The sequence below is a fragment of the Eptesicus fuscus genome, chromosome 3 (assembly GCF_027574615.1).
Source record: "Eptesicus fuscus isolate TK198812 chromosome 3, DD_ASM_mEF_20220401, whole genome shotgun sequence".
In the NCBI taxonomy this organism is placed as follows: Eukaryota; Metazoa; Chordata; class Mammalia; order Chiroptera; family Vespertilionidae; genus Eptesicus; species Eptesicus fuscus.
The window spans coordinates 3,258,988-3,400,004 of record NC_072475.1 but is presented as its reverse complement, the minus strand read 5'-3'; the positions used below and the strand labels follow the sequence as shown (position 1 = coordinate 3,400,004).

Below are 141,017 nucleotides of genomic sequence, written 5' to 3'. Positions count from 1 at the left end.
GCTGATTGATATTTCTCTCTCATCGAAGTTTCTGACTCTCTGTCCCTCTCCCTTCCTCTCTGTGAAAATTCAATGGAATATATTTTAAAAAATAAATTTAAAAAAATAAATAAAAAGAAATAAAAGAAAAAGAATGCCTGCCATTCCTCAGAAGATGCCCTGCCCTGGCCGGTGTGGCTCAGTGGATAGAGCGTCGGCCTGTGGACTGAAGGGTCCCGGGTTCGATTCCTGGTCAAGGGCACATGCCCAGGTTGCAGGCTCGATCCCCAGTAGAGGGTGTGCAGGAGGCAGCCAATCCATGATTCTCTCTCAACATGGATGTTTCCCTGTCTCACTCTCCCTTCCTCTCTGAAATCAATAAAATTAGATATTAAAAAAAAAAAAAGATGATGCGCAACTAAATAAAACTGAACAGTTTAGCACAGCCAGTGTGGCTCAGTGGTTGAGCATCAACCCAAGAGGTCGCAGATTCCTGATCAAGGCACATGCCAGGGCTTCAGGCTTGATCCCCAGTAGGAGGTGAGCAGGGAGGGAGTCAAGTGATCGATCAATCAATGTTTCTCTCTCACTGGTGATGTTTCTATCTCTCTCTCCCTTCTTCTCTTAAAAAATTTTTTGTTGTTCTTGGAACAGACTGAATGAAGCTGTTGGGTTAAGAAGTCAGGGCTGGAAAGAGGGCAAGGAGGAGTACAAGAAGAGAAACACGTGAACTGAAAGAACAAGATCACTTCAATCTGCATGCAACTCCTAAGCTTTAAAAGTATCTGTGCCCTCGCCGGTTTGCCTCAGTGGTTAGAGAGTCAGCCCTCGGACTGAAGGGTCTTGGGTTTGATTCCCAGTCAAGAGCCTGGTTTGAGGCCTGTGAGGCAACCAATCGATGTTTCTCTTTTTCTCCCCTCCTTCCCCCGACCCCTTGGGCAACTCCTATTAAAAAAATACAAAATAAAAACAATGGGAAAAATATTCTCATGTGAGGATTAACAAAAAAAAAACTGTTAAAGTAATCTCTACCCAATATAAGACACGGCTATAAAATGGAAGGCTTCATTACCTGAGGGATCCTTTCCAGTTGTCTGATCCTGAATTTGTCCTTGTCTCTTAAAAAAAAAAAGAAAGAAAAACATATTTAAATCTACTTCGCCATGACTATTCAATTTTGTCTTGCAGAGACTCGACACTTCACTCCCAAGTCCCTGGGATGTGCACGCCAGAATCAGTGGTGCGTTAGTGTTCCTTCCACCTCTAACTCCCACCACTAAGGCTCCCGGGCCTCAGCTTGTCCTCCCCTGTTTACAGGCCTTGGAATGGGAATACCACACAGGCCTCCACTGGTCTGTCGACCTCCGTCCTGCTGGATTTAAACAGTGCACCATAAATCAAAAGTTCCAGAAAGTTCTGTGAACTCTGCCCTATGTGTGCAGCACATTAGTCTAAGTTCCCCAAGGCTGACCACCATCACTCGTTAACTAGCGTCCCTAGCCCACGTCCATTTCCACTTGCCCACTCACATATTTCCTCTAGTTAAGCCGACAAATCATTGTGCCCTGTACATTCTCCTCCTACCTTCAGGGCCTATTACAAAAATGTCCTTCATGAATTTTCCTGATCCATGTTGCCCTCTGCATCCTGGGGCCAGAAGTAATCTTCCTTATGGCCTTCCCATATAGGACTAGATCAGTGGTCGGCAAACCGCGGCTCGCAAGCCACATGCTGCTCTTTGGCCCCTTGAATGTGGCTCTTCCACAAAATACCACAGCCTGGGCGAGTCTATTTTGAATAAGTGGCGTTAGAAGAAGTTTAAGTTTAAAAAATGTGGCTCTCAAAAGAAATTTCAATCGTTGTACTGTTGATATTTGGCTCTGTTGACTAATGAGTTTGCCAACCACTGGACTAGATCATGCCTTGCACGGTATTTGTTAACTTCCAAGTGGTAATATTCTCATCTCACCTTCCCTGTTAGACTATCCTATCTAATAAAAGAGTAATATGCAAATTGACCATCACTCCAACACACAAGATGCCCACCCCCATAAGGTCAAAGATGGCTGCACCCATGTGGACACAAGATGGCAGGTAGGGCAGTTAGGGACGGCCAGGCCAGCAGGGGAGGGAAGTTGGGGGCGACCAGGCCAGCAGGGGAGGGCAGTTGAGGGGGACCAGGCCTGCAGGGGAGGCCAGTTGGGGGTGACCAGGCCTGCAGGGGAGGGCAGTTGGGGAGAAACCAGGCCTGCAGGGGAGGGCAGTTGTGGGGGACCAGGCCTGCAGGTTAGGGCAGTTAGAGGTGACCAGGCCATCAGGGGAGGGCAGTTAGGGATGACCAGGCCGGCTGGGGAGGCCAAGGGCAGTTAGGGGTGACCAGGCTGGCAAGGGAGGGCAGTTAGGGGTTATCAGGACAGCAGGGGAGGGCAGTTGAGGGCAACCAGGCTGGCAAGGGAGGGCAGTTAGGGGTGACCAGGCTGGCAGAGAAGGGCAGTTGGTAGCGACCAGGCCAGCAGGCGAGGGCAGTTAGGGGTGGCCAGGCCAGCAGGGAAGGGCAGTACGGGGCAATCGGGCCGGCTGGGGAGCAGTTAGGCGTCGATCAGTCTGGCAGGGGAGTAGTTAGGGGGTGATCAGGCAGGCAGGCATGCGAGCAGTTGGGAGCCAGCAGTCCTGGATTGTGAGAGGGATCCCAGAATGAAGAGGGTGCAGGCTGTGCTGAGGGACACTCGCCCACGTGCATGAATTTCATGCACCGGGCCTCTAGTAAGCTCATAAAGGGCAGTATTCACTTATGATGCATCTTTGTGTGGCCCCAAAAGACAAACTATCTGTATGCAAACTACCTTGTACATAGGGCAGCAATAAACAGGGATGACAAAAAGAGCAGGTGTCCACAGCATAAACTTTGTGTAAAAAGCACTTGCTTTTATGCACCCAACAAAATCTTTCCTTGGGTCATAATCTTTTTGGCTGTACACAACCCCTGAACAAGGGTCTGAGCTATACGGGTACTCCTAAACACGGACTTTTTCTCAATAAACACAGTCAGACCTCTGTATCCCTAGGTTTCGCATCTGCAGGTTCAACCAACCACGTACAAAGAGGGCCAACTTAAGTTGTAGGCAGATTTTTGACAGCAGGAGTAAGGCGCCCCTAACCCCCAACCTCCACCCCGCTGTTCAAATCAGCGAATACTGCAGATGCATTAATTCTTTTCCCACTGCAAATCAGTGCCACCTTCACCTCTTTTTGTAGGTTTTTTCATAAGTCGGATGCACCAAATCTTCATCTTCAGGTTCTTCTGGAACATCACAATTTCTAGTCAGAAAAATCACAGGAAGTACAGGTCAGCAGTGCCTAGTCATACACCTGGAACAATTATTTCCTCCTTTCCAAAAAAGGACACTCCCAACTATCTGGTACCTGAACTGTGGGTCAGGGTTATTGGAGCAATACCATTTTTCTGGGAGTTGATCTATCCCATCTGGTAATTTTCGCCACTTTAGACAGGAATCACATTGAACCCATGTCTGATCAGGACGTTTCCTGTAATAAAAAAATATATATTAGCATGGAAACATGGATGCTAAGTACACTTCCATTAGCTTTTCCATATCATTTCCACAATAAAATGCCCCTCTTATTTAATTCTGTCTCTGAAAACTCATGACATCTATTATTGTGTACAGCAAGTTAAACTAAAAAAATTTTGATCACCTTCAAATGGTTAAAAATGACAGGCCAATTTAAGCAAAATGACTTAAATATATTATTTAATGGCATACTATTAAACTTGCTCCATGATAATAAAAACTCAAACAACTAAACATATTTCAAATGCCTTGCTCTGAAATTCCGTGTTAGTACCTGCAAAGACAAATCTATATCTAAAAGCCAGCAACCGGAACGCCCTAACGACCAAACGGTCGCCATGACGCCCACTGCGCCCGCAAACCAGCCTAATCAGGGGGTGGGGCCGGCCCACCCCACCCCGACAGGACCACAGCCCCTCCCCACAGCCAGCCCCACCCCTGATCGTCCCCCCTAATTGGGGGCAAGGCCCACCAGACAATTGCCTGCAGCCCCTACCCCCAGCCAACCCGGCCCCGATTGGTCCCCAATTGGGATAGGCCGGCTGGCTAACCTCCTGCCGTCTCCTCCTCCCCAAAGGCCCAGCCCTGATCCGCCGATTGGGCCCGGGCCAGCTGGACCCCACCCATGCACGAATTCGGGCCTCTAGTATATTTATTAGCAAAACAAATCACCAGGTACAGACAAGTTGTATTACTTCAGTTTAAGCAACTTTTTACAATTGTATTACATTTTTATCCTCTATTATAGCACATGTCTGAACAACTTAAAATTTATATATTCTTTCAGTTTATAAAGTACTTCCTTATTTTTATCATTTAAAAATTACACTGATCCTGTAAAAAAAAAATTGAGACTCATTTAACGTATGAAGACTTCACCTTAATGCCTGTAACTTTTTAAATGCAGTTTTTTTAAAAAATGCAATTACAGTTAGATGAACCTTCAAACAATCCAGAAGTTTGTAAATAAATATAAACTGATTTCAGGAGGTTACATTATTGCATGTGTAGACACACACAAAATAAATGAAAAATTAATACACCGAGTTGTATCTTTATTTTTCTTTTCTTTTCTTTTTTTTAAATATGTTTTATTGACTTTTTACAGAGAGGAAGGGAAAGAGAAATAGAGTTAGAAACAACAATGAGAGAAAAACATCGATCAGCTGCCTCCTGCACACCTCCTACTGCGAATGTGCCTGCAACCAAGGTACATGCCCTTGACCAGAATCGAACCTGGGACCCTTCAGTCCGCAGGCCGACACTCTATCCACTGAGCCAAAGCGGTTAGGGCTCTATCTTTGTTTTTCATTATACATCTTGAATATCTTCCCATCGGTACACACAGTACACATCAGTACTCATTCACAGGATTAATGTGTGCTCAGTGTACTTCTGAGTGTTTGTCAGGCATCATATCTTTTAACTAGAGGCCCGGTGCACGAAATTCGTGCATGGGTAGGGTCCCTAGGCCTGGCTGGTGATCAGGGCCCATCTCCAGGGCGACCAGCGGGACAATTGGGGGCCCTGCTGGCACTCGCCTTAGCTGGCCTGGAGCCTGTGAGCTGGGGGCAGCTCCTGCACTGAGCGTCTGTCCCCTGGTGGTCAGTGAGCATCATAGCGACCAGTCGTTCCACCGGTCGTTCTGCTGTTCATTTGATTTGCATATTAGGCTTTTATTATATAGGAATTCTTACAATTCTAGGAGAAAATGGAAGCTTAGAAAAGGTTATGTAAGAAATTCAATGTCACATGGTTACTTAAGCAGCAAAACTAGAATCCAAACTCAAGACTGGTTTATGAGATAATACAACACATGGGTAAAAACTTTTTCATCATGAATCTTTTGTGACTACGTATAAATACATATATTCATTAGTTCACTATTCTAAAATGTTTTGTTGGTTTTTAGAAAGAGAGGGAGAAAGGGAGAAAGGGAAACATTGTCATTGTTCCACTTATTTCTGCATTTATTGGCTGCTCCTTGTACATGCCCTGACTGGAGATTGAACCCAAAACCTTGCCACACAGGGACAACGCTCTAACCAACTGAGTTTACCTGGCCAGGCCTACTCATCATGTCATTTTATGGTCTGCTGATTTGAAGTACAGAATTTATTCCTTACTTTGGGTCAGAGTCAACTGTAAACACTGCACAGTCGCTGTACCCTCTAACATCACATCTTGATAGTAGAGAGGGCTGACTTTTTAATGTAAACTTACTGTATATCTTCAACAGGCAAATTTAGAGGGTATTCTGCATTTTTCTTCACTTTCATTTCATTCCAGTAATCATTCAGTTTATCTCCCAGTGCTAGTATTGTAAGCCTGAAAAGTAAATTATGAAACCAATTTAAGGAAAAATAATGATCAGATTAAATCTTTGTCAAACACAGAGAAAGCACAACCTAGCAATGATCAGGTGGACACTGGGAGGGTAGAGAGTAGGGACGAAGGACCCCCAAAAGTACAGTTAATAAAAAACACTCAACGTAACAGCAATTTTCTAGAAAGGACCTTTTTAAGCTCCTAGTGCAGAGCGAGGGTCCTCTGGGAAGGAAGACACAATGTAACACTTTGGGTCCCCTGTTGTGAAAGAATGCGGCCACCAATTATGGGGCAACCACAGGCTCTCTGAATTTCAACTCCAACTGTCCAAGCTTCAATTCAAATCAAACTCTAACTTTTTGTGTATGAAAGTATGCAATCATTACCAGCAAGTATATTTCAAAGAGCTTCTGTCCCACAATTAAAGACTTGCACTTCTCCCACAGGAAGATGTCTTTCCTTAATTGAGTTTATTGGCATGACATTAGTTAATAAAATTACATAGGTTACACGTACACAGCTGTATAATACATCATGTGTTTACTGCACTGTGTTCACCACCCCAAGCCCCATAAGATGTTAAAAAGCAAATCGATGGGACCTACTGAAATAAACAAGACTAAAGCCACAGTTCTCCCTCGTCTCTTTCTCATCACCTCTCCTCCCCAGTCCAGGACACTGCACACATTTCTGTTGAGAATACACGTAGGAGAGGAAGGGCAGGGTCCGGGGTGGGCATTACTTGACAGCCTAATAGTTTTCACAAATGAACAATCAAGTTTTACCTCCCGCAGCGATGTGCGAGGAGAGCTCCAACTGCCCTGCACCTTGCCGGCGTTTGCTTGTTTTCTTCACTGTAAATAATTTATCCACTTTTGCTCATTATGATGGAAGCTTTTTGCCTCTTGTTTAAAAAACCTGCCTAACTAAAGATTATAAAAGTATGCCTGTTCCCATTTTGGTTTTGCCTTTCTCATTTAGGTCTACAATCCATCGAAGAACTGGCCTTTCGCTTCATTGGAGAGGCAGGAGTTAAAGTTCATTTTATCTGTACAGCCAGCCAACTGACCTGGTCTCTTTTGGGAAGATGACCATTTTCCTACCACACTCCAATGCCACCTCTGCCACAGCCGATGACCGTGTGTGTGAAAAGTGGGGTTGCTTTTTGACTTCTCTACTCCATTTCACTAGACTGTCTACCCTTTCATTAACACCCACTTTCTTAGCTACTACAGCTTTCTAAGTGTTATTTAGTAGTATGAGTCTTCTTAACTGTTTTCAGTCTTCTAACTGTCCACTTGAAGTTTAGATTAACCCTATCAATCTATCAACACCCACACACACCTGATGGGTTTTTTAGTTCTTTTTTTAAAACTGAAATTGCATTTAATTATTTTGGAGAAAAACTGACACTTCATAATACCCAGTGTTCCAATTCTTGAAAGTAGTATACCTACTTATTTAGGTCTTAAATTTCATTCCACAATGTTTTGTGGTTTTCAGTATATCAAGTACGTGTCTTTATGATGCTCTTATTGATTTTTTTAATTTCATGTTGTTTAGCTATTGTTGTTAGTACACTGATTTCGGATTACTTATCCAGCAACTTTAGAATACATATTATTTGTTCCTTAATTAATTCCAATTACAGATAATTTTGGACTTTCTACATATTATCATCTGCAGAAGTTTTATTTATTCCTTCCCAACCCTTCTAACTTTCATTTCTTTCTCTTGCCTTATGGTATGGGTTATTTCCTCCAGAACAACTGTAAATAGCTGATGTCTTTATCTCATTCTCACTCTTGGGGGGAAGCTATTGATTATTCACCATTAGAAATGATGCCTGCTCTTTTTGTAAATACTCTGTATTGTTATTTGTAAATAACTATTGTTACTATGCCCTTTCTATTAATGGTTTTGTAAATGTTCCCTTTTTTTCCTAAATCACAAATGGGTGTTGTTTTTATCAATTGATTTTTCTGTACCTATGAAAATAGCGATCAGAGTTTTCTAAATCAGTGTGATGAATAACATTGAATTTTGAATGTTAAAAACCACCCCTGCGATCTTGCAATACATCCCCTTGGTTTAAATGTATCATACTTTTTACATTTCAGTGGATGCTATTTGTTATTTTAAGATTTTTATATCCTGATCAGGAAAGATTGACATCAATTTATTTTCTTGTAACATATTCATGAGTTCATTACCAAAGTTATGCAAGTTTATAAAGGACTTCTCCTAAATCTTTGAATTTCATATGTAATAATTTTTCTAAAAATTGATTTAATTTCAAAGGAATGTGTCCATATCACCTAAAATGACAAATTACGCTATCCCTTTCATAAAGTTTTGTGTCTGTAGACCTACGTATTGTCCTCTATTTCATTTCTGATACTGACAATTGTGGTTTTCTCCTTTATTTCCTTAATCACTTCGTCTTACCAGATACAGACTATTAATCTTATCACAGAAGAAACTTGGAGCTTTTTTATTATGTCACTTATCCATTTATTGTCCCTCAGCTCAAAGCCGGTCCTCCTTGCTCGGTTCTGTGATGCTAGAGCTCGGTCCTGTAACCGTGTGCCTTTGCCACCTGAGCCCGGTTAGCTGGGCTAGTGCGAGGGGCCCGCCAGGGGCAGCAGCTCCTAGTGCTCCAGTGCGGACGTGGCCGGGCCCAGCAGCCTGAGAGGAGCCCCGGCATGCCCTGACCTCGCTCTGCCCCAGCCAGGAGACCAGTCCCAGCAGGCCCGGGTTCCAGCTGAGCCAGATCTGCACAACCAGCTCCAGCCCACCACAGCCCTGGCAAGAGCAGGCCCCAGTACAGGCCAGCACTGGGCAAGCAGGCGGCTTGTTGTTTCTCATGACCTCCACAGAGAGAGATCGGAACCTCTGGCTTCAGGGGGTGGGGGGCATTCTCCTAGTTCCTTGACTGTTTCCCCTTTTTCAACCTAGAGGTAACAGCTCCTCTTTTTATCTTGTACCCCTTTTAGTAATCACTTTCTACTCTTCTAGATGTGGGCAAGAAAAGGGGGCCACGTACTGAAAGTCACACACCGAAAGCAACCACACAGGATGGTCTGAAATTAAAACGTCCCAACTGCAAACTAGTCATGGCGGGTAGTCATGTCCTAAGGCCAGTAACTTCCTTGACAAAGGTCGATGTTCACCCTTAGCTGAGCCTATCTGTTGTCTTTTGTATGTGGGATAACATACCTTTGGAATGTCAAGTAACTTCCTTTTCGCTGGGCCCCTCCGGGCACAGCCTGCACCAGAGCAGAGGCCACAGAACCCTTGTTTGTTCCTCATTAGTGCTCACTGTTGACTGTAACTATCCTACACCCACAAAGGTATGAAGCATGTCCATTCCTTTTCCTTTTTCCATCCCAGAGGTTCCCACCTCCCCCTCCGCTTTCTCCAGCTCCTCAGACTGCAATGTATAAAATCAGGTACAAAACTGCGCTTCTCTGGAGCATTTTCTCAATCCTCTGAGACTTTTGCTTCCTGGTAACTGTCCACAGTTGGCTCCAATAAACTTACAAAATTCTCTTTAGGTTTGAACTTTTCTTACATTGACATAGTTAACAATTCCTTGTATTAAATTATCCCTGTTCGGATAACAGGGTTAGCTGTTTCAGAACTGAACTCTGAGTGATAATATTTATTTTCTATATTATATGTGGTTCTTAATTCACTGATTTTGCAGTTATCTTTATTATTTCCTTCCTTCCGTTTTCTGGTGTGTTTTTTTTTTCTTTATTTGAGGAGAGGGCCAATCTCATTAGGACTGTTTGTGCGGCCCTACTTTACAACTAACATTAATGGCCATATTTTCTGGGACTCTCAGAAATATTTCATTAGTAAAGACAGGAGAATATATTTCTATTTGTAGGACACAATTCCTAGGATGGAAGGCGACGGTTAAATGTGTCTTCTGTGCAAGCCTCTCATCTACTCCTTTTCTTAATGTCCCACAAAGTAAAAACATTCATAGGATAAAAAAAAAAAATCTTTAGAAAAAGTTATGAAAACATTTCCAAAATAAAATATGAAAAGGCAAAAAGTTAAATAGGCAACACACCTGTACTCATTAGTATAGTCGAAATCTTGCTTATTATGAGTTGGCTTTAGGAAATTACACTCTATAATTCCCACTACTCCAACACCCATGTTGTTTGCCTGGAAAAGAAAATGAAATCGGCATTTTAAGCATAAGACATGATGCCAACATAATTACCCCTCCATAAAGATTTATAATTTGTATCAAACATTTTCCTGTATTTTATCTCATGAAATTTAGCCTGAAAAACATCGTCTGGTAGGGTAATTCACTTTTCTGGGAGTTACTTCCTATGTATATTAGAGCCTTCCTCCAAAACCACATCCACTGTTGTCAAGTATTCCTTCAGACAAGTCTGATCACCCCGATTTTATAAAAGGAGAAAAGACACCTCGGCTGGTGTGCCACTTCTCAGACAGGAACCCACAACTCAGTCACCCACAGCCCAAAGGCTCTGGCACTCAGCACTCCATGTTTATTTAAAGTCCGCATTTTAAAAATTAAAGTCATTTATCCCAATTACACATCCAGCTGTTAATGGCAAGTGAAAATCTACATCAGTAAAAAATTATTAAATAATTTTTTAATTTTTACTCTGCTAGCTAAAATACTGAACTCAAAGCACAAGTCATATTCTGATTATCTATGTGTGTATATAACAAATATTTTTGTAATATTTTTATTGTAATTTACTTTTTTTTTTTTAACATATTTTTATTGATTTCAGAGACGAAGGGAGAGGGAGAGAGAGAAACATCAATGATGAGAGAGAATCACTGATCAGCTGCCTCCTGCATAACCCCCCTGGGGGTCGAGCCCGCAACCTGGGCATGTGCCCGGACAGGGAATCGAACCGTGACCTCCTGGTTCATAGGTCAATGCTCAACCACTGAGCGATGCCAGCTAGACATAATTGTGGTTTACTTCCAAGTTGACATACAAAGTGAAAGAAAATATAATTTACAAAATGAAAATTTTCTTTCTCTTTTTTTTTAAATATTTTATTGATTTTTACAGAGAGGAAGGGAGAGGGATAGAGAGTTATAAACATCGATGAAAGAGAAACATCCATCAGCTGCCTCCTGCACACCCCCCACTGGGGATGTGCCCACAACCAAGGTACATGCCCTTGACCGGAATCGAACCCGGGACCCTTCAGTCTGAAGGCTGACGCTCTATCCACTGAGACAAACCAGACAAGGCACAAAATGAAAATTTCCATAAATATAATACCAGTGGTGCAAAAGTAGGGTTATAGTTGTGAGTACAAGAAACAAGAGTTTATTCTTTTTAAAAAAATATATTTCTTTATTGATTTCAGAGAGGAAGGGAGAGGGAGAGATAGAAACATCCATGAGAGAGAATCATTGATCAGCTGCCTCCTGCACGCCCCCTACTGGGGATCGAGCCCAAAACCCGGGCATGTGCCCTTGGCCAGAATCGAACCCGGGACCCTTCAGTCCACAGGCCAATGCTCTATCCACTGAGCCAAACAGGCTAGGGCCAGAGTTTATTCTTATATTATTTATGAATTACTTACGACTTACTGTACTGTTTTCCAGATGAACAACTGTACACCTACTATTGCCCCGCCCTGCAGATGAAGCCATATAAATGTTAGCATAACCCTACTCCATGAAGATCCATCAGTGGTCCACTCTCACACACTTATAAACCACAGTACCCTGCAATCTGTAGTTCGTTTCACCTTCTTTCCAGCCTCCTCTTCCTCTCGCTTCCATTACTCTCTTTCCCACTTATCATCTAATGCAGGCACAGTAAATTACTGCCCTAGAGGTGGCATCGTCTCAGAACCTTATTTCCCTTCCTTTGGAGAGAATTTTCCCTGCCTGGAAGGCCCCGCCAGACTTCCAACACAGGAGTCACTGAGACTCATGTCAACTACCAGTTTCTCCAAGAAGCCTTCTCTGATTGTTCCGTGTCTGATCATATCTCTATGCTGAGATCCAGCACAGGAAATCATACCACTATCTGACACACCTACTTAATCAGGTCTACTAAATCCACAGAATGCAAATACTAGTTCCAATCCATCATCTGGTAAAAAAACAAAAACAAAAAACATTAAAAGTTGGTTGTAAAGACTATTTTGTGCAGGGTCAAGCATAACCAGAAATTACACATATGCAAATTTAACTGGGTGGGAAAACGGCTATGTCTGTTACTTCAGTCCAATTCGTAAGTGGTAAACGATAAAAACAATTTACATTCTGTGGCAGATACAATTATTTCTTTTGAATCCCAAAGCACTTGATAACTAAGGCCTATTACCAAAAATGCATTTCCAATTACCAGTAAAATTCAGAAACTAAAGCCTATTACCAAAAATGCATTTCCAATTACCAGTAAAATTCTAATATAAAGAGCCCGACATTCATTTACTTTTGCAAAAATGCTCTATTCTGAGCTTGTGCCGTGAAAATATGTAATCAAGACACAACCCGTTGACTAACATTCAAGTTAAACCCATACTATCACACCATGTAGAGCTCACATAATTTTACAAAGAATTCAGAATGAAGTAAGATAAATTGAAAATGAAAGTCATAGAATTAGAAAACAAAATATGCCTAGACATAAGACCTTTAAGAAGATGATTTTCAGAATTGATCACTGAATTAACACACAAACACCAAAAATAACAAAACACCTTTCTGTGAAAACATGTAAAGGACAAACAGAATGACATGGGACAATGTCCATCACCCGAAACTGAATTCTACAATGGATATGGCTTAGGAGGAAGGCTCTATTTTATTTAGGAACTAACTCCAAAAAAGTAAATCACCTACCAGATACTGTTTTTTCAGGCTATTGAGTCAGCACTAGTGAAAAGCAACCAATTTCATTCCAGCAGGAAATGAGCAGGGATCCAGATCCAAATGCATCAAAAGGTCTGCATGGTGAGGCCTAGGGCATGTTACTGAGCCCGGTTCCTCATCTGTAAAACAGACACACAGTATTCTGTCCCCTCATAACATGACTCAGGATCAAATCAGAAACTAATATCACAGGATTCTAAGTTCAAAAGCCACACCAACACTATTAAAACACTGACATGTAGAAGCCATTAGGCAAAAAGCATATAATTTCACATCTGACCCAATGACAAGTTATCCTAACGTATGAAAGATAGACATTTCCTGCTTACCTTTAACTGATATCCAACTTTTTCATAAGCTTTGATCAGTCTGTTTTTATGATACATCATTATCCCATAATGTTCTTTATTTTTGCAGTTGAATCCAAAAGTAATTTTCACTGTTCTTGTCTTAAAAATTAAGGAAAATTCTGAACACATCACCTCCCTCCCTTCAAGTCATCCTTTCTATTTCATTAATTACTGAGTGTGAAAGTACAGAAGAAAGGGCAAAGTCAGAGAGGGTCAGAAGCAGTATGAGAAGAGGAGGCAAGGTGGTAAGGGAGTACACACTAATACAGCTCTGGAAGACACCATCAAGAGGAAAACAAAGGATACTAAAAACTTTGGTCGGTAAACATCATGTTCAATGTAAGCAAGACTCTTCGAAACTAGTTGTGTCTTCACTTTCTGTCCACGTAAGATGATCTGCATCCTTGGCTTTAGATATAATATACTGCAGTAAGCCTGGAAAGATACAAAACACTATCTGTTTTTTTTAAATAATTATCTATAGATTTGTTCAACACTACTTAAACATGCATTTAAAAAGAAGCTGCCGACTTACTTAATAAAGGACCATTAACTCCAGTAAAATAATATGCACTATATATACTTTTCACTAAAAACAAATTCAGCATATTATAGCCAGTAAAAATGATTTGCAGAAAACAATCTATTGACCTATGTTATGTTAAGTGAAAAAGTTACAAAACAGCATGTATGGTATCTCATTTCAATTTTTAAAAACGTATACATGTACATGTTCTGACTCTTCTGTCAAGTATATATCTATCTATATAATAGATGAATATGCAAATTAGCCAAGAGGCCATAACATCATGACCGAACAGCAGAGACCTGAGGCTGCAGGGTGCCTGGGCGGGGCGAGGGACCTCAGACCACATCCCCCACCCCGCGGAGCTTGATGAGGACCTCGGGCCGCACCCTCGCCCAGTGGGGCTTGATGGGGGACCCCAGGCCACGCCCCCTGCCCCTGCACCAGGCTGGGAGACCTGAGGCTGCACCCCCTGCTCAGAGGGCCTCACAGGGGTGGGGCCAGCCAAGTCTGGGTCTCCTGTGTTTTCGAAGTTCATGCGGGTAGTGGGCGGGGACTTGACTCTAGGTCCCGCAGCGTGCCCCAGACTCTGACAGGAGGGAGATTTTCATATACGTTTTACTAATTTTCTTTCATCTCTGACACTTCTATTATAGAGAAAGGGCAAATAGTAATATTAAAATGCTTCCTCTAATTAATTCCCTTTCAATGTGCACATATTTTGTGCACTGAGCCACTAGTATAGCTATAATTTTAAAAACAAGTTTTATTTAGACAAAAATAAACATAATAAAAGGGACAGTTCCAAGTTGGAAAAGGAAAAAATCCTTATATATATTAAGAGCCTAATATGCAAATCGACCTAACGGCAGAAGAACCAGTCACTATGACACACACTGACCAACAGGGGGCAGACGCTCAACGCAGGAGCTGCCCTCAGTCCACAGGCCAGCCAAGGTGGGTGCCAGCAGGTTTACGCCCCCATCCTGATCACCCCGCAGATTGGCCCTGGCCTAGGGACCCTACCATGCACAAATATCATGCATCAGGCCTCTAGTTGTAAATAAAAAACCAACACACAGAATAGACAAGCACAATACTTTTTTCACAAGTGAACTATAGCCCCAGCTGGTTTGGCTCAGTGGATAGAACGTCAGCTTGCAGACTGAAGGGTCCTGGGTTTGATTCTGGTCCAGGGCACATGCCTGGGTTGTGGACTCCATCCCCGGTAGGGGGTATGCAGGAGGCAGCCAATCAATGATTCTCTCTCATCATTGGTGTTTCTATCTCTCCCTCCCTCTCTCCCTGAAATCAATAAAAGTATATTTAAAAATAAAAAATAAAGTAGGGCCCCAGTTGGTTTGGCTCAGTGGATAGAGCATTGGCCTGCAGACTGAAGGGTCTTGGGTTCGATTCCAGTCAAGGGCACATGCCCGGGTTGCCGGCTCGATCCCCAGTAGGAGGAGTGCAGGAGGCAGCCGATACACGGTTCTCTCATCATTGATGTTTCTCTCTCTCTTCCCTCACCCTTCCTCTCTGAGATCAATAAAGATATATATATTTTTTTAAATAAAATAAAGCGGGCTGTAATAATCAGTAGTCATGTAAATGTGTTCTAAATTCTTAATGCATGAAAGTTTATTTTAGAACCTTAACAAGTTTTGCAACCTAAAACATGTTTAAAATATGCTCTTCTGTGCCTACCTCCAATGTATCAGAACTCTCCAAAGGAAATGAAGTAAGGACAGACAAAGGTTCAATGTAAAACTAAAATTTGAACGTTTTCTTACTCTTTAAAATTTGGTTTTTAGAGAGGGAGGGAAAGAGAGAGCAAGAGAGAGAGAGACTTCAATGTGAGAGAGATACACCAGTTGCCTCTCATACTCTCCCCGACTAGGGACCAACCTACACCTAGGTATGTGTCCTGACCAGGAATGGGATGGTGAACAGTGCACGGGACGCCGCTCCAACTGAGCCACACTGGCCAGGGCTTATTTTTATTCCCTGTCTCCTGATTTCAAAATTAGTGGTTTTGTCATGCATTAATGATATTTTAAAACATTGTACTCATGATACACTAAAACCACACCATCTGCTCTGGCTGCCTCTAGACCCTTCATATTTTAGCAAGATTTTCTTAACAATTAGGAGATACTTCAAGAACACATTGTGGTATATAAAATAGTAATATCTGCCCTTTTAAATGTTAACAAAAAGTTATATGGTAAACTTGTAAATGTCCAATGGATCATTCAGCTTGGAGTTACAGAATAATTGCAGCACAAAAATAAAGGGAACAGTTAGTATGATATATCTTATTGCAGTGACTAAGAAACTTTAATTTATTGTATCAATATACTAGAGGACCAGTGCACGAAATTTGTGCATGGGTCGAGTCTCTAGGACTGGCCAGCAATCAGGTCCAATCTGCAGGGCGACCGACAAGGTGATTGGGGGGTTCCGCTGGCACCCACCTTGGCCAGCCTGGCGCTGCCCACTCACCGGCCCCGCCCCCCGCTGCCATCACCAGTCACCTCCCTCTTCGGGGTGACTGGTAGTGTGATCAGGGGCCCCCCCGCTGGCAACCACCTTGGCCGGGTTGGGGGCCTGTGGGCTGGGGGCAGCTCCTGCGTTGAGCGTCTGCCCCCTGGTGGTCAGTGCGTCATAGCAGGCATTTGTTCCGCTGGTGGGTCGATTTGCATATTAGGCTTTTATTATATAGGATTGTTATATTAATATATTAATTTCCTCAATCTCAAAAACACAAACATTTCTCAGGTCATTTTTCAGAGGTATTTATCACAAAATTATATTAATGTATATTATCTCTAGTCTATACATAATTTATTGCTTTAGGATGTCATTGTGTGTATATTCTTGAGTATTTTAAATTAAAAAAAAAAAAAGAAACTCTGACTTTGATATTTTTGATTGAGTAATCAATATGGCCATAATAGGATATACTTATCCCATTATTTTCAGTTTAAATAATTTAATCACATAGTGAGAGAATGTGGTTAGAACTGATGACTTCACAATTAAAAACTGTTTCTAAGCAAATAAAACCACCAGTGTGCTCATGCTGACGCACGTCTGAGATATTGCATTCAGAGATCAATGGTAGCATTTATAACAAGTGGGCAACATATCTTCCATTATGTGATGCTTTTCTCACTTCTACAGGAGCCTGGATACATACCCTCAGGGAATAGTCACTTTCTGGGGCAATTTGGTCCATCCTCTCTTGCTTCTTGTACCCTTTCTTCCCGGTTGTCTCATCTAAATCTTCTGGAATTCTGATGTCATATTTATCCTTCTCAAAATCAAACTCTGTTGCACTTCTGTAGCTGTAAAATTAATTTTTTGAAGGAACAAAATTTTAACTTCATAACAAGATAAGCAAAGAAATACTACTAATTAACAAAACATCTATATACAGGGTAGGCACTATGGGGGGGGGGGGGGCAAGAAATAAAATGAAAGAAAAGGGGGGCCAAGAAATAAAATGAAAGAAAAGGAATCTAAGAAAATGAAAAAATAAATAAATAAAACCTTTGTTTGCACACATTGCTAGTGGGAAGGTCAAATGGTAGAACTACTTTGGAAAACACTCTGGCAGTTTCCTAAAAAACACCTAAACGAGCAACTCCCCTATGACCCATCAATTACACACTGCTGGTCATTCACCGGAGAAAATGCAGACGAGCCCTAGCTGGTGTGGCTCAGTGGATAGAGCGTCGGCCTGTGGACTAAAGAGTCCCAGGTTCGATTCCGGGCAAGGGCATGTACCTTGGTTGCGGGCACATCCCCAGTAGGGGGTGTACAGGAAGCAGCTGATCGATGTTCTTAACTCTCTACCCTTCTCCCTTCCTCTCTGTAAAAAATTAATAAAATATATATTTTTAAAAAGAAAATGCAGACTATATTCCCACAAAAGCCTGTCATGCATTAGAGTTGTCTAGAGTTTATGTGTAATGGCCAACAACTGTAAACAACCCGATGGCCTTCACCAGGTGCCTGGTTAGACACCCTGTGCTCCAGCCACACGGGCTACTACTCAGCAAGAAAAAGGAAGCAATCTACTGCCGCACGCAAGAGCCTGCATGAATCTCCAGAGATTTATGCTGAATGAAAGAAGCCAATGGTTTCACACTGTGGTTCCTTTTATGCACCATTCTTGAAATGACAAAGTTATAGAAATGGAGAATTAGAGGCTGCCGAGGATGAAGGAGAGAACGGCTATGGACATAAAAGGGCAACCTGAGGAACCCCGTAGTAATAAAGACATCCTGCACGATGCCTGTAAGTGTCCACAGTTTTGCGAGATGTTCCCACTGGGGGAAACTAGGTCCGTGTGCATGAGATCTGTCATTATTCTTACAATTGAGCACGAATTGCAATCATCTTAAAATAAAAAAAGTTTAAACTGAAAAGAAAGAAAAACGGGGAGGTACAGGGAAGCAAAAGTAAGAAGAAAGAAAAGAAAAAGGGAATACAGGAGGTCAGAAAGCACAAGATTTAACGTAATTTTAGTTTACCATTATTTGTGCTTTATTCCTATGGTTCAATATGTATTAGATATCTCTATATTACACATTCATCCTAACTTTTAAAACTTTTATTTGCAAAGGATCTTATTCTCATTATAAGGACAAAGAACTATAATTTCAGCAACAGAAGTCTCATCAGTATTTTTTCTCACCAGATGCTAACTCATGCTTAGCTTTAAGTAATGGACTAAATGGACAAAGATTTCTCTTTTAATAGGTGGGTTTCTATTGTCTCATTTATTTGTTTTGAGGAGAGGGGTGGAGTAACAGTAAGAATAGAGTGCTATGGAGACTAAACCTCAAGGCTAGGAAATTTATTTTTAATATGAAACTATTCCAAATTGAAGCCAAAGTGGCCTCAATAAAACATCCTTGGAAAAGAAATCATGAACTATACCAAAAAACAAGCCCCTTTCAATGCATTTCTACTGTCTGACAATCCAGGGATGAAGGTAACACAATCACTCCTGCAGGTGCACTTGACCGCCCCAATGGTTAACAACTCGCAGTGGTCTGTACTTACCTTCTAAGGTTCCAGATGATGATCCTCGTCCCCTTCTTCCCTATAATAGCATCCAGTTCTGCTAGTAAACTCTGCTCCGTCGGAAACAGAGAATGCTTCATAATTGCAGCCAGGCTTGCCTCTGATTCCGCTAAATTAATCATCTGGCGTATATCCTAAGTTAAAGACTTAGACCAATAACATATTTTCCACAAGTGCAATATGAAAACCAACTCAAACTTAAAATGGCAGTCTTATTTCAAATGAATACCCAGGATGAAGTATGAGCAAGTTTATTACACCTAATGTAATGTTTCCAATATTTGAAATGTGGTTATACAGAGGATATTTTCCTAAAGATATCTTATTTGTCATGGTAATTAGTGAAATTTTCAAGCCAGACCACAAGTCTCATTAGAGCACAGTGAGACTGAAATAGAGAGGAAGGCTACAGAAGCTCAACATGAAATGCAACCGCCTAACAGTTAAGGACTTCCATGGCAAAATTCCCGCCGAGAACAGAGGGACAACACTTAGCCACAGATAAAGGCAGAGGCAGGGATGGGAGCTAGAAGGGGAGAATCCGGAGGAAGGCACAAGGACAGAATGGTTCACACTATTTCGTCAGTTTCTACATTGTCTCCATTTCCAAATCAAAAGGATATGGTGCTGGTTGAAGGCCACTATTGGGACAACAACATGCTCTGCCTGTATGGCTTCCAAGTAGGTCTGCGACAAGAGGCCCACGCTCATGGTGTCTCCATTTTTGGTAAAAACAATTGCATCTTTACCCAAACGCATGGAACCTGACTTGAAACCATTCCCATACAATCCAACTGGGACATGACCATTCACGGTGACTTTGTCACTGAAGCCAAAGCTAAAGAGAAAAGACAGATTTTAAAAATAAGTATGTAAAACCTTCATGTTTTTAATTCAAAAACTATAATAGGTGAAGAGCCTAGTTTTTGTATGCTGGCGTCATCCTTTCTAGATCTACAATCTTGGGCAAGTAAATGCTAAGCTGCCTTGGTATGTTTTCCCACCTCTGAAATGAAGGAAACAAGTCTACATCATAGGGGTGTTTAAGGATCACACACACCAAAACAGGAGCGTGTGGCCTGGCACATCCTGGCTAAACGGCCGAGTTATCATTTGGGTCCCTGGGCCCTTGAAATTGCACCCCCTGAAGTCTCTCCTGTCAGTGTGGATGACTCTTGTTCTCAGCAAGCCTTCGGCAGTATGTTTACCCATGGGGTGGCCTTGACCTTGGGCAGCGTAAGGAGTGTCTGAGGACCTTAGTAAAAGACCTCCACCACCACATTCTCCCTCGGCCCTGTACCTGTGGCTAAGCATTTTCGTTTCCACTTCAGGCACATTTGGCTTCATACTGTGACCCCAGAGCCCAAGGCCTCATGACTCTGATGCTGCTTCCTCACCCTCTGAAGAATCCCTTTGAAATTACCGTCCCAGCACAAAGTGGTAAGTTTCACTGGAAATACCGGTTAAAACTAATTTACACTATAGTATAAGCTAACCGATACCGATGTGCTATAGCTCTATAAAAGGTGGAATTCTAGATTAGCTCGGACATGGGGGAATGATGAGAAGAATGGTAGGGATTGCCTACTAACCCAACAGTAGAAATGAAGGAAAACAGAGAATAGAGCACACTGCGAGTTTTTAACAAACAAAAACTATGGGCAAGAATCTAACACATGAAACCCTTGAACTAGGTAAAAGCAATGATTTTAAGAAATGTGACACCTTCACATACCTTAGCATTTTATGTAATTTATCTGAAGTCATACCATTCCCATTATCAGTGAATGTCAAGCATATGTGCTTATCTATCACGGTTTTGTCAATCCATATCTGTTTAGCATTCACATCAGGATCATATGCATTATCTGAGAAACAAAATTTGGGAAATTTTGTGTTTGCATTTTTTTAAAAAGGCAACTAGTTCAGGACAATCTTTTAACAAGCAACAGAATACCATACTTTAAGGACATTTAAAAAGTTGAAATGTTAACAACTTCTGAGATTTAAAAACATAAAACTACAGCATTGTACCGTGCTATATATCGCTCATTGACTATGACAGAATTAACTCTTTCCGAAGCCCTCCATACAGAGAGCAAGTCCCGGTCTCACAACACTGGGCAAGTGCAAAAGCAGGCATCGCTGTCCACAGAGATAAGCAAGATGAGCAGGTCTTCTGCCCACAGACCAGCCTGGCTACTATCACAGGGAAGCTAAGAGCTGGTGTCAGCTAGCACTCAGCTGATGTAGAAGAGACACATTTTCTGCTAAGCTGCAAACACAGATGAAGGTTTACCTTCTACAGAGTTCTTCAAATCGTGTCTCTTTTCAATAAAGAGAAAACCACAGGCCCCAAATGGTGTTCCTTGTGCTAAAAAACCACACCAGACCTAGCTGGTTTTGCTCAATAGTTAGAGCATCGGCCTAAGACTGAAGGGTTTCAGGTTCAATTCCAGACAAGGGCACGTATCTCCGTTGCAGGCTTGATCCTCCTCTCTCACAATGAAGTTTCTCTCTGTCTCTCCCATCCCTTCCACTGTCTCTAAAAATCATTGGGAAAAATAACCTTCCCAACTATTAAAAACATATTACTTATTTCTTGTAGATCTAGTTCTTTTATAAACAGAATAAAAATATTTTCAACATAAATACTTTATGAACTCAGTGAATTAAAATACTTTGACAGTAGTATAGTAAAGTTGAACAGTGATTAATTTGACTAATCTGACATCCATTTGAACAACTGTCATGCTAAGTAACTTTTACCCATAATGTTATCATTCAAGATACGTTTTTTTAATAAAGCACATTTATATAATATTTTTCAATGAAAAGTTTTTTTTTAAACTTCAATTGCAAGCAATAGGTTACATATGAAATGTCAATTTTACATACCTATTAATTCAGCAACTGCACTGAATGGCCAAGTGTGACTAGTAGAGTTGGTATGTAAAAACTTCGGGCAAAGCTGGAAAAAACCCATGATTCATGTAAATTAATTCAGGTCTCACTTTTAGGAACAGAAACTGAGAGAAAAATTCTGAGGTGCTAAATAAAACACAGTGAGCAGGAGAGTGAAAGTAACCAGCCAAGACCTGTGACCAACTCACAACGGACGGCTCACATTCCTGACGGCGCTGGAGCTGCGCACCAACTCCTGCAGCATCCTCCTAACGCACAACTTTCAGGGCGGTTCCCCACAGCCCATCTCAGCGCTCAGCATCTCTTCCTGACAGGCTGTGCACACCCAGGACGGCCGCTTCACCTTCCCCACCCCACCCTTCTGTCTGGAGCCGGTGTAAACTCAAAGCAACGTGCATCTGTCTCTCCCAAAGCATAGTGCCCATCACCTCCAGGACTGGGCACATGTCTGCCTCCTCCACCTGGCCTGCTGCTGGTGGTTGAGACCTCCTGCCCCAGGACCTGGTCCTTTTCTGGCTGGCATTTGGCTCAATAAACAGCTTTCAGCCATGAGAATTTGTTGTTTAACAAAATCAATGTAATGTTCTGTCCTTTCATTAAACATTGAGACCCAGTAAAAGTAGTAACTTGGCTGTTTCTTTCAGGATATACCTGGGAAATAGTACCGAGAAGGTAAGATTCCTGGAAGATAGGACTGTTAATCATCAAGTTTACTCATCAAGACTTTCTTCAAAACCCTTGCCTCCTAATATCCACCAACCCAAAGCCATAACATCAAAAATTGCCCAACCCCAAAGTTACCAACCTTGCAAGACTTTCCTCAAAATTACCCAGCCAAGGTTTCCTAATCGCTACTGTGACACAACTAAGGCTGGGTCAAGGGGTGTTTTGTACTTAGGGCCCTTAGGCTTGGTAAACTTGGCTTCGCTTTTTTATCAACAGGCTTTTCTGGTGGGCTCTTGAAAAGTCATCATAGTTGTCCTTATGGCAGTAGTGTACATCTATAAACCCTTTAAACAACGTTCAAATACAACAGACCTTCTTCACTTCCAAGGATTTTATGTTTGATTTAATTCACATTAATAAAGTATGAGAGAATATGCCAATCAACCTCCCGAATAGGGGTCTCTACATTGTTGAGTAATGTAAATATCAAATGTATAAACATGCACAAATGGCTTTAAAAGGCTGAGGCTTGAACACTTCAACATGCAGAGGCTTTTCATGCAACGAGGACTTGATGCATTCATGTGAACAGATTCTATCATATTTAAGGGGAAAGAGAGGCACTTCAAGTGTTTCCTATGAAGAGCCCTAGAATGTGATTCGATTACAAATTAAATGGGCCACAAGGTGTCAGAGGTCTGCCTTCCTCTGTCCACACTAGGTTTGGATAATCCCCAAGAACTCGGTCAGCGGTAGGTTGAAGTACGCTGTGAGGAATGGTGGCCCGGCTGGCGGCGGTGTCCTTTGGATCTGCTGCAGCATGCATCCATGCAATGAGGGACATAGGCAATCAGACTTTCCAAAGCACACATCACAGAGAGCCAGCCCTTCATGAAAACCAATGTCCAGACTTTCGTCTTGCACAAGAAGCCTCTTCTCCACTAACCTACCTGAGAATGCGCCAGCACTCAGAGTCCCCGCTCCTTGCTCAATTGTCATTCTACAATTTATATTTTTAAATGGCGTATTGCTCCACCTTTCTAAATCTTACTATGGGACATGGCATTAGGGCATAAAACCTTTAGCTTCCAAAGAAGAATATGATTAATCAACCACCATGAACCCTTAGGGTTGGCCTCTATTTCATGCCTTTCTGTCAGTGTGAAATCGGGAGTTAGCAAGGTGGTATTTGGGCCCATGTTGCAATACTTTGATTGTAGATGTAAGGCACAGTGTGGTGGTAGGAATGTCAAATTTCATTTAATGACTTCATCGTATACACAGGCTCCAAACTGACACCATACAAATTGTTATTGAGTGAGAGTCCCAGGAGAGCAAAGCAAAGAAGGCATCAGTGAGAAACAGTGAATGCTAAACAGTGGCTTTTTGGGTATTGAATCACAGCAATTTTCAACTATTTTTTATAGTAACTGGAAAGAAAACCACTTGAACAGCCAAAGCAGCAGTGTAACACACACACACACACACACACACACACACACACACACTCACACACACTCACACAAGCAGACCATGATGTGGAATGTATTAAGTGTATATCCTGGGCAGTAAATTAACCTCTGTGCTTCAAGTTGTAAAAATGAGGTTAACAGTATCCACTTACAAGATTGTTAAGAAGAATTAAATAACTTAGTATTTGTAAATGCGTAGGATATCTGGAACATAAGCATTATAAGTGTTTTAAAAATGTATTCCTTTAGCCCTGACTGGTTTGGCTCAGTGGATAGAGCGCCGGCCCTTGGACTGAAGGGTCCCAGGTTCGATTCCTGGTCAGGGCACATGCCCAAGTTGTGGGCTCGATCCCCAGTAGGAAATGTGCAGGAGGCAACCAATCCATGATTCTCTCTCATCATGGATGTTTCTCTCTCTCTCTCCCTCTCCCTTCCTCTCTGGAATTAATTTTTTTTAAAAATGTATCCCTTGAAAGGCGTAACTAATTCATAAAAATAAGGAAAATCCTCAAGGACCTCAAGTAAAGAAGGTAAGATTAAGAACAAAACTAAGATTTGAAAATGGGGACGCACTGGAGGTTAGATTGGGGTGCTTACAGGGAACACAGGCTTTCAGTTTTCATGGCGACCCTGTGATTGATCTGGCAGAAAAGCAGCACACACTGAGCCTCGCACCCCCTCAATAAAAGAGACAGGAAGGAGGGACCTGCCTAATGCAAACTTTGTCTGTTTGGTCTGGACTCCAGGTATTGAAGAAAAAAAAGCATAACATGAAGATCTGCAGAAGAGCAGGCCTTCGCCTGCGTGCCTGGGTTGTGGAGCAGCCCCGCTTATATAACCTGCAGAATTACTTTGCAGACATTGCCCCAACCAGACAGCACAGGATCCCCCAGGTTATTTGGGGGATATTTGGCACATCTAACACTTCAATCCACCAGGAGAAAATGTGACACTCACCCCTCTAAATACTAGGTAAAAGACATCACCCTACAAAATAGCCCTTTAAATCACTAGACATTTAAAAAGTAATTTCCAAAAAAGGCGTGCACACACGCACACATAAATGAGATGTGATGAAGACCACACAGATGTTTTTTTAAAAAAACCAATAATCACAAACTTTAAATAAATTTTTTATATTTGTATTGATTTTTAGGGAGAGGAATAGAGAGATAGCAACATCGATGAGAAAGGAACATCACTGATCAGCTGCCTCCTGTGAGCCTCCTACTGGAGGATCAAGCCAGCAACCCGGGCATTCGCCCCGACTAGAAATCGAATGTGGTACATGGGGCAATACTCAACCACTGAGCAACATCAGCTGGGCTAAATAACTTAAATATAAAACTTTTAAACATGGAAACCTGAATACACAGACAGTGTTTACCTCTTCTGTCCTGAATCTGCTCTCTGATGCAGGAGAAAAAAGACATAAACCCAGAAGAACAAAATGAATTAATAGTAGACAAAAGTCAGTAGTTTGGAAATTGGAAATCTTAACTGACTTAATAACCTGGAAAGAGAAAAATCTGAAGCAGGAGATAAGAAACCCAAAAAGAAGGAGGCCAGGAACCTTGAAAGAACCCTAAGAAGCTTAGGAATTAGACTTTGGTGCCTTCAGAATCAAAGGTAGTGGAGGCCATATGAAAACAAGATAGGTTGAAAGTCTTTACAAGAATCAGTTAAGAATCCCTGAGATCCTTCTTTCACCCTGAGCAACCCAACCCTGCAACTACCCTCAGCAACCCTGTCAAAGCCTGGAGTGTGTCCTCTGGAGGAATCAGTGATGGCAGGCTCAGGCACAACTCAAAACGATGTTAAGAGCAGGTCAGCAAACAGCCCAAAAATAAACCTTCTCATATATATGGTCAAATGATTTTCCTAAAAATTTAATGATCATTTCACTGGGAGGGCGGGGGGGGGGGGGGGGGGGCCTTTTCAACAAATATAGCTGGGAAGCTGAATATCCACATGCAAAAGAATGAAGTTATTTGTACCCTTCCTTACACCATATACAAAAGTTAACTCAAAAGACCTAAACATCAGAGCTCAAACTATAAAACTTAGAAGGAACAGGGGGAAAATTTCATGACAATGGATTTGGCAATGATTTCTCAGATATAACACCAAAGCACAGGAGACAAGTGGAAAAAATAAATTAGATTGTACTTCTGTATGAAACAGGAATTTTAGGGGAATATAGGCAGGCTTAGGGAATTTTTAGAATTGGGGTCCATGGAAAAATCACAGGGCTACAGACTGGGAGAAGGTACATCTCCATAACACCAGGAAGCCAGGAGCAGCTACATTTCCATAAGACAAGGAAGCAGCAACAGGTACATCCCCATTACACAAGCAAGCCAGGTGCAGGGAGCAGCCAGTTGCATTTACATAAGACAAGGAGCTGGAAGTAGCCAAAAAGGTCTATGTTTACAAAATAAAGAAGGAAGAAAGCCCAGAAAGGAAAGAACAATGAGGGAGGTCCCATGTGGTTGACCTTTGAGTTCAGGAGTTGCTATAGTGACCAAATCAAAAAGGGGGATAGTGGCCAATCAGAGGGGATATCAGGACACAGGAACTACAGCCTTTATAAACCATGGAAACAGGAAGTTGGTGGGACTCTTTCCCCCTCCCCACGGGGGAGTCCATTCTGTGGGACTCTTTCCCTCTCCCCACGTGGGAGTCCGTACTTGTTCTTCAATCAATCTCCACCTTTGTCATACTACTCTCTGTCCGTGGATTCATTCTTGGACTCTGGCGGATAAAGAATCCGGGTTCCAAAATATGTGACACCTTAATCAATAAAGAAATTTAAAAAAAAAAAAAAAGAATCCGGGTTCCAGTCCAAAAATTCTGCTTCATGTATATCAAAGGACAAAATCAACAGTGAGAAAGCAACCTAAAGAATGGATAAAGCATCTGGCCTTTTTGCTGACTTGCTCAAGTATCTAATAAGTGATTAAAATCCAGAAAATATAAAGAACTACTTCTCAACAACAAATTAATTTTAAAAACAAAGAAAGGCCTTGGATGGCTATTTCTCCAAAGATGGGGTACAAATGACCACTAAGCACATGTGAAAAGATGCTCACAGCACACTAATCATTAGGGAAATGCAAACTAAAAACACAAAAGTAAAAAACTAAGTACTCTTAACAAACACAACAAAACTAGAAAATAGTAAGAAATGCTGGGGAGGATGTGGAGAAACGCACTCCTGTGCACGCTTTGAGGGAACATAAAATGGTGCAGCCACTATGGAGGGTCCTCAAAAAATTGAACATAGGATTACAATATAAGCCAGGAATTCCATTTTTGAGAAAATACTGAAAAGTACTGAAAGCAGTCTTAAAAAGATATTTGTACACCCATGTTCATAGCAGCACTATTCACAATAGCTAAGTTAAATAAGACAATCACAAAAAGTCAAAGACTTATGAGTCCATTTATATGAGGTTCCTAAAGTAGTCAAACTCACAGCAAGCAGAATGGTGGTGTCAGGGGCTGAGGGAAAGGGGAACAGTGAGTCGTTTTGTAGCGGGTAGAAGAGGTCGATTTTTGCAAGATGAAGAGAATTTTGGAGACTGGCTGCACAATAATGTGAATGTACTTAACACTACTGAACTGTCCACTTGAAAATGGTTAAGACGGCAAATCTTGTTGTGTATTTTACCACAACAGAAACCAAGCTAGCAAGATGAACAGTGTGGTGCTTCTATCTCCTTCCCCCTGCTTAGCTTCCAGGAAGGCCGGCCGGCAGGAGCAGGAGGCTAACTGTAAGGTCCTCTCTAGGAGACAGAACGACTTCTAAAAGTTCCGCTTGCTTCTTTTACACCTCTTTCTGGATAACATGTTTTTGTTATTGTTCTCACTTTTTCAAAGTTACTGTAAAAATGTTTTCTATTTTAAACATACTTATTTTATAGTCTAACATTCCCATTCTTTAGTGTCTATAGATAGATACTGACAGAGTGCCCCCAACAAAAAACTTGGCTCCTTCCTACCTGATCACACAACACTGAAGCCCCCCAAAGGGCCAGCTCTACTCGGGCACGAACATTTCTCAGTCGCCTTGTGTTAGTGTCTCACTTAGAAAGAAATATAAGCAGAAGGCTAATCATCACCAGGCATTAAAATATTTTCTTGATGGCAGCTTAGGTAAATGCTGGTACACACTGTCTCCCACAACCACATAAAAGTACAACTGAAATACAGAACCACCAGCATTCAGAGCCACCTGAAAGTTGGCTAAATAGAAATCTTACAACTATAGAAGAAGAAAGTACATCGAGACAGGTAGGAAGGGCGAAGGCATGGAAATGGCTGGCCTGACACCATGTGCGCCATTTTTTTAATCAGGAGGGATATTTCTGCTGCAGAGTACCCCTCTCCCCTGCCCATGAGGCACATGAGGACCCAGCCCCACACCAGCCCCCCAGTCCAGGGTTCCAGAGCTGGGGAAAAAAGTCCCCATAACTTCAGACTGTAAAAACTAGCGCAGATTGTGACTGAGTGACAGGGGCTGCTGGAGACCCAGGTGTTCCTCTTAAAGGGCTGATGCACGAACTTACACAAACTCGCTACCTCTGGGCTCCAGCACTGGGGCAGTGGCTTGAAAGGAATCAGGGACATTCAGGGAGGAACTGGATTGTCTAGCATCAGGGTAAGAACTCAGGGGCAGCTTTCTTACAGACAGGAGTGACTGTTCCTATGCTGAGACCTCCCCCTTCGCAGAGCTGACTGGCAGCCATACCTGAGTCCCCATTAGCCTGGATCACACTATTCACTCTGCTCTAGTGATTCCCTGAGACCCCGCCCCATCCAATATGCAGCCCCACCCAAGGTGACTACAGTAGTTTTTCCCTTTGAAAGGCCTGTCCTGGCTCAGGCTTCAGACTTTGCTAAAATCTCTCAAACAAGCATCATGCCCCAACCTATCAATAATAGACCCAAGACCCAGCACTAGCACCAGCCTGCCTCACCTGGGCACTTACAAGCCCAATACAAGTAGCAGCCTCTGCAGACCTCTCTGTAGCTGTTGGGTGGCCCTGGGCAGTGGCTGACTTTGCACCTCCCGGGAGGCCCCAGACCCAGTGCGCCCAATGGACAGTTTCAGACCATAGCAGATTACAACTCTACACATCCACAAGGGACACACTCAAGGGGCAGACTCAGTGAGCACCAGAGCCCCATTGAAGCAAGGCCTGCTGCTCCACAGGGGTGTCTCCTGCAGAGCTGCTCTTCCACTGTAGTCCCAGCTGGTCCTCACAGCCAATTGGCCTGGAGGGCAATTCCTCCAAGTGATACTAACAGCAATCAAGGCTCAACTACAAGACTGTGCACACAGCCCACACAGGGGCGCACCTTGAGTGCCCAGCTCAAGTGACTGGGAGGCTGAGCCACTGGGCCCTACAGGACACCTACCACACAAGGCCACTCTACCAACTCAAGGAGACACAGCAGCTCTACCCAATACATAGAAACAAACATAGGGAAGCAGCCAAAATGCAGTGACAAAGAAACATGTCACAAATGAAAGAAATGGAAACGAGCAAACTACTGGATAGAGTTAAAACAATGGCTAGGTTACTCAAGGATCTTAATGAGAGCTTCAAAGGACTTAATGAGAGCTTCAAGGATCTTAGTGATAACGTCAAAGACATGAAAAAGGAATAGTCAGAAATTAACCCTTTGCACTCGCTTGCTTTTTTTCTCAATTCCTTTATTCTACTCGGGATTTAATTTTTTAAATACCCCATATTTTACAAAGCGCGGCAGTAGAATAAAAAACGAGTTTCTTTTCATACAAACTTATTTATTTGGATTTTTTTATATTTCAAGTTATTGATACATTCAAAGAGCATAAAAAGAGCTGCTACCGATGCTAACCGTGTCGAGTCACACTCGACATCGAGAGCAAAAGGTTAAGCATACACTAACTGAAATAAAGAATAATTTACAGAGATCCAACAGCAAAAGATTTCAAGAATCAAACCAACGAATATAAGAAAGCAAAAAATACCCAATCAGAGAGCATAAAGAAAAAAGAATCCAAAAATTTGAAGATAGTATAAGGAGCCTCTGGGACAACTTCAAGTGTAACAACATTCATATTATGAGAATGCCAGAAGGAGAAGAAAGATATTGAAAACCTATTTGAAGAAATAATGACAGAAAACTTCCCCTACCTGGTGAAAGAAATAGAAAGAAATAAAGAAAGAAAAAGTCCAGGAAGCACAGAGTCCCAAACAAGAGGAACCCAAAGAGGCCCACACCAAGACACATCAAAATGCCAAGGGCTAAAGACAAAGAGAGACTCTTAAAAGGAGCAAGAGAAAAACAGTTAGTTACCTACAAGGGAGCACCCAAACAAGTCAGCTGATTTCTCAACAGAAACTATGCAGGCCAGAAGGGAGTGGCAAGAAATATTCAAAGTGATGAATAGCAAGAACCTACAACAAAGATTACTCTACCCAGCAAAGCTCTCAATTAGAATTGAAGGTCAGATAAAGAGCTTCACAGACAAGAAAAAGCTAAAGGAGTTAATCACCACCAAACCAGAATTACATGAAATGTTGAAGGGTATTAGAAGAACAGGTGGAGGAGAAAGAAAAAAGTTCAAGAAAGAAGAAATATGAATATGTATCAACAATTGAATCTAAAACTAAATGAAAAAATAAACTGATGAATAAAATAGAATCAGAGGCATGGAAACATGGAACACATTGATGAATCTCAGAAGGAAGGCAGGAGGGGAGAGATTAACCAAAGAACTTATATGCATACTAGAGGCCCAGTGCATGAATATGTGCACGGGTAGGGTCCCTGGGGGTGGCCTGTGGGGATCGGGCCCCAGCTCGCGCCCCCCTCTCCCCTCAGCGCCTGGGAGCCAGGAGGCAGCCCCAACACCGCTGCTGCATCTGGTCACCATCTGCAGGGCAATCGATTGGGGCCAGGCCCCCCGCCACCGCCGCTGGTAGCCATCTGCCAGGCGATTGGGCCCCCACTTGCACCTACCTTGGCCTGGCGCCGCCCACTCACCTGCTCCACCATCCCACCGCCATCCCACTCTCATCAGGGCCCGCAGCACCTCCACTGCTGCCTGCTACCAGTGCCGTGTCGCTGGCGCCCACCATGTTCCACACCGCCCCCTGGTGGTCAGAGCACGTCATAGCAAGTGGTCGAACTCCCGGTAGAATGACCGCCCGAGGGGACAATTTGCATATTAGGCTTTTATTACATAGGAGGATATGGATTACCTATGGACACGGTCAATAGGATGGTAAAGGCCTGGGGCGGGGCAGGAACAAGGTGGAGGGAAGCAATGAAAGGAATAAAGGAAGACATCTGTAAAATCCTCAACAATAAAGTCATTTTTTTAACCTCAAAAAAACTTTTTTCTTTATCGGCCTGGTAGCTCACATAATTTTTAAAATGACACTACGAGGTGGGTAAGGTGATTTTCCCAGACTTCAGACTGGAAACTCAAGCACAAAGAGGTTAACTGACGTAAATGGCCCAGAGTCACATATCCACTTGTCAGTCAGGATTTGGACCCAGGCAGGTGGTTCCACAGCCCCTTGCTCTCCGTCACTAAGATACTGCGCTTACCAAGAGAGAAAACCTCAAAAGAGGAATATGTAGGATGGAGACACAACAAAAAGGGGAAGAAAATTTCTAGAAGAATAGTAAAGGGAAGTCCTCAAATCACAGCTGAACCAATAAAATAGACAAAATATTGGGGTGTCTTGAACACACCTAGAAGAGATTTCCCAGTTCCCTGAAAGTTTGAATAAAAAAGTGATCGATCAATCAATACAGAGAAAACTAAGCAAACAAGCAAACAAAATACAAATCAATTATTAACTTCAGGGAAAACAAAAAGCTGTACAGCAAAGAAAACACGACCATATTTCTGGCTGATTCATTTGTGAATAATAATGAGTGATAAATCACAGTAATTCAACCAAAAACAGAGACCTAGGAGCACTGGAAGGATGGGAGGAGATGAGAAGTGTGGGTAAGTGTCAGCTAAATGCACAGCAGGATTTCTGGCAAACAACAACAAAATGGAATAAGCATTTTACTTAGTAATATGGAAGCAAAAGGCAAATATTTCAGTAAGTTCTTGTCACTCCACATTCCATTCCGGGATCTCCTAAATTACTAAGTGATTTTTTAAAGATCTGCATACATGATGGTTCACCCTTTGTGCCTCAGGGTTTTTAACATATTCCTAGACCCTCTCCTAATGCAAGCATTTGAGAGCTATACATAAGTGAATGAAGATGGCTATATTCCAATGAGACTTATGAATGGAAACTAAAATGTCTGTTTCACATAATTTTTATATACCAGTATTATGAAATATTCTTTTTTTTTTTTTTTTTTTTTTGGTAACCGTTTAAGAATCATTCTTAGCTCTTGGGCCATACCGAAAACAGGTGGCAGGCTGGATGTGGCCCATGAGCTGGAGTTTGCCAATTCCTGTCCTAAAGCAAGGAGGCCGGTGGAGACGGTCCAGAAGCTGCAGATGGGAGATTTCCATCAATGAGGCTCCAAACAGCCCATATTGCGCACAAAACAAAGATTTAGCACGTGGACAACTGCTTCACCCAGCCAGCCGGGGAACAATAGGGGCCTCTGAAGACGGTTTTGACCCGTATCTCTGCTTTCTTCCTTACCTCAACCTTGAAGGGCAGACACAGCTACCTGGGAGGGGCGGGGAGGGAGGGGAGGGGAGAATGCAAGTGCACACACGGGAAAAACCAGCTCGCTGCTTTGCCCCATCACAGGTCTCTGGGCCTGAATTTGGATCCACTAAGAGGGCGGGGTCGGAGTCACAGATTTTAAACCAGATGAGATCAGACTTTACAGTACCTGAGGCTAACTGGAAAGCATTAGAATCTGCCCAGGTTCACCCAGGTGTGGGGAGGAACCACTAGCAAATAAAGTTTAAAGGCAACAGTAAGAAAGAATCAAGTTTCTCTCTGTATGCACACTAGTAAAGTAAATGCTATCTCATACAATAAACCAGTTACGTAACCAAAGGACCTTTATTCAGGACATGCAAAGAACGCTTTGGAATCAATAGATTAACACACACACACACACACACACACACACAAAAAAAGAAAAGAAAAGAAAAAAGAAAGAACAGAAAAAGGAAACAGGACAACCAGCAAAGGATAGTTCTTTTTCAAAAACAACAAAAAGAGTGAAACACGAAAAACTTTCCGTTCCACCAGCAGTCAAGGAAATGCAAAGATGCCACTCCCCACTCAGCCATCAAGTCGGGCAATGCCAGGTGCTGCCCACAAACTGGCCGAGCGAGGGCAAGCGGGGCGAGGGCGATGCCCCCTCCCCAGGGCCACGGGGGTGACCGCGCGACCACTGCATGGAAGGGGCTGGAGCGGCCATCCCGGGGCCGGAGTCCACAGCCTCTCGGGAGGAGGTCCGAGTTTGCATGATAAACGCCGCCAACTTTCCTTCTGGATAAGCAGGTGGGGAAGCCACGCCCACAGGTTAAGGGGAATTTTAATTCATCTTGTGACCGCTCCCTCCGATCTTAGACTCCCGGGTTCAGAAAACGCTGCAGGGTTTTCAAAAACGCCGCGGGGCCCGGGGGAGGAGGAGGAGGAGGACCCGGCGCCTCGGCCCGCGGGCTGCGCTACGGGCAGCGGCAGGAACCCCGCCGCGTCGGGAAGACGCGCTCCGGCGCGCGCGGCACCGGCACCGGCACCGCCGCCAGGAGGTCAAGGCCGCCGGCGGTCCTGGCCGCAGCCCGTCGTCCCCGTCCCCCACCCCCAGTGCCCGCGGGCCGCAGGCCGGGCAGGCTCCGGGGCCCCGCGGTCCGAGGCGGGCGAGCCGGCCCCCGGGGCCTCGCCGCAGGACACGGCGGCCCGCCCGCCAGCACCGAGCCGGGAGGAGGGGCCGCGGCCGGGCCCGCCCCAGAGCCTCGGACGCAAAACAGAAACCGAACCCGGAGAACGCGGGACGCAGCCCGGGACGCGCCGGCCTGGCCCTGGCCCTGCCCGCCGCCGAGCGCTCCGCCGGCGGGGCCGAGGCGACCGCCCCGTCCCCCGACCCTGGCGCGGCCCCAGCCGCCCGGCCGCCGAGTCGCCACCGCCCACTGCGGCCCCCCCTCGCCCGCCCGCCCGCCTGCCTGCCCGCCCTCCTGGGACGCGGCCGCTCCACCCCTCGCGCTGCTCACCGCGCTGAGGCGGATCCCGCTGGGAGGCTGCGCCGCCATCTTGAGCGAGCTGCACAGTGCGGGCCGGCCTCCGCCGCAGCGCGACTGGGAGGGAAGCCGCGGGGACGGCAGTGGGCGCGCGCGGTCCCGCCCACTTCCGGGGCGGGGCGGCGGGTGCCCCGCCCACTCACTTCCGCCTGCGGGCACCGGCGGGTTGGGTGTGGGAAAGACACATGGGCGGGGCGGGGAAGGCAGCGGGCGAAGTCCGCGGTCCGGGCTCGGAGCCGGGGGCGGGTGCCGAGGAGTCACCGCGTTCACCGGACCTGGAGGCCGGAGGGTCCTGCGTTTGAAGCCCGGCGCCATGGGCGCTGGTGGCCCACAGAGATACACCCAAGGCCTGGACCTGCCAGGCTTGAATTGCGCGGAGAAAAGCCATCCCGCGCCCACCGGTGTCCACGTGATTTGAAAGCTTATTCACGAAATGGAGACTTTGCACCTTTTTGGATTCACCCTGAAAATGATCATCCTTCTCCCTGATAAGAGTCCTTTCCTGCGTTATCGCCTGTTGAGCCTGTCCCGGGGCAGCCCCCTGAGACCCAGGGGCTGTGGTCTCCTCCCCGCTCTTGTCAATCTCATAAGAAAGATTTCAGAGGCGTGGCAAACAGCAGCCTTGAAGCAAAGCAAGCAACTTTATTCAAAACTAGAGGCCCAGTGCATGAAATTCGTGCACTGGTAGGGTCCCTAGCTGCTGAGCTCCCTCCCTTCCCCCCACCTCCCCCGGCTGGCCCCACCCCCTGGTGGAACTCCTGGTCAAGGGGACAATTTGCATACGACTCTTTCATTATAAAGGGTACCCTTGGCCTATAGCACAAGCAGGCAACTCAACTACCTGAGCACACACCTGGTGGAGGGTCAAGGGGTTTCATGCCTTTCTCCCTCTAGGTTTCAGTTTCAGTGTCCCTGCCTGAGGTCTTGGGTGGCAGCCTAGGTTTCAAAGTCCCCTTCTACGTTGCTGTGGCTGATCTTGGAGTGTTTGTACACACACCTGGTCTTCATGTTTGGCAAGTCCTAAGGCGGCTGACATCTCTGTTTAGTGGGTGAGATAAAGCTCCCTTTCCCCCCTTTGCTGCTCTCACATCCCCCAAGTGCTTTGTCCTCGGGTTTAGCTGGCACAGATGGTATTAATGGGGTCTTCATTCTCTGCTTTCCCAGGCCAGGGTGAGTTGAGCTATGTATTCTCGGGTTAGGGAGGAGAGGAGTTAACCCTTGCTCTCAAGTGTCCTTACTTGGGGAAGGCACAGTCTGGGGATTCACAAGCTGGCTGCACACTGCCCAAACTGTTTGGCCTTGTTTAATTTTCCTGTCTCAGTTTCCCCATCCTACTTGCCCAGGGATTTTCCCGGCTTCTGACTATCCTGCCTCAAGTCCTTTCACTCAAGCACACTTATTTGGTGTCGACTTTGAGGCTTGTAAGGACTAAAACCTTTTTTAACCTATAATAATAAAAACGTAATATGCTAATTAGACCGGACATCCTTCGGGACGAAGCCAGGGCTGCGAGGGAAGCCGGTGCCGGCAGCCAGGAGAAGGAAGGCCTACTCTTGCACGAATTTTGTGCGTCGGGCCTCTAGTTAATAAATAAATGTATGAGGAAATGTTAAAAAAAAAAAAAAAAAAAAAAAACTAAAACACCTGTGTCCTGTTGTCACCCTAACCACTGAGATTTGGGTAAATGATGTAATATGAGTCATGTGAGTGAGAGTGCTAGTTCATCCTATTTGAAATGCTCTGGACTCAGTACTTGACCAGGTTTCCTCCAGCTTCAAGATTGTGAGCCAGGCCCTGGCTGGTTTGGCTCAGTGGATAGAGCGTCGGCCTGTGGACTGAAGGGTCCAGGGTTCGATTCCGGACAGGGACACATGCCTGGGTTGCAGGCTTGATCTGCCCGCCCCCCCCCCCAGTAGGGGGCGGACAGGAGGCAGCCGATCAATGGTTCTCTCTCATCATTGATGTTTCTGTCTCTCTGTCCCCTTCCCTTCCTCTCTGAAATCAATAAAAATATTTTTAGAAAAAAGAAAAAGATTGTGAGCCAGGTCCTGGCCAGTGAGGTGCAGATGGTGGGCATCATCCCATGCACCGAAGGGTTGTCAGTTCAGTTCCTGGCCAGGGCACATGCCCAGATTGTGGGCTTGATTCCCAGTGTGTGTGTGTGCGTGTGTGTGTGTGTGTGTGTGTGTGTGTGTGTGTGTGGTGGGGGGTGGGGGGGGGGGGCTGTAGGAGGCAGCCCATGGATGTTTTAGCCCATTGGTGTTTCTCTCTCTCTCCCCTCCTCTCTCTCTAAAACTCAATTTTAAAATCTTAAAATTTTAAAAAAAAAGGAGCTGGGAGGCAGGATAGTAAGAAGCCAGGAAAATCTTTGGCAGGTGGAATGGGGAACTGGGACCAACTGGCCTCAGCTGCCCCTGAGGCACCCTGCTCCTTCTCCCCGGAATGAGCACCCTTTAAGCTTGAAGCCCTCAGGACCCTGAGGTTTTCCTAACCAGCATCAAGTGATCTTAGGAACGAAGACTCAGGTCCATTGACCACAGAGACAGAGTTCTGGTCAAACTAGAGATAACATCTAGGCCTCAGCCGTGGTTCAGCTCCAGGCCCAGAAAAGCTGCAGAACCAGATGAAAGCAGCACCATGGCCGGCCTCAGGGCGATGCAATGACCAATGGCCCTACCCTAGCACCCTGACCCCGTGACCCCAAAAGGACACCTTGGGAAGCTGATGAATATTCCATTAAGATCTTCCCCTAAGCTCTGGCTGGTTTGGATCAGTGGATAGAGCGCTGGCCCGCAGACTGAAGGGTCCGGAGTTCGATTCCGGTCAAGGGCAGGGACCTCGGTTGCAGGCTGTGTCTCTCTCACATCGATATTTCTGTCTCCCTGTCCCTTCCACTCTTTCTAAAAAAAAAAAAAAAAAAAAAAAATCAATGAAAAAACATTGGGTGAGGATTAACAACAACAGCAAAATTTTTTAAAAAGATCCTCCCCTGAGAACTCGCCTAAAATTCCTGCCTTTAGAAAACATAAAATCCTACAGACAGAGGGACCAGGGCGTGTGAGTGTACTCTCTCTCTCTCCTTCCCTCTCTCTCTCTCTCCCTCTCCGTCCTCCCTTTCCTCTCTCTCTCTCCCCTCTATCTCTTCCCCTCTCCCTCCCTTCCTCTCTTCCTCTCTCTCTCTCTCTTTCCTCTCTCTCTCCCTCTCTCTCTCTCTTCTTCCCTCTCTCTCTCCCTCCCTCTTTCCCTCTCTCTCCCTCTGTCTCTCTCTCCCTCCCTCTTTCCCTCTCTTTCTCTCTCTCTCTCTCCCCTGCTCTCTCTCCCTCCCCCACCTTCTGTCCTTCCTTGGGCCCTTATCTGTTCTTGCCCCAGGGCCCTTTGTGAGTTGGTGAGTCCAGCAGCCCAGTCCCCTCCCTGGGCCTGTGTGCCTGTCTTTCTGAAGGGCCGAGGCAGCCCCCCCAGGCTCCCTCCCGTGGGTGTGATCCTGCCTCTTCCACCGTCAGCCCTCCCTCTGCTTCCCCGTCCCGCTTTAGGGAACGCACTCTCAGAACCACCAGGACTCGCCTGGTGAAATCTTTCCTGCGCCAGGTCCAGAACCAGAGCCCACAGCACCGCGGACCACGGCACTCTTCCACGTGAGGCTCGTGCCGTCCCGCCTGGCAGTCAGGCGCTCAGGGAGCCACGGAAACGGAGCCGTTCCAGGACGTCAGGGTTGTGTTTGTGAAATAAGTTGTGCCCCTTAGTGAGAGGTGAAGTCAATCGGGTGAGTCTCAGCAGAACTCTGATCCAGGCCAATCTCATCTCATCTCGAAAGCACACTCCCCTTTTGTTAAAAAAAACACAATTGAGGAAACTGGAATCCTACATTCTCAAGGCTCACTCCTATGGATGAAATGTGAGGCAGGCGTGTACAGGCTAAGCTTACAGTAGGTTGGTATAAGAGCTTGTATCAGCCCTAACCGGTTTGAGTGGATAGAGGGTCGGCCTGCAGACTCAAGGGTCCCAGGTTCGATTCCGGTCAAGGGCATGTACCTTGGTTGCAGGCAAATCCCCAGTTGGGGGTGTGCAGGAGGCAGCTGATCAGTGTTTCACTCTCATCGATGTTTCTAACTCTCTATCCTCCCTTCCTCTCTGTAAAAAATCAATAAAATATATATATTTTTAAAAAGCTTGTATCAGACAAACTCATGTTTACTTGGAAACCTTTATTTTTTAAAATGTCAAAGCTGAGTTTGATGTGATTTTATTGTGACTCAAAACTATCTTGTTTGGGGAGTGCTGCGTGAATGCCCCCTCCCCAAATGCACATGACAGGATCAGTGCCCTTTATAAAGGGGTCCCTGCTGAGGTCCCTCAACCCTCCTGCCAGGAAGACACAGCAGCAAGGACCAGGAAGGGGCTTTGATCTTGGGCTTCCCAGCTCCCAGAGCGGTGAGAAAAAAATGTGTGCTGCAAGCTACCCAGTAGCTATAATATTTTTATTATAGCAGCCCAAACCCACTAAAACAAGGAGAGAGGAATTCAAAAATTCTGTACGAAGGTTAAAATAAGGGTGAGACAATTAATTAATTAATTAATTAATTAATTAATTAAAAATAAAATTTTGGTCAGAGAAAATAAAATCTGACCGGTCTAAATCAAGCACAATGTGGCCTCTCCCCTCCCCACGTCATTTCCTTCCAGACTCCTGCCCCCTCCCCCTCTCTCTTGCCCCCAAAGACCCAGGGGACCTGTACCTTTCCCCCTCTCTCCAGCCCCTCTCCAGCCCACCCCGTGTTAAAAAATAATAAATAAAAATCAAACACAATGTGAAATAGTTACCACATTTAAGGGGTTTGCTTGGGGTGTTCTATCCAAAAAGGAGACATGGCCGAAACTGGTTTGGCTCAGTGGATAGAGCGTCAGCCTGCGGACTGAAGGGTCCCAGGTTCTATTCCGGTCAAGGGCATGTACCTTGGTTGCCGGCACATCCCCAGTAGGGGGTGTGCAAGAGGCAGCTGATGGATGTTTCTCTCATCCATGTTTCTAACTCTCTATCCCTCTCACTTCCTCTCTGTGAAAAATCAATAAAATATATATATATAATAATATATATATATATATATATATTTAAAAAAAAGGAGACATGGTTGTCAGCAGGTAGTTTTATTTATTTATAGTCAGTAAAGGAGACAGGATCCACAGCCAAAGCTGTGACGCCCTGCAGGGAGGCTTAGCCACTGCTTCTGCACACTACTGGGTCGCTTTCACAAACCTGTAGTTACGCATCTCCTCTTACATTGAACAGTGTATCTCGGAGAACCTTCCGGAAAGAGCTCCCTCACATTCATTCCATTGTGTTGATGTCAGTTACTGAGCCCATCTCCTACTGTGGACACAGGGAGTCTCCAACGTTGGCTCTGATCGATAATGCTCCGATGAGTCACTTGTGCATACGTCATTTTGCACGTACGGGGGGGGGGGGGGGGGGGGCCTGTCTAGAGTGCAAAGGATGGTCAAGGCCACGTCGGGCGCGGGAATCCTAATCGGGAGTGTTCAAGGCGAAGAGGCGACACTCGGGGGCAAGGAGCAAGGACACAGCCATCTCCCTGCCTGTGGGCTGCGCCAGCTGCCCTGCTATCACCCAAAGGACAGAGGTCACATTTGGCCTGAAGCCTCTTTTGTCTCAGTTAGTATTACAGTGCCAGAGGCCCGATGCACGAAATTTGTGCAAGGGGCTTGGCCCCCGCCATGGTGGCCGCCTCTGCCTTGGCCCCCACCTCGGTGGCTTCGTCCAGAAGGTCACCTGGAAGGATGTCTGGTCTAATTAGCATATTATGCTTTTAGTATGATAGATGGTACAGACCCGCAGGCAGCTCGCTGGGAGGGGGCTGCTCAGGGAGGCTGTAGCTCCTCTGAGGGCTGGTGGAGGGCCCCATGTTGGAGGCTAGCTGCTCCTCCGTGGGCAAGGTGTATTGTTACCGAGCCGGTGTGCGGGTCCCCGCTGCTGGAGGGACTTTGCTCGGAAGAACTGCTTTGTCTAGTAGCTCCGGTCGTAGCAATGGCTCCATGGCCATTGGCTCCTACAGTGAAGACTCTCTTATACCCACAACTTCTCATGGCTTCTCCGTCGAATACCTGGCGTCCCAGGAGGTCCAGTCCCCGGCACCGGGGCTCGGACCCCACAGTAGGTATATCAGATTCATTCCTGAAAGTAGAATTGTTGGGTCAAAAGAGATATCCACTCATAGTTCTGATGGTAATTGCCGCATTTCCTCCACATAGCGGGTACCAGTTTGTATATTCCCTGTAGCAATGCAGCGGGGATCCTGTTTTCTCCTATGACAGACAGATGCTGAAAGAGTCTGTGGATAATATCTCAGAGCAATTTTAATTTTTATCGTCATGTTGTAAGGTTGGGCATCTTTTCACATGTGTAAAAGCCACATGTTGTATGTGTGTGTGTATGTGTGTTTATGTGTGTATTCCTTGTACATATCTTTTGTCCCTTTCTTTTGCAGTTTTTTTCTTTCAATAGGAGTTAAGTATTGGAGAAACTAGCCCTTGGTAATACGAGTCTCAGATATTTTTTCTCAGTTTGCCATTTGTCTTTTACTTTGTTTATGATGATTTCTGTTACGCAGAATTTTAAAAAGAAAATTTTATATAGTCAAAACTATAAAACTTTCTCTTATGACTTCTGGAATTAATATTTATATATGAAAGATCATCCTCATTCTTTGCTTGTGTAAATATTTTCTCTTGATTCCTTCCAGTATTTTTGATCTGTTTGGGATTTATTTTGGTGAAAGATGTGAGGTATGAATCTAACTTTTTTCCCCTTCGTTACCCGGTTTTCCTAACATTATTTATTGAATAAGCCACTTTTCCTCCCCCTTTGGATTTACCGTGTCCCTCTTATACACCAACTTGCTCTGTCCCTTTATGTCCACTGCAGATGGACTTCCTGTTTCGCCGCATCGGCCTCCTCTCTGTTCCTGCACCGACACCAAGGATGTCAGCTCCATGAGGTGTTTAAAGATCTGCCCAGGTGAGTTCTCTCATTGCTCTTCCCCTTTAGAAAGTTTCTGGCTACTTTTGCCTATTGTTCCTGGAACATTTTTAAATGAGTTTATGTCGTTCCAAAATTCCGAATGTTATTTCTTGGGGGACTCCCTTAAATGCATAGAGTATCTTAGAAGTTACAGCGTATGTATGGCCTTTAATTGTCCTCTTCAGATCTAACGGACGCTTCCTTTTAGCTCCTGGGCTTTACTCCTGTGGTAGTGCTGTCTTCAAAGATCATCTTTTTTAAAAAAATATATGTTTTTGTAAAAAACTGATTTGAGAAAGAGGAAGGTAAAGAGAGAGGGTGGGGGGAAATCAATGTGAGAGAAACATTCGTCAGTGGCCTCCTGTTCTCGCCTGACCAGGACCAAACCACAGCCCGGGGAGGCGCCCCAACCTGCCCCGACGGGAACCCACACGGTGACCTTTGTGCGCGGGTGACGCTCCGCCAGCTGAGCCGCTGAGCTGCAAACGGTGGCTGGTGGAAGGCTCTGTCCGGCATCGGAGCCTGTCAGTCCGGGGGCACAGCGTTCTGTCCGGTCTCCCGTCCTCGTTTACAACCCCGTCACCATCGAGTACCCAGGACAAGTTAGGCAGTTGTTGGGTCATTGTGGATCAGACTTGTACCTGCTGATGTTCAGATGTTTTTCTCCTGCAAATAAATTTATTTAAATTACTTTTTAAAAAATAAAAATAAAACAATAAATAAAACCCCATCACCTATTCCCACAGACCTCGCCAATCCTCCTCCTGAGTGAACTGCACCACATGCACATCCTGGGAGACAGGCTGTTCTCCTCCACACACGCCCCCCACTCCTGGGAGCCACCAGCACCCCCTGCTGTGGCCCTCGGCGCGGTGACTTTGCGGGAAGCCAGGGGGGCGGGGCGGGCTCAGGACTGTCCTCCAGGCAGTCCCCCCCCCCCCCCCCCCCCCGCAGCTTCTCGAGGTTTCCTGTGTGATTTCCTCAGCACTGGGCTGATAGGTTTCATTTCCTGGCTCTGGGGCTCAGTCCGCACCTCCCAAGGGTGGGGTCAGAGAGAACGCCAGGCACGTGACACAGCAGCGCCCGGTGGAGCCCGGAGCACCCAGTGACAGGCACCTCCCACCACACCCTCCCGCGCCCCCTGCAGCCGGGAGAACAGCGGTGTCCCTGGGGGGGGGCACCCGCGGCGATGCCCTGTCCTGCCCCCCTGCTGGCCCTCAGGGCAGCGGCCCTGGCATGCTGGGTGGCATGGGGCACCCCCTCCCTGGGAGGAGCCGGGTCAGAGCTGTCATCTCCCAGGCGGGTGCAGAGGGCGCTCGGAGGGAGGAAGAAGACGCTATCAGAGCCGTGAATTCCGTTTTCCTCCTAGCTTCCTCCATTTCCTCCTAGGACATACACAATATAGTTTGTCTTCAGGTAAAAATACCGATATCCGCCAAAACCGGTTTGGCTCAGTGGATAGAGCGTCGGCCTGCGGACTGAAGGGTCCCAGGTTCGATTCCGGTCAAGGGCATGTACCTTGGTTGCGGGCACATCCCCAGTCGGGGGTGTGCAGGAGGCAGCTGATCGATGTTTCTAACTATCTCTCTCCCTTCCTCTCTGTAAAAAATCAATAAAATATATTTTAAATAAATACCAATTTCCTCTTTTATAAAATATACAGTGTCTGTTGGACTCAGGTAAGTTACTGTACCACGTAGGCTTATGGATACTGCGGGGGGGGGCACAGACTTCATTTTTACTGATGGGTGCACGATCAAACTGTTCCTATAGCCCTGGCCGGTGTGCTCAGTGGTCAGAGCATCGCCTGAGGGTTTGATCCCTGGTCAGGGGCATGTACCTGGGTTGCAGAATCCATCCCTGACTCCGATATGGATGTGTTCAGGAGACAACCAATCAATGTGTCGCTCTCACATCTCTCTCTCTTCCCCCTTTCACTCTCTCTGAAAATCAGTGGAAAAATATCGTCAGGTCAGGATTAACTACAACCACAAAAACAAAATGCCTGTTCATATGAAACACAGAGGTGGCAGAGATGGTGGTTGCTACAACTTGAAGAGGTGGTTTCCATTGACATTCCCACTTTACAGATGAGAAAACAGACACAAAGTATGTTCCCAGGCTAGTATGTGGGGAAGCTGATGTCAAACCCAGGCCAGTTGACGACGGAGCCTATATCCTCAACTACTGTAGTGCACACTGATAAAAGAAGAGATTGAATGTACTCTGCATTTGTAAGACTTTTTCTTTCTTTAAATATATATTTTTATTGATGTCAGAGAGGAAGGGAGAGGGGGAGAGAGATACCAACATCACAGATGAGAGAATCATTGATCGGCTGCTTCCTGCATGCCCCCTACTGGGGATCGAGCCTGCAACCCCAGCATGTGCCCTTGACCAGACTCCAACCAGGGACCCTTCAGTCCGCAGGCCGACGCTCTATCCACGGAGCCAAACCGGCCAGACTGTAAGACTTTCTGTGTTCTATGAGAAACAGGGGTGTGTTGTTGAATCCCGGCCCTGCCCTGTAAGATTTCTCTGAAAAGCCCAGCTGGTGTGGTTCAGTGGTTGAGCGTTGACCTATGAACCTCAAGGTCATGATTCAATTCCCAGTCAGGGCACATGTCCGGGTTGTGGGCTTGATCCCCAGTGTGTGGTGTGTGGGAGGCAGCTGATTAATGATTCTCTCTCATCATTGATGTTTCTATCTCTCCCTCTCCCTTCCTCTCTGAAATAAATAAAAATATACAGTATAAATAAAAGCTGTTGAGCAAAAAATAAAAAAATATACGTAAATAACAAAAAAGATTTATCTTAAATAAGGATTAAATAATATATGGTATTATCAGAGACCATTAAGTTGTTTTAGATACTGGAGAAAAAAAAAAGAAAAACAAAATTTGTATATCTAAATACAGATATAAGCACTACCTTTCATGGCGTCATAGCTACTGATGCTATAAATAAGCAATTAGGTTTTTTAAAATCAATCTTTGTTGTTGGAAGTATTACCTGTCCCCTTTTCCCCTCATTGACCCCCTCCAGCCCGCCCCTACTCCCTCCCTGCCCCCCCCCTCCCAGGCCTTCAGCACCCTATTGTCTGCGTCCATGGGTGATGCACAGATGCATCCAAGGTCTCCCACCCACCCTCCCCCCCTTCCCTCTGAGATCCCGCACCCTGTTCCATGCTTCCATGTCTCTGGATCCACTCTGAACATCAGTTTATTTTATTAATTAGATTCCACATATGAATGCGATCATGTGATACTTGTCTTTCTCCGACTGGCTTATTTCACTCAGCATGGTCCTCTCCAGGTGCCTCCATGCTGTCTCAGAGGGTAAGAGATTATATATTTTTTTTACTACTGCATAGTATTCCATGGTATAAATGTACCTCAGCTTTTTACCCACTCATAAGCGATTAGTTTTGTTGTAAATTTTGACGGATGGAACACGTATACCTACCCACATGTTAACTATTAACGAGCACAGTTATCTCCTCAAAGCCTGGATTACAGGTAATGCATAGTATGTTACAGAGGATTTATAATTCTATCCTTTAATACTTAAAATTGTAGTGGCCAAACTTGCAAATGTTTTCAAAGTTATCCCCTGACACCCAAAAACAATTCCCTTGTGATTTTTAACACCTGTTTGTGTAACTGTCACTAGAGGCCTGGTGCACGAATTTGTGCACGGGTGGGGTCCCTCGGGGTGGCCTGCAGGGATTGGACCCCAGCTTGTGCCCCAGGCTCACAGCCCCAAATTGCACCCCACCTTAACCTGGCGCCGCCCACTTTCCTGCTCCACCATCCCGCCGAGGTTCCACTCTCCTTGGGGCCCATCAGGGCTGGCAGCGCCTCCACTGCCAGTGCCACTTGCCGAGGCCCACCACGTTCCACGCCACCCCCTAGTGGTCAGCACACATCATAGCGAGCTGTCGAACCCCCTGGTCTCCCACGCAAACTCCTGGCAGAACGACTGCCGAGGGGACAATGTGCGTATCAGGCTTTGGTTTTATAGGATGATGTCTAGTGGCGCCTTTGGGTGCTTATTTCTAGCCCTTATTTGGGGAACCACGTGGCTCTGTGCTCCCCAGACCCTCTGCTGGGACTAATGACACCAAGTGCTGCCCTGCACACCGACTAGGAAGTAGCGGGAAGTTAGGAGAAACTTCGCCATCGTTCGTCAGGCCCCAACCCGTCTGCGGGGAGGACAGGACAGGACAGCAGGCGGCACTGGGCCAGGGGAGGGACTCCACGCTCCCGGCTGACACGGGCGCGACACAGGCGGGTCTGGGAGGCCAGCCGCAGCAGAGGGCGCCCAGCCAGGCCTCCACGGGGGGAGGTTGGCAGAAGACACACGGGCTTGGAGACCGTGGGTGACATGCTGCCAGGCTGGGGGGTCTGTGCCTGGGGAGGGGTCACTTTAATGAGCAGCGAGGTGTGCACAGGGGCAGAGGCCCCGGAAGGAGGGGGAGGGAGGGAAGAGTCTGAGAGGGGGTTTCCCTGAGAGCTGTTTGGGGCCCCAGAGGCTCCGTGACCCCGCCGATTGGCCTGTTAACTGGAACGTGCTGGCAAGGTCACTGTGGAACATACCTAAGGTGACAGCTGTGAGAGCTGAAAACTAGGCATTTCTCGGGCAGCTGAACGGTGCAAACACGTGATTTTAATGGCAGGAGTTAATACACTCAGGTGACCGCCTCAAGCACCCACTGCTGGATGGGCAATTATTGTTTTCAGAAAATACATTTTAGTTCTAAAATGTGGCACTAAAATAGATACTTTAAAGGAATGTGTGTAAAAGGTTAAAAATAATATTCAACCAGTTACAGTTTTTAGAGTAACAGGCTAGGCAGACCCATGTGTCTATGCTGACAAAGAGAATGACTCTTCATACTTCAACTTAGATTTTGTGCGATCGTTAGATGATATATTAACTTTATTTTCTTTACATAAATTGAGGAAGAAACGTATAATTCAATCCACATATATTACAAGGCCTTTGGGGAGGTGGGACTTGTTGCTCAGCAGGAAATGACCTGAAGTCCGCGTCCCAGTGGAACTAGCGTGTCTGCAGAGCCTGCCTGGCCGCTCCCTGCACAGAGTCTGCCGCTTACGCTGGAGGCTCAGGAAAGGGACGGGACCAGCTGTCTCGGAGGTTAACATTCCAGATGCTCCAGAAAATCGCCCTCCACACACCCCTCCAGCTGTTTCAAGACCCTCGGGCTGTCCGTGACAGGGCCCCCCACGAGGGGAGGTTCTCGGGTGTCCGCGGGCGGCTTGCTCTGGGCTTTAAAAGCACAGTTTAGCGTCCTGAAGAAGGGCATCAGCTGCCGCAGGCTGGACACAGAGTGCTGGCGCAGAAGAGGGAATCCACTCTTCACGGTGATCTCATCAGAGCTGCTGAGTTCCTGGCAAAAACAAACACAAAAGGAAAAGACCATGTAAATGACACGTCTCAGCTGAGGGCCAGAGATCCAAGTGAGTGCATGCGGGCGGCCAGTCCCAAGAGACGGTTCTCCACGCACCTCATGTCGGCTCCAGGGCAGCTGCAGACACGCAAAGGCTGGTCTTCAAGCGACCTTCCCACCAGGATCCACCCAAAGCCCCGCCCACAGAGGCCCTGCCCTTCCTCGCGGCCCTTCCTCTAAGTAACAAACTGCGTCCACATGTCTGCGTTAGCCAGGGAGCCTGGCCTCTGAGCAGCTGGGACGGGAGAGTGACATACAAATGAAAACTAAAGATGGAATTTGTAGCCATCTCCAAGTTTTCATACTCAGACACATTCTGAAAATGATTCCAAGTGGCTAAAACCAGGTGGCGTACGGACACACTTCCCTCAGCCCTCCTCCCGTCTTCCACGAGTAGACATTTCGGAAAGGAAAACACCTACCCCATATTTTAACTTGAGAAGTTCTAGAATCCGCACAGTGTGGGGTGTGCACTCCTGCTGACCCTCCTCCAGCTCTGCCCGGAGGGCGGGGCCCTCCGTGTCCACTTCGGGCACAAACGCCCACCGGTACCTGCAGGGAGAATGCAAGGTCAGCACGCGGCTGAGAGCCTCTTCGACTCAGTGTTATTGAGCTAAAATCCCCGTACAGTTCGCCTGGGCAGAGTGTACAACTCAATGGCTTCCAGTGTATCGCAGAATTGTACATCCATCACCATGATCAATCTTCGACGCACGCCCCCTCAGTGCCCTGCACGCCTCCCCTGTAGGCGCCACTCACCCCGTTTCTAGCCCTGAGTGTCTCACTCCGGGCATTCCCACCACAGGAATCACAGGGCACGGGGCCGTGGTGGCTGGCTTCTTCCCTCACCCGTGCCGTCAGGGACCCTGCGTGGTGGCGGGTGCCAGTCCTTCATTCGTATTTATCACCAAAGACCCCACTTTCCACTCATCACCGGATGGACAGTGGGGCGTCTCCTTCCTTTGCCTGCTATGAATGCTGCTGCTATGCATATTCATGTACATCAGAACCCACTTTTTAAAAAGTCTTTCTTTTTAAGAACAGTTTTAGGTTCACAGCAAAGCTGAACAGAAAGGACAGAGTTGCCATGCACCCCCTGCCCCCCAGGCATGGCCTCCCCATGATCACATCCCCCACCAGAGCGGTGCACACCTAACCGTCGGTGATCCTGCACGAGGGCACGGTTCACGGCTCCCTCCCGCTGCTGCTAGGCATCCGAGGGTCTGGACTAACGCAGTGACACGGGCCATTGTTATAGTGAGAGCAGTTTTAGGGGTAGAGGAGGCAGGTTTAGGGAGTTTTAGGAATGAAGATGGTCCATGGGAAGGAATGAGACTTAGGCGCCAGTGTATGTCTTACTTGGACAGAGGACAGAGAAATGCCACAGGCAGACAGAAACTCATCTGGCCTAAGCGATTGAGACAGCCATAAGCCGAGGGCAGACAGGGGCATCTCTGGCCTGAGCAATTAACGTGACCATGAGTTACGCCAGTGGTCGGCAAACCGCGGCTCGCGAGCCACATGCGGCTCTTTGGCCCCTTGAGTGTGGCTCTTCCACGAAATACCACGGCCTGGGCGAGTCTATTTTGAAGAAGTGGCGTTAGAAGAAGTTTAAGTTTAAAAAATGTGGCTCTCAAAAGAAACGTCAATCGTTGTGCTGTTGATATGTGGCTCTGTTGACTAAGGAGTTTGCTGACCGCTGGGTTAGGCCAACAGTAGCCCTGACCTGAGGAGTGGGAGGCGGAAGCTTCGGCTTTCTCTGGCAGCACCTGGGAGAGCTGTAAGATCAACCAACAGGGACGCCAAGCTACACAGAGGACCCGACGAGGAAAAGTGCAGTGTTGGGGTCCTGAAAGCTGAGTACAGGGCTAAGGCCCCACGACAGAAAGGGGGGTCTCATGCCTCAAGACAAAGCGGCGGTCACCCTCCTCAGGTGCCCCTCTGTCCGTCCAGAGGGACAGAGTCTTAGGCTTAGAATTTATTTATTTATTAAATATATTTTTATTGATTTCAGAGAGGAAGGGAGAAGGAGAGAGATAGAAACATCAATGATGAGAATCACTGATCGTCTGCCTCCTGCACGCCCCCCACTGGAGATGGAGCCCACAACTGGGCATGTGCCCTTGACCGGAATCGAACCCGGGACCCTCAATCCGCAGGCCGATGCTCTATCCACTGAGCCACACCAGCTAGGGCTAGGCTTAGCATTCAGAATTAAGGTTCTAGAGGTGGTGTCTGCTTGCAATAAAGTTTGCGTCCTTTTCACCCATCACCTTTGGTCTGTGGCTTCATTCTTCGGGAGCAATCACTCCGATCAATAAAACCACCTACTCGATAGCACATGCAGCAGTCCCACCGCCCGAAGAAGCCGTGCTCTGCCTCCCTCCCCGGCCCGGGCACCCCGATCTTCCTACTCTCTTCCTCGTCCTGCCTTTTAAAGGACGTTACGTAGTTGGGATCACACAGCACGTAACCTTTTCACATTGGCTTCTTTCATGTGGTAACAAGCATTTAAGGACACGCTTTTAACCACAAACATTCCCACATGATGACTCTCCTTATGGAATGGAACAGAGGAGTGGCGTCTGGGCCCGGCACAAAACTAAATGATGAGCAGCTGTGTGAAGCCCACAGGAAATGTGAGCCAAGAGGGGCAATGTGATTGGAGACGGTATGTCCCAATCTATATACATAAATCTGTATTTATACAAGGCGAATATGCTAAGAGCTCCTCCGCCTGTCTGACCGGTCACTATGATGTGCACTGACCACCAGGGGGCAGACGCTCAACGCAGGAGCTGCTGTGACACGCACAGAGAAACGGCACCGTGGACCTGGCCCCCACAAAGCAACACTTGGCTTCCCCCAAGTGGGACACAGGCCCCACCACCACCCCGGAGTGACACCCCACCAAATCACAGACGATGCTGCTGAGACCCCATGGCGCAAAATGTGGTCCACAGCCCAGCCCAGCCCTAAACGGTTGCTGTGGGCACTAGGTAATGACATCACATAGCAACACCCGGCTTCCTCTCCCTAGCGACTAGCCTCGTTGGAATTTCTTCAGCCCAGGAACATGACTTGCTTTATAGCCAGGTGGAAACATTTCACACTGTAACCAAATGTCTGTGAAGCGTTTTCCTGTGCCTCATCTCATTTGATCCTCACAGAAGTCCTGGAGTAGGTAGATAGGGGACTCGGTGGAATCCTATTTTCTTTTCATTAGCCGGAAAACAGAGATTTAGAAAGCTTAGAAACTTGACCCGACTGAAAAGGAGTAAGAAATGGTGGACCTTGAAAATGACTTCAGGTTTTCTCACTGCACAGATTATAGTCAAACACTGCTGCAGTTAAATATTTTACCCTTTGTTCTCCCTGCGTGATCTACAATAATAATCTGCTTCGTGTTGGTATTTACTGCTGTGTTGCTGACAATTACCTGAAAGAGAAGTTGGGGTGCTTCACTGGGCTGGAAAAAGTTTAGCTCAATCAGAAAGCAGGTCTAATTAAGCAAGTTTATTCTATATCTATAAAAGGTTAAGTTGACTTGCACATGCGCCATACATATAAAGCTCTTGCTGGCACCAATCGCATGCATGTGTTTCCATCTGTCATTGTTGATCGTGAATTTGGTTGACACTTCCATTATAGAGAAAGGGTGAATAGCAATATTAAAATATCTCTTCTAATTAATTTCCTTTCAATGTGCACAAATTAGTGCACCAGGCCACTAGTTATTTAATGAAAAACAAAGACCACAAACAAATCAACACAAATGCAGTGAGGACCACCAGTGCATAACTCCTGTTTTTATAAGCATTTACTAGCAAAAAGCACCTAAATACACACACACACACACACACACACACACACACACCCATAACATGCTACTGTGAGCCAAGTTCACAAAACCACAGCTGTTGGTAATTTGAACCTCAGTGTGCTGAGCAGGCTCACTGGCAACCAGGAATTGCACTGTGGCTTCTCATATGCTGTACAGGAAAGCCCCTCCTACTTCTAGAGGACACGTGGTCTTATCTGACTTACGTCTGAAATAAGGGCATCTGGTCAGGTGGAAAAGAAAGTGCCGTGTCCAGGAATTTGCAAGCTGACAAATAGAAGATGAGTTCACTCTGCGGCATCTCCCCCATTGAGGGCCCGTTTCCATCAGGAACTGAAACTTTTGTTTTGTTGATTTTGTTGCTGTTTCTATAAATGTGCAAAGAAACTCGTTAGAAGCTCATTCGAATCTGCTGCAGTCCCTTTCCGGATGCAGCTATAACAGAGTGGAGTGCTGGGCCTCTCTGACTCCACCTGTTCAAGTGGCTTTGTTCGCATGGCCTTCAGGCAAACAGCTTTTTGCACACAGACATGCAAATCCTTAGAGGAATTCTGCTTGTGGCTTGAGTTTTACAAAAATGGCCCTTAGCAGAAACTGCCTCTCCCAGGAGATAAGGGAAGCATGCATTGTTTATCAAAGATCTGCAGGAACCTATGGTCTACAGACTAAGCACAACCTCCCCCACCCCATGCCTGCGGTCGTCAATCACCTCTGCCCCTCCCACCTGCCCATCCCTTGACATAAAAGAAGCCTGAACTCTGCACTTTCTTTCTTTTTTTTTTTTTTTAAATATATTTTATTGATTTTTTACAGAGAGGAAGAGAGAGAGATAGAGAGTCAGAAACATCGATGAGAGAGAAACATCGATCAGCTGCCTCCTGCACACCCCTTACTGGGGATGTGCCCGCAACCAAGGTACATGCCCCTGACCGGAATCGAACCCGGGACCCCCGAGTCCGCAGGCCCACGCTCTACCCACTGAGCCAAACCGGTCTCAGCCTCTGCACTTTCTTAAGATGAATTTCAAGTACCATTAAGTCCCATCTTCTAGGCTGGTCCCTTCTTGATCAATAAACTTTCCTTACTCCAAACTCTGACGTTTTGAGCTTTGGCCTTACGAAGCACACCAACTTAGGACTGGTATCATAATGCCCATAAAAAAGGTTTTTCCTTTTAAGAAATTATCAAAATAGCTGGTCCTTTCACAAGAACTTCAAGAAAATGGTACTTAGCATGATGTTGGGTACCCCTACATCATAGAGTGACATCCACTAACCTTCATGTGTGTGCACAGACCCTTCCTTACCTCAATGATTCCTCATCCTCTTTCAGATCGTCCTCGAGCTGTATGAATGCCTGAATCTTGAAAATAAAATGTGAATTCAAGTTACTATTTGAGAGAAATTAAACCTAGCTTAACGTTTAAAATTCATATATCTATAAAAAGTAGCAAACTGAGCAAAAAAAACAACAATCAACAAAATGAAAAGATACCCCAACTGTTAGAGAGAAAACCACAGGACCAAAATGGCGTCACTTGTGCTGAAGCCAGTGACATCCAACTTAGATTTAATACCAGGAGTAGGTGGGGTTGCAACCTCTTCCAAACCATCTTAATCAACCAGTCTGGAATTCTCTGGTCAACACCAATGAGGTCATCTGTCACGAGGCCCCATTTCCCAAAAGAGCAGGCAATCTGCCTGACAAAGCCCTTCCCATTCTGTGTCCTGGAATCCTTTCTCTTTTCCAAGAGCCCCTCGCCCGCCCGTACCTTCTGCACTAAGTTTCTAAAGACCAGGTGGCCCGCTCTGCCGGCTGCAGGAGGAAGCACCCTGACATGGAGATTCCCCTCAAAGGGTAGCCTCCACTTGGTTTTCAGAGCTCCTCCATGCCTGCTGTGTCTTAAAGGTAACTAGCCTAAAATAATACTGATGCCAAAGAGATAGATGTTGGGGTAACAAATTCTGTTCCCCTATAACAACATTAGGCCTCCATTAACACTGCTGTATGGTTTACATGAAAGCTGTTGAGAGAGGAAATCCTGAGTTCTCATCACAAGGAAAAACTTTCTCTCCCTTTTTGTATCTATAGGAGATAACGAAAGTAACGGAACTTCCGGTGGCAATCATTCTCAACACATGTAAGTCAGATCACTATGCTGGACACCTTAAACTAACGTACTGCTGTATGCCCCTTACAGCTCAGTAAAACCGGAAAACCCAGCCTGTTCTCCCTCCCGAGCATGCCCACACCTTGCTTCCCTCTCAGGCTCCATGTCCCGGAGTCTAAGGGGCTCCAAGAGACTGGCAACCAGGGGAGCAACGGGCAGTGGCAGCTCATCCTGGGCTCAACCCCAAACCTGTCTCCAAGGCCCCCTTTCCTCTGACTTCCCAGTGAGCCACAGCAGCCCCCCCTCAGCCCCTCTGCTGCTTCTTCTATCCTCGGCCCTTCCTTGTTTTACTGTCCAGCTTTGGTAAACATACCCTCAAAAAAAAAACCCCCAAAACTCTCATGTTGTTTGTGCAGTAACGTGCTGCACAGGCTTGTGGCCTGGAGCAGACCACACCGGACAGCCAGGTGTGCCATCTAGGTGTGTAAGGGCCTCTATCATGTCCACACAACCACGGACTCGCCTAGCAGAACGCATCCCCACTATCAAGTAGCGAATGACTGTATATGAAAAAGCTGTATTTGTGAGAGCTCCAACGTGGCTTGTACTTACTAATTCAGAGACCATTATTGGCCACAGGGAAGTCAAATGCTGGGGAGATATTCTTAGCAGCAAAACTCTGAAAAAAAGAAACATCTGAGCAGCAACTAGGGGTGTCTGTCCAACTCTGAGATTGTCTGTCAGGCGTTCTAAGGAAAGAAGATTTTGAAGACGTCACACAAATATGCAGTTTGGAGTTTCTCAGCAGACAAAAAAGAAAAATGGGAGTGTCAATGCTTCACATTTCCCAACCACCCAGGTCAGAAGCGGTGCTGGGAAGAAGTCTGAGCCCTGGTGCACCGGCCTCCTCGCTCTCGGCCTTTGCTGAAGGAAGGGGTTCCCGTGGCTCTCACTCCCCTGCCACATGGAGGAGAAAGGCATGGACTTTTGGCTCAAGCCAGAAAGCCATTGGCTCATCAATGACCGCCTAAATCTCCCCTGAGAGTATGAGACAGGAGGCGCAGAAACCAAAGACGGTGCTGGGTGAGGGGTGGGACCACAGGACCATATAGGTTGGTTGGTAGGTGGCACTACATTTTGGTGGTGAGAAGTAGGAAGTGGAATGAGTGAATAAAATAGATTTATTCAATAAAGTGTGTATTTCACACTCAGGACAACAATTTTAATTCCTGCAGGGAAAAAAATGTTGTGAGTTCAACTCTGCAGCCGCTAACAGTCTTTCCCACTTGTCTACGGAAGTAATGGTTTGTATAACGTGATTTTCCCTGTAACTTGAGGTTTCTTAGGAACATAAGCTGCCACAGCAAACAGCTGAGCGACGTCCTGCCGGTTACGACTCGCCGCAGCACCGCAGTGATACCCTTCTCTGTCTGAGCTCGCCCACTGGTGTCCTCTTGTCGCCTTTGCAAGCACAAAGGACATGCACAGCTCGGATACCTGCCAAGCACGCTGGCATTTAAACGAGCGTTTCTGCTTCTGGTTCGGACAAGATGGAGTAAGTACATTACTTCCTAGTTCTCTCCCTAACGGAAATTTTAAACAACCACCTTGAACAAAATACATACACCAACCAGCAGAAAACCGAGAGGTGAGGGCCAGGTGGCAGGACTGGCTAGGAACCTGGGGACTCAAGGAATGACCTGGAGGTGAGGTCCGTGGGGTTAAACTTTATTTTTTAAAATTTCATTGCGGCCTGGGCAGATGCTAGTCTCTGAGCTCGGGCATCCTGATGTGGACGCAGAGCTGATCTGTGCAGGACCCCGAGGAAGGGAAGGGAAGTGCGCCGTGGACCGGGGAGCCAGACTCTCGCAGCTTAAAGGGAACAGTGTCACTTCCAGATCTTTCCAGTCCCCGATCAGGGCCTTGGTGGGGTGATGCCTTCTTACCTTGTATCAGAGGAAGGTACAGGTGGTATTGGTCGAGTTCACCGCTGAAGACAGCAAAAGCCTGGCGCTTTAGCAGCATGGCTTTCTGCTCAAAACTTGGGAACAGTTTTAAGGAACTGCTCTGCATGCCTACAACAAACACAGGAAATAAGTCCCATTTAGTGAGAAAACTACAATTAGAGGTAAGTGTCAGGGAATGCATACTAGTGTGATTCTTAGCTTCCCTGGTGAAAAACCACGATCTTGATTAATTACTTGCATATTTATTTGTAAACATACTTATTTCTTTAGGAAAAAAATGGTTTTTATTGATTTCAGAGAGAGGAAGGAAGCGGGAGATAGAAACATCGGAGATGTTTCCTGACGCCTCCTACTGGAAACTGAGGCATCAACCCAGGCATGTGCCCTGACTGGGAATTGAATCAGTGACCTCCTGGCGCATGGGCATAAGCTCAACCCACTGAGCCACACTAGCTGGGCAAAATACTTATATCTTTAATGAGACTTAGTGATGAGGGATTAGGAGAAGATATGAGGCCTAGGAAAGTGCTAATAAATCATGGTAAACAACTTATCAGGACTTTCTGACGCCTTTCTCCACAATACACTGCGAGAGAGCTTGGCTACCGAATGCAGCCCACGCCGGGAGCTGGAAAGGTCCTCGTCTGGCCCTGACGTACTGCACTCCCCACACCGCGGTTTGCGGCTCACGTGGCGCATGAAGGTGCGGGTGGGGCTCTGAACTACGTGGGCAAAGCTGACGACAGTGGCGTTGGTCCCTCAAAGTGTGACTTACGTGCAAGTAACAGAGAACTCACTCATTAAATCTTTAAACATTGTTTTCTCATGAGTCAGAAGATGGTCAATAATGGACTTCCAACTGGATATTTAAAAAAAGCAAAATTAGTTAAATGTGCAGAAGATGACAGTCTGATTAAAAGCATCAAGAAAAGACCCTGCCCCTTTAAGATCTATTAAAAACCACATTCTGAAAAGTAAGTGAAGTAGTTTTTATCTAAGGGAGAGCTAAGCAAGGGCTTTTCATTTATAAGCGTGACCGGGAGTAACTAATGGAATGAGTAACTCCCAGTTCACCACAACGGAAAACAGACTGTCAGGCACTCGGGCTTTTCTGAGGTTGCCCCAAATACGTTCCCACTTGTGCTGACGGGAAGAACGGGGAGCAGTGAAGACAAATACGTGTCTTCCAGTGGGCTCCCCAAAGGGTAACAGGGTTATAGGGTGCAAGCCACCGTCTCTGGCCACACCAAGAAAGCTGACCAGTCTCTGCCCTCCTCCTCCATTAATAGACACGCTCAGCCACGCAGGAGGACATCACTGAGGGGTTTTGCGGCCTCTGAGAAAAAGGCGTGGGAAGTTCACCTCGCAGCTGGATCTCCCCGGACCTCGGCTGTCCGGGCAGGGCCGGGCACAGCAGGATAAGCTGAGGACTCGTGAGTGTGAGTGGGGAAGGGGGACAAGGACGGGCAGTGCCAATAGCCCGTGATTACAAGACAACGCAGCGCGGGCCCAAGCACTGCGGGGACCCCATAGCAAGCGCTTCCGAATAATACCATCTCTTCGTTGACATTAACTCCTGCCCCAGAATACCCAGTGAGACCGGCGTGTGGCCGATGTCTCAGGATCGGGGCTGACGCTGACTCTGCAGCTGTCGCAGGTGTGGGATTATTTATGAGGCGCTTCCCCGGTGGGGACTGAGGACAGGGGGCAGACCGCCTTCCTTACTGCGCACAAGACGTGTCCATCTGGAAGAACGCGGGGTCCAGGAACAAGTCCAGCGCTTCCTTCTTCCAGGCCCGCTTCGTGTAGGCGTAGCCGCTCAGAGAGCTCAGCAGCTGGGCGCCCGCCCGGAAGCTGGGCACGTTGTAGGCACTAAATGGGGCGGCAGGGGAGGGGTCAAGGTCAGAGGCTGCCTAGGAAAGCCACCGGACGGTTTCCCATACCTGCTGTCCCCAGGCGGAGGAACAACGCAGCCCGGCACCTGTGGTTGCGCAGGTAAGGGAACACGTAGTAGAGCAGGCGGGAGACCAGCGGCACGGCTTTCTCCTTCTCGTCGCTGCGGTAGACCATGTCCAGGAGAGGCGCCAGAACCTGGAGGGGGTGGCGAGACGAGAGAATCTTCTGGACCACGGGAAGGAACGGATGCAGTCCTCAAGGCGTGAGCAGCCTGACAGGAACCTCCCAGAGCAGCGGGGCCGAGCCCAACAAGCCCACTGGCACTGAGAAGGCATCTTCCCAAAGATTCGGGGCGCAAGCACTTCCCAAGGGATGGCGCTCAGGCGTGTGCTCACCTCCGCCAGCAGAGAGAGGGCCTGCACGCTGTACACCGAGGGGGCGGACGCCGACACCATGGCCGAAGCAGCAGCAGCAGCATCTGCTAACGAAGGAGTATCTGTGTAACCATGACGGACGGGTCGCCACGGAGCCCTCATGAACGTGAGTCACAAGCCCCCAGCTTTCACACTCACCACTAAGCCACCAGGCAGGTTGGACCATGTCTTTTTCTTTTTCCTGCTCAAGTACTCCTGGAACCTCACACACATTCTCCGATGTTTTCTAACCCCACAAAGACTTCTATCACTGAGTCTTGGGAAGACCCTTCCCTGGACCCCCATGCAGGCTCGGTGGGGGGTTAACAGTCATCGGGACACTGAGTGGCACCCTGCTGTTCATTACACATCCCACTTGTGCTGTGAGGAGTACAGGCAGAGTTCACTTTTAAGGAAAAGCTAGACCCGCCAGCTGGCAGCAGGCACCACTTTCTGACCTCCTGCACCTACCGCACACATCCTCCTCGGCGTCCGAGTCCTCCAGGGAGACCTGAGGCTGCGCCTTCACCTCCAGGTTTCTGCTCAGCCAGCTGGTCTGTTCTAAGGAAGAGCCGGCAATGTTGGCCACGGCGTCCAGGATTTTTTGAGTGACTTCCTGGGAGGAATTGGGAGAAAGAGGAAAGGAAGTTCGTTATGAAAAAGAATCTAAGAGCCCGAAAGAGCATCATCCAATAGAAGTACAACGCAGCCACCACTGAGCACGTGGGTAAGATGACCTTTTCAGGGGTCGCGTTAAAAGGGAGTGGAAAGAAACAAGTTGGTAAGGCTGAACCCAACATGTCCAAGACGTGACCAGCATGTCATCGGTACAGAAATTGTTAATGACCGTTCGCATTCTTTTTGGGCCTGTCTTTTTTTAAAATATATTTTATTGATTTTTTACAGAGAGGAAGGGAGAGGGATAGAGAGTTAGAAACATCGATGAGAGAGAAACATCGATCAGCTGCCTCCTGCACACCCCCTACTGGGGATGTGCCTGCAACCAAGGTACATGCCCTTGACCGGAACCGAACCTGGGACCCTTCAGTCCGCAGGCCGACGCTCTATCCACTGAGCCAAACCGGTTTCGGCTTTTTTGGGCCTGTCTTTGACACCGGTGTGTATTTTACACTTACAGCACCTTCAACTCAGAGGGCCCACCTCTCAAGGCCCCAAAAGCCACACGCGGCAGCGACCACGGCACTGGCCGACGGCGATAAAGCAGTATAAACAGGAAGTCGTAGCTGCACAGAGCACCTAGCGGATTGCTTTTCTTTAGAACCGTGGGTTCTTGCTAGAGATGCTCCTTTTAACAATAACACAAGGAACAAGATTAGAGAAGTTAAATGGACTCGACGGGGGTGGAGGGAGGAGGCGTCTAGGTCAGGAGTACGGTCAGCGAAGCCTCTGCCCAGGGAGCTGGGCTAACGGGACAGGACCCTGGCAGGTTTCTCGGGCCAGTGTCACCCGGCATCGCCAGTGAAGCGCGGCTGTGGGTCCTTGATACCTGAGGACTGCACAGTCCTGGCGCCACTGTGAGCCTGGCAGCTGTGTTTGCCTGAAGGGAGAGCACGCCTGCCTGCCTGCCTGCCTGCCTGCCTGCCTGCCAGGGGGCGAGGAGGGGGCGAGAGGCCAAAGCTCGGAAGGGGGAGGGGCTGGCTCCAGGTCAGGGGCCTGCACACTCATGATGATGCTTCTCCCCAGGAGGAAGCCAAAGGAGCCACCTTATGCGGCAGCGGGTCAGAACTGGGGCCTGGAGAGCCCTTCACACAGGCCTGGGATCCGAACCAGCAGCAGGAATAGCACCAAAGCCGGAAACACACATCCCAGCCGCCCTGGCCGGGGAGCTCAGTTGGCTCGAGTGTCCTCAGGGACGCCAAGGTTGTGGGGTGGATCCCCAGTCAGGGCGCGTAGAAGAATCAACCAATGCATCATCGATAGCTGGAACAACAAACTAGTGCTTCTGTTTCCCTCTTTTTCTTTCTTTCTCTCAAATCAATAAAAACTGAAAAAACAAAAACAACAACAAAAAAACACACAAAAAACCAACCAAACAAAACCCACATATACCCTAGCTTACATCAAAGCCTTTGACTAAAAAAGCCCTTTAGAAGTACCTATACTGGCCTTAGCTGGTTTGGCTCAGTGGATAGAGTGTCAGCCTGCGGACTGAAGGGTCCCCGGGTTTGATTCTGGTCAAGGGCATGTACCTCGGTTATAGGTTCCTGGCCCTAGTTGGGGGCATGTGGGAGGCAACCAATGGATGTGTCTCTCTCACATCGGTGTTTCTCTCTGTCTCTCCCTCTCCCATCCACTCTCTCTAAAAATCAATGGAAAAAATATCCTCGGGTGAGGATTAAAAGTCCCTATACTGGCTGAAAAATAGCGATTTTCTAGCTCCATCATTATGCCTGTTTACAGTTGCATTGCACTCAAAAGCCAAGATTTTCCTTCTCCTCTGGTGAGTTTTACCTTGAATTTTCAGCATTTTGAAATTCCCTATGATTATGTATTGCTTTAATTGGGGGTAGAGGGTTGGAGGAGAGAAAGGGTGTAAGGAAAGAAATGCATGCATAGAGATAGACTTTTATTGCAATCATGCTTAAGGTGAGTTCCACTTGCACCTGCGCACAGTGAGAGAGGGCAGCGCACACCTTCCCCGGCAGGTGCTCAAGCTGAACCCAGAGCCTCCACAGGGAGGCCAAGCCCTCAGAAGACAAAAGGAGGAAGTGAGGCCTGAGCAGAGGTGCAGATCCAGGTCAGCTTCTGCCCAGGGCTGATTATCTACAATGCAACCCTCAAAAGAGGCATAGCACTCGGGAAGGCAGCAACGGCCACTCTCCACACTGACCTGCAGGTCCCTCTGATCCTTCTTGCTCTCCAGGCTGGGCGTGCGCGTCACAAAGTCGTTGAGCATGCTGGGGAGAGACGGTCAGCGTCAGACCAGGAATGTGCCGGGACGAACCCTCCCAGCAGAACCCGCGGGGATGTGAACGCTGGACACGCACCTGAGAAGCAGAAAGTACCCCGGGGGCGCCAGGTTCAGCTGCGCGGACTCCCTCAGCACGCCCAGCAGCGAGGGGAAGTTCTCCTGCAAGGCTGTCGCCGGGAGCCTACTTCCAAACACAGGAGAGAAGCCAACCGTGAGCAAGTCAGAAGCAAACGCTCGCACAGCAGGCTTTCGGTCCAGACGGTCGGAGAGCAGAGGGAAGGAGGCGTGGCTGACTGATGTGTCCACTCTTTTCTCAGTGACAACAGACACGTGTGCCAGGCCTCACCTACGGCTTTGCTGGCGGAGTGTTCAGCACACAGCACACGGTGTTATAATGTCAGCCGAGCTCGTGCAGGAGGAAGAGGAGGCCCGCCAGGGCCCTCGCACGCCTCGGGAAGGAGCCAGGACCCCACCGAGGCATTTCCTGCACTAAGGCCCCCGGTCTGAAGCGAGAGGCGCAGCTGTGATCTGCAAGCTCTGCAGGAGCGTCTGTGATGGGGAAGGGGGTGGGGGGCTGCACTACCTCTGGATGAAGACATAGCAGAACTGCAGCACAGGGACGTCCACGAGCGGCGACTTCTGAAAAGTAAAGCGAAACCCGTTACCCAAGTCGGTGGGAAGGGAATTCAAACAGAGAAGCAGATGCTGCATCCTGAGGAATCAGGGGTTAGCCGAGGTCTTCAAACATAGTAACAGACGGGAAGCATCCCCCATGTGTAACAAATAAAAGTGTCCTACGAGGTCCTAATCACCTTGCCCGCGTGACAAGCTTGCGGGAGTCCCTCTATGTGACCTACTTTCTATTTTTTATTTTTAAATATATTTTATTGATTTTTTACAGAGAGGAAGAGAGAGGGACAGAGAGTTAGAAACATCGATGAGAGAGAAACATCGATCAGCTGCCTTCTGCACACCCCCCACTGGGGATGTGCCCACAACCAAGGTACATGCCCCTGACCGGAACCGAACCTGGGACCCTTCAGTCCGCAGGCCGACGCTCTATCCACTGAGCCAAACCGGTTTTGGCTGTGACCTACTTTCTAGTCCGCTCTTAGCAAGTGCTCGGGGAAAGTGGCCATTACAACAGACCCTCCCCAAACAAAAGGCTGGGGGCCAGGGTCGACCCTTCTGAACACCTGGGACTAGCTACCGACAGGAGAGACGAAAACTCATTCTCAGCTCCAGGAACCCCCTCAGAGTCAGCCCAGGCAGCTTCCCCAAATCTCAAGTGGCTGGAGTCACTTAGACAGTGGTTTCCTCTGGGCTTGGGAACGGCTCTGTGTAGAAATTATAGAGTTGAGCTAATTAACCGAACTAACCACAAGACGTAAGTTTGTCATTTGAGCAGCCCAAAACCAGCCAGGCAGTTACAATCTAGTGCTGTTGTTTTTTTAACCTGGAGGCCAAGTTGCACAAATCTGCAGAAATTCAAGTAACGCGAGGGAAGAACACCTACGCGTGCCTACTCCATCGGTACAAAGGCTGGCGCCGAGCCTGCCAGGGCAGCCCACCCGTGACGCCGTCCACAGGACAGCCCGCCAGCGCGGGAGGTCTACCTCCAGCCCCCGAGACCCGCTGTCACCATGCAGATCCACGCAGGAACCCACGGCCGCCCCCGGCTGTGCTCCTCCAGGGCCAAGTTACTCCCACATTCAGGCGCCAGAGTGAAGGCAACAAGACCGCCAGACACTCGCGGAGCCCCCCAACCTCCGACAGACGAGCGCCGCGGAGTCCCCACGGCCAGCTCTTGCTCACCACCCCGAGAGTGAGGACCTCAACATCTAAAGGCAATATTCCTTTCTCTTATAAAAGTGTCTATTGTGGTAAATACACATAAAATTTGTCATCTTAACCGTGTCTTAGTGTACACACAGGTCAGTGGTTTCAGTATGTACACATTTTGGGGCAACCATCAGCACCATCCATCCGGAACTATTTCACCTCCCAAACTGGAACAACAACCAGGTTACCTTTGCACAAAGCGGAACTGAGCTCAGCTCTCTCGCTCTCACTGTGGTCACTGAGTAAAACGGGCCTTCACCACCTTTAACTAGTGTCTGCTTTACCTGTGACGCGCTTCAGGCTGCAAATTCCTTGAAGCAGGTGCCACTGCCTCTTAGGAAAGGTGTCGTTTTGTACGCAGGTACCTGATTGGAACCAGTCCTGGGCAGTGCGCCTGCAGCAAGGAGCAAGGACGGAAGATGCCTGGCCATGTTCCGAGTCCCACCTTCACACAGCACACCGAACCTACGGGGCACGTCTCCCCCATCTCCCCAAAGACAGTGAGAGCACCTCCATCTTACGCCCCAAATTCCTAGCTGCTCTTGCGACCTGTTTTCCTCCCAAACACAACGTATAAGATGTGGCATTAGGAGAATGGCCCGAGTTCATGGGGAGGCCCCCGGGCTCCTGACCTGGTCCCCCCGGATCTGGGGCCTCTTCACCACCTCCTTCACCAGGTGCAGCAGCGTGTCCGTCTGCAGGGTGCTGAGTGCACACACCAGGTCGACGAGGGTGAGCTGGAACGCACTTGCCACAGGGACTATCTGGCAAGAAGAGAACAGAGAAGACAAAAGAGTGATGCACGGAAAGTATTTTATAAGAGCTGCCCCTGGAGAAAGAGAGTTCTTTAATCTTTTAAATATTTAAGTGAAAACTGGGTAAAGGACTATTGGTGGGAATAAAGAGAGAGTTAAGCATTTCATCACAATGTAACCAGTATCTGATACAAATCAGGACCAAAAGGTACATTTGATGACAGGGGAGAGACTGGTATGTTCAAGCTTAGAAAGCATTTTAGAACAGAAACACATAATTTGAAGGAAACAGGCTAGCATAATGACCCAGACAAGCCTGGCCAGTGTGGCTCAGTGGTTGAGTGAGAGTCGACCCATGCACCAAGAGGTCACCAGATCAATTCCCAGCCAAGGCACATGCCCGGGTTGCAGGCTCCATCCCCAGCAGGGGGCCTGCAGGAGTTGGCCAATGTTGATGTTTCTCTCTCATCGAAGATTCTCTCTCTCTCCCTCTCCCTTCCTCTCTCTTAAAAAATCAATTTAAAAACGACGTATTTTTTAAAAAAAAGACATGGCCCTCAAGATCCAAAGGCAGGAAGAAAACCCGATAAATCCGGTTTCACTAGTTGGCCTTGGCAGGAAGCCCTGATGTGGGAAGTGCACTATGATGGCCATGTGCACTTGGGAGTATCAGGTTAATCACCCGGGAAGGACCGCACAGGTGCAAAGCCGTGTGCCTGTGCTGGGCCGCCAGCCACTCTCGCCTCCCCAGGGAGCAGGAGCCCACGCTGGGCTGAGAGTGTCCAGGATGGGAAGAGCCTCTGAGGGAGGGACAAGGCAGGGACCTGGATGGTCAAGAGAGGGAGAGAGGGAAGAGGCTGCTGGTTTTGCAGAGACAGGTAAACCGAGCCCTGGAGGGCCTCCGGATGGACCCGTCAGTAGGTAAATGGATGGCATGCAAACTCAGTGTGGGCACAGGAACGTGATGTAGATTTTCCTTACCACCCGGGACAAGCATTATTTTCATAAATTAAAAAGCCTCACATTAACTACGACTTTGGGCAGGAAGTCACAGGGGAATGCTGACGGTGGGGAGGCCGCGTATGGGAGGGGAGAATATGGAACTCTGTACCTTCCTCTCATTTTGTTGTTAATCTAAAACTGCCCTAAAATATAAAACATTTAAAAAATGATTTAGTTCTGACTGAATAGTTCAGTTGGTCAGAATGTTGTCCCAATAGGTCACGATTGCAGCTTTGATCCCTGGTCAAGGTACATACAAGAATCAACCGATGAATGCATGAATAAGTAGAAAAACAAATTGATGTTTCTCCCTCTCTCTCTCAAAATCAATTAAAACATTTTCTTTAATGATTTGGGGAAAAAGCTGTAAGATGGCAACCAGGGACGGGCGGCAGGGGTCTTCACAGGTAGAACTGGCCCTTCCGTAGCTAGGCGGTGGGCTCGTGGCAGGTGCTTCTTCTCTGAAATGTACGTTACACATTGCTGCATGCATGCGGCTAGATACTGAATTTAAACGGTCGCACAGCAGTACTAAACACGCACTACAGAGAGCAGAGCAAGCTGGGACGGCTCCCTCCCCGCCCGCCCAGCACAGAGCTGTACTGAGACTCAGCTGCACCATCTCTTGCATTTCAAAGGGTGAAACTGCTTCAGTAGTTTCCCATGTCGGCCTCTGACGTCATCTTGGATGGCACACGACTTGGCATTTCTGTCAGGGTGAGTTCAGCGACGGCTTTGGTTTGTTAGCTCACCTTCGCCTTACTGTGCGGCTTCCCTCTCCTCCTGCTCCACACCGCCGCCACGGCGGCCATCAGCTGCACCCCGAGGTGGGCCGTCAAGGGGTTCAAAAAGTCTAAAATTTTTTGGCGTATGGTCTGAAAAATGGGAAAAGAAAAAAAACAGTCATGGCAGAGTGGTGTCAGGGCCCTGGTGTTCCTGATACTTGACCACCACGGCCGTAAACCCTGGCGCAGGGCCGTGCCGGTCGGGTCAGCGTCCCCAGCACCGTGGGGACAGGAATCCCAGCTCCTGGGAGGCCTGGGTGTGCAGTGGCTGCAGACGTGGGTGGGCAGACAGAGGCCTGGCTGAGCGGACGGAGCAGGGAGAGACTAGGAGGCGAGGACCGCCCCTCGCAAGCAGCCGTGAGCAGGGCGGGGGCTGGAAGGAAGCCACGCCATGCTTTGCAGAGAGTGACAAAGGGGAGACCAGGCAGTGGAGGGAGCCCTGTCCCCATCCGAACCCCCAGCCTCTGCCCATCTCAATCAGCCCAGGAGGGGCTTATATCCATTGGGAAAGACATTTTCATTTTCTAGAAATAGGCACCCCTGAAATAATTTTATTACTTAGTCAACTTAAAATAAGCTTGCAACAGGGCCCTGGACATCACTCACCACTCTCCCTGTCATCACATGGATTTTTGAGGGGGTGTGGGAGGCAACCAATCGATGTGTCTCTCTCTCATATCAATGTTTCTCTCTCTCTCTCTCTCTTCCACTCTCTCTGAAAATCAATGGAAAAATATCCTCGGGTGAGGATTAACAAAACAAAAAGAAAAATTACTCGTAACAAACAAACTGGAGATTTCTACTCCCAACTCCCTTTTAACGTGGGTTCCACGCAGCACAGGTTTGTATGTGTCTGCATCCCCAGGTGTCTTTACTGTTGCTGGGACAACACAGGACGAAGCAAACAGCACGGCGGAGGAAGCTCTCACCTTGGTGGTTTTAAAGTAAACGGAAGAGGATCCCTTCATGGCTCCCAGGAGGTCCACGGGCCTCTTTTGTGTCTCCTCCTTCCTGAGCACATTCCAGAGCAGGGCCACGGTGTTCACGATTCGAGGCAGCTCCTCCAGAATGGCGTTCTTGGCGTTCCTCAGGCTGGTGGGGTCACTCACAGCCGCGGCCTGGAAGTGGGAACGAACGCGGGAGGCTTGGCTGCACGGGAGCAGCGCTCCCTCTCGGCGAGGACGGGTCGGTGCCGGTGGATCCCGGCTGCAGCCTCTCACCAACAGGTCCCCGGCCTGGAAGGAGGACGCTCCCCGGGCCTCTGACCCGGGGCCTTCTTCGGAAGGGGCGTGAGTCTGAGAGGCCACGTTACAGACGCTCTCCATCATTCAACTGCAGTCCCGGCTGCATTCTCAACCGTCTCCCAACTCAGACTTCATGAACACCACCGAGCGAGTGAAAGGCTCGTGGAGAAAAATGAATATAAGCCTAAAATGGAGCAAGTGGCTTTCCATTTTAGCCCAACTGACTTTCCTGCTGAAACAATGGGCCAGGATGGCAGGAGTGGCCCGGAGAACAAACCACAAACATACACGGCACACACGTTTGCATTACTGACACAGATTTGCGTACACGTTTACATTACTTACATACAAACATCTCTTATTGGAAACAGGCATAACCCAGACAAAACAATGTTATGAAAAGTGCCTCCAACTCAGAAAAAACCCCTTTACCTTTTTATTTTGGTTGGGTTGTTCCAAAAGACAAAAATGACTAATGGTGGTCAGGCCTTCCAAAAGAGTGAGTGGGTAATCCGGGGCGATGTTCTCCCGCTTGGAGGTGATGCTTCGGTGGAGAAACGAGAAGGTGGTTTTGAGGATTTTTAAGAACGAGGCTATAAAGATGTTTAATCCTACATACGAACATAGCAACCAGAGAGCTACCACTATCTTAAACAAACCTGGGCTCTCATCATGAAATATTGTTATTCTATTGGTACCATCTTTTGTGCTGTTTTAGACTCATGCAGTCACTTTGAGAGATGTTTTTAGATGTTTTAGAATTTCTTTGAAGGCGATTCCATTTTTATTTCTGTTTTGCAAAACTAACAGAGTGTGACTGACTTGTCCTGCAACACTGAGCCAGCCTGGGTAGCTGTGTGGAATTAAAAATAGAGGATCTGGCCTGGCCAGTGTTGCTCAGTGGTTGAGCACTGACCTACGCACCAGGAGGTCACCAGTTTGATATGCGGTCAGGGCGCATGTCTAGGTTGTAGGCTTGAACCCCAGTGTGTGTGTGGGGAGGTGCAGGAAGCAGCCTATCGATGCTGATGCATCGATGTTTCTATCTCTCTCTCTCCCTCTCCCTTCCTATCTCTAAAAAAGTCAACAAAAACATATTTTAAAAAAATAGCTGATCTGGACATTTAGTTCCTTGTCACCCTCCTGACAATGCTAAACAGGCTTCTGATTCAAAGCGCCCTCCAGCTGGCTTCTCCGGCAAATCAGCCACTCACTGCAAACCTGTCACTAACGCAGTAATAATCCATCAAGGGGCCGCATACCTGACAGAGAGCTTCACTGATTCGCTTTCATACTGTTTGACCAGCTCGTCCAAGTTTTTGCAAATCTGGACGATGAAGGGTGTCACTGTCCAGCCCAGGGACTTTCCGAAGTACGGCAAGGAATGCGTGACCAAGCTCACCCAGGCCGGGTGCATGCCGTAGCCGTACGCAGGCTGCAGGCCCCTCACCACGGCAGACACCAGCAGCCCCTGGGAGGTCAGGGGGTGCGGCTGCACGTACTGCAGGGCGCTGATGGCCTGCTGGAAGTCCAGGGCCCGCCGCCACTCCCGCGACAGGTCTGGCTGCTGCTCCGCCTCCTCGGGGACCTGGCCCAGGTGATGCTCCAAGACGATCAGCACCTGCAGGAGCTTCAGCAGCTCGATCTGCAGGGGGTGCTCACTCCAGATCTGGTCCTGGCCCAGGTTGATGAGCTGCTCCTCGAAGAGGCCGTCGTCCCGCGGGGCCCGGCCCCGCTCCGTGGTGGCCAGGCTGTAGCGCTTCTGGCTCGTGTACATGGAGGCCGACAGGGACAGCAGGACGAACTCCTGCACCTTGCACCTCTGCAGCAGGCTGCGGATGACCTCCACGCTCTTCCCCTCCATGCACTTGGCCACAGAGACCAGCTGCGTCATTATCCTAATCAAAACCTCCACGCTTTTGACCTGGACATCCCGGTTGCCAAGCAGGTCTCGGTGGGAGATCTTCAAGTAACAAGGGTAGTAGCTGCGCAGGAAACTCAGGCACAGGTAGGTGAGCAGCTCGATCAGCAGGGAGTGGGGGCACACGTTGGGGGACTGGGTCTGGAGTTTGCCATAGAAGCTCTGGCCCACGAGGGCCTCCTGGTGGCGTGCCAGGAGGTTGGAGATGAGGTTGAGGTGCGCGGTGGAGCTGGTGTCCATGCTGGTCCTGGACACGGCCTCGATGAACTCCTTGGGGTTGGTTTTGAGCACGGCCTCCAACACGGAGAAGGCATAGAGGACTCGCCGCGAGTCGTAGGGCTGCAGGTAGAGCAGGATGTGCTTGAACAAGGCCTCGATCATCTCCTGCCGCTCCCGCTGCTGCTTCAGCAGCCGGGACGCGGTGAGGGCCTGGAGCTCCACGTCGGCCTCCTCGTCACTGGAGAAGGACTCTGAGGCCTGGGTCCTGTCCGAGTCCACACGCGCCAAGCTTAACTTGGCATTGGACTTGAAACTCTCCGCCAGGAAGGCTGCGGGCCGGGGGTAAGCCCTGCTGCCCGTGGGGATGGGCGCACAGCAGCCCTCTTCGTTGCTCAGCTCCTGCGGGTCGTGGGAGGGGGAGGACCAGGAGGACGTGTTCTCGCTGTCCGTGTGGGCGGAGCTCGTGTCTGCGGACTCAGTGTGCTCGCTGCTGTCGGGAGCATCGCGGGCCGCTCTGTCCAGCAGGTCCGTGTAGTAGGGGAGATCCTCCTCGCTCAGCTGGCTTCCCGGCGAGCCCTTCTCTGGCTCCTTCTCCACCTCAGCCCAGATGGCCTCGCGGTCCACAGTGGTGAACTGGCTCAGAGGCGTGCCCTCCTCCGAGCTGCCCTCGGGCACGCCACATGCCTCTTTGAAAGAGGTTTTCTTCCTGTTAAACCAACGATGCAAGTCTTCTGGAAATCACAAGACGACAAGCGACTTCAGAACAGAAGGGTGAGCTATGATATGTTCGTTCTAGAGTGATCTTTGTCTTAGAGCCAGACAGAAAACTTACTATTAATAAAATTACCCCCCCCAAATAAATGAACAAAATAAAGAATAAAAATAAAATCCCCCCATGAAACTACAGCACCAGAGTCTAGATTACATGATGGACAAAAGGCAGACAAGTAAAGTGAACAGGTCTTTTAAACTGTTCGAGCAATCAGCCCGGCTGGTGTGGCTCAGTAGCTGAGCATCAACCTATGAACCAGGAGGATCAATTCCCAGTCAGGGCACAAGCCTGGGTTGCAGGCTCGATCCCCACACGTTTACAAAGTAAAACTTCACACCGATCGAATCTGGCAAAATCACAAAGTAGGTCTAAGTGCCTTAACTGTCACAGCGGGCAGCAGGGTCCAACGCCCTTGCCACCCTCCCTGGCCCGGGCACCCTGGGGACACAGAGCTGGCCCGGCTGCCCGGCAGGGGGAGCTCACCCGCCGAGTTCTCCTGCTTGAGGCAGTGAATGGAAGTCCGCTGGGTTTTGGGCTGGAGCAGCAGCAGGAGCAGGGGCTCGAGGATGCGTGCCACGTCCCCGAGGGACAGCGCCCGCACCAGCCAGCCCTGGGCCGCCGCACCGATGGCGCCGTCTGTGCAGGTCAGGCTGTCCAGCACCACGAACAGGGACCTTGGGTGGAAGCGCACCATGAGGTCGGTGTGCAGCACCATGTGCGGGACACCCCCGGGGAGCTCACCCACGCTGGGCTGTGGGCCCCAGCAGATAAGCACCTGGGAGTTAAACCCTGGCTTTGTGCTAGAATCAGCATGGGAGTCCAGATCCCCAGGCCTGGCCCGTGTGGCTCAGTGGTTAAGTGTCGACCTATGAACCAGGAGGTCACAGTTCAATTCCCAGTCAGGGCACATGCCCAGGTTGTGGGCTCAATCCCCAGTAGGGGAGTGCAGGGGGCAGCCAATCAGTGACTCTCTCTCATCATTGATGTTTCTCTCTTTCTCTCCCTCTCCCTTCCTCTCAGAAATCAATAAAAATATATTAAAAATATAGAAATAAATGAAGTCCTGATCTCCAGGCCTCGGCCCAATCGGTTAAATCAGACCGGGGATGGGCCCCAGGCATCGCTATGAGCTGCCAGTAAGGCTGTATCTGACCCCACACCTAGAGTTTGGAAACAAAAGAGGGGGGTTTTGGAAAACAATGTGGATTATAATGTACCTGCAATCAACTCACATCTTAAGCCAGTTGATGACTTTACAAGTACATACAACCGTGTGGCCACCACTCCAATCAAGAACTAGACCTTCCCCATTCCCCTACTCCCCCCACTTCCCCGTGGGGCACGCTCTGACAGCTCCCCCAGTGACTCGAGGCACCGGAGTCTCCTCCCTCCTCAACCACAGCAGGGACAGCCCCACCACGTATCCATTCACGTGTGTCCAGCCTGAAGCCATTTAGGGGATCCTGAGACCGGCTGCTGTGCATCAGGAATGTGAGGTCATGTGGTCCGAGCACGCATCTCCCCCTCCCCAGCCCAGCACGCTGACCGGGAACCGTGCAAAGTGCCTTCTGCCTGCGGGTCAATGATAAGGAAGACAGCCTCACCTGTCGAAGGAGCGGTTGTGCGATGTCACTCGGTTGCCCTGGATCTCCCGCGTCAGGTGCCAGAGGACGGAAAATCTGAACAGAGCCTCCAATCTGGTTCCCTGGATTAGGAAATAAACGGGCGTGAGGAGCCTGGTTTCCCAGCAAGACGCTGTTCTTGGTTGCATGAAACCCAATTTAAAAGCAAACGAGAGCTCAGGAGCAGGACGGCAGTGCAGCAGAGGCAGGAGGTTTGCCTGGTGCCCGTCCTGCCCCTCTCCCCTCGCTCCAGGTGACACGGTGCGCTGTCACTAAAGAGCCTGGTTGCTGGTCCAGCCGTGGTGCTTCCCCTGCCCAGGGCCGCAGGGAGGCCTGTGGTCGCAGGGAAACAGCAGAGTGGGGCTCATGCCCTTCCCTGGGAAGTGACAGGCCCATGGCTCAGAGCACAGGAACCACTGCACTGCGCGGACAGCGGGCTGCGGGGCCGACGCCTCCTCTCGATGGCCTCCTGTGCCAGCACTTCCAGCAGCCGCAGGCACCCACAGGTCCGCAGGCACCCACAGGCCCGCAGGCACCCACAGGCCCGCAAACACCACGGCAGTCTGGGCAGATTTCCCTGGGGAGCCCTGAGGTGGACACAGACCATGTTTTGGGGACTCCAAAGGGGACAGCTCATGCGGCAGGAGGCCTTCTAGTCCCGACATCCCTAACACTTCTGCTCACTAACCAGGACGTCCACCGGCCCCAGACTGACCCCGGCTGGATACATGCAGCCTGCCCTGGGCACGGAGTGCCAGGCTGCCCAGCAGGGGGACCCGCGCAGGCCGGAGGCTGGGGCTGCACTCGCCTTGTCGGGGTCCAGGAGGGCGTGGCAGATGATGTCCTCGCAGATGCTGGCCGTCGGGGCCAGGCAGTGCAGCCGGTAGAACAGCTCCACGCAGGTGACGTGGTGCTCCCGGGTCTCCTGGTCCAGCTGGTTCCACAGCACACGAGCCACCCTCTGGGACAGAGGGACACGGTGTGAACCAGGTGTGAACAGGCCAGTCCTGGTACCAAGGTCCTGGCTTCTGCCTCCGTGTGCTAAGTGAGAATCCTTAACCGACAAAGGCACACCGCCAACAAAAACAAACCAAACCAAACCAAACCAGGAAGCCCAGCAGACGTCATCCCGCACAGGCCAGGATGCAGCCACACGTGGAGCCTGCCACCAGCTGAGACCCTCAGCTACAGAGAGGGGGTCAGCCGGCAGCAAGAACCTACGGGTCAACGGGCACAAACCAAGCCTGCCCGGTGCCGGCGCTGGGGCTCCAGAGACGGCCCTCGACCACCTCTCCATCTAGGGGGCGCTCTGATCACTGCCACAACGTGCCTGTTCCCTCTGCTGTGGACAGAGCCGCGGCCGATGCCTGGCTCACTGTCAGGACCCAAACTGCATCCCACACGAGTCCTCCGTCTCCCAGGCCTGACCTCAGCTCGTAAACAAGAGAGGCCAGTGGCCAGCGGCAGCTCCTCCCCGCCTCCAGGGAGCACCCGGCCCAACGGGGTGAGGCTCCAAAGCAGGTGGGTCCCCCCTTCCGGGAGGAGGCTATCTGAAGGCATTCTTCCGGGTCACAGAGAGGGCGTCTCCTGGATTACGGTATTTTAGGGACAACTTAAGATAAAAGAACTTTTTTGTCCATCTTTTTCCACGTGACAAAGCCGTCTTCTCCGCACAGAGCACTGACCACCGCCTGGCGCGCGGCCCTGCCCACGACTCACTTCTGACCTAAGGGCGTGTGGTTTCCGACGGACAAGTCACAGCTCAACTGCTGGCACTGGACACTCACTCCCGGGCCAGGCCCTGTGCCAGGAGCCCACGGCGGGCAGTCCTATCCGGTGTCACCAGAGCTGCCACATTCCTCACCACGGTGGCCACAGCCCTGGGGACAGCTTTCTGCACACGGTCCCGCCCACCGCTCTCCGGCGGGAATACCTGATAGAAGTCCGTTTTCTCCGCGATGGCCTTCAGGACTCCTGGCGCGATGGGAGGCACCGTCACCATCTGCAGCTTGCCGAGAAACGGGCTGTACCCAGAGCTTTTATAGCGCCTCATCTTGTCCTCGATGACAAGCGCGAGGGACTGGGAGTGGTTTATCACTTCCAGCAGCGTGGAGATGGCCACGTTCTGGAGGTAGCAGTCGGTCCCACAGCAGCAAATGGTCATGAGGGATCTCAGCCACGCGGGAAAACTGGACTCGCCGGCCCCTGGAAGGAAGCCAACCAGACAGGGTGGGAACAAGCAAAAGCATCCGAGAGCGGCGCTCGGACACACGGCCTCTACCCCTGCGGCCCGGGAGGCCTCCTGGCCTCCGGTGGGACCTGGCTGCAGGCAGCACTCAGGCCGGAGGGTGAAGGAGGGTCAAGGAGACCGCGTCTGCTTGCAAATTGTTGGCCCTCGACCTCAGGGCTTTGAGATGATTCAAAGTGTCTTTTTCCTTTAAAGACTTAGATACAGTGAAGTTTTGCTTAACTTACATGAAGTGAAATTCACACGTTTGGGTTCAAATTGTTTCCCCAGGGCTCTCCTGGTGGCAGGGCACATGGCATTGGCTTGAAAAGGGCAGAAACAGATGGAGGGACCAATTCTCCACCAGGTCTATGCCTCTGGCGGCTGGCGCCAGGAGCCCAAGGGTGTGGAAGTTTAAGGTAATGACTCAGACAGAAAATCCTGCCCTATGCTCATTCCCACCGCCCTAATCACGCTTTCTTGTTCCCCACCTTCCCCTCTGTCCCTTTCTCCGCACCCCGTTTGTTTAAAGTACTCTCTGCCTGCGGTGGACGGAGTGATGCCTGTCCAAATTCATGTGGAAGCCCCGCCCCTGGTGGGACGGTCTGGAGGTGGAGTCTTGGGAGGTCCCTGGGTTTAGATGAGGGCCTGAGTGCAGGGCCTTCAGATGGAACATCAGAGACCCCCCACACCCCGAGGCTGTGAGCACCGAGTGAGACGGTGGCTGTCTGTAACCAGGGGGAGATGTCACCAGGAACTGACTATGCTGACCCCCTGATCTCGAACTTCCAGCCCAGAACTGTGAGAAGATAAAGTTCCAGTGTTTAAGCTGCTCAGTCCATGGTATTTCATTAGGGCCCTGAGCCCAGACACTGCCCGCTATGGGTTGAGCTGTGCCCACCAACATTCTGTATTGAAGTCCTAACCCATTATATAGTTAATTACAGTGGATCACGCAGTGGCCCCAACCCAATCAAGCGGATTGGGTCCTTAGAGAGGGAGACCTGAACACAGGGGCACACAGGAGAGCCATGGAAAGATCGGAGCTACAACGCCGCACGGCAGAGCGCGGGGAGACGGCAGCGCGGCCCCGCCCACACCCGGCGCTCAGACTCTGGCCTCAGGACTGGAGAGGACACGTTTCTGTGGCTTAAGCCGCTTGTTTGTGGCACTTTTTCGTGGCGGCCCTAGCAGACAAATGCATAAATCTTTAACACCAGCTCCATGAAATAGTCTACTGGTCATCAAACACCCTTTATGCTCCAGCCCTTTTAGTGGACAGACACCCAACGTATAAGAATAAAGACCCAGCTTCACCCGTCTGCCACCGGCACACAGCTAACTAGAAACCACGGAGGAAGCGAGTGTGGCCACATTCCTCCCTGGACGACATGAGCCCTGCCCCTCTGAGACCTCAGCAGCCTAAGTCCCACGAGTCCCCTGGAGGGGCCACCTCGGGCCACCCGCTCACCGGAAGGCTGGAAGAGCGTCTCCCAGAGCCGCTCCGTCTCCTCCTCGGACAGGTGGATGGGGAAGGTGGCGCAGTCCAGCAGCAGGTGGCAGGCGGCGGCAAAGGCCTCCCTGCAGGCCTCGCTGGAGCCGCCCAGGTCAGGGACCACCCGGTCCACGGCCCAGTCTCCCTTTGTCTGGCCAGGGCTGCTGGGCAGAGGTGATGGCGGCTCCACATTTTTGGTCTTAAATGGAGACCCTCGAACTGTGAACCAGTCTGAGAGCATCTGCTTAAACTGGGGCACGCTGATGGGCCTGGCGTCCCACGAGTTCTTCCTGCCGCGGGGGCGGGGCTCCGGGCCCCGAGGCACGCCCTCGTCCTGCTGGCCTGCGGGCTCCACGGCCTTGCTTTCCTCAGTGGATGCCGCCAGCTGGACGCCAAAGATGTTCCTGTGCGCAAAGTTGGCAATCAGCTCCTGGAGGCAGAAGAGCGTCCTCTGCATACTCCCGCCCGACTTCCAAACGTCGTCTCTCTCAGGGGAGACTCTGGGGACCCGCAGGTGCTCCGAGAGCTCCGGCGACGACGCGCTGAGCCCAATCCCGCTGTCTTCGGACTTCAGGGCAGGAAACGAAGCCTCTTCATCACCTGGGATTACAGCCTTCGTGTCTAAAATTACGTCACTGTTTTCACCTTTTACCGGACTCTGCAAAAAACGGAAGTTTATAATGTGCATCTTGTAAGAGCAAGGGATTTGAATATCAGGCGAATTAGGCACACAGTGAATGTGCTCTTCCTGGTTTTAAGATCAGAATTCTCTACACCAAGAGGCCCCTGTGCACAGTGTAGAACACAGTGAGGACGGCACACAGGCCGGGCAGAGGCGCCGGCCCGAGGAGGGGCAGACAGACCGCCACGCTCTCCGGGTTATTTAGACTCTTCAGCATTAAAAAAACTTAGTTAAAAACAGTCTGACAGATTTAAGAATATGAATGAGGAAATTGGGCTGAGGGTAAAATAAAGACATGAAGAAATAAAATAAGAGGAGAAAGCTAGAACAAAGTTTTCATACACACACACACACATATACACATATGTTTGTGTATAGTAAGTCCTCACTTAATGTCAATAGATTTTGCAACTTTAAACCAAATGATGTAAAAGGAAAGCGGTTTATCATAGACTAACTGATAGAAACAGGAGTCGAGTTCCCATGGCATCTCATCGTTATAACAAAACGACGCCGTTCAAAGACCTGCTGTATGTATTTGTGTGGCTTTTCCAGAGATGAAACATCAACCTGCAATGAACCAACCTCTTTCCTTACACTGTTACTTAGATAACACCACATTAAGTTTAAAATTCCTTAGCATGTAACCTCTGGTGCTTTCTAGGGAAGACTGAAGAGTATTACACAATTTTTGAGACATTCTTTTTAATTTGTAGACGGCACATACTTAAGTTTACATCTTAAGTCATTCTTAGAACATTTTTCTCCCATGGCTAGAGCAGAGCCCCTGCCCCAGTGTAAGCAGATGATCTGCAATAGCTTTGGGGGAAAAGGAAGAACTAACTTTGCAACCGAGGCAGCAGGCGGTAACTAGTCTGTGGGCTGAGACTCCAGTCCCTCACACAGCTCATCCCGTGGGCAAGGGGAGGGGGCGAACATCCATGCTAAGAACTTGCCTAGAGTGAGGATTTGAGAAGTGTATTGTAGATCTCACTTATAGATCTTCCAGTCCTCACACCTATGCTAACCGACCCTGAGTTACTTTCTGCTCCCAGGGAGGCACAAGCTCCTTCCGGCTCAGGACCATTCTGGCTGCTCCTGGCACGTACCGAGTTTCTGCTCGTGGCCTCCGCATCCAGGTAGGAAGGCGGCATCTGGACCTTGCTGAGCACCTTGAAACACGTCTTCAGGGCGTGCGTGAGTTCGGGCAAGCTTAAAGCCTCCACGTCCTCGGCCAGAGGCTGCACCAGGCAGGCGAGCACCTGCGGGAGGTACTGGGTCTGCACCTCAGAGTACAGCTCCTGGGAAGGAGACACGGGCTAATGAACGTGGTTCGGCTTACAATCAGGGAAAAGAATGCCCCTCACAATGCTTCTTAAGAGAACAAGACAGTATTTCTTTCTGATCTGGACAAATCAGACTTCTGTCTTCTCCTTTCAAGTGGCTTTCCCCTTTCTAATAGAAAATCACTGCCACCTTTATTTCTACATCGAGGAAGTTAGCTTCCTTTGGGGAAACTGGCCACTACAGACGTTTACTAGTAAGCAGGAAATAATTCACTCCCACTCCTAAATACAGCATGACTTCAGCTCAGCCCCCTTAAACCTGGCTCAAACGTTACAACCCCTTCTAAACAAGACATAAAATGTAGCAGATTTGTTCAACAGGCCAACAAGACTAAGGACAACGAAACAGAACCCTGGCCGGTGGCTCAGTGGTTGGAGCATCGCCCCTACACCAAAGGGCGGCGGGTTCTATTCCCAGTCAGGGCACACACCCAGGTGGCAGGTTTGATCCTCGGTTAGGGTGTGTGCGGGAGGCAACTGATCTGTTTCTCTCACATTGATGTTTCTCTTTCTCTCTCCCTTCCTCTCTCCAAAAATCAATGTAAGAAATAAAAATAAAAACGTAACAGCAAGCGCGGAGCCATCCCTCCCAGCAAAGGCCCTCACCAGGGGAATGACGTCCAGCAGGAACACGAGGAGGGCGCAGAGCTCCGAGACCGTGGGGGCAGGGCTGACGCTCTTCTCAATGGGACTCGACTTTGCTGGTCTACGGAAGTCCCAGGAGAGAAAAACAGATCAAGTCTTTCTCCTACAATAATTCAAACATTTCTTTAATTTTCAATAAAACTTATTCTATTTCAAACATAATGAAATTAGCTTCTATAGTGCCAATCCTTAAGCTTTGGTGCCTAAAACCTCCTAACACAGAGAAGTATCGAGGAGTCTTGAGCCCTAGCCGTTTGGGACAGTGGATAGAGCATCAGCCCTCGAACTGAAGGGTCCTGGGTTTGATTCTGGTCAAGGGCACGTACCTTGGGTGCAGGCTCGATCCTCGGCCCTGGTCAGGGCACACGCAGGAGGCAACCAATCGATGTGTCTTCTCTCTCACATCGATGTCTCTCCCCCTCCCTTCCACTCTCTCTAAAAAAGCAATGGAAAAATATCCTCGGGTGAGGATTAACAATAAAAAATAAAAATAAATAGGTGTCTTGAATCTGCTTGTCTCCACAACGGGTTCATGTTGACGTGAGTGTCATCAGTTGGGATCAGGGTGGTTCCTACCCACATGGGATCCACACCCAGAGATCTGGAGCGCTGTCAACAGCAACCACTCCAGGCTCCCAGCCCAGCCCAAAGGCCTGCTCCCAGGGGAGGAGGCTGGCCAGAGCACAGCACAGGCTGGACACTGTCCACTCACTACTCCCCGGAGGTCACCACCACCCGAGATTCTGAGCTGGTGTAATTCACCAGATTCAAAGTGACATAAAGCTGACTATAGCAGCTGGAAAATGAATGCTTTTATCTGACCAGTTATACACTGATTTCAGAGGAACTTAAGGAGACTGATGATCAAACACTGAGTCTGGTCACAGAGCCACAAAGTCAAGCTTCCTTCACAGATCAAGCCTCCAGAGGGCTGTGCGAGGAAAGCGGATTTATCAGAGCAACTAGGAAATGCACGGGGGGCGGGAGGGAGGACTGGGGAGGTTCTATCCTTGGACTTTAATAAATGAAGAGGCGCAGAATTGTGTGGCAAAGATGATGGGGACCTTCTTAATGGCAATGCCTTTTATTCTATTATAATCTTAAGTGAATTCTTTCCAATCGTGTACTTAGCAGAAACCACCCAACTTTAGCCTGTTACATGTAATCTGAGCACAATACGCAGCTACGAAACCATGAAACCCTCTAATCCTTCTGGAATTTTCATTATCCTCAACTGGACACTTACCTAAAGCAATCCTCAAAACACCTCGTCATGTAGTCCCAGAGAAAGTCTGTGCTGAGGGAAGTGATCAGCAAATTCACCGTTTTAACAATCTCAGAGGCATTTCGGTTGTCCTTTATTGCACTGTAAAGGGAGAGGGATACTCATAAACATATCCTGTCTGACAAGAACACCATTCTGAAAAACAAATTCACTTTAGCATTCACAACTTATTTCTAGAGACCGACAAACGTGGTTTAAGATAAAAAGATCCCTCACTGTTCTTCTATGGAAAAGAGTATGTACAATGCCACCCTAAGCACTCGCTATGTGGACACATTCTCTTAGAAATAAGCTTAAGAGCTTTCGTAAAAGAAGGTGATGTAGAAAACCAGTTTCAGTCCCACTGTAGGCAACTAGATGCTCTACTGTTGAAATCACATGGCACAACCACTCAGGGGGGACATCTGGCTGACACTTAAATGTGTACCTTCTATGACTCAGAAACTGACTCTAGGGATTTACCCCCCACAAAGCTTTGCACACAGGGCACCACTGCAAGGTCATTAAAAATACTGAAAAGGTGCCTCAGTGGTTAAGCATCAACCTAGGAACCAGGAGGTCACAGGTTCGATTCCCAGTCAGGGCACATGCCCAGATTTCAGGCTTGATTCCCCATATGAGGCATGCAGGAGGCAGCCGATCAATGATTCTCTCTCATCATTGATGCTTCTATCTATCTCTCCCTCTCCCTTCCACTCTGAAATCAATAAAAATATACTTTTAGAAATACCAAAAAAGTGGAAAGCACCTAAAAGCCAACCAGTAAGAGAATGGCAAATCAGAATTTCTTACAAAGTGATAAATCCTTCCCGAGAAATCTAAGGCAACCATCATATCCCACAGGAGAGAGTAGAGTTACTCACGACTTGCATTAAAAAAAACAAAGGCAACTAGACAGTGTAATTTCATCTTTAAAAGATAGACCTCTCTCTTTCTACACACACACACACACACACACACACACACACACACACACACACATTAGTGGCCCGGTGCACGAAATTCATGCACGGAGGGGGGGTGGTTCCCTCAGTCCAGCCTGCACTCTCTCCAATTGGGGACCTCTTGGGGGACATTCCTCTCATAATCTGGGACTGCTGGCTCCTAATTGCTCACCTGCCTGCCTGAATGCCCCTAACTGCCTCTAACCCCTCTTCCTGCCTGCCTGATCTCCCCTAACCTCTCTGCCTGCCTGCCTGATCGCCCCTAACTGCCCTCCCCTGCTGGCCTGATCTCGCCCCCAACTGTTCTCCCCTGCCGGCCTGATCACCCCTAACTGCCTCCGTCTGCCTGATCACCCCTAATGCCCTCCCCTGCTGGCCAATTTGATTCTGAATGGTTGGTTTCTGTGCCAGTCAGCATCAAAAGCTCTGCCTCTTAGGCAGCCATTGGCTCCTCACAGTTCACCCAGATTTGGTTCTGATTGGTTGGTTTCTATGCCAGTCAGCGTCTCCGGGCCTATCTCTGGGCCTGATCAGAGAGGCGGGGCTGATCAGCAGCCCCCAGGGAGGCCCAGAGAACAACAGAGGCGCAGCTGCTGGCGAAGCCGGAGAGAAAGAGAGAAGCAACAGCTGATCAACAGCTGCCACGGCAGGTGTGGATCAGACCCTGCCCCTCTCTCTCTCTCTGGGCCTCTTTCTGGGCCTGATCCGCAGCCCCCTCAGCAGTCAGTGCTGGGTCACTGCAGGACTGACTTCTGGTGTTTGGTCAAGCCTTTGGTCGGTCATTATGGACCCTGGATTTTTATATATTAAGCTATATATATACACACTATATATTATATATACATTGAAAATCTAGAAGAAAATTGTTTTGTTTTTTCTTTGAAGGGCAGTGGGATTATGGGTAATCTCTTTTTTCTTGATCTTTGAATACTGTTATATTCTACAATGGGCATGTACTGTTTTCATATTCAGAAAAACAATATACTACTTGGGGAAAAATAAAGCAAACGCTAAGAATTCTTGGTACACTGACAATTAAAAAACCAGAAAAATCTTCCAATTGATTTAAATTTTCAATATACCCAGTGCCAATTCAGGCAGAAGGATATTATATCAAGAGTAAAGTAATAAGAGGTTGAACTATCTTAAAAAGAACAAAAACAGAAGAAAAAAAGAAGAAAAACAAAACATAGGGCTGATAGATAACTAGACACTTCAGGTCAACATATCTGCTGTCTCCCAAATGCTCCTCTCCTCCTGCCCTCAGGGTCCTGGAGCATGTGGCCTGGGAAGCCCGTACCTTGATCCCCAAAACTCCTCATCTCCTGAAGACTCATGTTCCTGGCTCCCCTTCATGGCCACCCGAAACAGCCTCCCCGCTGTAGTCACTACTGGGTAATCTAGATCCGCCTGCCTCCACTGACCGCTCTTCATACTTGACCAATAAACACTGTCTGTGCTTCCCAGGATAGGGCAGAGGCTAGATGAAACCCCTTTTAGACTCCTCCCGAATTCAGGTCAGTCACGTCCGTCACTTCACGTGGACTGACTCATCGTTATGATGACCTAGGCTGCATCTCCTGTCCCAGATCTGCACAATTTATGGTAAACAACAGAGAAGTGAAATCCTGGCATTGGGGAGGGAGGAAGAGAGTAAAGTGGGAGGCCCAGCCCAGACCTGGTCAGCAGACTCCCATTCTGCGTGTAGCTAAGCTGGAGATCGGAGCCAAGCGCGTCTCTGCAGTAGGAATAAAAGGCCCGGATGACTTCGAGAAACAAATCCCCAACCACCTGAGGCCCTGCAATGAAAAGGAAAATGGCCAGGAAAGATTAACAACCCATTTGTAAGTTAGTAAATGACACACACGGAACATACAGAGCAAGCATGTCAAACTCGTGGCATGCGGCCCTCCAGCCGTGAGTTTGACATGCTTGGTATGGAGTAACTCTCTCTATACAGAAGATTTATATCATCTAGAAAGCTCAGAAACTTACTTAAAGTGTAGCAATGACGTTAACTGGGGATGAGCACCCCTGAAAATGGCCAATATTTTTGTAGAGCTTCCTGTGTGCTGAACACTGCTCTAAGCCTTTTACGTCTATTAACTTATTTAATCCTCACAGCAGCTGCACGACCAGGTGCTAAATTCATGTCCTGATTACAGGTAAGAGGAATGAGGTGGAGTTCAGGTAACATCAAGCCAGATTCTGCTGGGTGGAGCAGGGCGCATGCATAATGTTTTGTTTTGTTTTTCTTGTCCTGAGCTCTCTTGTATTTTTAAAATTTTTTATTGAATTTATTTGATGACATTGGTTAAGTATGTGCAATGTTTTATTTATTTTTAAAAAATATATATTTTTATTGATTTCAGAGAGGAAGGGAGATGGAGAGATAGAAATATCAATTGAGCCCTAACCGGTTTGGCTCAGTGGATGGAGCGTCGGCCTGTGGACGGAAGCGTCCCGGGTTTGATTCCAGTCGGGGGCGTATGCCTGGGTTGTGGGCTTGACCCCAGTGGGGGCCTTGCAGGAAGCAGCCAATCAGTGATTCTCTCTCATCGTTGATGTTTCTGTCTCTCTTTCCCATTCCCTTCCTCTCTGAAATCAATAAAGATATATTAAAAAAAAAAATTTAAAACAAAAAAAACCCCGAAGCTCATCTGAAGTCTGATGTTTGATGAAGAAGTGTCCTTACAAAGTTGGCGCTGTGAGTGCTTGGCAGGCACCCACGCAGCCACGCACAATAGGAGCTCAAAGGATCTTCCTAACACAAATGTTCAAACCTCCGTGCAAAGATTTTAAGTGGTGCCCAGATAGGATACCTGAACCCCATACACGAATAACGTACTTCAAGATTCTGAAATTCCAAAGGTTAAATTCTATTTGAAAGGAGTGCTGACTTCCTCTCACTGTGTTTGGTTCCCGTTTCTAACAGTACCTATTTCCGGCTTGTCCAGCAGACTGGTGAGGATGCGGAAGGGCCTCAGGTACGCGGCGTGGCGTTCCTCTGCATCAGCGTCTGAGAACTCCTGGTGCAGCAGCTCAGCCAGACCCTGTGTTTTTAAAGCCACACGTGAGGACACTGTATACAGTGGGGCATGACCTGACTGGCGGGTCTCTGGGACAGAAAGGAGACCGGGTGTGCAGCACTGAGGACACAAAGGCTCCTGACCGGGTGCCAGCAACATGCCCGACGCCTACGCTGAGGTCCCGCAGAGGAATGTTCTGAAGCGCACGATCAGGAATTGGGGTCAACTTCCCAGAAATGTCCCTTTACCTCAACTAAAAGGTCCTTGGAATATTTTTCAAAAAAATACGAGGACTGATCTTCGTAAGAATCTGAGGTTTCGGATTCCGGCATGACGGTGTTTCCTTTGATGTCTGAACCTATGAAAGAAGAAGCGTCATGAGCTGTGAAGAGATCTGCACACATAAAGAGCATCAGACTGTGCAAAGGTCTCATGCTATGATATTTCTAAATATAAAATTCCTCCGACAAACCAGATTCCCAAGACCAAGGCACACGACCGCCCTCCTGACGGTGGAGAGCTAAGGGTCGGACAGACAGAATTCCATCTCAATGGGCACCAATTTGGTTTGTCCCACGAATTCAGCCCAATTGTTTGACAGGAGTGATTACCGGGGTCTAATGGAATAAGCATCATTTTTTAAAACCAGTGTTTATTTGGACAGCATCATGTGACATCAAGGCATTCTCATCTGTGCGTCCCTCTGAACGCTGGGCAGGTCGGGGAGGTCCGCAGAGCGAGGAGCAGCGTCCTCGTGGGACAATCAAAGACCCTGAGGCTCCTGGGGTGGCGGCAGGACACAGCAGGACCAGCCCCACTAGAGGGAGGTATGCATTTAACAAAATCCTCCTTTTTGATAAAAATGCTTCGAGAGCCTGTGAGTAGTCAGTGAAATCCTTCACAAGCTTCCATGCAATGACTTCTGAAACTTTCACAACCAGGGGAGAGAGGGAAGAAAGGGTCAAGGGGGCTTTCTGACTGTGGTGTGGTAAGAGCTATATGTTGGGGTTACTAACTACTCTGTATGATACCATGTTGGTGGATAAATGTCATCAGATATTTGTCCAAACCCCCCGTATGTACCACACCAAAAGCGAGCCCTAATGGGTGCTACGGACTCTGCAGATGACACATGCCAACACAGGCTCATCAAGGGTAACAGATGTACCTCCCTGGGGGCACGCTGACGACGGGGAGGGGGTGTCTGTGTGGGAAGAGGGAGGGTATGGGAAACCTCTGTCCCTGCCTCCTAATTTAGTTGGGAGCCTAAAACTGCTCCAGAAAAATTAAGTCTTTAAAATCGTGAGCGTCTCAGCCTGTGACTTCCTGGACCCTGTCCCTGTGAGACTGCCCACAACAGTCAAGGGCTCCTTTCCTCCAAGTTCACAGGCCGAGGCACAGCAGCACGCGCCCCACGCGCCCAGTTACCCAGGTGTCTCCTGAACACCTCCAGGCCACACGCACTCCCATCTGCGCAAAACCGCCTTTCACACGCACTCCACTCCACGTCTGTGGGTTTTCTCACAGCCCTCACCCTGTGGAACTTCTCTATAGCAACTGGCTTCTACTTGGATACGGTTTAGCGGCAGTTTTCGTGGTATTCCAAGCTTTTTAAAGGGGAATTCGGTTAGCATTTTTAAAATCTCATGTATTATCTCCCTGATTTTAAAGTAATAGCTGCCAACGAGGCAGAGTGCGGTGGGGACGGCAGGGCCCCGCCGCCCAGGGCCACAGGCACCGGGTTACGTCTCCACATGGGAGGACTCGGACACATGCCACCGGATGGAAGTCTGCCACCGATCCGCCGGGGGGTCCCTGTACTTGCACTTGCTGTGTGCGTCGCAGTACCTAGCAGCCACGCGTACAGCCTCCTGTTCAGAGACATGTCTCTCCGCAGCAGCGTCTGGGCGGCGGCGGCCAGGATGCGCACGACGTCGGGTCTGAGCAGGGGGATGGCTCTCTCCTCGGAATCCTAGCAGGACAGGGAGACGGTCAGGTCAGTGGCTGACCTCCTGGCACGCGGCCCTTCCTCACTGGTCCCCAAGCTTCCTCCTAAAGGCAGTTCTCCCGGAGCCCGGGGACAGAGCTATTCCATTTCTGCTACGTGACCAGCTCCTCACAAATGTGAACAAGGACCTTCCAGAGGCTGAGAGCAAATGGCCATCACGGAGCAGCTGCTCACCTCCCGAGACCAACACTGAGGTCGACCCCGCCCACCGCCTCCTGGGAAATACCGGGGACCGACTCACCAGACAGGTGTACAACGGGAAGAAGAAGAGAACGATTTCCAGGGTATTTCTTTGCACCAGAACATTTGAGTCCAACAGGGATGCGCATAAAGCCCTCACCTGCAATGATACACGATACAGACGTTTCCCTCCCACGGCGTTTAACGTCATCTGCAGGCTACTCTTTGGTCATAGAAAGGAACGTAACTTTTCTGGGAACCTGAGCCTGCCCTGCTAAACCATGAGGAGAACAACAGGTACAGACATGGGAAGCCTGGGTTCGAGCTCTAGGCGCTGGGGGCTGTGACGTGGGGAGGCCGGTCAACTGCAGCCCTCACCTGCTCGTCTCTGAGCCAGAGGGCTTTGGACCACATGGTCGGGTTCTGAGACCTCAAATTCTAGGATTCCAGAAAGGAGTGTCTTTAGGTTCCAATAGGTCTTTTGGCTAAACTCAAACTCCAAAGACATTGTGTCCAATGGACTCCAAACCCATTCAGTACCTGTTTTGAGCGTCTTTTCTGAGCACAGAAGGTATAGCACAGTTGCATAGTGGATGATGGGAGTGTAAGACAAATGTCAATAAAAAGCTCTGAGACTTCAGCAGAAGAGAGGGAGAGACCTTTATTCTGGAAAAACCATGACGCTTTGTGGAAAAGCTCACAGGAAGCTCACAGGGCAGGAAGCATCTCCATGGAGACCCCTGGAGAAGATGGGCGGGCAGCGAGTGCAGGAGGGAACCCCGTGAGCAAACACAGCATCCCCCCCCTCCCCCCCAGTTTCCAGGCCGGGCTGGGCGGTGGCTCTGGGAGGGGGGGGGGGCCCGAAGGGGAGAGGGAGGTATTTGGTGGGGTGGGAGCAGACTGTTAGACTTTGGACAACAGAAGCCAGGTATTTTTCACAGTGTAGACATGAGCAAAGCCGTGCAAACCTCTCAGCAATAGGAAAGGAGGGGATGGTAGAGAATGGGAGGGAGAAACTCCAGTTAGAAATTATGCTGCGGTCCGGAAGCAAGACTGCGGAAGTTGGAGCAGGACCATGAACATGGAGAGACAGACAGACAGAAGCGGAACCAATGGGCAGGAGAGAGGGGACGTATTTATGAGGCTCTCCCGGGTGCTAAGCACAGTGCAGGGCTGTCATCAGTCTCTTCATTAACCCTCAGAGGCCCGTGAGGAAGGCCTATTATCCCCACTCTGCGAGGAGGAAGCGACTCAGGGTAAGTAATTCACACCAAGGTGCTGCCTTTCTCACAGCTGGATTCCATTTCCAACGTCTCAAGTTCCAAGCGAGGGTGCACCACTAGGTGGCGCTAGACAGCAGGCCATTAAACACCCAGGTGCTTTTGGAAAAGCACCAAGACCTGGGAAGTTCCTGTTTTTTAAGGTCATGAGAAGGCATGTCACAGCCAGGAAGGAGAGCGGTCCTTGAAGGGGAGGGACGGGCACCAGGGGAACCCCGACAGTCTAGGTTAGAGAGCAGCCAGCGGAGAGGTGGCTGGGGTGGGACCCAGGCAGTGGCCAGAGGAGGAGACTCCTGGGCGGGCAGTGGGCAGTGGGACGCAGGCAGAGGAGCGAGCAGGGTTTTATAAAACAGCAGAGTCTGTGCAAGGCTCTCAGGAACTTCACCCCTAACGTCTGCTGAAGAGCAGGGCCTCCTGCAGGGCCCCCTCGCCTGCGATCGACACGTGTCCGAATATACACACCGCAATGCATGTTAAACACAAGCACCGCCATCCTGGGTTTCCTTGCACCTGGGGACACCCCCACCTCGTCTGGCTCAGCTGCTCATCATTACACACACTCAGACTCCACTGACGTCCCTCTGTGGCCCCAGAGACAGCCCGTGACTGCGTGCCCAGCAGCCCCACACCCCCAGCGAGAAGCCAGCACCCACCGTGAGCTGGTGATCCGTCCCCAGCATGTGCCTCTGCTCCTTGCCGGGCAGGTCCCTGCTGATGTGGCCCACCACAAAGAGCGAGGCGGGCAGGCGGATGGCCGGGCTCGCCAGGACACTCCCCCAGAGGGCAGCATAGAACACCTCTTTGCCGACCACCAGGGACAGTCTCAGGAGCAGAGCGTCTGTTCTGTGGACAAGAGATTACAGAGTTTACGGGCTCGATCCCCACGTGCCCACGTCTCACTGCGCTGCTCCAGGAATGGCCCAGCTCGCTCTCCCTGGCCATGGAAATCACTATTCTGAGCTGCTCTCTCGTCTTTCTGTGTTTGTCCACCTGCCACTGTCATTGAATCTGCTAAAACACACACTTCCTGAGAGCTACAGCTTCCTGGCCTACAGGCAGCCTGTGACAGCCCACATCGCCGCAGCACAAGGTCAACACAGCACCCAGGTCACCGCAGCACCAGGGTCAAGGTCACCACAGCACGTAGGTCACCCCAGCACCGAGGTCACCACAGCACCAGGGTCAAGGTCACCGCAGCACCGAGGTCACCGCAGCACCTAGGTCACCCCAAGACCGAGGTCACCACAGCACCTAGGTCACCCCAGCACCAAGGTCACCACAGCACCCAGGTCACTGCATCATTAGGGTCAAGGTCACCGCAGCACCGAGCTCACCATAGCACCTAGGTCACCCCAGCACCGAGATCACCGAAGCACCAAGGTCACCACAGCACCCAGGTCACCGCAGCACCCAGGTCACTGCAGCACTGAGGTCACCGCAGCACCAAGGTCACCGCAGCACCGAGGTCACCACAGCACCCAGGTCACCGCAGCACCAGGGTCAAGGTCACTGCAGCACCGAGGTCACCGCAGCTATGCAGCTACTGCACGGGCTCTTAACAAAGGAACTCTGGCCAGGAGCAGTGTGCAGGCATCAGGGGTTAGAAAGCCAGCGTGAACACTAAGGCCTAACACTGGCCCAAATTCCCATTCCTACGGTTCACTAACCAGCACAAACCAGCAACACGACACTGTGGGTCACCCGCCTGCCTGAGCCCCAGCCTACCTCACCCCCTTGCATTTCTGCCAACATGACACCGTGACCCACCACCCCCCTCGTGTCCTTGCACAGTGCTTGCTGGTGGTGTCGGCTCAATTCCAGAGAACTTTGAAGAAACAGCTGCCAAACTCTCTCTAACAGACAGGGATACAGTGACAAAAAAATCTTGTGCGATCGCCTCAATGACTGTACCCAGACGTACGGGTCAGAGATCCTAGACCCCTCGCCCAGCACCTCCTCGGAGAGCTGGTTCTGAACAACCTCTGAGGGCTGCAGACACTGGGCTTGGTTTCCTGTCCCAGCCCATCTACTCAGTGACCAATGCAGCTTTCCTAGCTCTGGGTTCAATGTCAAAAAACCACAGTGTTAGGAAAAAATAGTGAACCCCCATTTCTCAACTAAGAACACACAGAAACACCCCAACTATTGACACCCTTCTATCATTCATGCTTACAGATTTTTTTAAATGCAGGACATTTTGTGAACTGGTGTTCATCTGTCAGATAATGGAAAAAGCACTTACACACACACACACACACACACACACACACACACACACACACCTGGTTGGTCAACATGAATGAGCCAGAACCTCTAGGAAGAGCCTGGGTCTGGGAGTCAAGAGACAGAGCCTGGTAAAGGTCCTCTCGCTGACCCCTCTGTGACCCTGACCTTTCACCTCATCATGGGCAGCCACTGGGCATGGTGGTCAGGCTTTGAAATGGCAGGGAGCCAGACTGCCTCCTAAGGCAGCGGATCCAAGTGACCCTACCCACTGTACACGTGATTCTCCACCAGAACTGAGAGCTGCCCCCGCCCACTCCACGTGACAGCTGGAAATGGTCAGGCTTCAATTCCTGGTGGGCTGTCAAATCCCACTCAGATCCTGGTGACTTAAATCACCCTTGGTCACTAGCACACGCCCTCATGCCGTTCTGATTATTTGGTTCCCTTGGCTAGCAGACCCTGGATCAATTCCTTGATTCCACTCCTATACCCCTCTCCCCCTGCCAGGCAGCCCCAATACCAAGGCAAAGGTGGGGTGACTAGGGACTGGCGTGGAACGAGTGGCGGGTGTGTAATCACATGAAAACCGTTGCCAGCCCAGAGGTTTCTAAGTCTCCCCGGTCGGGCGGCACGTGGGCCCTGAAAACGATCACGTGAACAGAGGCTGATCGCTCTATTCATGTGGGAACAGCCGCCCATCAGTTCTCCAGAAAAGCAGGACAGCGTGTACACGCCAGTCTGAATGGGTCTGCTCTCTCCCGCCCAAGCAGGGACTGAAACGCCTGCCGTGTCAGCTTCACAAATTTCTCCAAGTGAAATGCGTCCAGCTACCCAGCTAAGCATCACCTTTTCACGCCCTGCCCAGCAAGGAGACCTGGCCTGGTTTCCTGTTTTCTTTTTAATATATTTTATTGATATTTTACAGAGAGGAAGGGAAAGGCATAGAGAGTTAGAAACATCGATTAGCTGCCTCCTGCACACCTCCTACTGGGGATGTGCCCGCAACCAAGGTACATGCCCTTGACTGGAATTGAACCTGGGACCTTTCAGTCCGCAGGCCGACGCTCTATCCACTGAGCCAAACCGGTTAGGGCTGGCCTGGTTTTCTTATTGGCAAGCAGCCTAGTGCGGCAGGAAGGACTCGGATCTGCCATTCGGGGGTCAGAACCCCATCCTGTCACTCGGACTATGAGACCCGGAAACCTTTCCTTCCTCCCCACCTGTAAATGGAGGTGCTCCCAGGAGAACACGGTACTTGGTCAAGCAGAGACCAGACCAGACATGTACACGGCTGGCCCCACTTCCACACCTGCCCCTGCTTCGTGCATCTCTGCACTTTCCCCCAGATCCTCACGCAAGACGCCAGCGGCTTGGCCCACAGCAGCCTGGACAGGGGGTGGGGGAGCCGTGGCGCACTGAGACCCACCTGTCGTAGATCTCCGAGCCCTCCTCCAGGCCGGGCAGCAGGCCGATGACGAAGGCCTGGAGACTGGGCAGGAGCAGCCTCTGCAGGGGCAGGAAGTACTTCTCATACAGGCCCAGCAGCACGGGCCGCACCGACATGGCCGCGTGCGCCAGGAGCGGGAACAGCCCACAGCTTTGGGGAGAAGAGGGGAGAGGGGAGAGGGTGAGTGAGACCCACTCAGAAGTTCCAGATGGGCAGCCGCTGGCATCTAAGCTGGAGATGCAGACACCTGCCTGTCCTGAGACGGTCAGGACGCTGCCAGCACAGAGGGGGCCACGGGCAGGCACGCACCACACCCTTAGAGAGACGCCTGGAGGACGGGCTCCGGGAGGTGGCCCTCCTCTCCTGGTGACCGCTGCACACCCTCTGAATTCTGCAGTTTATCCCTCACTGGTCTTGTGAACGAAACAGGGTTACTGGGTAATAAAGGGGCCCTGGGGGAGCTGGCGTACCTGTACAGGAACAAATCCTTGGCCAGCCATTTGGTGCCCACAATTTTAAAGACGATCTCATAGGTTTCCAGGGCCTTCAGGTGCACCCCACTGGGCAGGGCAGGGTGCAGGCACTGAGCCAGTCTCTTGCTGATGAGGAGCCGTCGTGGCAACAGGGAATACTTCAGGTTGCTCTGAAGAGCCTGGAAAACAAGAGAGACGCACGAGGAAGAAGGTGACGCTGACAATGGGAGACACCGGCAGGCCCGGGGGCTGTGAGAGACGAGACAGAAGAACAGAGCGACTGGACGGAGGGCCTGGAGCACCAGCCAGGCCCCAGCACACGATGCTGGGAGCCCCCGCAATGCTGGGGATGAGGCAGGCTCCGGACTCGAGGGCAAGGGAAACTGTCTCCCTCCAAGTGACTGTCACTGTCAGGCCACACGTGAGCACCTGTGCACGGTGAGGCGTGTGCTTCCCTGGGGAAGGCCCGTCTACACAGAGCAGGCACACGCACTCCATGGGGGGCGAGGTGACCTCCGTCCCCGGGAAGACTGCTCCCTGGATGCCCCTGCACCTCTGTCCAGGGAGAGGAGGAGTCTGAATGGCCCCTCACAGCCCGGTGGTGCCCCGAAGAGATGGGTGGGGACCCCCTCGGCTGTGACTCCTGGCACCCTCCCCAGTCAGTCCCTGGAAGACTGGAACACAGGACCCTGCTGGCTCCAGGGTCTCATGTCCCCAAGCAGGACCCGGGCCCTGCCTGTGCTAACGCATCCCTGGTGTGTGCTTATGGGGTGTGAGCGGTCAACGCCGACCATCCGGGCGCTAAGCACCATGGCCGGGTGGGTCCTCATGACTCAGGCTTACAATGCTGCGTGTCTGTCACTATGGCGGACGCACTCACACAAATATTTACTGAAGGGCGACAGGGTGAAGTCCACACTCCTTAAACCAGCCATTCGAAGGCCTCCACGGCACGCCTCCTGCCGCTTCAGCTTCTCACCCCAACAACACAGCCCTGGCAGCCTCCGCTGCCCTCTGCCGAAAGGCCTTCCTCCCACCCCTGCCGATTTCCTCAGCCCAGAGCCCTCGTGGAGGCAGAATGGTCCCCTCCCACACTCAGTTTCTCCTCCACTGGGTTCCACGTGCACGCCTGCCACCGACTTACAATGCTGTTCCAGCAACTGCCTGCCCAACGGTCTGACTTGGGCGGCCGGCCGCTCGAGGACAGGTCTGCCTCCCTCTGTCGCCTTCAGCCCTCTGTGCCTAAGGGAGTGGCAGACTCGGGCAACGCCAACTGCACTCTGCCGTGAGTGAGAGCCGCTGGCCCCCCGACCATCTTAGGACACAACATCTTTATAAACAAACAAATGATCCCTCCTCTAAAATAAACACTGAGGCTTCACAGGAGGTAAAGGGATGAGAAGGAAAAGAGTATTTTTCTTCAGAAGCCTGTAGTCTAACTAAACTCTCAAGTTCAATAAACTACATTTTTAAAAAATTAGTGACCCGGTGCACAGATTCGTGCACATTGAAAGGAAATTAATTAGAAGGTGGCTGGCAGGGCGAGACTGGGCCTGACAGGCCAGACACGCCCTGGAGCCAACCTCCCGCAGTCTCTTCCCAGCCGGGCCGCACCTGGGGTGACACCGTGGCTTGAAGGGCATCTGCAGAGTGAGGAGGGGGGGTCCCCTCCGGCAGGTGGGGTCCCTCAGCCTGGCCTGCGTGTATCGGGCCGAAACCAGCTCTCAGACATCCCCCAAGGGGTCCCGGAGTGCGAGAGGGCACTCTGCAAAGTTGCTGTCGTACAGGGCGTGGAACACAAACGCAGTGTGCAGTGAACCAGATTCAGGGCTGACAGTGCCCCAGCAGCAACATAACCCACGGCCCAAGGTGGAATTGCGCGGCCCCCGCAAGGAATCGGGCTCCCTCCTCTCTAGTTTAGGGGTGCGTCACCCGAGAACCGCCGCTGCCAAGTCACTGCAGCTTGGCAGCTCTTGCATTGAGCATCTGCCCCCTGGTGGTCAGTGTGCATCATAGTGATCGGTTGGACGAACACTTAGCATATTAGTCTTTTATATACATAGATAAACTAGTGTGGCTGAGTTGGTTGATCATCATCCCCTGCAATGAAAGCTTGCCAGTTCAATTCCTGGTTGGGGAATATGCCAGTCTCAGGCTCAATCCCAGATAGGGCACTTGCAGGATCTATGTTCCATTCTCACATACATGTTTCTCTTTCTCTCTCCCTTCTTTCCTCTCTCTCTGAAAATCAGTAACAAATCCTTAAACAATAGATAAACTAGAGATTTACCTTGAAACATTATTTTTCAGAGTCTAATATCTTAAAACAAAGGTAAAGCCAACAGAATATTTAAAAGTGCTTATGTCCAAAGAATCCCAAACACCAACAATGGAGGGCGGGGTGACGGGAAACACGTGCTGTTGGCTTTGCCTCCCACACGCTCCCCTACAGGGCGGGGAGAGAGCCTGCAAACTGGGCATGTGTCCTGATGGCGAATCGAACCCCTAACCTCTTGGTTCACGGGATGACACCCAACCAACTGAGCCACACCAGCCGGGGTCCAAATCTGACCTTTGCTCCGTGAGTGCTAAGGTCACCTGAGGTGGAAAGGAGACACCCAAGTGTCTGTTCGCCTGGGGCTGTGCCCACCGCTAAGTCACATTTCTCTGCCCTTCTGAGCCCAGACGTGGCAGCCAGTGAGGTGGGCGGGGTCACTCGTGTCACTTCCAGCACAAGCTTCAGAAGTCACATTGAATGACAATTTTTTGGGTCGTAGGACTGGAGTCGGAATCTCCAGGTGGAAATGCTCTCCGTGCAGAAGACTCAGCGTGCCCCCGGCCTGGACTCCCCCAGACTGCGCTCCTGCTCCCAGTGACAGCACACGGAGGAAATAGGGTGTGCCCCCCCCCAAAAAAAAACCAACACGTTCTATGTGAGCAGCACTGAGCAGCATCCCAAAAACACGCTTGACACGGAATACGGCCCAACCCTGGGTGCCATTAAGGAAAGGTGCTCTCTCCCGTAACTCTGTGCACCTTGGGGCGGGGCCAGTGAGGGAGAACCTGCTGCTCCGACTGAATTTTTCTTCTCCCCCCTCCAGCTGTTGCAGAGGTTCCCTCCCCCCTCCAGCTGTTGTAGAGGTTCCCTCTCCCTCCCCCCTCCAGCTGTTGTAGAGGTTCCCTCTCCCCCCTCCAGCTGTTGTAGAGGTTCCCTCTCCCCCCTCCAGCTGTTGTAGAGGTTCCCTCCCCCCACCAGCTGTTGTAGAGGTTCCCTCTCCCTCCCCCCTCCAGCTGTTGCAGAGGTTCCCTCCCCCCTCCAGCTGTTGTAGAGGTTCCCTCCCCCTCCAGCTGTTGCAGAGGTTCCCTCCCCCCTCCAGCTGTTGTAGAGGTTCCCTCTCCCTCCCCCCTCCAGCTGTTGTAGAGGTTCCCTCCCCCCTCCAGCTGTTGTAGAGGTTCCCTCCCCCTCCAGCTGTTGCAGAGGTTCCCTCCCCCCTCCAGCTGTTGCAGAGGTTCCCTCTCCCCCCTCCAGCTGTTGCAGAGGTTCCCTCCCCCCTCCAGCTGTTGTAGAGGTTCCCTCCCCCCTCCAGCTGTTGCAGAGGTTCCCTCCCCCCTCCAGCTGTTATAGAGGTTCCCTCCCCCCTCCAGCTGTTGCAGAGGTTCCCTCCCCCCCTCCAGCTGTTATAGAGGTTCCCTCCCCCCTCCAGCTGTTGCAGAGGTTCCCTCCCCCCTCCAGCTGTTGTAGAGGTTCCCTCCCCCCTCCAGCTGTTGTAGAGGTTCCCTCTCCCCCCTCCAGCTATTGCAGAGGTTCCCTCTCCCCCTCCAGCTGTTGCAGAGGCTCCCTCACACCCGCCCCCCCGCCAGCTGCTGCAGCCCTGCCCCTGCCTTTCTCCTTCCAGGCTCTGTCCCCTCACTTGGCTGGGAGGACCCTTCCCCAGGAAGAAAGGTGGACAGCATGGTTCCATGGTTGGGGAAGTTCCACTGTCTGGGTTGTGTTTTTCAGGAAACCAATAACCCAAAGTGACTGGCCACTGGATACAAATGATGCATATTACAATTTTTTGAGACATGTTCTTCAACTATAGAATAAATACCTCAGGAAAACAAATAAATCGGGAAGGAAAAAAGGGTCATGTTCCCAAAATCACTTTTAAACATCTAAACAGAAGGAGAAACTATAATTAAACAGGAAATTAAACTTCCTTATTTCTTTCGCTCATGGGCTATACTAGTTTAAAAGCATTTCTTGAGCTATCTACCATTAAGGTAGAATTGCAGTATTTTTAACCTCACTGGATTCATGGGCTCAGCAAAACAAAATGATCAAACACAATAAAAGTTTGAAAAAATAGGCCTGAACCACACCCGAGCTTCATTAATAGAACCAGGAAGTGTCTGACTGGCTCCACCCAGACGGCGTGGGTCCTGTTGATTTACTGTGGCCCAGTCTGACCCTCTCGGGACTTGTAGCCGCCCAGAACGGTCGTGTGAGAAACACCATTAAAAACCCCAAAGGGTAGACCATGGGCTCAAGAAATAATTCAATACACTTAAAATGATTCAAAAGCTGATTCAGTAAGTTTTATGTTGTGCATTTTTACTTAAAATGGTTAAGATGATAAACTGTATATTTTATCACAATTTAAAAAATTTTAAAGATAGTTTTACAACATGGGTGGGGGAACTGTGTTTGATTCTAAACTGTGTTAGCCCCGTGGTCGGCAAACTGCGGCTCGCGAGCCACATGCGGCTCTTTGGCCCCTTGAGTGTGGCTCTTCCACAAAATACCACGGCCTGGGCGAGTCTATGTTGAAGAAGTGGCGTTAGAAGAAGTTTAAGTTTAAAAAATGTGGCTCTCCAAAGAAATGTCAATCGTTGTGCTGTTGATATCTGGCTCTGTTGACTAATGAGTTTGCCGACCACTGGGTGAGCCTGTGAAATGAAAGGGTAAATGTTCCCTTTCCCTAGGAGAGAGCCGAGCAGAGTGAGGGCTGACTCAGAGCGCCAGGTGCTCGTCGCCAGTTAAAAGCATCCCCATCCAGCAAATGGCAAACACCGCCTGGCTTCCTTCTGGAAGTCGGCCAGCTTTGTAAGGATGCGCGTTTCCTGCCACGAAAACAAAGTGGTACGTGAGTGAGACCGGCCAGGCGGCAGCGGCTGGAGCGCTCATTAAGCATTCGCCACGGGCCACCAGCTGGGCCCACCTTCCAGAAGGAATGGAAAGAGAACAGGACTGGCAGGGCCTCCCACATGAAAGGAGCCAGCACCGGTGCTAAGTGTGCCTGCCTCCCCTGAGGGGCAGTGCCTGGCCACCTTGCCAGGCTGGGGTGTGTGTGTGTGGGGGGGTGACAGCTGGAGAAAAAGGCACAGCACGGGTGGGGTGCACGGCAGCCAGCGAGGTCAGCTCTTGTTTAACTGGGAGTGACCGTGTTCAGCTCCTCTGTAAACAAGCGTCAGCCACTGAAACGTCACTGTCCCCGTGCTGCACGCAGGGCACCCGATCAGTCCACTCAGCAGGTTCCGACACCACGTCCCAGACCCAGGGGCTCTGAAGCCACGGCAGCAGCTCAGACAGCTGCGTCGAATACAGTTTCCTTTCTAAAGCTCTTCTTTTGAATCAGCTTCACCTTGTCGCAGTGACTATTGACTCACACTTTCTGGGCAAAGACCAGGCCAGGCGCGGAGGCGGGCACAGCGGCGGTGGGCACGAGCTGGTGCTAACTAAGCATCTGGACTTACCACCTGCCGGAGCCCGGGGCCTGGCAGCTCACACACCACGCGGAGCAGTTAGCTGCCGGCTCGGCTGTGGAGGGGCGCTCTGCTGGTCTCACTCGGGAGGAAGAACCCAGAAAGGCAATACCGGGGACACGATGGGGGACGTGATGAGGGACACGGGGCCCACCTCTCATCAGCTGTGCAGCCCGTCACAAGCGACCTGACCACCTGGCTTCGCACACAGAAAGAGCGCCGTCACCTACCCTGGGCAGGTCGTGGGAGTGGCATTCCGTCTCCACTCACCCAGTGTGTCAGGGTTAACACTGAACACCCACACACACACACACACACACACACGCACACACGACAGGAGCACCATGGCCCCCAACCTCCTGGTTAAGAGCGGGGAAGCGACATGCTTCTCACAGACCACCTCCAGCACAGGTTCCAATACTGCTCTTTATCTGTCCCTCCGGAACTTACCACAGCATGCAGACTGTAAAAGCCTCTCACCCTCACCCTGCTCACCCGTGTTCCCCGTCTTCCCATGAGGAAACAGAGATGGCTGGTGGCACGCTTTCCATGTCCCCAGACTTACATTTCACACATTTCTCAGCTGCTCAGCACTCCCTGACATCCACACCCTCACCCCTGACCCCCATGTGGGCCTCCGATCGGCCCTGGCTCAGCTAAAATACTGCCCGTGGGGCTGGGAGGCCTCAAGCAAGTCTGAGCTTCGGTGTCTTCATCAGCATCTTGGCCTGACCCTTGTAGACCACAGCACTGTTTCTATTTGCATTTGAAGATGTCTTATTATCCGTCACCAATTTACTCACTGAGCTTCTGTGTACGTGCGAGTCCAAGAACTCTAACCCTCACTAAAGCCTTAAGAAAATTCGTTATTCACATCAACTCCTAGCAAGTGTCCTTTTTATTTCTCAGGTGCCCTTTTATTTATTTATTTTTTCCGGTGGCCTTGAATGCAGAGGCGATCACTAAGGCTTGCTCCCTCCAGCGCCTTCTCAAACCCCTCCAGTAACTGGTCTGGTGCTGACGCTGCCCGCTGCTCCCGGACACTCCCAGGCTGGGGCGCGGCCCAGGCATCAGCCCGAGGGGTTCTCCCACCAGGTGAGGCAGCAGTCACCTTGCCCCAAACCTTCCTGAAGCTCCATGGCTTCCTGCCCTCCCAGAACAAAACCCGAGACCGGCCTGGCACCTCCTCCTCCTGCCACCTCTCAGCCGGCCACGCCCTCCCCCACTGCACCTTGGACCCAGGCCCAGGCCCCAGATGGCTCCCAGCAGCTCACTCACTGCATCCAGGCCTCTGCTCAAACCTCAAATGTCACGTTATCAGAGCCATCTCTGTCTCAACTAGCACCCGGCCTTCTCCCTCCTGGTTTACTTTCCTCTTAGCGTTGAGCACCCAACACCACCTTTCTGTTTGTTGTCCGCCTCCTGCCACCACCGCCTGGCGCCCGAGAGCAGGAACTTCGCGCTGAGTCCGTGTCCCCAGCACCCAGGTGTTCGTGCCTGGGTCCTGTCCCTGTACCAGTTTGCCAGGCCTGCTGTAGCGAAGCACCACACAGCACGCACAACAGAAATGCGCCCCACAGCCTGGAGGCCCGAAGTCCAAGGTCCCGGTGTGGGCAGGGCTGGTTCCCCCCGAGGCTGAGGGAGGCTCTGCTCCGGGGGCTCTCACTCCGGCGGTCAGCTGGCAATCTCTGGTTCCTTGGCTCATCACTGCATCACCCAGCCTCTGCCCTCATCCTCACATGCTGCCTTCCCCGATGCGTGTCTGAGTCCAGATTTCCCCTTTTACAAGGACACCAATCACACTGGATCAGGACCCGCCCTAAATGACTTCATTTTCACTTGATTTCCTCTGGAAAGACCCCATCTCCAAATGAGGCCACCTTCTGAGGTACTGGGCATTGGGACCTCAACTTATTTTTGTCTGGAGGATATAACTCCACCCACAAAAATCACAGCCACATGACACTGGGCACGTGACTCTTCCCAGTAAAACAGGGCAATCACTGAAAGAGTGCCTCGCTGGGATGATGGAGACAGTGCCCCTTACACAGAGGTGAACCCTGTCCCTTCGGTGAGCCTCGCTGACACGGACGTGAAAGAAGCTCAGGCGCTGGGCTCTGCAGCCAGGCAGTCAGGGTCTGAGTCCTCCCTCTGCCACTTGCTGGCCATGACCTTCACAAGTTGCTTGGACTGAGACCAATGTCAAGACAGGCTGTGAGGATTACACAGTAACCCATGGCAGGTCCTCAGCACACGGTACGCTCTCTATGAGTGTCGCCCGTCACAGGCAGGCTGAGGTAGGGACAGTGTCACCCTCATCCCACTGATACCTTGTAAATTTTTCACGGGGGCTGTTCCCACTCACTGCCTAATCACAGCAGGACAGGAAGCTCGAGCAAAGAGGACACAGTAGTGGGATAGAGAACTGGGTACCAACTAGAACAAAAAGTGGTGTTTTAAAACTTTTATCCAATACGACTCACATCCAACTGCCTACACACATCTACCTGATCACACTAACCCATCCCATAGTGACCCCGTCTCCCTGCCCACCCACAGAGCCAGCTCCTCCAGTCTCCCCACCCCATCCTTGCGTCTCCTCAAGCTGAAAACCCGGGAGAGAGCCTGGGAGCCGCACTTGACTCCTCTTTTTCTTATACCCACATCTTATCCACAAGGAATCCTGTTAGCTATTCCTGAGAAGTCTGTTTGGAATCCAAACCTGCCCCACAGCACCACCTCCTCATGGGAACAGCTCTGTGGTGTCCCTATCTGTGCCTCCCCGACCCCTCCTGTCTCCTGACCCGTCCTGTTTCCTGCCCCAGGGAGCAGCTGGAAGTGGTTCCAGCAAACCAGGCGGGAAGCCAGGCCATGCCCTCTGCTCAGCGCCCAGGGCTCCCTGCGGATCCGGTGGCCACTGTCAGGCTCGCTTTAAAGGACCTACAGACCAGGAGCCTCCCGCCCCTTGCCGCTGTGGCCTCATCTCCTGTGCTCTCCCCATCCCTCGCTTGCTCCGTGACCTCACTGGCCTCAGACATTGCACAGCCTCGGAACTTGGTCAAATGGCACCTTCTCGGCAAGGCCTTCCTCAATGAACCCATTTAATATTATGCCATCCCCCCACTTACTGTCTCCTCCCTCCTTACTGTTCCAACAATATTCATCCAGCTAAGATCCCATGTATTTTGTTTATCACCCAGCTTCCCGTGTTCTCTGCTGTACCCTGCTACCTAGAACAGTACTGGCATGTGGTAGGCGCTCAAATACCTATTGAATGAATGAATGAATGAATGGCCAATGCTTGAAAAGCTCCTTAAAGAAGGGCTGCAACTGTACTTGATAACCTGCATTTGAATCCCACTCCTAGGTATATGCCCACAAGAAGGGAAGACAGGTGCTCAAACAAAAACTTGTACACAAATGTTCATCGCAGCACTAAATAGCCCCAAGGTGGAAACCTAAAGGTCACCAACGGATGGATAGCCAAAACGTGGTCTATCCTTTCCACGGAATGTTGTTTGGTCATGAAAAGGGATGCAGTACTGATACATCCTACAACTTGGATGAACATGAACACATGCTAACTGCAAGAAGCCAGGCACAGAAGGCCACCTTCTGTGTCATTCCGTCTCTGTGTCCACAGACACGGAGAGCATCTCAGCGGGGCTGTGGCGGGCAGGGCTGGTGAAATGTTCTGGAACTAGGCATCCACACTGTGAATTACTGAAATCCCTTTAACAATACAGTCTAAAATGGTTAAATGGTAAAGTTTATGTTAGGTGAACTTTACCTCAACATAAAAATAATGCACACACACCCTCCAAAAATCAGTATGCTGTCTTTAGATTCCAGGAGAGTCGAGAACTAAAACATGGAAACATCTGGAAGAACCTGCTACACCTGAATCCTTCCAGCGCCTCTCCCTTTCTCCCAACAAAGGAAGCCACCTGCAGGCACGACAGCGAGCGTGGTGTCAGCTGGGGAGTTCCTGAGCCGGAGCTCTAAACCCAGCTCCCAGGCTCCTACTTGCTCTTTGCTGCCATCTGTGCATCCGGCCAGCGCCCAGCCGCGACAACCACAGGTTGTCAACACACTTTGCAGGACACACACAGCTTCCGGGCACAACCTGTAATCACTGCCTATCTGCGCGCCCGACAGCCCGGGGAGTGCGGGAGCTGCTTCCTGGCAGCCGGTGGACTGCTGCCAGGCCCTGCACCAGGGTCAGCCTGTGGCACCCTCACTCCCCGCCCTATACCTAGAAGAGGTAGATGGAGAAATCCTCTCTCTTTAGTGAGGTTTGTTCGAGTCCCCAGTGTCTGCGACCTGGGGATCCCCAACTCCCACATGGCACTGGGCTCAAAAGGCAGGTATCCCAGCCAGGAGTCCCGGCCCCACAGCCACGGAGCCCAGATACCCTCCACCTACAGTCACATGGTCCTCTGAGCGCTTGGCCATTACTGTGCCATCCTCCTTCTGGGCAGCATGGGAAAATACAGCGGTCCCATCAAGGGCATAAGGTCAAGCCCGCACGTGACCAGTTTGGGTCTTCCTAGGCCTGACCTCTTTTCCTCGTCCACACACACAATTTCCGGGTAGATTTCAATATTTATTTCATCCTTTATTCTTCCAGGAGTTGCCAATCAGCAGAAAAATGGTCAAAAGAGTAAACCAAAGCCTGACTGGTGTGGCTCAGTGGTTGAGTGTTGACCTATGAACCAGGAGGTCACAGTTCGATTCCCAGTCAGGGCACATGCCCAAGTTGTGGGATGGGTCCCCAATGGGGGGCGTGCAGGAGGCAGCCGATCTAGGATTCTCTCTCATCGTTGATGTTCCTCTCTCTCCCTCTCCCTTCTCTGAAATCAAGAAAAATATTTACTTAAAAGTAAACCTAAGAAGAAAAAGCCATATAAATCCTAAGCAGTACCCAGAGAAGAATCCATCTTTGAATGATTGATTGGGCAATTTCATTGTTGAGAAAGGACTGCTTGGCTATTCTACTGATGTCCACACTACAATGCTATGCTCAGGGAAGAAGCTGGAAGGAGGGCTAGGTTAACAGTGGGGTAACAGAAAGACAGTCCCTGAGAAAAGTAAAAGGACGGCAGTGTCCTGCCTCGGCGCAATCCAAACGCGCTCCGCCCACATACCTTGTTGAGCTTGCCCAGTGAAGAGATGAGATCCGCCCATTCACTGGAGGACTCAAAATTTCTTAAAGCCTTTTCAATGCCTGAAGAGTAATTTTTGTATCGGTAGTCATGTAATAGTTCCTGCTCTTCTGGATCCATCTTACATCCTCACAGCGGAGAAAGTATCTAAAAGCGAAGCAAAAATTAACAAATGAGGCAGCTGTTCAAGAACACCCATCGCTCCCAGCCCAGAGCTACGAGGACAGGTGTCCGTCCACAATCTCACGGGGCAGGTGATCCAATTCAAATATTTAGCAGGGCTTCTGGGCCAGGCCCCACGGTAGATAAAAGATAAACACTTCCTGCCTCCTGCATTCTGAGCGGGACAAAGGGACGGAGCAGGCAGAAGCAAAATGCCCGGGTTTTACTTCATTGACAAAATAATTCTAGGAGGGAAAATCACAAATTGGATGATACATATTGTTCCCACTGGGTAACTGTGAATGCAGATGGCCCCTCCGATTGTAGGGCGTTTATAAAACCTGAGGAAATTAGCTATTTGGCAGTCCAACCCTCTACAACTAGGCTAGGACAGAGAATTGGAAATATTCTCAAAGAAAATCTGGTGGGGGAAAAAAACGTAAAAAAAACACGAGCTGTAAGAGTGTAGCGTCTGACAGCCGGTTCAGTTACTCCGCTGCAATCACCCACCAGGTGCTGCCCTGACCGCTTTAGGCCACAGTGTAGAGTCTGGGTGTAGGGGGGTTACACCAGGGCCCAAGCAACCATCGTTTTATTCTCCTTGCCCTTGAATATTCTTCGACGGATTCTTTTATCCTGTGGTTAGATCCATTCATTATGTATGAACCCCTGCAGCTATTACAAAGCCCAAGATGTAGCCGATCTATTCCCAACTCCAACAGCACCCACTTCCCTTTATTTTTATCCCACTGTGACGAAAGGAAACAAGGCACAGGGAATGCTGCCCTGACCTGACTGTGTAAACTCCCATCATTTATGCGATGTAATGTACACAATACACATGCATGCTTATGTTGTTTTGTTTTTATTCATTAAAAAGTCTGATAGCACTTAGTGCTGATCTGTGAAGTATCCTATATTTACGACTTCAGAGGCTCATAGGTACAAAAGGACACCCTCCCTCCAGTGTCCAGCGCCAGGTCCAAACCCAGGGCTGGGCAGCTTTGTGTATTTGTCTGTTCTGTAGGCTTACACATCCAGAATCCTGTAAGGTTCCAGGCTGCCTTCAATATGTACATTTTGAAATACAAATATTTCCTATTAACAATATCTGAAAGTCAACCCATCAGTCTATTCAAACAAATCAGAACTCTGGAAAAGTACTCAACAAGATATGGAAAGGTTGGCATTCCTGGCACCAAGCTGTAGGTCCTCTTTCTTTCTCTCTTAACCCTTCACGATCTCCCATTCCTGTAACTTACAAATATGATCTTCATGCTAATAACCCTGGGATTTGTAACACCTGCCCAAACCTCCCCTCAGATGCCCAGATTCATGTAAATGTCCACGGACCCCTCCACCTGGATGTAACACAGGTGTCTCCAACTTGGTGCATCCCAAAGCAGACTCTCAGGTGTCCCTCAGCAAAACGTGGCCTAGCCGCCTGCGTTTACTGGCCCCAGCGAAGGGCCCTGTCCCCTGACGGGCAGTGAGAGGGAACAAAGTACTGGTATGGGCTGCAGGAAGGATGCACCTGGGAAATACACGCTTAGGGGAAGAGGCCAGTCACCAAAGGCCACGTATGATTCCATTTGTGCTCAGTGCCCAGAGTAGCTGAATCTAGTCAGTCGGCAAGTAGATTGGTGGTTGCTGAGGGCGGGGAGTCGGAACAGGGAGTAACTGAAATAGGCACAGGGATCTTTTTAGGGAAGTGGAAATGTGCTAAAATTGGATTATGACGATGGCGGCACAACTCTGCAAACTTACTAAACATCACTGAATTGTACATGTGAATGAATGTTATGCTACACCTCAATAAGGCTGTTTTCTAAAAGCTCTTGATTCTATCTGCTCACATGCTCCTTCCTCAGAAAGTGGCTCCCCCATCCACGGAACTCTGACATCATTCCGACTCTTCCTTCTCTCCACCTGCCACACTCCACGCCCATCCAGTTGGCTCTTCTCCCCAAACACCTGTGGACTCTCTCTCCCCCTTTATCGCACCTCTGTGCACGCACCTCCCCCCTGCAAGCCTGCAGAGGCCTCCGAATGCTTCCCCTTCACGCTGGCCCCTCCAATGCACTTTCACACAGTGCTCCAGAATCCTCTTCACATGAATTAAAGCACATCCCCATCACATTTAAACTCTTCCCATTAAACTTACAACAAATCCGAACCCCTTCCCACTCACCGCGTGGCCTACAAGGCCCCACCTACCTCTCTCTTCAAGGCACTCTGCTTATCCTAAAACTGACTCATCCTACCACAGGGCCTTTGCACACGCTGGGCCTCTCTGCAGAAATATACTGTACTATGCACAAGCACCACACTCCAGGACGGCCTACTCATTCTTGGGAAGGCCTGCCCCTTTTTCTGAAATGGCCTTCACACTTTGAAAATGTAAGGATGGTAACCAGAGATGGTAGATGTTTATTTTGCCAATTAAGAAGTCAGTACATCCATATAGTCCATAACTTCCCCCCGCAAGAGATTTACAAGTCTGAAATCCAGCCTCTGAACCACTGCGATCTCTGTTCACTATATTAAGTGTCTAAGAACTGGGGAAAGAACTATGACTGGGTTCCACTCTCACAGTTCACAGCCCAATAAAAGAGGAAATACCTCAATACATCATTTCAACGTAACGTGGCACAAACAGTGAGGGAGGGTGGGCAGTAACAGTAACACTGGCAAGAGGAAAGGACGAGGAAGCCAACTGCCTTCAGGGGTCCTTGAAGTCCACAGGTATGGGCGACTAGTTAGCAGGTAGAGAGCCTTGTCAGCGACCAGGTGTGTGCTCGGGGCAAGGAGGGTGTCGGCCAGGTAAGGGCAGGTAACTGGAGCAGTTCAATGTTATGGTTGGCTATAAGAAACAAGAGCTACTCAGTGTAACTAACAGCACAGTTGAAAAGTTTGGAAAGTCATTCAAGCAAGCTCCTTTATTTCAAAATGTGGGGCATTCAATATTAGGCTATTAAGGAAGTCTCCTGGGTGGGCTTGGTAAATCCATCATTTATGCATGCATGTATCTCATGTAACACACAAAAGTCCTGTGACATGGGTATCATGGGCCTCCAGATAAGGATGCTGGGAATCAGGCCCTCCAGGATCCCGGGTCAGGTCAGCTCAAAGCCACAGAGCCTTCACTACATTGTGCTACAGGTAAAAGGAAGAGGTCAACCCTTAACGTAGCTCTTTTGATAATGATCTTGTAATCTATCCTGAATAACTTTTCTGTGCAGGACTGGCTAGCTCATGAAACTGATAAGAGTTCTACAGCCTACTAACAAATAAACAAAAGACTTGTCACTTAAACAAGTGTATCTCACCAGATGTATCTGCCTGAAAATCTAAAATGTCAGCAGAAAATCTCTCGCCTTACAAATGCTTATTTAAAAAAACAAAATCAGCCCTAACCGGTTTGGCTCAGTGGATAGAGCTTTGGCCTGCGGACTGAAGGGTCCCAGATTCAGTTCCGGCCAAGGGCATGTACCTTGGTTGCGGGCACATCCCCAGTGGGGGGTGTGCAGGAGGCAGCTCATTGATGTTTCTCTCTATCCCTCTCCCTTCCTCTCTGTAAAAAATCCATAAAATATATTTCTAAAAAAGAAAAGAAAGAAATGCAGACTCTTAGGCCTACCCTAAACCTGCTGATTCAGGATCTGCGTTTAAACCAAAACCAAACAATCAAATTCACCCAGCGAATGAGTGTGGCTCAGTGGCCGAGCATTGACATAAACCAAAAGGTCACTGGGTTCGATTTCTGATCAGGGCCGGGTTTCGGGCTCAATCCCCAGTAGGGGGAGTGCGAGAGGCAGCCAACTGATGTTTGTCTGTCCCTCTCCCTTCCTCTCTAAAAATCAATAAAGGCATATTTTAAAAAACAAAACAAAAAACAAATTCAAGTGAAAAATCTACTGCCAGATCCTAAAGAAGTTCACTGTAAAGATGTTTACATGAAGGCACATTTCCGAGTTAGATGAAAACTGAAAAATGACAGCCGACGGCCGAAGAGCAAGAACACTCAGCAGCAGATACTGACCCTCAGTCTCAGCACAGAAACACCCGTGGGCAATTGGTTACCTGGTTTAGCCAACTCTGGGCACTTTTTCTTTAAATGTGGCCTTTCAGAGTGCTAATTAAATTGTGGAAAATTTGAAGACACTATGGGAGCAGGCGGGGATGGGGAAGGATGGGGGGCGGGCCTCCATCTCCTTACCAAAAACACCCTAGGAAGGTCTTCCCGAGTGGGCGGCAGCTGCCCCAGGTTAGGCAAGGCCTGGGCACAGTCTCCATGCCACCCACGCCCGCGAGGGCGGCAACCCTGCCAGACGCGGGGCCAGGAGGGCAGAGTGCGCGCACTGCGGCTCGGCCCCTCCCCGCGGGCAGCCTGGGGCCTGGGGTCCTCCCTCCCCAGGAAAGCCCGTTCCCGGTCCCTCCTCCCCGACGAGGACCGCGCAGCAAGCAAAGGCGCAGCTTCCCCGCCGCCCGCAGGCCCCGGTGAGGGACCAGGGGCCGGGGCCCACCTGACCTCCACCTGCCGGCCCGGGCGTGGCCGCACTTCCGGCACCGCGGGGAGACGCGGGACCTGGGCGGGGACGCTGCCCAGCCTCCGGGCTGCCCCTCGGGGGTCGCGGGCCGGAGCTCACGCGCAGCCTCGCGGGAGCCGCCCCCGCACTGCGGCAGCGCGGGCCGGGGTCGCGCCGTGGGAACCCCCTCCACTCCAGAGCCGCCCCTCGGCGCAGCCTGGACCCTGCGCGGCCGGGGATGGACGCCCGCGCCGCTTCGCCGCTCGCGGGCCCGCGGGAGACGCCCCGGCTTCCCCGGCTCCACAGGGCGGCCTCGGGCGGCCCGACTTACCGCAGCGGCAGCGGCCTTTCTCGGGGACGCGCCCACGGACGGCGCGGAGGGGTCGGCCGGGCCGGGGCAGGAAGAGCGGACGACACCGGCGGCTCAGCGGGGAGCCCGGACCGCGAAGGAAGCGCCGCGCCCGAGCCGGTGCAGCTGCGGCTCCGGGAGGCGGGACCTCCGCGCGCGGGGGCGGAGCAGGAGGCGGCCCTCTGTGCGTGGGGCGGGGCCAAGGGCTGGCTCTAGGGGGGCGGGGCGGGGCGGGCCAGCGGCGCGGGGGCGGGGCCATGGGCGGTCCGCTGTGCGCGGGGCGGGGCCAAGGGCTGAGTCTAGGGGGCGGGGCCAAGGGCTGGCTCTAGAGCGGGACAGGTGGGCGGGCCCTCGGCGCGCAGGGGCGGGGACTAGGGCGTGCCCTGTGCGTGGGGCAGGGCCGTGGGCGTGTCCTGGACGCTTGGGGCGGGGCGGGAGGCGGCACCTCGCCTGGCGGAGGGGCCGGGAGGCGGGTTCTCAGGTGAGTGGGCGGGACCTGCGCGCAGCTTCCCCGCGGGCGGTGGGCGTCCATCACCGGGGTCCGCTAGCTGCGCCCTGGCTGTGAGACTGCCCCCTAAGACCTCACACCAGTGGGCAGGGTGGCTCCGCCTCTCCCCTGGCGTTCCCCTGACCCACCCAGACAAAGGGGACATGGGCCATTGGGTCAGCCTGCCTGAGGAGGGGCTTTGGAGCTACAGACAGGAGAACCCAGGGCACCTGGCTCACCCCCTCCCTCCCATCACCCAAACCCTCTGGAGGAGGTGGGCCCAGGAGGCTCGGGCGCTGGTTGCGGTGCCTCCTCCCCACACGCCGCACCTTTCCGACCCTTGGCATCAGCGAAGTGAAGACATTAATTCGTGGAGTGAGCTTCGTTCCGTGCACTCTGGCTCAGGAATGGGGCTTCTCGTCAACTCTAAAGAGCATGAATATTTACAGATGAACTGTAACGCCTTCCTGACATTCTCAGGAGCCTTCGGACCCGGCCAGTTCAGACCGCCCAGCCTGGCCTGACAGCTGCCGGGCGAGAGGCACCTTGAAGGGTGTGGTTCACCCCGCTGCACCAGCTGGGAAGCAGGGCCAGCCAAGCCAAGCAGTGCCACCTGTTGACAGAGGTTGTAGTTTCCGTAGAGGCCTCTACCCCTTTAACCCCTTAAGATCCCTTAGGAATTTCCAGATCTAGTCCAGGGCTCCTGGAGGCAAGGCAGTCGTGAAAGTGTTGTTTTTGTTTTTTTTTTTGGAGGGGAAGGATGGGACTGGGAGGACCATGTACACTATAAATTGTACAGAACCTTTTGAATAGATGTATGTGTCTGGAGAAAGGGTATATATAGTTTGTCTCAGATTCCCGAGGGGATCTATCACTTCTCTCAAATCACCAAGAATCCTCCTAGATAATAAAAGGCTAATATACAAATTGTCCCCTCTGGAGTTCCACTGACTGGGAGTTCGACCACTCCTTATGATGTGCACTGACCACCAGGGGGCGGTGCAGAACAAAGGAAGGCTCCTATCAGCCCTGATCGCCAGCCCGGCCTGAATGAATTTCATGCACCAGGCCTCTAGGCTATATATATAAAAGGCTAAGTGACCGTCTGTCTGACCGGTAGCTATGACGCACTGACCACCAGGGGGCAGACGCTCAACGCAGGAGCTGCCATGACATGCACTGGCCATCTACCTAATAAAAGAGTAACATGCTAATTGACCGTACCTTCGCGACACCCACCAGCCAATCAGGAGTATGCAAATTAACCCAACAAAGATGGCAGGTTAATTTGCATGCGCAGGCGCCGAGTGGCCTGGGGCGGGGCAGGATGCTTGCATTGTCGCCATGGCAATGATACAGGCATTCCACGTCACCCCAGCCGCTCGGGACCTCTGGGCAGCATGGGAAGGCAGAAAGGTGGCTCTGGGCTGGAGCCGAAAGGCGGCTCCAGCCAGAGCGAAGGTGGTGCAGCCAGGGGAAGGAAGGCCCATTCTTACACGAATCTTCGTGCATCGGGCCTCTAGTTTAAAAATAAATGGCACCACACACCTGGCACCGACAAATCAACACTTGGTTTCCTCCAAGTGGGACACAGGCCCCACCCCACCAAATCACAGCCAACACTGCCAAGACTCCATGGCGTGAAATGCCGCCCACAACCCAGCCCAGCCCAGCCCGGAAACGGTGGCTGTGGGTACTGGGTAATGATGTCACATGGCAACACCTGGCTTCTTCTCCCTAGTGACTAGCCTCCTTGGAGTTTCTTCAGCCCAGGAACATGACTTGCTTTATAGCCAGCTGCAAACATTTTACAGTTTAACCAAATGTCTGTGAAGTGTTTTCCCATGCCTCATCTCATTTGCTCCTCACAGAAGTCCTGGAGTAGGTAGATAGGAGACTCGGTAAAATTCTATTTTCTTTTCATTAGCAAGACACATATAGCGATATTAAAATATTTCTTCTAATTAATTTCCTTTCAATGTGCACAAATCCGTGCCCCAGGACACTAGTATCTTAATAGTTGGGGGTGCTGGATGTCTGGCCTAGCCATCTCCATCTCCATGTGGCACATACCAAGGGCCGCCAATGTACATCCTCTAATGGTCAATTTCGGGAATGGTCTTAAAGTGGAAGCAGAGGAAAACTAAAGTAGTGACCATTTACCAAGAAAAAAATTACTTTCATGAAAATTGATGTTCTAATGAAGATATAAACTTCGTTTTTACAAAAACAGAGTTGACAAATGGTGAGATTTTTCAAATCCTAGCCTCATTCCACGCTGCATTGAACTGACTAATGAGAGACGAAAGAACTGCAGATACTCACCATTTAAAAAGAGAGAGAGCCAGTCTATATGTGTCAAAATCACCAGGCACAACTTTGTTCTAATCCGTTTATGTAAAATAATATACATGACATAATGTTTTTATGTCACCTACCTCCGAAGAACTCCAGGTGGGTGGGAAGTTAATTTAAATTAACTTTGGCCAATTCAAATAGTAGTTATACTCGGATTTTCAACTGTGTGGGAGGTTGGTGTCCCTACCTCCCATATTGTATTTTTTTAAAATATATTTTTTATTGATGTCTGAGAGGAAGGGAGAGACTCAGAGAGAGAGAGAGAGATAGAAACATCAATGATAAGAGAGAGTCATGGATCGGCTGCCTCATGCACATCCCCTACTGGGGATAGAGCCAGCGACCTGGGCATGTGCCCTGACCAGGAATTGAACTGTGACCTCCTGGTTCACAGGTCAATGCTCAACCACTGAGCCACGCCACACCAGCCAAGCCCATGTTGCATTTTAAACCCTTAAAATAATAACTCCAGCCCTAACTGGTTTGGCTCAGTGGATAGAGCGTTGGCCTGCGGACTCAAGGGTCCCAGGTTCGATTCCAGTCAAGGGCATGTACCTTGGTTGCGGGCACTTACCCAGTAGGGAGTGTGCAGGAGGCAGCTGATCGATGTTTCTCTCTCATCGATGTTTCTGACTCTCTATCCCTCTCCCTTCCTCTCTGTAAAAAATCAATAAAATATATTTTAAAATAATAATAACTCCATTTGTAACCAGGATTGGCAGTAAATGTACGGCTTGAAGATTTGAAAGTTTATTCCTACAAGAAATCTGTTCCTTGGGTCAAGTGGTCTTGTCCCACTGAAAAGTCTACTTGGCTACATTCACGTGTTTAAGATGTAAATAGAGCAGGTTCCTTGCATGACAATACACCAACCAGGACATTTCAGGTTTAGTTTAAATCAGAACTTGAATTCTTACCTCTTCTGGTCATAGAGAAGGCAGGTGACTACATTCCCTGCCTCAGGCGGGCCCACCTGTTAGAGAACTTGGCCAGGCAAACACATTCTGAGTTTCTGTAGGCAGATGGTGGTGACTTTTTAAGCCTGTCTCTTCTGTACACTCGATGCTACTCCGCCCCGCCAGATGCAAGTCCTGAGACTTCTGTATTTGACGCTGTGCCCACTTGTGGTTGACCTCAGGAACAGTTAAACCTTTGTCAGGATCGTCATTAGCTCCACACGCTGTCGCTGTTCAGCTGCTTGGTCTGTCACCATCCTTGTTGCAGTTCAGAGGTGAAGGCCAAGTCCAAGGCCAGGCCTCAGGCGGATACTGCGCGCGGGTTTGCCTGGAAACATGTCTCACAGCGAAGCTGGTGTAGGCAGGTCCCTGACTCCATCCGGCACCTAAAACACACATCTGATGGGATAATAACCCATTTAAAACACGCCACTTTAAAACCATCTTTCATGGATCTACTTCATGGGAAAGTGCACATAGAGGCTAATTTGGGGATCTAATAACCAAATGGCTTAAAGTCACTTGTATTCAATGTATCACTTACCTTAATTTATTTTTATTGTTTTATTGTTTAAAGTCTTACAAATAGTAGTACATATGTCTCCTTTATTCTTTTCCCAATTGACCTTCCCCCAGCCTCCCCTACCACGCCCCCCCCCCTGCATATGCCCTCACCCCCCTCCCAGTGTCTTGCGTCCATTTGTTACGCTTATATGCATGCATACAAGTACTTACCTTAATTTTTACAAGAAGGGAGTTGCCCATAGTCTAGACTCGTAATGCTGAGCTGGATGTGACAGGTGCTAGGTGCCAAGAAAAGCCAGCGGACTCTGCACTACGACAGTCCTGGAGGCGACGGGGCTCTCGGCTCTTAGCTGTGTGATCTTGGCAAGCTAACCTCTCCGAGCCTTTCCGTCCTCATTTGAAAAACGACATCAAGACCTACCTTAAAGGACGGTCCTGAGAATTACGTCAAACAATGTCGGGAAAAGTCTGTGTCTGCCATGGGTTCTTAATTCATGATTTTTTTTTCTTTCTTCTTTTTTCCTTCTGATCCCAAGCCTAATATTTATTTCACTACCGCATACCATGATACATTTCCATGCACTTTTATTAGACTCCCTTTGGATGCAAGAACAAGAACTCAGTTCAAACGAGCTTAAGAGAAGGGAAATGTCTTTTATGGACACAGAGGACCTTGGAGCCTGTCTTAGAACCGGGGATCTCAGGGATGCTGTGAGGTCAGGGAAGGGATGCCCCCGCGGGGAGGGCCTGTCTCTCTTTGGGCCACTCCGTAACTGCTACTGTTGAGAGTCCATTGCAGTGCCTGGCTCCCAGGGCTCCTTGGACCACAGGGGGTGGGGCGGGGCTGCTTATGGGAGCAGCTCTGAGCTTTCCCTGTCCCCTTGCGGCTGGTCCTGGCACTGGAGCAGTCCCCTGAGGAGAGCAGGGCAAAGTCACCTCGGGGCTGCTGCAGCTGTAAACTTGGGAAGAAGCAGGCGGAGGGGGTCAGAAAGTAATTGTTGGGAAGAGGGTGCTGGGCAGACCATCCAATAAAGGCCCCGAGACTTTTCCATCAAAACGAGAAACGCCACTCTGATCAGCAGGTGACCAGTCAGTCTTCTAAGGGGACCACGTGTGATCCAGGAATGTCCAGGAGCCATTAGGCTAGAGACAAAAAAGGGGGAGAGGAAGTAAAAGGGGTCGGCCTGTGGGTTGCCGTGTGCACTTCCTGTCTGTGATTCCATCAGGGAGGCCCGAGAGGGCCCGTGGGTGGCTGGCTTCAGACGGAACCCAGCATGTCAGAGGAATTCAGGAAACTATCGAAAGCCATTAAAATGCTTTTACAGCCAGACAAGAAGTCATTAAAATGTCTAGGGAGCTATGGTCTGAAACGAGCGCAAGAGCAAGCTGGTGTGGCTCGGAGGTTGAGCGTTGACCTATGAACCAGAAGGTTCAATTCCCAGTCAGGGCAGGTACCTGGGTTTGGGCTTGATCCCCAGGAGGGGATCAGGAGGCAGCCAATCTTGATTCTTTCTCATCGTTGATATTTCTTATCTTTCTCTCCCTCGCCCTTCCTCCCTCTGAAACCAATAAGAACGTTTAAAAAGTGAGGTGAGGGCGGAGAGAGCTAGACGGGCCTTTTGCCGGGAGACCTCGCGCATGTTCATGGTCACTGATTCCCAAGTGGAAAACAGCCTTCCCCCTCTTTCCTGCGCTCCCCCTCTTTCCTGCAGTGCTGCCGTCAGGTGTGACCTCTGTGCTGCCGTCCCCGCTGGGAACAGCCTGTCGTAAGCTGGGTAAATGTGGGCTTTCTTCCCTTTGCATGTTGTCCACTGTGCACCTGTTGTATGTGTGTTGTTGTCCGGCCAGTCCAGTGGTCAGCAAACCGTGGCTCGAGAGCCACATGCGGCTCGCGAGCCGTGGTTTGCTGCTCTGTTGACTCATGAGTTTGCCGACTAAATGTTACCGTGTAGTTGAAAGCTGTGAGGATTAGGCAATTGTGGCATATTGTGTGCAAAGAGGTAAAGGGTAGTGTATGACATAGTATATGACAGTGGTCGGCAAACTCATGAGTCAACAGAGTGGCAAACCGCGGCTCCGTCTCGCGAACTGCGGTTTGCCGACCACTGGGCTAGTCATTCGGACTGAGGTCTTGACTGCTTTGCAGACTTCCTTTGCAAGTATATTTCTTCTTTTCAGCAAGATCCTTTATTTCTACAGGGTATAACCGAACCTGGGAGGCTGGTTACCAAACCAATCTCATTGGAAAGCAGTGAATGTGGCCCGGCCAGGGTGGCTCAGTGGTTGAGCACCGACCTATGAACCAGGAGGTCATGGTTCCATTCCCAATCAGGGCACAGGCCCAGGTTGTGGGCTTGATCCCCAGTGTGTGACGTGTGGGAGGCAGCCAATCAATGATTCTCTCTCATCATGGATGTTTCTATCTTTCTCTCCCTCTCCCTTCCTCTCTGAAGTCAATAAAAATATATATTTAAAAAATGAAAGCAGTGAATGTGGAGTTGCCTGTAGTCAGAGAGCACAGAAGGGGCAGGGGAAGCCTCTGAAGAATCACCTGGGGAGGGGATTAAGGAGGTGAACGGGCCCTAACCGGTGTGGCTCAGTGGATAGAGCGTCAGCCTGCGGGCTGAAGGGACCCAGGTTTGATTCCGGTCAAGGGCATGTACCTTGGTGGCGGGCACATCCCCAGTAGGGGGTGTGCAGGAGGCAGCTGATGGATGTTTCTCCCTCATCAATGTTTCTAACTCTCTGTCCCTCTCCCTTCCTCTCTGTAAAAAAATCAATAATATATATATATATATATATATATATATATATATATATATATATGTATATATATATATATATATTTTAAAAAGGAGGTGAACGGGTTAAGGAGAAGACATCTGCGTATGTTGGAGCAAAGAGATGGTCTGGACACGGAACGAGATGAAAGAAGGGGCAGGACAACCTTGCAAACAATCTGGGAAGAACACAGAATGAAAAGCCTGAAAGGAAAGCCCATTATGGAAGAAATCACATCCCCGAAAAAATAAATAAATAGAAGACATTCTCCCCGCGTCCTTCAAGCTACACCTACGACTTAAGGATAAGAACCAACGAAAATGCACTCAAGTCAGCCCGGCTGCGTGGCTCAGTGGTTGAGCATCGACCTATGAACCAGGAGGTTGAAGTCCGATTTCTGGTTAGGGCACATGCCAGAGTTGTGGGCTCGCTCCCTGGGGGGGCGGGGGGGAGGGTGGCATGCAGGAGGCAGCCGATCAATGATTCTCTCCCATCATTGAGGTTTCTATCTCCCTCTCTCTTCCTCTCTGAAATCCATAAAATACGTTTTTTATAAAATGTACTCACATGTAAGAAAACAATGGGATGCAAGGCAGAGGCAGAGGCGCAGAGCTGAGGAGACAGGCTAAGTCCTCATCTCTCCAGAGGCAGCAGCCTAGGCATGCAGCGGGCAGCTGGAAAACCCCATCGTCGTGAGTCCTCCTAGACCAGCCGCTCTCAGAGTGCGGCCGCAGCCCCAGCAGCCCCTGGGAACTGTGAGAAGCACCCGTTCCTGGGCCCCGGCTCTGGGCAGGGACGTACATGCCCTCCCGCTGACCCTGACGCCCGCTAACATCGGACAACCACACGACTAGGTCCTTCCTCGCAGGCTCGAGTTCGGGTGTAACAGTCCCTCGGCTTGATTGCAGCACTAGACCTCTTCCCACGGGAGCTCTCAGTCCACAGCCCTGAAGGACAGACACACAGCAGACACCACCGCAACCCGTTCGCCGGCCACATTTATTAAGGAGTGAACCCCATAGCAGATAGCCACCAGTTCTGGACCACTTTGTCCCGGACCAGCTGGCCCTGAGGCTCGGTGGCATCCGGAGGCAGGAGGGCCAAGTAGACCGGGGTCTCTGCCCCCTCCTCCGCCGTCCTGGAGCCGAAATCCCCAGCCATGTCTGTCTTCACCCACCCGGGGCAGCAGGCATTGAGCAGGATCCTGTCGGCTTTCCTCTTCTCATCCAAACGCCGGGCCAGGATTCTGGATAAGACCGTGACCCCCAGCTTAGACACCCCGTAGGCCGAGTTGGGCCAGCCTTCCCGCTCATGCACTTCATTTTTCGCATCCTCCACAAACTTTTTCATGAGCTCCACCAGGTCCCCCTCTGTGAGGGTCTCGCAGCAGAACATCTCCTTCAGGGGCTGGCTGCACTGCTCCAGAGCGCGGGAGCCCTGCAGACTGCTGATGTTCACCACTCTGCCTGCAACCACAACCGCAACACGGGAGCCGGTCACACGCGCCGTCGCTGGCTGACTAGGCCGCGACGGACTGTGATCGAATCACGCTGCAGGTTTAATTGCTGATTAAAAACACGACTGTAGCCCAGCCAGTGTGGGCCAGTGGTTGAGGGTTGACCTACGAACTAGGAGGTCCTGGTTTGATTCCCGGTCAGGGCACATGCCTGGGTATTGGGCTTGAGCTCCAGTGTAGGGTGTGCAGGAGGCAGCCAATTGATGATTCTCTTTCATCATTGATGTTTCTATCTCTCTCCCTCCCTCTATGAAATCAATAAAAATATGTGTGTGTGTGTGTGTGTGTGTGTATGTATATGTATATATATATATATATAATATATTTTATTGATTTTTTACAGAGAGGAAGAGAGAGATAGAGTTAGAAACATTGATGAGAGAGAAACATCGATCAGCTGCCTCCTGAACACCCCCCACTGGGGATATGCCTGCAACCAAGGTACATGCCCTTGACCGGAATCGAACCTGGGACCCTTCAGTCCGCAGGCTGACGCTCTATCCACTGAGCCAAACTGGTTTCGGCAAAAATATGTATATATTTTCAAAAAACATATTATATATATGGAAATGGAAGATAGAAAAGAAAATCAAATTACGGGAGCTACCTTACGCCTCTGAAGAAAATACAAAACCTAAGAGGAAGAAGTATCCTCTTTTAATCTTTCCCGAGGATGTTTGTGGGTTTTGTGGGGGGAGAGAAAGACATAGGGAAACAATCAATGTGGGAGAGAAACATCAATGGGTTGCCTCCTGCTCGAGCCCCAACCAAGGATGGAACCCGAGACCCTTCAGTGCACGGGATGCCGCTCCAACCAACTGAGCCACACCAGCCAGGCACGTGTCCTCTTTGATCTAAGGACACACCTCTGGGAGAGGCCAAGAGGGGACAGTCTCAGACGCCAGGTGGGTGCAATCAGCCCTGAGAAGGGCTGCAGCCATTCCTCCCCGCTCTGCTGAGGTCCAGGGGGCCTCACTGGTCCAGAAACACTCTTTTAGAAAGAGTGCGCACGTTGCTCCCCCTAGTGGCTTGACACTTCCTTAACCTATTGACTCAGAATCTCCAACAAATAAGCAAGCGGAAATAATTCTTTAAAGTGATATAGCCTGGCGGAGAGGCTCAGTGATTGAGCAGCTACCAATGAACCAGCAGGCCCTGGTTGGACTCCCAGTCAGGGCACAGGCCCAGGTTGCAGGCTCCATCCTTGGTGGGGGGCGTGCAGGAGGCAACCAATCAATGATTCTCTCTCATCATTAATGTTTCTCTCTCTCCCTTCCTCTCTGAAATCAATAAAAAAATATTTTTAAAAAATTAACCTGAATACATATAAACCTATATAACCTATATAAACCTAAATTAACCTATTAAACCTAAATAAAGAGTGGCTTTTCGCTCAGGGAGCTAGCAATTCCCTACAAACCAAGAAGCACCATTGCTCAGCATTTTGCCCTCCAGGGACTCACCTGTCCTGGGTTGATCCCTGAGCCCCACCCTCCCTCTCGCCTTCTTTTCTCTTGCAAAGGGCTTGGTTTGTGATCACGTGGCAGCTGCAAGCCTTACTTCACCAGAACTGACTGTCCTGATTTGACTGAGGGGTGTGGTCAGGAACCCTGGTACTGTTTCCAGCTCTCTTAGCACCTGGCTGTGTTCCCTTCTCTGTGAGAAGGGCCTCAGTTTCCTTCTCTGACAGCGAAGGTGTAGGAACGTGAGGTTTCTCCAGCGCCTCGCAGCTTTCAAATTCTATGATTCTAAAATCCACAGGGAGAAGACATCCTGGTACTCGGTGAGAGACACCCCTACAGTGAAATGCTACGCAGCCGTAAAAAAGGATAAGAACCCTTTGTCCTGCCCTGGAAAGAGCCCCAGATAGAGTGAATGAAGGAAACATGTGGCAAGCATTATACTTAACACCCCCCTTTGTGTAAAAAAGGGAGCAAAAAAAAAAAAACAACAACGCTTAGATTTGCTTAGATTTGAATGTAAAACTCCACCCCCTTGGCCCTGGGCACTCACCAACTCCATGAACCAGGACCAGGGCTTCCTTCTGCCAGTACCTGCAGCTCTACCCGAGCATTTCCCAGGATCCCACCCCGAGAAGAGGCCAATAGAGGGAATTACCTGTGGGGGCTGGAGACAGGGGTTGGGCAAGCTGGGGTGGGGGCAGATGGCAATGCAGGTGCAGCCCTCCCAGGCAGCTTTTTAGATTTTGAGGTTTTTGCACGAGAGGTCCTCTTTATTCAAAATGTTAAATTTTAAAACACGCATTTCTAATGAGAACAACAGTGTTGTTTTTCCTTAGACTCACAGTTGACTTCTGGGGAAATAAACTCCTCAGGGAAGCAAGCCTCCCCTCCCCCCTGCCATTTCCCCTCCCCGCTCCAGCGCGGCGGTAATAGAAGCTTGTGACTCTTTGTTAATGACAGTCGCCCCCCTGGACTCAGCGCTCCGAGGGCAGGACAGTCGTGGCCCACTGTGCACACATCACCCAGAGCCACGCCTGGGTACGGTAGGCACTCAACACCGATTTGTGCAAAAAACAATTAAAGCTACTTATTGAATACGTTGCAGTGTGGGCAAGATATTTCCTAGTAAAGAAAGTGTTGCTGTGGGTGTTCTGAGTCAGCGGGACCAAGCTTGGTGCAAGAAGAAATACAGGGAGAGTCGTATAATGCCGGGTCGGACACCACCCCCACCCCCCAGGGGAGCTGGGCGTGGCCCCTTCACCCTGGGGAGCTGGAGGAGGACTCCCTGAGGTTGCAAAAAGGCAAGGGGACTTTTAAGACTTGCAACCCCTATTGTTCTAGGATTGAGTTCATGTCATGGGAGAGTCAAGAGCATCACCATGTGTCACACGTGCCTTTTAAAGCTAAAGCTAAAATGTTTGGGTGAGGAGCAGATACAGCCCTGTAAAAAAATGATGCCTTGCTCTAGCCGGTTTGGCTCAGTGGATAGAGCATCGGCCTGCAGACGGAAGGGTCCGGGTTCAATTTCTGGTCAGGGGGCATGGCTGGGTTGTGGGCTCGGTCCCCCGTGAGGGGCATGCAGCCGATCAATGACTCTCTCTCATCATTGATGTTTCTATCTCTCTCTCCCTCTCCCTTCCTCTCTGAAATAAATAATACACACACACACACACACAACACACACACACACACACACACACACCCGAGTGGCCAGATTATTATGATCTCTGAACGCATAATAATCTGGCCACTCAGTGTATATCCTATATAATAAAAGGCTAATATGCAAGGAGTTCGACCAGCAGGCAGGTTGGCCAACTGCCCATGTCCCCTCCCCCTGGCCCGGCGGGCCAGACCCCACCCATGCATGAATTCATGCACATATATATATTGTGTGGCCAGATTATTATGCGTTCAGAGATCATAATAATCTGGCCATTCAGTGTGTGTGTGTGTGTGTGTGTGTGTGTGTGTGTGTGTGTATATATATATATATACACACACATATATATTTTTTTTAATGATGCCATTTTCTATGCTTCCCCTCAGGGAATTGCACCCCTGGGTGACCCCTTCGGGAAGCAGAGCCCCTGGCACTCCTTGCTGAGGGCTGCAACGTGACCATCCACACGCTGGACTCACCATGAGGCTTTATTATGGGCAGCAATTCGTTGCAGACGTTTCTCGTGGCAAAAAAGTTTGTCTTCAGAGTTACCTCCGCTTGAACGTCAAAGGGCGTGGGATCATCAACTTTGAAAAAGAGAAGGAAACAAAGACAAGGTCAGGCAACGCGGACCCGCTCTCCAATTAAAGGGGGAACGCTAACCTTTCCGTTTTTAAACCACCAGGTCGGTGGTTCCCCACCTTCACCCTGAACCTGAGTCACCTGCGGGGCCTGTGAGAACACGGCTCCCTGGGCCCCGCCCTGGAGTTGGCCGGAGCCGGTCTGGGTGGGGCGCCAGCACTGGCACTTCCAGCGCGTTCCCAGGTGACGCTGCCGCGGCTGGAGCCGGCTTTGACCTTGGCTTCTCAGACTTGGACGGGCAGAGGGGCGCCCGGTGGGTCTGCTGAGGTGCGGGCTCTCACTCAGCGGGTGTGGGGCAAAGCCTGAGCTCTGCGCCGGCAGCGGGTGCCCGGGGCCGCAGGTGCTGCGTCCAGCGCGCACACCTGGAGGGCAAGGCTGGCAGCGCAGGCCGGTGGTCCCCCGGCTGCAGCTCAGGAAGCCGGGCGCTTGTCCGCCAGTCCCTCAGCCGTCGGGGAGGGGGGTCAGCCCCCCACCGGCCTGCGCTGCCAGAAAGCCCGCACCCTGCGTGGCAGGTGGGTGCACAGCGGTGGGGAGCAGCCGGCCCAGGGGATGAAGGTTCGTGCTTCCCAATAGCGCGTTTTACTCCGTCCTCCACTAGGTGCGAGGGAGGCCGGCCCGGCACTTCCTCTACCCGCAGCATTTAGCTCAGGGACGTCCCTAACCGAGCACGAGAGGAAGTCCTCGCTTTAAGCCCCTGCCCCGCCGAGTATCCACGACGCTACTCAAAACCAACACAAGTCCCCGGGGGAGGGAACAGGCCCGCTTCCTTCCAGCCAGAGCCTATCAAAGCTCCCCCTGAAACAAAGTCTCCAGCCCACTGCGGCGCCCTGCGTCCTCGTCGGGTCTCAGAGATTCATTTCCTGCCCCGAGCAGAGGGCTCCCGGCGTCTGTGAATGCGCCCTTTCAGGAAAGCGAAAGCCCCGAGAGAGCTTGGAGACCCCGCGCAGAGGGAATGTTTCCTGCCCTGGACAGAAGGCTGATGAGCTAAGCAGGGCGTGGCCCGCTCCCCGGAGGCGGTTTCCTTGCAAACAGGGGCAGCTGACCGTTCGGCGAGGGCCCCGGGCTGCGCACAGGCGCGCACAGGCCTGCGGTCCGGCGGGCGGGCGGGGCGCGCTGTGCCCAGCACCCCGGCCCGCTGGGCGCTGAGCGAACCGCTCCCGCAGCTCCGGGGAGCGGGAACCCTCCACAGGGGCGCACGCTGCCTTTCCCGACCGCTCAAGCGGACGGGCGGGCGCGCCTGCGACTCGCTGTCCCGCACCCTCGGGGCGCCCGGGGCCCTCCCCCTCCCTCTCCCGCACCTACACTTGAAGGCGATGCCCGCGTTGTTGACCAGCACGTTGAGCCCCCCGTACTCCTTGCGCAGGAAGTCGCGCAGGGCGCGGATGCTCTGCAGGTCGTCGATGTCCAGCTGGTGGAAGCGCGGGCTCAGGCCCTCGGCCTGCAGCTGCTGCACGGCCGCCCGGCCCCGCGCCGGGTCCCGCGCCGTGAGCACCACGTCCCCCGAGAACTGGCGGCACAGGGCCCGCGCGATGGCGAAGCCGATGCCCTTGTTGGCCCCGGTCACCAGCGCCACGCGGCTGCAGGACGACATGGCCGGGTGGGGGGCGCGCGGGGTACGTGCCCGGAGAGCGGAGCGGACTAGAGGCCACGGGGGACACCCACTTCGGGGACGCGGCCGCGGGCAGAGGAACCGCGCAGAACTGAGTTCTGGAATTCCGTGCTGCGACTTTGAAGAACGAGGCCCGGCCTCGGTCCCTCCCTCCAAGGAGGGGCCTGCGGTTCCCGAAGCGCTCGGAACGCCCCGTTCCCGGCCCGCCCCCGCCCCCGCCCCGGCCCAGCCGCGCTCAGCCCCGGAGCGGTGGTCGTTCCCGTTCTCCCAAAGCAAAACCGGACGGTGATGGGCCGGTAGGGCCTAGAGACGCACGGCAGGCGGAGAGAAGAAACCAGTTTAGGACCCCAAACGGAGACAAAGAAGTGCTGACTGATTTTCGTGGGTCTGCGCCCATCATCCCCTGTCAAAGGAGGATGTTTGCGTTTTCCTTAAAATGCAATGACATTTTAGACTCGCACCTGCTTCTGGGGACGTTGCTAGTTTAAGAGAAACTCCAAAGAGAATTAGGGCACAGCGGTCCTATGAGCAGAACCCCAGGGGCGCGCAGGGCGCATCCCGGTGAGCTTCCCAGGGCGCCCCCAGGCGGGAGGGGATGTCTGTGCCTCTTACTGGGGTGTTTTCATTTGATCCTTACATGCCCCCGCGGCTGCGAAGTGCAAGGTGACATATGTAATTTTTTCTCCCAGTGAAACCTGGGTGCCCACAAAGCTCAGCTGAAAAGGAATCCCAAAGGCGTGCCAGGCTGTGGATGGGCAATTAGAACTCCCCGCCCGCCTTCTTCAGTGTAATCTGGGCGTGTGTGATCCCAGGGCGTTTCCTGGCGGGGTGGGCTGATGGAGAGCTCCCATCTCATCGTGACTCAGCTTTTCCCGGCACCGCAGGCTGAGCTGCCGGGGCGCCCCTGTCGCCTGGACCCACCTTCTCCGCCAAGTGACAGGTGAGGTCAGGAAGGTGTGCACCTGCTCTGTGCGGTCCCTTACTGTGGCTCAACCAACATGCCCCCGCCACCTGCAGATTATTTGGAACTCTATTAAAGACACAGGGCTAGCCAGCGGTGTGACTCAGTGGTTGAGCGACGACCTATGAACCAAGAAGTCACTGTTCGATTCCCAGTCAGGGCACATGGCAAGGTTGCCGGCTTGATCCCCAGTGGGGGGTGTGCAGGAGGCAGCTAATCAATTATTTTTTCTCATCATTGATGTTGCTGTCTCTCTCTCTCTCCCTTCCTCTCTGAAATCAATAATAATAATAATAATAATAATAATAGATATAGGGCTATTCAGTTTCTTGTGGGCACTTAATTTGTGTTCTTTAAAAAATTAGTATATTTCATCTAAGTTGTTGACTCTGTTTATATGAATTTGTTCATAATATGCCCTTATTAATCCTTTTAATAGAGGTAGTGATGCCACCCCTCTCATTTCTGATATTAATAATTTGTGTCTTTCATGTTTTCTTTTCCTGGCTAGAGGTTTATATTTAAAAAAAAATTTTTTTTATCAAGGCAGCAGCTTTTTGGTTTCATTGATATTTTTCTTTGGTTATATTAGACTTTTGTTCTAGTCTTTATTTCATTTTTTTACTCACTTTGGGTTTTATTTGCTTTTTCTAGTTTCTTACCATGAAGGTGCGGTCATTGACTTGAGATCTTCCTTCTTTTCTAATAGAGGCATTAAGGGCTATTAATTTCCTTTTAAGTACTGAGTTGGCAGCATTCAATGAACATTGATATGTTGTGCTTCAATTTCAATCAGTTTGAAGTACTTTCTAATTTACTTTTTTAAATTTTTATTTTTTAATTTTATTGATTTCAGAGAAGAAGGGAGAGTGAGAGAGAGATAGAGACATCAGTGATCAGAGAGAATCATTGATCAGCTGCCTCCTGGGATCTTTTAGTCTGCAGGCCGACACTCTATCCACTGAGCCAAACTGGCTAGGGCTTGAAAACCTATTTGAAGAAATAATGACAGGAAACTTCCCCTACCTGGTGAAAGAAATAGACTTACAAGTCCAAGAAGCGCAGAGAACCCCAAACAAGAGGAATCCAAAGAGAACCACACCAAGAAACATCATAATTAAAATGCCAAGAGCAAAAGACAAAGAGAGAATCTTAAAAGCAGCAAGAGAAAAACAGTTAGTTACCTACAAGGGAGTACCCATACGACTGTCAGCTGATTTCTCAACAGAAACTATGTAGGCCAGAAGGGAGTGACAAGAAATATTCAAAGTGATGAATAGCAAGAACCTACAACCAAGATTACTCTACCCATCAAAGCTATCATTTAGAATTGAAGGGCAGATAAAGAGCTTCACAGACAAGAAAAAGCTAAAGGAGTTCATCACCACCAAACCAGTATTATATGAAATGCTGAAAGGTATTCTTTAAGAAGAGGAAGAAGAAGAAAAAGGTAAAGATAAAAAATATGAACAACAGTGACAAAAAATACATATCTATCAACAAGTGAATCTAAAAATCAAATGAATAAAAAATCTGATGAACAGAACAGACTGGTGAATGTAATAGAATCAGGGGCATGGAAAGGGAGCGGACTGGAAGAGGGTGTGGGGGATGCAGGAAGAGATTGGACAAAGAGCTTACACCTATGGATGAGGACAGTGGGGGAGGGGGCGAGGGCCTGGGGTGGGGTGCTAACCGGGTAAAGGGGAGCTATGGGGGGAAAAAAGAGGAACATCTGTGATAATCTGAACAGTAAGGATTAATTAAAAAAAATAAATATATTACTATATTATAAAAAAAAGGAAAAGGCCCGTTGTCATCCGGGGGACTGGTTGTCCAGGGCATTCCTCCACTCATGTCCTCCGGTGACTGTCCGAGCACCTTAGGTTCCAGGCGTGTTCCGGAGTGAGCAGACAGGGGGAGTCTCCCTGCCCCATGGAGCTGCTCTCGGCTTTGCTGCTTCGGGGCCAGGTGGTCTTGGGCACGGTTCTCAATCTCTCAGTGCCTCAGTTTGCTCGTGTGTGAGGTGGGAATAATTGTGGTGCCTAGCCTTGTGACTGCTGCAAAGCTTAAATGAGTTCATGTTATAACAGTGCTCAGATGCCCTGGCCGGTGCACCCAGTGGTTAGAGCGTTGGCCCCACACCGAAGGGTTGTAGGCTTGATTCCCAGTCTAGGGCACGTACCTGGGTTGCAGGTTCGATTCCGGCGGTCAGGGCATGTGTGGGAGGCAGCTAATCGATGTGTCTCTCTCACATCTCTCTCTCTTTTCTTCGTTCTCTCTCTCTCTCTCTTTCTCTCTCTATTAATCGATGTGTCTCTCTCTCTCACCTCTCTCTCTCTCTCTCTCTATTGATCTCTGTGTGTCTCTACTAATCGATGTGTCTCTCTCACATCTCTCTCTTTCTTTCATTCTCTCTCTCTCTCTATTGATCTATGTGTGTCTCTACTAATCGATGTGTCTCTCTCACATCTCTCTCTCTCTCTCTCTCTCTAATCTCTCTCACCTCTCTCTCTCTCCCCCCCCACTTTGTTCCCTCTCTCCTTTCCACTCTCTCTAAAAATCAATGGGAAAAGAATCCTCGGGTGAGGATTTACACCACAAGTGCTTAGAGCAGTCCAGGCAGCTGGGAACACACAGGCGGTTTGCTGCGTTATGCTCTCCAGCACGAAGAGACACGGTCACGTGAAACAGCATGTTGACTTGCTTACAGCCGCCCATGGTCTTCCTGGGTGACCGTCACGACGCTGCCACTTCTTTGCTAGAAGCCGCTGACGATGGAGGCAGAGGTGCGAGATGGGGAGCGCCTGTCCCCAGCCCCCCTGGAGGCAGCACTGATGACTCCCCTCAGCTTGCACACTTGGCTTGCCCAGGGCAGACCCAGGCAGGAACGGGGCCCACTGGCTTCCTGGAAGCAAGATGAAGATGGGGTTTCTGAGCCACCAGAAGAGCCGGACAGGTGACTGCCCTTGTCCTTCCTCCAGCCCCTGCCCTTCCCAGGGAGAGCCGTGACGTGGTTGAGGGTCAGCACCAAGGCGAGGGTCACACAGGTGGCAGGGAGGAGGCAAGTCCTGCAAACCCCCAGCGTGCACTGCTCCCGCTCCCCTTCCTCTCCTGGGCTGTGGGCGCGTGCTGAGGGTGGGGTCCGCCCAGGTCCCCACAGGCTCAGGCAGGAGGCAGGACCAGCAGGTGTGGATGGCTATTCTTTTCTTTTCTTTTTGAATATATATTTTATTGGTTTCAGAGAGGAAGGGAGAGGGAGAGAGATAGAAACATCAATGATGAGAGAGAATCATTGATCAGCTGCCTCCTGCACGCCCCCTACAGAGAATTGAGCCCACAACTGGGCATGTGCCCTTGACCAGAATTGAACCCGGGACCCTTCAGTCTGTGGGCCAGAGCTCTATAGGCTGAGGCAAACCAGCTAGGGCAGTGGTCGGCAAACTGCGGCTCGCAAGCCACATGCGGCTCGCGAGCTGCGGTTTGCTGCTCTGTTGGCTAATGAGTTTGCCGACCACTGACCTAGACTCTCGATTCCAATAATTACAGGCTGTTGTTGTTCCTTGTGATTAAGCCCCTATCCCAGTGGTTGACAAACTCATTAGTCAACAGAGCGGCAAACTGCGGCTTGCAAGCCGCATGTGGCTCTCGAGCCACAGTTTGCCGACCACTGAGCTAGGGCGATTCTTTTCTTTATTATCCCTTTTTTGTGTGTGTGTGAGGAACACATAACCCAAATCTACCATCTTCACTATTTTCAAGTGTACAGTACAGCAGTGTTAACTGTGTGCATATTACTGTGTAACACATCTCTAGAACTTCCCATATTACTTACCAAAACTATATGCCTTGAACAACAACCCCCATTTCTCCCTCCCCCCAGCCCCTGGTAACCGCATTCTACTTTGTTTCTATGAATTCGACCACTTTAGATACGTCATATACGTGGAATCATACCTTATCTATCTTTTATAACTAGCTTACTTCACTTAGCTCAAGGTTCATCCGTGCTGTAGCCTATAACAGAATGTTCTTCTTTAAGTCTCAGTGGTATTTCATTGTATATGTACCACATTTTCTTTATCCATTCATCTGTCAATGGGCACTTTTAATATGTTGTTTTAAAATTTATTTTAGAGAGACAGAGGATGAGAGAGAGGGAGAAACATTGATGTGAGAGGGAAACATTGACCAGCTGCTTCTGCGTGCCCCCTATCGGGGATTGAGCCTGAAACCAGGGCATGTGACCTGGCCGGGAATCAAACCGGCAACCTTCGGTGCATGGAACAATGCTTAACCAAATAAGCCACACTGGTCAGGGCTCAAGGCTTTTTTCTGAGTCTTTCATTTCTTAAAAATGACCAGCCCAGCCAAGGTGGCTCAGTGGTTGAGTGTTGACCTCTGAACCAGGAAGTCATTGTTCGGTTCCGGGTCAGGGCACATGCCCGGATTGTGGGCTCAATCCCCAGTGTGGGGTGTGCAGAGGCAGCTGACCAATGATTCCCTCTCATCATTGGTGTTTATAGCTCTCTCTCCCTCTCCCTTCCTCCCTGAAATCAATTAAAATGTATATAAAGACCAGCTTAGAATAATCAGTCTTCCGAAGAGGTGAATCTGGAGTGTCCCACTCTGCTCTCCTCAGCATGCAGAAGCAGGTGATGGTGACTTCGGATGCTGGTGCAGTGTTCACCACTGTCCCCCGTTTCTCACTAACTTGGGGAAGTTTTATGTCGGTCAGGATATTAACTCCTACTCACAAGGCTGTGTTTTCCCAAGTGTTTTGTTTGTATCTTCTATTGTCTACGTGGCTCCCTGGCACCTGGAAATCATCAACATATATGCGTACCCTCCTTTCCCATTTTTACAGCTCTGCTATGCAAATGTCCTCTGCCAATATTCTCTCCAAAAGTTTGCCTGCAATTTTTAGGAGGTTCATCTTCAAAGTATTTTTTAAAATCTGGGGCCTTAAATTCTTCCAACTCAGGTAACTCTACGACAGACAGACTTGACAGCAACTGTCTTGAATCCGGGCTCTGGGCATCTTAACCTACATGTTATTGCCTCCTCCTGGCCAAACACCTGAACAGCTGGAGGTCATTCTTCCAATCTGACAATGGATTTGTGTACTGAACCCTGGCCTTCGATGTGTATATCCACCTTGCCTTAGGGCAATTTGTGTTAATAAAAAGCAAGGGGTCCTGAGAGAAAGAGAACTTGGTTTCTTCAGCCAAGCTCCTCTGGCCCCCCAAATGCCTTCCAAAATTATGTTTCATCTCTGCACTCTTGATTAATTTACACACAGCGCTTCTCCAGATTCCTGAACCCTTCTAGATGCTGGATTAAGACCACCGGCAGGGACAGTTGAACCCTCCCATCCTGCCTAATCTATCACCAGTGGATTTTGTGTAACCTACTAATGTCTCCTCTTTTGATTCTAATGTATAAAGCAAGGAAAAAACTGCCATTCTCTGGAGCACTATCCCAATCCCTTGAGATTCTGCCTCCTGGCATTGGTCGACAGTCTGGCTCAAATAAACTCACAAAAATTCTTCCCAGGTTTGAATGCTTCTCACATGAACAATATATATATTCGGATAGAAATGAGGTGACAGTGTGCATGTCCTTTTGGTCAGTTCAGGACAGATAACACAATGGGGCCCACAGAGGGGGTTTGGGGGAGCTCACCATTGTTCAACCTTTTTCTCCATAACAAACTGTCCATGAGGCCCCTCAGCATCGGAGGGCAAAAGGGCCAGGAACACAGGCGTCTCTGCGCCCTCCTCTGGGCTTTTGGTGGCTTTAGGTCCGGCCATGTCGGTTCTCACCCACCCTGGGCAGCAGGCATTCAGGAGGATCTTGTCCCCGCTCCTGTGCGCACTCAGGTTCCTGGCGTGGATCCTGGACAGGACCGTGACGCCGATTTTGGTGACACCGTACGCAGTGTTGGGCCAGCCCTCCCTCTGGTGCACCCCGTTCCGAGTATCTTCCACGAACTTGTTCATGAGCCCCACCAGCTCCTCCTCGCTGATGGTGTCGCTTCTGAACCTCTGCTGCAGCTCGGGGCTGCAGTTTTTCAGAGCTCTGAGACTCACCATGCTCGACACATTCACCACTCTGCCTGAAATGCAACGGAAGTTGTTATGGGAAAGGCGGGCATGAGAATGACGGGTGCAAATCTGCCCGGATTCAGGCCCAGGAAGTTTCCATCTGAGAAACTTAGAGCGTGCCCAGAGCACTGATGAAGACTGCCTCTGTCATGAAGGACGGAGACAGTCTAGAAGCCTGTCACACCCAGCATGTCTCAGATGATGTCAGAGAAATGTTTAAACGGGGAGGGCGGTGCCCAGAAGTTCCATGAGAACATGAAGATGGTTTCTGCAGGAACATGCTAAGGAAACACAAGGGGGTGCTCACTGCATTCAGTAGGTAGCCTCTTTCCCCCAAGACTATCTCCGGGAACGCGTGAGGATCTTACGGTCACTTGTGCAGGGTTCGGTGCACAGGTGTCTACTGACCGACAAAAAGCAGCTCTAAGGTGAATGGACAACACCTGATTTGGAAGGCTGCTGCTCTGATCACGGCAGATAAAAACAAATTACTAGTTTGCCCTAGCCCAGTGGTCGGCAAACCGTGGCTCTTTGGCCCCTTGAGTGTGGCTCTTCCACAAAATACCACGTGTGGGCGCGCACGTACAGTGCGATTGAAACTTTGTGGCCCATGTGCAGAAGTCGGTGTTTGGCCTGGGCGAGTCTATTTTGAAGAAGTGGCGTTTGAAGAAGTGGGGGTGTCGGTCGCATGTGGCTCGCAAGCCGCGGTTTGCTGACCACTGCCCTAGGCCAGCTCCCTGGATAGAGCGTCGGCTTGCAGACTGAAGGGTCCTGGGTTTGATTCCAGTCAAGGGCATGGTCAAGGGTACGTACCTCGGTTGTTGGCTCCTCCCCGGCCAAGGTCCTGGTCGGGGTGCGTGCAGGAGGCAACCAATGGATGTGTCTCTCTCACCTTGACATTTCTCTCTCTTCCCCTCTCTCCTCCAATCTCTCTAAAAATCAATGGAAAAATAATCTGTGGTGGGGATAGAAAAACAAACAAAAACCCCTCACAAATTCGTTCAGTGGGCTAATTACCAGGCCAGTGTTACAGGCTGTCCAAAACCCCGATGGGGAGAAGAGCAGCGGAGGGTTTGGGCAGCGGAGGAGCAGGGATGGAGCGGAGGTGGGCAGCTGCAGGGATGCAGAGGTGGGATCATTGCGGACACGTGACTCCTGCACCGTCTGAGCCATAAAATGCTGAGGGCATTCTACCTGGCAGCGAGGGAGCCAGAGACGGCAGGGCGTTATGGGAGAGAATGCGCGAGGGGCGGCCCTGCACGAAGCTGGCAAGTCGGGTTGAAGGCGGTGGCCGGAGGTGAGCGGTCCCTCCTGGCCCAGAGGATACGGCACCGATTTGGACTGACAAGCTCTACCTGCAGACCAAGCGGCACAGGTGGAGACAGCCCGCTGGTTCCGGGCCTGTGTGACCCTCCCCTCCATGAGCAGCAGTGCGCTGGAGGGAGGCGTGTGTTAGACTAGCGTCCACAGGCTGTCCACGTCCCTCTGGGGAGTGAAAAAGTTGGGGTAGAACTCAAGATAGCTGGGGAGAAGAAGGAATGGTGGCAGAGGGCAAAGGAATGAATAAAATGGGTCCAACAAAGAGAAGTCCAAGATGACACTGGTGCCTCCAGACACGATCTCGTCTCTTGGCTCAATGGTACGGGGCGCTAGAAGGGGCGAAGCCAGGTGTTGCCAGGACCACCCCTGCTTTGGGGACTGACAGGTGGAAGGGGAGCTCGCACAGCTGAGTGGCATGGCTCTGGGAGGCAGGCTCCCATGACACGGTGATGAACTGAGTGGGACACGGGGAATGTGCCAGCTCCCTTGATTCTTACTCGTCAGCTTCCATGTACAACTGCACGGCGACACGGTGTAACACTGGCCTGGTTGGCGATATGCAGTGGCCATGTGTAAAGGAGCTATGTGATGTCACTGCTATCAGTAACCACAGGTATTGGGAGACTGAGTTAGTCTTCTCAGGACGGAAGACAGATGGAAAGGGTCCAGCCTGATGAGGAGCCACAGCGAATTTCTGTACTGTGAAACTAAGGAAACAAGGAAGCCAGGACTCTGGCAGCTCTAATACCTCGGTGGCCTACATAGGCAACCCACAACCTAAGCCTGTAAATGCCTCAAGGTTACAAAACCGAAACCTAAGGACCACCAATGAGAAACAGGCACCGAGGCTTAAGGCTATAGCCACCCGACAATTTCCTTATTTTGCTCCTGCCTTTTCTCTGTAATAATCTCCCCCCAGCACCTGTGGCTAGAGCATTCCTAAGCACTTCCGGTTTGCTGTTTCCCAATTCAAATAGATTTTTTTTCTCAAAGAAACTCTTAATTTCTTGATACGCCTCGGTTTATCTCTTAAGAAAACGAAGTAGTTCTGCAAAAATAGTTGTATGCTGGGTAAAGTGTAACTGGCGAAGGTTTGGCCCTTTGCCCAGAGCTGCTGGGTAATCTTTAAACCCTGGACTGTCCTGCCTGATAAGACTGTCCTTGTTACCTTGGGGGTTTAGGTTCAGGCTACACAATGGATGTTAACTACATGGTTATGGTGAGGCTACCTGGTATTAGGCTACCTAGCCCTCTGGGGAGGGCGCTGGAGAGGAGGGTCAGCTGAGAGAGCAGACACACCTGAAAGGAGGTGGGGGAGCGTCCCTGGACGGCAGTGCTCCGTGTACCTGTCACACACAGCTGCTGTGTGCAGGACTCCAGGCGACAGGACAACAGGAAGCTCCCAGCCCGGGCTTCCCTGGCCCCTGGCCCCTGAGAGCTCCCCCACGGCTGACTGGCATCCCTCTCCCTTCCCTCTAATACTGCGCACTGCAGTTCTGAGTATAAGGGCTTCCCTGAGTTCTGAGTCCTTGCAGTGATTGTTGAACCTGAGGGTGGTCTTGGGGACCTCCTGAACTTGTTAAAGCCAAGTGAGGTTTATCTCAGATATGTACGGTGGGGTTAGCATCTCGAAACCAATGAGTGCAACACACTGTATCAGTGGAGTACAAGGCAAGGCCGTGTGACCAGATGCAGAAGAGTTCAGGGGCCTAATGAATTGGTGGTAGGAAGGTCACTCAGGAAGGCAGAGGGAGGAGGGAGGATCTGGCCGGGGATCCTCAGGGGACTCCAACGGTTGTGAGGGGCACCAGCAATGACTGGCCTCTCTGAGGAGACTTCTGAACAAAGAGCTGAAGGATAAGCAAGAGCAGGTTGTGCAGAGACCAGGGGGACACAGAGCACAGATACCTAGTCCTGGGCCTGCTGAGCCTCCAGGGGGCAGTGCAGCTGAGCACAGAGCAGGAGCAGGAGCAGGAGCAGGAGCAGGGAGGGGCCTGGAGATGACCCCTGGGGCGGGCAGGATGGATGCTGCCACAAACAAGCCAGCCAGCGCTCCTACACTCACCTTGGGGTTTCACGAGAGGCAGCAGCTCCGTGCAGACGTTTCGGGTACCAAAAAAGTTGGTTTTCATGGTCACTTCTGCTTGAATATGAAACGGTGTGGGATCATTCCCTTTCAGGAGAGGAGGGTATAGTTAATAAATAGTAGAAATGTGGTAACATTCCATGGAATGACATAAAATGTGAATTTTGTGTAAAATTGGCGCCCATGCAATGACCATTTCCTTGTTCCCTGATGTTCTGTGGTGTCTGAGAGGGTGCCATTCCCGGAGGCTGGTGAAGGGTGCACAATGGGATCTCTGACCCTGTTTGTGCAATGTTCCCGTTTATTTAAAAATCCATTCAAACTTCGCTCAACTGCCCTAAAAGCTAATCCGGAAGAAACTGAAAACTTGAAAAGACGCCCAGGCACCTGAGCCAAGAACACAAAGGTCCTTGGGCACAAAGCGCTCCAGTTAATCTTGCACTTTGATCTTTGGCACCGCTGCCCCCTGCCCCCTGCCTCTCCTAGTTCCCTCGGGAGCCATCCTGCACCCCCTACACGCGAGGAGCCCCATTGTACCGATACCCTGACATACCAGCCACCATGGCTGGAGGGGCTGGGCTGACCCCCCGCTGCGACCACCCAGCCCTTTACCCTTGAAGGCGATGCCCGCGTTGTTGACCAGCACGTCCAGGCCCCCGTACTCCTGGCGCAGGAAGTCGCGCAGGGCGCGGATGCTCTGCAGGTCGTCGATGTCCAGCTGGTGGAAGCGCGGGCTCAGGCCCTCGGCCTGCAGCTGCTGCACGGCCGCCCGGCCCCGCGCCGGGTCCCGCGCCGTGAGCACCACGTCCCCCGAGAACTGGCGGCACAGGGCCCGCGCGATGGCGAAGCCGATGCCCTTGTTGGACCCGGTCACGAGCGCCACGCGGCTGTTGGACGACATGGCCGGGTAAGGGGTCCGAGAAGCACTTGCGTGGAGCGCGGAGCGGGCTGTGGGTGCCCGGCGGCGGCTACCAGGGCTCCCGGAGGCTCCGAGCGTCAGCGAGTGCGACTGGAGGGCGCACCGGCTGGAACCGCCTGTCCTCTCGCCCAGCACGCAGGCGCAAACCCGCCCCTAGGGGCGTGGCCCACCTGTTTGCTCGGCTAGCCCCGCCCCTATGGGCGTGGCCCCGGGCCCAAGGGCGCTGGGAGTGCGAACTGGGGCCACCTGGCAGGTTTACAGATGGGCGGGCCCTTTGGCGGCTGGCGACGCCTGCCTGTCAGCAGAGGATCATTCTGATTGGTCGTCCGACTACCGTTAAACTGAACCCTTAGCCTTGGTTCTCCACGGGTTTTCCGCTGGTGTTTTAAAAAACACAGCCCAAAAACAAGTCTTCGGAACGGAAATTGTGGAATGAGCCGAGAGAAGGGGACAGGGACTCACGTGTGTGCTGATTGGTCCCCTAAGTGCGTGCAAGCAAAGCTGCCGGCTTTCCCGGCTGGTCTTCCCATCACAGCGGCCCCACGCGCCTTGCACAGGGACCATGCGGACCCTACAGGGCCTGGCTGTGCAGAGGGTGGACGCGGGCCCTGGCCCGCAGCCTGGGCAGTGGCTGCACAGCTGCCCAACCCCGCCCGGGTCCCGTGCGGTGAGCACCGCCTCCCCAAGGACCGCTGCACGGGTCCGGCGTGATGGCGAAGCGATGCCCTTCCTGGCCGCAGTCTCCAGTGCCCCAGGTGTTAAGACGCCATGGCTGGGAGGGGTCCCGGGGCACTTGAACGGAGAGCAGACAGCGCTGTGGGTCACAGGGGTGAGGGGTGTTGTGGCGCTCGGTGGTGACCCACACAATCTGAGAAGCAGCACAAACTGAGTTCTGTGTTCCAGGGCTGTGACTTCTATCCTCCGTCCCCCCTCCACTGTGGGCTGAATGTTCCAGGTTCACTAAGGCGCCCCTTCCTGTGATGTGTGTTGGGCCCCAGCAGGACATGCACAACCCTCTTTTGATCCCAGCTCTGAGGCCAGCAGGGGACAGGGTGGAGAGGTGTGCTCCCCTCAAGCACACTGGTTGGTGATGCTAAGCAAGGGCTTTAGCTGAACTAAAGAAACTGTTTCAGGAGAACCCCAAAAGGTGGGAGGTGGTGCAGGAGTCATTGGTTTGGACCCAGGCCCATCCTCCACTGCAGAGGGAATGTCTGCTTTTCTATAAAATGCAATGAAGTATGTAGACAGGGCAACTGCTTCTGAGGACATAGATCCCCTTCCTTTCTTAAGAGAAACCAAGGCAGAATTAAATAGGTCCTGTGCCTGCATTCAGTGTGGGACCCCCACGTGGGAGGGAGGGTTTAAGAAGCTCTTTCTGGGGGCCAAGCTAGTGATGGCATGTGTATTTCACGGTTACATAATCCTGTTTGCTTCAAGTGCCTACAGTAGGTTTCGTCCTTGGTCACAGTTAACAGAGAGAGAGCTGTGAAACCCTGCCCTGCTCACTGGTTATAAACTGTGGCTGCCTTCATGCTACCACAGCGGATGTGGGTACTCCCAAGACACTGTGGCTGCGAAGCTGAAGACACTTACTCTCTGGCTCTTCCTGGAATGTGTGTGAGCCCCTCAGTCACACTGTCCCTTCCTTGGCCTAACTTTTCGGTCTATCCGATTTCTGAGCGGGTGCAGCTTACAAATGATCCGCCTGATGGATCTGTGGAAAGACCCATTTACCCACCTGCTGATGATCAGTCATTACTCTCACCCACTCCACTTTTTCTCCCCGTGTCACAGGAGAAATCAGACTCAGAATTAGTAGCCAACTCAAACTGATGCTTTATAAAGGGGCTAACATATGACGAAAAGGGGCCACATGCTAACCTGACTAGCTCAGGGTAGACCTGTGTGGCAGCCTTGCAAACCCAGAAACGGAAAGTAACCACATGGTGGTCTGAAATGAAAACTTTTTTAAAAAAAATATATTTTATTAATTTTTTACAGAGAGGAAGAGAGAGGGATAGAGAGCTAGAAACATCGATGAGAGAGAAACATCGATCAGCTGCCTCCTGCACACCTCCTACTGGGGATGCGCCCGCAACCAAGGTACGTGCCCTTGACCGGAATCGAACCTGGGACCTTTCAGTCCGTAGGCCGACGCTCTATCCATTGAGCCACACCGGTTTTGGCTGAAATGAAAACTTTTAATTAAAAATTTTTAATTGTTTTCAGAGAGGAAGGGAGAGGGAGAGCTAGAAACATCAATGATGAGAGGGAATCATTGATCGGCTGCCTCCTGCACGCCCCCTACTGGGGATGGAGCCCACCTGGGCATGTGCCCTGACCCGGAATTGAAACAGTGACCTTCTGGTTCATAGGCTGAAGGTGAAACGCTGAACCACACTGGCTGGGCTGAAATGAAAACTTTTTAAACTAAAAAGCAGTTTATGGTGGGTAATCATGTTCTAGGCTGACATCTCCCCTGACAAAGGGCAATCTTCACCATAACGGAGCCTGTCTATTGTCTTTTTGCATCTACAATAACATTTCATTGGAATGTCAAAGTCATTTTCCTTTTTTTTTGGACCCCTCAAAGGTCAGGCAAGCTTGTGGAGCCCACAAATCCCCTCATTACAATGGAGTTCCTTACTGACAGTTAACTATCCTGCAGCACCTCAGTGAAGGCAGTACGTGTCTATCATTTTACTTTTGATCCAACCCCAGTGGTCTCCCCCCCTCCCCTCACCCGCTTTGCTTTCTCCTGCCTCCCTAATCTATTGCCAATGGATTCCATGTAACCCACTAGTTAGGATGGAAGAAGGCCTTTCTTTTTCTGTGCTGTAGCCTTCCAGAATTTATGAGAAGCACCTGATAATTACATCCTAAGACTGTTAGTTCCTTTGGTTCAAACAGCCCTTCTGTTCAAACTTGCAGACAAGGTAAGTGACTCTGAAGGCTTCCTACTTCCTCCCCGCTGGTTTACAACTCAGGATAAGACACCTCCGTAGGACTTCTGCCTGGACTATCTCCTGAAGAAATAACAGACAACCCCCGCTGTCTGCGCCATTGCACCTAGCAACAGCAGCTGCCCCGAACACCCCTCCCTTCCCCGTCCAAGGCTGTGAAAGGAAGAGCGGTTTTGTTGTTCTTTGCCCTCGGTTAGCAATGAACCGGGCTTTCCCTCTGGGAAGTGAAATAAACTCTCTCTCTCTCTCTCTCTCTCTCTCTCTCTCTCTCTCTCTCTCTCACACACACACAGTTGTGAATTCTTTTCACAGTGCAAGTCACCTAGTCACGGGCCCAAGAACCCTACCAGCACTTTCGTCTCCTCTTTGATTGATTGTAATGTATCAAACAAGTGCAAAACAGATGCTCTCCGGAGCATGATCTCAATCCGTTGAGATTCTGCTTCCCAGCAGTTGTCAACACTTTGGCTCAAAAAAACTCATAAAAATTCTCAGGTGAATGTTTCTTACATTAAAAATATATATTCGGATAGAAATTATTTGGCAGTGTGCGTGTCCTTTTGGTCAGTTCAGGACAGATAACACAATGGGGCCCACAGAGGGGGTTTGGGGAAGCTCACCATTGTTCAACCCTTTTCTCCAAAACAAACTGTCCGTGAGGCCCCTCAGCATCGGAGGGCAAAAGGGCCAGGAACACAGGCGTCTCTGCGCCCTCCTCTGGGCTTTTGGGGGCTTCGGGTCCAGTCATGTCGGTTCTCACCCACCCTGGGCAGCAGGCATTCAGGAGGATCTTGTCCGCGCTCCTGTGCGCACTCAGGTTCCTGGCGTGGATCCTGGACAGGACCGTGACGCCGATTTTGGTGACGCTGTAGGTGCGGTTGGGCCAGCCCTCCCTCTGGTGCACCCCGTTCCGTGCATCTTCCACGAATTTGTTCATGAGCCCCACCAGCTCCTCCTCGCTGATGGTGTCGCTTCTGAACCTCTGCTGCAGCTCGGGGCTGCAGTTTCTCAGAGCTCTGAGACCCTCCATGCTCGACACATTCACCACTCTGCCTGAAATGCAACGGAAGTTGTTATGGAGAAAGGCAGGCATGAGAATGACGGGTGCAAATCTGCCCGGATTCAGGACCAGGAAGTGTCCATGAGCATTGGTGAAGACCGCCTCTACGATGAAGGCCAGAGACAGTCTAGAAACCTGTCATATCCAGTATATCTCAGATGATGTCAGAGAAATGGTTTTTAAAAAATATATATTTCTATTAATTTCATAGAGGAAAGGACAGGGAGAGATAGAAACATCAATGATGAGAGAGGATCATTGATTGGCTGCCTCCTGCATGCCTCACACTGGGGATGGAGCCCACAACATGGGCATTGGCCCTGACTGGAAATCTAATCGTGACTTTCTGGTTCATAGGTCAACACTCAACCACTGAGCCAAGCTGGCTGGGCTCAATTTATCTCTTAATACTAAATAGTTCTGCAAAAACAGTTGTATGCTAGCTGAAGGTAAAGCAGTTGTTCAAAGGAGGACAAAATGTTGAAAATGTATGTCGTGGCTTTACAGGATGGACTATCTGTTCCTTTCCATCTCTCCTTAGCCCACACCGGCTCCTCCAAATGGCAGGCTTACTCCTGGTACTGTGTCTGCATCTGTTACATAAATTCTGTACAAAGTGTATATGCTCAGGGATCCTTTGGCTGGAACGGAGCAGGGAGGCGGGGGGCGAGGCTGTGAAAATAAAGGATTAAGCTTGGCCAGAGCAAGGTTTGGCCTTTGCCCAGGACTGCTGGGGTAATCTTTAAACTGTTGGACTGTTCATCCTGATCAGATTGTGCTGTTACCTTGGGGGTTTAGGTTCAGGCTACACAATGGATGTTAACTACATGGTTATGGTGAGGCTACCTGGTATTAGGCTACCTAGCCCTCTGGGGAGGGCGCTGGAGAGGAGGGTCAGCTGAGAGAGCAGACACACCTGAAACAAGGTGGGGGAGCGTCCCTGGACGGCAGTGCTCCGTGTATCTGTCACACACAGCTGCTGTCTGCAGGACTCCAGGCGACGACAGGACAACAGGAAGCTCCCTGCCCGGGCTTCCCTGGCCCCTGGCCCCTGAGAGCTCCCCCACGGTTGATCAGCATCCCTCTCCCTTCCCTCTAATACTGCGCACTGCAGTTCTGAGTATAAGGGCTTCCCTGAGTTCTGAGTCCTTGCAGTGATTGTTGAACCTGAGGGTGGTCTTGGGGACCTCCTGAACTTGTTAAAGCCAAGTGAGGTTTATCTCAGATATGTACGGTGGGGTTAGCATCTCGAAACCAATGAGTGCAACACACTGTATCAGTGGAGTACAAGGCAAGGCCGTGTGACCAGATGCAGAAGAGTTCAGGGGCCTAATGAATTGGTGGTAGGAAGGTCACTCAGGAAGGCAGAGGGAGGAGGGAGGAGGGAGGATCTGGCCGGGGATCCTCAGGGGACTCCAACGGTTGTGAGGGGCACCAGCAATGACTGGCCTCTCTGAGGAGACTTCTGAACAAAGAGCTGAAGGATAAGCTAGAGCTGGTTGTGCAGAGACCAGGGGGACACAGAGCACAGATACCTAGTCCTGGGCCTGCTGAGCCTCCGGGGGGCAGTGCAGCTGAGCACAGAGCAGGAGCAGGAGCAGGAGCAGGGAGGGGCCTGGAGATGACCCCTGGGGCGGGCAGGATGGATGCTGCCACAAACAAGCCAGCCAGCGCTCCTACACTCACCTTGGGGTTTCACGAGAGGCAGCAGCTCCGTGCAGACGTTTCGGGTACCAAAAAAGTTGGTTTTCATGGTCACTTCTGTTTTAATATGAAATGGTGTGGGATCATTCCCTTTCACGAGAGAAGGAGGGTATAGTTAATAAATAGTAGCCATGTGGTAACATTCCATGGAATGACATAAAATGTGAATTTTGTGTAAAATTGGTTCCTAGTAATAGCACTGTGCAATGACCATTTTCTTGTTCCCTGATGTTCTATAGTGTGTGAGGCGGTGCCATTCCCGGAGGCAGGCCAAGGGTGCACAATGGGATCTCTGACCCTGTTTGCTACCACCCAGCCTTTTACCCTTGAAGGCGATGCCCGCGTTGTTGACCAGCACGTCCAGGCCCCCGTACTCCTGGCGCAGGAAGTCGCGCAGGGCGCGGATGCTCTGCAGGTCGTCGATGTCCAGCTGGTGGAAGCGCGGGCTCAGGCCCTCGGCCTGCAGCTGCTGCACGGCCGCCCGGCCCCGCGCCGGGTCCCGCGCCGTGAGCACCACGTCCCCCGAGAACTGGCGGCACAGGGCCCGCGCGATGGCGAAGCCGATGCCCTTGTTGGACCCGGTTATTACCGCGACGCGGCTGCTGAATGACATGGCCGGGTAAGGGGTCCGAGAAGCACTTGCGTGGAGAGCGGCGCGGGCTGTGGGTGCCCGGCGGCGGCGACCAGGGCTCCCGGAGGCTCCGAGGGTCAGCGAGTGCGACTGGAGGGCGCACCAGCTGGAACCGCTGTCCTCTCGCCGAGCACGCAGACGCAAGCCCCGCCCCTAGGGGCGTGGCCCTGGCCGAATGCCCCTCCCCGCTCCTTTGCTCGGCTAGCCCCGCCCCTAAGGGCGTGGCCCCGGGCCCAAGGGCGCGTGGAGTGCGAACCGGGGCCACCTGGCAGGTTTACAGATGGGCGGGCCCTTTGGCTGCTGGCGACGCCTGCCTGTCAGCAGAGGATCATTCTGATTGGTCGTCCGACTACCGTTAAACTGAACCCGTAGCCTTGGTTCTCCACGGGTTTTCCGCTGGTGTTTTAAAAAACACAGCCCAAAAACAAGTCTTCGGAACGGAAATTGTGGAATGAGCTGAGAGAAGGGGACAGGGACTCACGTGTGTGCTGATGGGTCCCCTAAGTGCGTGCAAGCAAAGCTGCCGGCTTTCCCGGCTGGTCTTCCCATCACAGCGGCCCCACGCGCCTTGCACAGGGACCATGCGGACGCCACAGGGCCTGGCTGTGCAGAGGGTGGACGCGGGCCCTGGCCCGAAGCCTGGGCAGTGGCTGCACAGCTGCCCAACCCCGCCCGGGTCCCGTGCGGTGAGCACCGCCTCCCCAAGGACCGCTGCACGGGTCCGGCGTGATGGCGAAGCGATGCCCTTCCTGGCCGCAGTCTCCACTGCCCCAGGTGTTAAGACGCCATGGCTGGGAGGGGTCCCGGGGCACTTGAACGGAGAGCAGACAGCGCTGTGGGTCACAGGGGTGAGGGGTGTTGTGGCGCTCCGTGGTGACCCACACAATCTGAGAAGCAGCACAAACTGAGTTCTGTGTTCCAGGGCTGTGACTTCTATCCTCTGTCCCCCCTCCACTGTGGGCTGAATGTCCCAGGTTCACTAAGGCGCCCCTTCCTGTGATGTGTGTTGGGCCCCAGCAGGACATGCACAACCCTCTTTTGATCCCAGCTCTGAGGCCAGCAGGGGACAGGGTGGAGAGATGTGCTCCCCTCAAGCACACTGGTTGGTGATGCTAAGCAAGGGCTTTAGCCTGAACTAAAGAAACTGTTTCAGGAGAACCCCAAAAGGTGGGAGGTGGTGCAGGAGTCATTGGTTTGGACCCAGGCCCATCCTCCACTGCAGAGGGAATGTCTGCTTTTCTCTAAAATGCAATGAAGTATGTAGACAGGGCAACTGCTTCTGAGGACATAGATCCCCTTCCTTTCTTAAGAGAAACCAAGGCAGAATTAAATAGGTCCTGTGCCTGCATTCAGTGTGGGACCCCCACGTGGGAGGGAGCGTTTAAGAAGCTCTTTCTGGGGGCCAAGCTAGTGATGGCATGTGTATTTCACGGTTACATAATCCTGTTTGCTTGAAGTGCCTACAGTAGGTTTCGTCCTTGGTCACAGTTAACAGAGAGAGAGCTGTGAAACCCTGCCCTGCTCACTGGTTATAAACTGTGGCTGCCCTCATGCTACCACAGCGGATGTGAGTACTCCCAAGACACTGTGGCTGCGAAGCTGAAGACACTTACTCTCTGGCTCTTCCTGGAATGTGTGTGAGCCCCTCAGTCACACTGTCCCTTCCTTGGCCTAACTTTTCGGTCTATCCGATTTCTGAGCGGGTGCAGCTTACAAATGATCCGCCTGATGGATCTGTGGAAAGACCCATTTACCCACCTGCTGATGATCAGTCATTACTCTCACCCACTCCACTTTTTCTCCCCGTGTCACAGGAGAAATCAGACTCAGAATTAGTAGGCAATTCAAACTGAATACTTCATGAAGGGGCTAATACACTGAGTGGCCAGATTATTATGACCACCCCATCAGTACTTCTTTGGGCCACCTTTTGCCTTCAATACTGCGGCGATTCTTCTTGGCATTGACTCCACGAGATGTTGAAAGGTGATGCGAGGAATCTGACACGATGCCTGATGAATAGCACTGTCCAGTTCTGTGAGGTTTGATGGTTGTGGAACCAGCTGCCTGATGGCTCTTTTATTTTTTTATTTATTTTATTATTATTTTAAAAATATATCTTATTGATTTTTTACAGAGAGGAAGAGAGAGGGATAGAGAGTCAGAAACATCGATGAGAGAGAACATCGATCAGCTGCCTCCTGCACACCCCCTACTGGGGATGTGCCCGCAACCAAGGTACATGCCCTTGACCTGGAATCGAACCTGGGACCCTTGAGTCCGCAGGCTGACGCTCTATCCACTGAGCCAAACCGGTTTTGGCAACTGATGGCTCTTTTAACTTCGTCCCACAAATGCTCAATTGGATTGACATCTGGTGATTGTGGGGGCCACCTAAGCAAGGTGAAGTCTCCCTCACGTTCTTGAAACCACTCCTGCACAATACGAGCACTGTGGCATGGCGCGTTGTCTTGTTGGATGAAGCCATCTCCATTGGGATACACCATCAACATGATAGGATGAACTTGATCAGCAATGATACTTAGGTATGTTGTGCTATTCAGATGTTGTTCCACACGAATTAAAGGGCCCAAATCATGCCAGGAAAACATGCTCCAAACCATAACACTGCCCCCACCAGCTTGAAGGGTGGTACTCATGCATGTGGGGTGCATGCTTTCATGTTGTTTCTGCGAAATTCTCACTCTGCCATCTGCATGATGCAACTGGAAACGTGATTCATCGGACCACATGACTTTTTTCCAGTGCTCAGCTGTCCAATCCTTGTGTTCCTGTGCGAATTGGAGACGTTTTATCTTGGTAACTGCAGACAGCAAATGTGTTCGAACAGGTGTTCGGCTTCCACATCCCATACGATGCAGTGTATGGCTAATTTGCCTACAAACGTCAGGTGGGCATAGTAATCTGGCCACTCAGTGTATATGACGAAAAGGGGCCACATGCTAACCTGACTAGCTCAGGGTAGGTCTGCGTGGCAGCTTTGTAAACTTAGAAACCTATAGTAACCACATGGTGGTCTGAAATTAAAACTTTTAATTAAAATTTTTTTTTTTAAAAAATTGATTTCAGAGAGGAAGGGAGAGGGAGAGCTAGAAACATCAATGATGAGAGGGAATCATTGATCGGCTGCCTCCTGCACGCCCCCTACTTGGGATGAAGCCTGCAACCAGGGCATGTGCCCTGACCAGGAATTGAAACAGTGACCTTCTGGTTCATAGGCTGAAGGTGAAACGCTGAACCACACTGGCTGGGCTGAAATGAAAACTTTTTAAACTAAAAAGCAGTTTATGGTGGGTAATCATGTTCTAGGCTGACATCTCCCCTGACAAAGGGCAATCTTCACCATAACGGAGCCTGTCTATTGTCTTTTTGCATCTACAATAACATATCATTGGAATGTCAAAGTCATTTTCCTTTTTTTTTTTTCCTTTTTTTTTGGACCCCTCAAAGGTCAGGCAAGCTTGTGGAGCCCACAAATCCCCTCATTACAATGGAGTTCCTTACTGACAGTTAACTATCCTGCAGCACCTCAGTGAAGGCAGTACGTGTCTATCATTTTACTTTTGATCCAACCCCAGTGGTCTCCCCCCCCCTTCCCCTCACCCCGCTTTGCTTTCTCCTGCCTCCCTAATCTATCGCCAATGGATTCCATGTAACCCACTAGTTAGGATGGAAGAAGGCCTTTCTTTTTCTGTGCTGTAGCCTTCCAGAATTTATGAGAAGCACCTGATAATTACATCCCAAGACTGTTAGCTCCTTTGGTTCAAACAGCCCCGCTGTTCAAACTTACAGACAAGGTAAGTGACTCTGAAGGCTTCCTACTTCCTCCCCGCTGGTTTACAACTCAGGAAGAATTAGTAGGAAGTTCCCTCCCCCCTCCTCTTTAAACAAACCTCTTAGAACTCTTCTTAACTTTTGCTCTAAGCATGTTACACAGATTTGGTAAAAATACCGTTAAGACACCTCCCTAGGACTTCTGCCTGGACTATCTCCTGAAGAAATAACAGACAACCCCCGCTGTCTGCGCCATTGCACCTAGCAACAGCAGCTGCCCCGAACGCCCCTCCCTTCCCCGTCCAAGGCTGTGAAAGGAAGAGCGGTTTTGTTGTTCTTTGCCCTCGGTTA

General features: G+C 50.3%; 5 protein-coding genes and 1 long non-coding RNA gene across 6 annotated transcripts in view; 1 reads left to right on the top strand and 5 right to left on the bottom strand.

Moving 5' to 3' along the window:
- Positions 1-22,309, top strand: part of LOC114233041 (uncharacterized) — a 36,911-nt gene extending 14,602 nt beyond the window's left edge. The window contains exons 2-3 of the long non-coding RNA XR_003619159.2: positions 20,108-20,216; positions 21,797-22,309. This is a non-coding gene — a long non-coding RNA (uncharacterized LOC114233041). The remainder of the gene's footprint in view (positions 1-20,107; positions 20,217-21,796) is intronic.
- MORC3 (MORC family CW-type zinc finger 3) overlaps positions 1-34,119 on the bottom strand; it is a 45,561-nt gene extending 11,442 nt beyond the window's left edge. Inside the window, exons 1-13 of the mRNA XM_054713530.1 lie at positions 34,053-34,119; positions 21,675-21,747; positions 20,512-20,644; positions 19,400-19,614; positions 18,756-18,903; positions 16,882-17,029; positions 13,463-13,591; positions 13,136-13,255; positions 9,985-10,082; positions 5,796-5,900; positions 3,403-3,525; positions 3,223-3,297; positions 1,052-1,097 (exon numbers count right to left, since the gene is read on the bottom strand). Coding sequence (XP_054569505.1) covers positions 1,052-1,097; positions 3,223-3,297; positions 3,403-3,525; positions 5,796-5,900; positions 9,985-10,082; positions 13,136-13,255; positions 13,463-13,591; positions 16,882-17,029; positions 18,756-18,903; positions 19,400-19,614; positions 20,512-20,644; positions 21,675-21,747; positions 34,053-34,091 — 1,452 coding nt within the window. The 5' untranslated portion in view covers positions 34,092-34,119. The remainder of the gene's footprint in view (positions 1-1,051; positions 1,098-3,222; positions 3,298-3,402; positions 3,526-5,795; positions 5,901-9,984; positions 10,083-13,135; positions 13,256-13,462; positions 13,592-16,881; positions 17,030-18,755; positions 18,904-19,399; positions 19,615-20,511; positions 20,645-21,674; positions 21,748-34,052) is intronic.
- Positions 34,120-46,014: 11,895 nt separating this feature from the next.
- DOP1B (DOP1 leucine zipper like protein B) lies at positions 46,015-105,255 on the bottom strand. The gene is made up of 37 exons (XM_054713529.1): positions 105,103-105,255; positions 100,063-100,227; positions 89,168-89,349; positions 88,677-88,847; positions 85,678-85,867; positions 83,806-83,904; positions 83,405-83,528; positions 81,805-81,914; positions 81,466-81,580; positions 80,206-80,326; positions 77,545-77,664; positions 76,260-76,359; positions 75,417-75,608; positions 73,602-74,283; positions 71,837-72,108; positions 70,712-70,864; positions 69,886-69,986; positions 68,765-68,955; positions 66,632-68,240; positions 65,802-65,913; positions 65,055-65,243; positions 64,093-64,215; positions 62,216-62,347; positions 60,325-60,380; positions 59,818-59,922; positions 59,661-59,727; positions 57,281-57,425; positions 56,792-56,874; positions 56,482-56,591; positions 56,226-56,372; positions 55,298-55,359; positions 54,480-54,608; positions 53,146-53,282; positions 51,730-51,785; positions 50,630-50,791; positions 47,005-47,134; positions 46,015-46,522 (listed from the first exon to the last, which is right to left on the bottom strand). The coding sequence occupies exons 2-37, from the start codon at positions 100,198-100,200 to the stop codon at positions 46,271-46,273; spliced, it is 6,867 nt and encodes a 2,288-aa protein (XP_054569504.1). The 5' UTR covers positions 100,201-100,227; positions 105,103-105,255; the 3' UTR covers positions 46,015-46,270.
- A 7,953-nt stretch (positions 105,256-113,208) lies between these two features.
- On the bottom strand, positions 113,209-119,264 carry LOC103289824 (carbonyl reductase [NADPH] 3). The gene is made up of 3 exons (XM_008145720.3): positions 118,814-119,264; positions 117,349-117,456; positions 113,209-113,693 (listed from the first exon to the last, which is right to left on the bottom strand). The coding sequence occupies exons 1-3, from the start codon at positions 119,100-119,102 to the stop codon at positions 113,230-113,232; spliced, it is 861 nt and encodes a 286-aa protein (XP_008143942.2). The 5' UTR covers positions 119,103-119,264; the 3' UTR covers positions 113,209-113,229.
- Positions 119,265-125,640: 6,376 nt separating this feature from the next.
- Positions 125,641-130,623, bottom strand: LOC103289914 (carbonyl reductase [NADPH] 1). Its single transcript, XM_054713528.1, has 3 exons — positions 130,207-130,623; positions 129,574-129,681; positions 125,641-126,199 (listed from the first exon to the last, which is right to left on the bottom strand). Exons 1-3 carry the CDS (start codon positions 130,493-130,495, stop codon positions 125,763-125,765), a joined length of 834 nt encoding a protein of 277 aa, XP_054569503.1. The 5' UTR covers positions 130,496-130,623; the 3' UTR covers positions 125,641-125,762.
- Positions 130,624-134,049: 3,426 nt separating this feature from the next.
- Positions 134,050-136,972, bottom strand: LOC129147668 (carbonyl reductase [NADPH] 1-like). The gene is made up of 3 exons (XM_054710651.1): positions 136,565-136,972; positions 136,223-136,330; positions 134,050-134,529 (listed from the first exon to the last, which is right to left on the bottom strand). The coding sequence occupies exons 1-3, from the start codon at positions 136,851-136,853 to the stop codon at positions 134,093-134,095; spliced, it is 834 nt and encodes a 277-aa protein (XP_054566626.1). The 5' UTR covers positions 136,854-136,972; the 3' UTR covers positions 134,050-134,092.
- Positions 136,973-141,017: the final 4,045 nt, after the last annotated feature.

Coding starts and splice junctions, on each gene's coding strand:
- LOC103289914 (XM_054713528.1), bottom strand. CDS start 130,495: ATGTCGTCCAACAGCCGCGTGGCGCTCGTGACCGGGTCCAACAAGGGC. Junction 129,682..130,206: donor CGCGGGCATCGCCTTCAAGG/GTAAAGGGCTGG, acceptor CTCTCCTGAAAG/GGAATGATCCCACACCGTTT. Junction 126,200..129,573: donor GCCTCTCGTGAAACCCCAAG/GTGAGTGTAGGA, acceptor GTTGCATTTCAG/GCAGAGTGGTGAATGTGTCG.
- LOC129147668 (XM_054710651.1), bottom strand. CDS start 136,853: ATGTCATTCAGCAGCCGCGTCGCGGTAATAACCGGGTCCAACAAGGGC. Junction 136,331..136,564: donor CGCGGGCATCGCCTTCAAGG/GTAAAAGGCTGG, acceptor CTCTCGTGAAAG/GGAATGATCCCACACCATTT. Junction 134,530..136,222: donor GCCTCTCGTGAAACCCCAAG/GTGAGTGTAGGA, acceptor GTTGCATTTCAG/GCAGAGTGGTGAATGTGTCG.
- DOP1B (XM_054713529.1), bottom strand. CDS start 100,200: ATGGATCCAGAAGAGCAGGAACTATTACATGACTACCGATACAAAAAT. Junction 68,956..69,885: donor CACAACCGCTCCTTCGACAG/GTGAGGCTGTCT, acceptor CTTCCACCCAAG/GTCCCTGTTCGTGGTGCTGG. Junction 46,523..47,004: donor TTCTCAAGTTAAAATATGGG/GTAGGTGTTTTC, acceptor TGTTTTTGCCAG/GAACTCAGCAGCTCTGATGA.
- LOC103289824 (XM_008145720.3), bottom strand. CDS start 119,102: ATGTCGTCCTGCAGCCGCGTGGCGCTGGTGACCGGGGCCAACAAGGGC. Junction 117,457..118,813: donor CGCGGGCATCGCCTTCAAGT/GTAGGTGCGGGA, acceptor TCTTTTTCAAAG/TTGATGATCCCACGCCCTTT. Junction 113,694..117,348: donor GCCCATAATAAAGCCTCATG/GTGAGTCCAGCG, acceptor TTGTGGTTGCAG/GCAGAGTGGTGAACATCAGC.